Source organism: Mauremys mutica, chromosome 6, assembly GCF_020497125.1.
Source record: "Mauremys mutica isolate MM-2020 ecotype Southern chromosome 6, ASM2049712v1, whole genome shotgun sequence".
Lineage (NCBI taxonomy): Eukaryota > Metazoa > Chordata > Testudines > Geoemydidae > Mauremys > Mauremys mutica.
The window spans coordinates 15,621,071-15,729,992 of record NC_059077.1 but is presented as its reverse complement, the minus strand read 5'-3'; the positions used below and the strand labels follow the sequence as shown (position 1 = coordinate 15,729,992).

At 45.0% G+C, this 108,922-nt stretch overlaps 1 protein-coding gene across 5 annotated transcripts; it reads right to left on the bottom strand.

Annotated features, from left to right (window-relative positions):
• Positions 1–65,517: 65,517 nt before the first annotated feature.
• Positions 65,518–108,704, bottom strand: SKA1 (spindle and kinetochore associated complex subunit 1). 5 transcript variants are annotated; one of them, XM_045020116.1, is made up of 8 exons: positions 108,604–108,704; positions 105,804–105,907; positions 93,213–93,315; positions 90,378–90,502; positions 88,646–88,737; positions 85,591–85,728; positions 72,974–73,143; positions 65,518–68,146 (listed from the first exon to the last, which is right to left on the bottom strand). In XM_045020116.1, the coding sequence occupies exons 2-8, from the start codon at positions 105,834–105,836 to the stop codon at positions 67,998–68,000; spliced, it is 810 nt and encodes a 269-aa protein (XP_044876051.1). In that variant the 5' UTR covers positions 105,837–105,907; positions 108,604–108,704; the 3' UTR covers positions 65,518–67,997. The 5 variants fall into 5 exon arrangements, with proteins under 5 accessions (XP_044876051.1, XP_044876054.1, XP_044876052.1 ...); XM_045020119.1 differs by having other exon boundaries at positions 93,213–93,310; positions 108,604–108,626; XM_045020117.1 differs by lacking the exon at positions 105,804–105,907 and having other exon boundaries at positions 108,604–108,702.
• Between the last annotated feature and the right edge of the window lie 218 nt (positions 108,705–108,922).

Sequence of the window (108,922 nt, the reverse complement as noted above, 5' to 3'; positions counted from 1 at the left end):
TGGCAGCACAGAGCAGCGATAGCTGGAGCAGAGCTAGGACAGCTTGAGCAGATGCCACAAAGAAAGCCATAGGGACTGTGGTGTGGGCCTGCCTACCGACCAGTTAAAGCTAAACCCACCTCAGGTGGGTCAGAGCATGGAGTCCCCCAAGCAGCACTGAGTTGGTGAGGAGGAACTAGCTAGAATGCACCAGCAGACAGTTGCCAGAAGGCCTGAGGTTGGGATGATGTTTAAGGAACCCAGGGGGCAGGAGTCTGACCTCACAGAATTTGTTGCTTTATTAATATCTGGTTTTCTTGAGAGGAGGGATAGCTCAGTAGTTTGAGCATTGGCCTACTAAACCCAGCATTGTGAGCTGAATCCTTGAGGGGCCACTTAGGGATCTGGGGCAAAATCAGTACTTAGTCCTGCTAGTGAAGGCAGGGGGCTGGACTCAATGACCTTTCAGGGTCCCTTCTAGTTCTATGAGATAGGTATATCTCCATATATTTATTTACATTTATACTGTTGTCTTCCCCCACTCAGTTTCCCCCCCTTAGTCAAGTTTTCTCTGTTTTAAGCACTGGTCTCCATGCTTGCAAGTGGGGATGTTTTGCCCATTAGGGGCACCCAGGCTAGTAGGTACAGTTTCCCAGGTTTCTGGGTGGGGGCTTGAGCCGGTGTTAATGTAGACTGGGGTAGGCAACCTATGGCGGGTGCTGAAGGCAGCATGCAAACTGATTTTTCAGTGGCACTCTCACTGCCCGGGTCCTGGCCACCAGTCCGGGGGGCTCTGCATTTTAATTTAATTTTAAATGAAGCTTCTTAAACATTTTAAAAGCATTATTTACTTTACATACAACAATAGTTTAGTTATATATTATAGACTTATAGAAAGAGACCTTCTGAAAACTTTAAAATGTATTACTGGCACTTGAAACCTTAAATTAGAGTGAATAAATGAAGACTCGGCACACCACTTCTGAAAGGTTGCCGACCCCTGATGTAGACTTTAAGGAAACCCCTAGAAAATAGAACCCACCCCTTTCTGCTGCCAATAATACCTGGCAGAAGGGTACATTTATAATGCAGAATGATAATGCTCACACACCTCAAAACAGAGAAAAACAAAGCAGACTGCTCCCTGAAACAGAGAGGCACAACTCACCCACCTTACTTTAGGCAGGTTGGCTGCAGACTGGCTGCTGCTAGGCCCAGTTCACATACAGAGCCCCCAGCCTGCAAATAGGCACCGGAAAAACCTCTGAGCATTTTAAGTGGCAGCTTACAAGTTCAATATTGTTTGCAATACGCCACAGTTACAATGGCAGGTAAAGTACTCTGGAATCCTTCTGCATAAAGAAGGTACTATAATTACTCCTACACACACAATGGGCCAAACGCTACCTGACATAGTCAATGGAAAATGCGTGTGCATAGCACACTTGTGCCACATCACTGAAGTCATATGGGTGTAACTGAAGACAGAATATGGTCCACTACATATAATTTGTAGTAGGTGTAGCAGTAGCACTGACATTATGCAATTGGGATGAAATTTGTTCCTGCACCAAGGACCAGCTCTGTACACTTAAGTCCCACTGAAACGTGTATTGACCCTTGGCACAAGGGTGAAGTTTCATCCTCTGAATAAAATACTGTAGGCAAAACTGTTAGAGCCAACAAAACAAATTTAGGACCCAAATAAAGGCCAATAAATCCTGGCACTGGCAGAGAAGTGGGAACAAAACTGAAGGACACACAGAAGAAACAGTCTCTCTTTCTGTAATTGTTCCACATCTGTAGCCTTGGTTTCAGTGCTTATTTCTTTAAAAGGGTTCATTTGTGGGCATTGAGACACGGCTATGGCAAGCCCTTTTGTCTTTGACTTACCTATTCTCTGCTGCTTTCAGCTCCCTGGAAAAATGATGAGTACATGACAAGAGACATTTGTGGCAGGATGGGGAAAAAATGGTTTGTTAGAGCCTCCATTATTGGCATATGCTTCAGGAAATGTTAATGTAGGTGCTTTGATCAAGTAGCCTGGCTCCTTTCTCACCAGTCACCACAAATCCTATGTAAACAGTCAAGCACCTTTCAAGAGCTTCGATTTTCTCTGGTTTAAAAGAGGCACAATTCCTCCGACATTAATATGCAGCACAGATCAGCCATTATCAATTCAGGCTAGATAGTATTTAATTAAGTCACTTATGGTGCCATCACCTCTCCTCTTCCCATCTTGTTATTGAAATATGCTCCAGTGGTATTCTGCTTCCAGCCTGTGACACTCTGTAGGCTGCAGATCCCCAGTGAGGTCCTCTTCCCTGCAGTATTTGCTGTAGGTCCCACTGGGGTTCTCAGCTTGCCACATGAAGTATATAGAAGCAGTATGTGTATGTGTAATGATACCACTAATTGCTGCAGGTGCCAAAGTGTGGATATGCAGCAGTCTCAGCTGTCAGTTTGAGATTCATCAGCAGACTGTACTGTAAATACTGTATATTCATTAATTACATCTGCTTGTTTAATGATTAGTGAACTAATTACAGTTGTTTTGAGTTACTGCCATTTAACCATGCTGTTCAAAAGGAAGCCTCTTTATTCTGATAACATCAGGACTCAAGCCTGCAAACACTGTCATGTGTAGCACTTGCTACTGTGAGAACCCATGGGACCGCTCTCTAAGCCTTCTGTGTGGCAATAAATATCTGCAGAATACTGCCCTTACGCAGCACCTCCTGAGTGGTAACTGGTAATAATAGCTTGGTTCCTGTGAGCATCTCCTTCAGCTCCAGGGGAGCTGAGAGCAATCAGCATTGTGCAGGAATAGATTCACTGCTTCATTTCCCTACAGCAGTTTGTAAATAAGCAGCTCTTGACCGAATCAAGATAACCAACTCACCTATCAATTGATGGCTCAGGTGGGCCCTAAACTGTGATCTCAGAAGTTAATGAGGGCACGTCCACACTTGCAAAGTTACAGCGCCGCTCAGAGAGCGCAGAAGGAAAACCGCTGTTGTGTGTTCACACTGACAGCTGCCTGCACAATAGCGTGTTCACACTTGTGGCGCTATTCGGAGCAGTGCACTCTGGACAGCTATCCCACAGAGCACCTCTTTCTTTTTTGCTGCTAAGACTTGTGGAAAGGCGGAAGGGATCACGGGGCATCCTGGGTCCTGTCCCAATGCCCCGTGATGTATTGCTTCGCATTCCAGCACTTCCTGTGCTTTCATCCGCATTTGGCGCCATCTTTCAACAGTTTGTGTACTGCGTGCCCTGCCCTGCCTCTTTCTGGCTGCAGGAATGGATCCCGAGCTATTGACCAGAATGCTGCTCGTACTGACCAACACGTCACGAGTGGCAATGGAGTTATTCCTTAAACTACAAAGGCAAAAGGAGTGTGACGTTGATCTTGCCAAGCACAGTAGCTATGACATGAGAATGCTTGTTGCATTCACGGAGGTGCTGACCACAGTGGATCGCTGCTTTTGGGCTCGGGAAACAAGCACTGAGTGGTGGGATCACATCGTCATGCACATCTGGGATGATGAGCGGTGGCTGCAGAACTTTCGCATGAGGAAAGCCACATTCATGGGACTGTGTGATGAGCTCGTCCCAGCCCTGCAGTGCAAGCACATAAGAATGAGAGCTGTCCTGTCGCTAGAGAAGCACGTGGTGATGGCACTGTGGAAGCTGGCTACTCCAGACTGCTACCAATCGGTCACTAACCAGTTCGGGGTGAGAAAGTCGTCCACTGGAGTCATGTTGATGGAAGTGTGCAGGGCCATTAATCACATCCTGCTCCGACTCTGGGCAACGTGCGTGAGATTGTGGATGGCTTTGCACAAATGGGCTTCCCTAACTGCAGAGGGGTGGTAGATGGCACACACATTCCAATTCTGGCACCAGACCACCTAGCCACCGAGTACATTAATCGCAAGGGGTATTTCTCAATGGTTCTCCAGGCGCTTGTGGATCATGGTGGGCATTTCACAGACATTAACACAGGCTAGTCCGAAAAGGTGCACGACACACACATCTCTCGGAACACTGGACTATGCAAGAAGCTGTAAGCAGGGACTTTCTTCCCGGACCATAAGATCACCGTAGGGGAAGTCAAAATGTCCATTGTGATCCTGGGAGACCCTGCCTACCCCTTAATGCCGTGGCTCATGAAGCCATACATGGGGCAACTTGACAGCAGCAAGGAGCAGTTCAACAACAGGCTGAGCAAGTTCAGAATCACTGTGGAGTGTGCATTGGCCGTTTTAAAGCTCTCTGGCGATGCCTGTATGTTCATAGCTCCTATGCTCATAGCCGCATGCTGTTCGCTTGATAATATTTGTGAAGAGAAGGGTGAAAGCTTCACTCAGGGCTGGACTGAAGAGGCTTAACGCCTGGAGGCTGAGTTTGAAAAGCTGGAGACCAGAGCTATTAGAGTGGCACAGCGCAGGGCCGTAAGGATCAGGGATGCTTTGAGGCAGCAATTTGAAGCTGAAAGCCAGTAATATTTGTTGCTGTGCTTGGGAATGCAGTGCTTGTAATGCTAGGAGGTGATTGGTGCACATAATGCAAGAAGGGGCCTTAACATAATTGTATGTTGCTTTGCAGGGCTCTTTTTGCTTTCACTTAATAGAATAAAGACTGCTTTCAAACAAACACAATTCTTTTATTGAAGGACAACAATCAGAGGAGAGAGTCAAATGAAAAAATTCATCGTCAGGGAGGGGGATGGGGGAATGGAAGGTCTCAAGAGGAAGAGGGGTCCCGGGACGGCTACAGATTTGTGTATGTCCAGGGATCATACCCAACCTTCTCCTTTGAAGTATGATGCAGCACCTGCCGTACTCCAGCAGGGCCAAACTGCAGATGGATGGGTGTTGAGTGCAGTGGGTATTGGGAGTCCACACTGCTGGACTGTGAGGAGGGAGGAATGGAATGCTGCGGGTGAGAGTGGAACCAGGAGGTTGATAACAGTGTGTTGGCGGGGCGAGGGAGGCACATGGCAACGAGTTTTGCAACAGTGGCTGCAGGGGAGGGCGGGTGCAGAGCTGCTTGGTTTGAAGAGCTAGTATCACCTGGAGCGTGTCTGCCTGGCACTCCATAACTGTTAAGAGTCGCTCCATGGCTAGTTTCTGGTGTGCCGCATTCTCCTTTCATTCCCTCTTCTCGCTGTTCCGCCACTCCTTCAGTTCCTGTTTCTAGGCAGCAGAGTGCATCATAACCTCATGCATAAAGTCCTCCTTAGTTCTTGGCCGCTTCCTAATTCTTCGCAACCGTTCTGCTGCCGATAACAAAGAGGGAGGCTGTGCTCCCAAGGTCATCTCCGTGAAGTTTAAATGCAACACTTTACAGAAGAAGTATTGTTTGCAACACAGACAACACTGTTTCACTGCTTTAAAACTCAGCCAGTACTCACACACCTATCACTAACTGGCTGACCCCAAGCAAGCACACATAAGCCACAAGACCCCCCCGAAATGGTGAGTAGCTGCAGGGGCAGGTAAATCACTGTTCCTGGACCTTGCTGTACACTGGGCATGTGGCTCTTGGGCACTTGGGGAGAGCCAGCACTGTAAGGTGGGCCTGATAATCATTCCTGTCCCCACACTTTCCACAGGAGGTGATCATTATGGAAGATATCTTGCTGCTGAGGGTGAGCAGGGAATCAAGGGAGGGTCTTCTCCATGCCTGCAGCTCCCGTCCTGGCCCCTATGTAGCTAGCCTATGTGCAGCAATGGTGTCCACCCTCCCCGCTGCCGTGATGGCACAGCGGCGTGGGAAAGTTACCACTGCCTTGCCTCCTCTCCCCAAATACCAATGAGGTCCAGCAGCTCGGCATTGCTCCAAGCAGGGGATTGCCTGGTGCGTGGAGCAGGCATGGCCAACTGGAAAGATGCGCTGAGACCACTGCATGCATCACCGAGCAAACAGAAAGGGGACTTTCAAATTTGCAAAGGAATGTACGGGGTGGGGCTGACGGTTGGTCACCTGAGGGCAGGGCAGTAGAGTTCAAACCAATGGCCAGAGAGGTGAGAACAGGCATTGTGGGACACCTCACAGAGGCCAATCGCAGCGCTGTAACCACCACGGTGTCTACACTGGCACTGCAGTGCTGTAGCCCCGGCGCAGAAAGCTCTATGCCTCTCGCTGAGGTGGTCTTTTAGAGCAGTGCACCTGCGCAGTTTCTGCGCACTAAGTGGCTTGGTAGTGTGTAAACTTCCAGAGTTACAGCGCTCAAAGCTGCTTTACTGCACACAAACTTGCCAGTGTAAATGGGGCCCAAGTTAGTGCAAATCAGCCACCCAACCGCCTTTCCCACCCTCCATTGCCAAAGTGGCTTGTTTGTTTCTCTGCGACTTTGCCTTTCTCCATCTCTATCCAGAGAGATGCCCTTGAAGATCTTTCAGATTTAAAAAAAAACAAGCTCCAATTCTTAACAAACCAATAAAAATAATTCAGACTCATTTTTCATCAAATAGCTTGTTTTAAGAGTTAAAAAAATTCTGAATTCTGAATCTAAATCAAGGTTATTCTAAGGAGAAAATTCATTGTACTTATTTTTTTAATCAAAAGGTTTTATAGAAGGAACCGATACAAAAACAGGGACAAGTGTAAACATTTCTTGACTTGTGAAAGATATGCTAAATGCCCAAAGTCCTCTAACCACCCAGAAACAAAGCAGCTACAACGGCAAAGCAGACTTCCTCAAGCCAGTCTGCTAACATGTTTCAACCTTGGTCAAGATAGAAGTACAACCTATAGGGCCAAACGGATAAATTTATTTTCAGTGCCTGTTCAATCCTTGGCATTTCAGTGAAGAGTGCAACTGGTGATAATTGTAGTGGACTGAGACCACCAAGCCATTCCACATAGGTAAGACACTAAGCTCCACGGTTACAACTTTCAGTCTTGACCAGAGAGGGGCAGACTCGCTCTTGAAACATAGGACAGCCTATTTCCCAGTCTCATCTCGAACCTTCATTTGTGTTTTAATATCCACCCTGAAAAATATATTCCTGACGGGAAGATTATGCAGAACTAGCAATATGGGGTCACATTTATCCTTCATGTAACTCCACTGATGTCAACAGAATTATACTAAGGATTAACTTTTGTCCAGGGTAAGCAAAAGCTGTCCATACCAGCTACAGATAAGGCAGGGATATCTTCACCATGAGCCTAGTGTCCTCATGTTCAGTGAAATAGTAATCAAGGGATAACATCCAGGTTGGAAAAGAGTTTTGATTAAATATTTTGTATTAATTCCATTTTTTATTCCACTCTGCTCCTTTGGACAGAGTCTTACATACACCTGCAATTTTCTCCATTTGTTAACCTTGTCACCAATAGACTAGGTAATCTGCTGTAGGCTCAGCAGCCTGAGAGGGTCCTGGGCCAAAAATATTTTTACTTTCTATGGCCACAGTACTACGTAAGCCATTATTATTAATTATTTGTATTACCATAGCACCTAGGAGTTCCAGTCATGCACCGGGACCCCATTGTGCTAGGGGCTATACAAACACAGAACAAAAAGACAGTCCCTGCCCCAATGAGCTTGCAATCTAAGGGCTTGTCTACTCTACCTGCCGGATTGACAGGCAGTGATCGATCAGGGTCCATTTATCTTGTCTAGTATAGACGCTATAAACCGACCGCTGATCACTCCAGCGTCAACTCCGGTATTCCACCTCAACGAGAAACGCAAGGGGAATTGACGAGACAGCGTCTCTCGTCCACACACTGCAGTGAAGACTTTGCGGTAAGTACGTCGACTTCAGCTACGTTATTCATGTAGCTGAAGTTGCGTAACTTAGATTGACGGCCCCCTGTAATGTAGACCAGCCCTAACTATAAGAGACAACAGATAGATACAGATAGATGGGGCATTACAAGGAAACAATGAGACAGTATTGTCTGAATAGACAGAACAGACAGGGGGAAGGGCTATAACATACCAGCAGAGTGAACAATATGATGGCAGCAAATGGCATGTTAGTTTGTGGGGTTACTTAGGAAGGGATCAATTAAATGGAAAGAAAGGGGAGGGGAAGGAGGTGAGAGGGATGGGGATGAGACCAGTCCTCTGTGGGGGAGGGATAGCTCAGTGGTTTGATCATTGGCCTGTTAAATCCAGGGTTGTGAGTTCAATCCTTAAGGGGACCACTCAGGGATCTTGGGTGAAAATCAGTACTTGGTCCTGCTAGTGAAGGCAGGGGGCTGGAACTCAATGACCTTTTGGGGTCCCTTCCAGTTCTAGGAGATAGGTATATCTCCAATTATAATAATATAATAAGTGTGGAATGAACCTGAGGTGAAGAGACTCAGGAGGGAGGGGGACGGTTGGAGTAAGCAGCCCATCAGCACAGGGCAGGGAAAATCAGAACATTCTACAGATTTGACTGGGATTCCCAGAGGTCCCTGCCTGTACCCACTGTGATTCGGTGTGTACAAAATATTGTCTTAGGTTTTTTAATTCATCGTTTTTAATGCTCCCATTACACGATATTACCTCTGATTATTTTTACACCTGCCTGCAAAGCGATTATGTGCGGGGGCTTAAGCACCATTTTAATAACTTCCTGCTCTTAGATGAACAAGCTGGGGACAATATTTTTAGTCTCAGCCCAGTGAAACACAAGAGTAGTCCCTCATGCATTACTGTACCTCAAAAAGTAGTTTAAATTCCTTCATTTCCTCTGTGTAATTCACCATGGGTTTCAATTTATTGGACCATTTCCCTTTTTTCTCCTCACTGCTTTCCATGCAGAAGACTAGACCAATTCTGTTTAACCTCTAAAAAAGCCGTACAATTGGTGGAGAGGGATCAATAACTATTGAACAATGATGCTTCTTTCACTTAGACTGTTGGAAAAAGTCGCTCCCTTTAATTATTCTTTCACATTGTAAATATACTCCATTGTGCACTTTTCCATTACGACTCCTCAATGGATCATAGAATCCTATAAATCAGAGATGGAAAAGGCCTCTGCTACATAGTCTGTAACAAATCTAAAACCCCTGGATTTCTTGCAATAATTTGATTTAGCTTCCCCTTCAGCTGTCTGCATGATTTTTTAGGCCCCATTCAGTAAAGCACTTAAACATGGGGTTTTAACATGTACTGAAGTGCTTTGGGGACTCAGGACCTTTGTGAGAAAGAGAATCTCTGAGAATATCCAAGACTATCACCAAGGTGTGAAAGGTTAATCCCGCCCCTCTGGTCAACTTCAGCTTCCTGTTAGACTTTGAGATGGAAGTAGTGGCAGTTCCCTCCAGTTTAATCACAGACTCCTGACACATTGATTTGCCACAGACGTAGATTACAGACTCTGGAAATTAAGTAAATATATATTCATAAAAAAGCAGCACAATACATTTTGCTCAGAAAAAAATTACAGGAATCAGAATAAAAAATATTATGATCAATCTGCAACTTTTGGCCTTGGAGTTTTGCGGGGGTTGGTCAAGAACAACACATGCCAGATATGAATTTGAATCTTCTCCTGTCCAAGGAAAAGGACCCATATGCATGTTTTTATAGGAGTGACTAGTGATAGGGGGGCTTCAGTTTTCTGCGCATAAGAAGAGGCCCAATTTTCAGGAAGTGAAACCCCCTGAAAACACTAACCACCCTAAAAACTTAAAAGCAGCAAAGAATCCTGTGGCACCTTATAGACTAACAGACTAACAGACGTTTTGCAACATGAGCTTTCGTGGGTGAATACCCACTTCTTCGGATGCATCCGAAGAAGTGGGTATTCACCCACGAAAGCTCATGCTGCAAAACGTCTATAAGGTGCCACAGGATTCTTTGCTGCTTTTACAGAACCAGACTAACACGGCTCCCCCTCTGATACCTAAAAACTTAAGGAGTCTCAAGGTAGGCACAAACTCACTAGTCACTTGTGAAAACCTCACCTGCTAAAACTTAGGCCTTGATCTTGGGGTGAACAAAGCATGGACAGAACCCTGCCTGAGCAGGAGATAGAGAAGACGACTAGTTGGTTACGTAGAATGGCCAGCAGATAAGTGGAGAAGAGACTCTAATGGTAAAGCACACGTACAGGGCCAGAAGGGGTTCAAGCGACAAAGGAATATGTGCAGAGGGAGAGAAGAGAACCATGGGACAGAAAAAGGGAGAGAGATTAAAGGAGACAAGCAAAAGGATGCAGTGCAATTAACTTTTTACAGAAAGGATACAACACTTGTCCCATTGCAGACAGCTAACAATACCTACTTACCTTCCCAGCATGGCTTTTCCATGGACATAACCACTACAGCTGCCACAGGGGTATTATGTGATCAAAATGGGGGTGGAAAGGATTTGGTCCATGTGATCAAAAGTGGAAGGAGAAGTGGCCCGTACAACCATTCATTAAGCTGTAGCCCACAGAAGGCTGAGAACCCTTGATCTAGGGTTCCATTCTCCTGCCAGTGAAGGTTGGGTCCCTAACGTATGTTTCAGAGTGTGTCGTAAAGTCTGGGTTTGGCTGTTCCAAACTATGGAGCTTCCCTTTGGAGACTATTCTAGTGCCCAATGGATGGAACCATCAGGACAATTGCCCTGATAATACCTACAGTTTTCCTTGTTAGTTTCATCTGTCACTCCTAGATATACCCCTTTCACTACCCTTCACAATTCCGCCCCCTCCTTGACATTTAATGGAAGTTACATTCAAATGGACTAGCAGTCCCAGGAGAAAACGCTGCCTTCCGTGGATGCGTGTTTGAGACCAGGGTTAGGCTGCTGGCCAGTCTTAGGATTTTGAGAATTAAGCTTTGCCACCACGGTCTTGCTCCTGTTCCATAGACATAAGTGACAATACTTCCATTGCCTTCAATGGGGAGTGCCAGCCCCACAGGGTAACTAGACTGAGGCCAGAGGCTAGCTTCTTGATATTTTAGTAGCTCTCGATCAGCTTTGCAAGGGTGATGTTTGCACACACGAATGGCTCACAAAACCTGAGTAAAGGGGCATGGTGCAATCAAGCACATAGAACTGGAGAGCCTGTACTCTAACCACCCAGTAGGCTCATACCCTGCTGACATCCTACTATACAGAGAGTTGCACAGAGATCACTCTACTGTACTGGCCTTAACTATTCTACTTAAAACAAGTCTGACATTCGCTTTTAATTTGCCAAATAACTGGTTATCTAAATCAAGGCTTGGAAAGAAAGCAATAGCATTCAATATTTAAAGATCACCTTGAGTTCCTAATCTTTATTAAAGGAAAAGAAATACTTTTTTTAAACCAATAAAACTGATTGCTCTTAATCCAGGACTATTCCCCAAGTCCATGCTTCCTATTCGAACTAAATTTGCCACTGTTAAGGTTCATTTATATTTCTAGACACAGCATAGCACACATTGGTTTGGCGTGGGGAACAAAAACATGCTGTTTAATAAAGCATATACTTTTTTATTATTGAAAAGTGCACTACCTAGGAGACTCATTTATTAAAGACTTTCACCTAAGGGAAGTGAAATGTGAGACAAAGCAATATTAGATGCAATATTTTCTGCAACGAATGAAAGTTCAGCAAGACAACTGTAGAAAAACTTGAAATGTTTAGCATCTGTTACTGGGGTGCTCTAGACTAAGAGATGGATTTTGAATGGGATGCAGCTAAGCACGGGAACTTGCCAGGTTCTGTGCGATGGTATATAGCCAGGGGTGGCTCTAGCAATTTCGCCGCCCCAAGCACGGCGGCACGCCGCGGGGGGCGCTCTGGCGGTCGCCAGTCCCGCGGCTCCGGTGGACCTCCTGCAGATGTGCCTGTGGAGGGTCCGCTGGTCCCGCGGCTCCGGTGGAGCATCCGCAGGCATGCCTGCGGGAGGTCCACTGGAGCAGCGGGACCAGCGGACCCTCTGCAGGCATGCCTGCGGGAGGTCCACCGGAGCCGCCTGCCACCCTCCCGGCGACCGGCAGAGCGCCCCCCGTGGCATGCCGCCCCAAGCACACGCTTGGCGTGCTGGGGCCTGGAGCCCGGCCCTGTATATAGCACAGAATAGACAGTATCCATTTAATTCTTGTTTGATTAATTAAGGTTTATTGTAGATAATATAGGCCAAACTCCAGCCAAATGTAAGAGGGTGTAACTCCCAGGGCATTCTCTGGATCAAATTCAGCAGTGACATAAATAATGATATAACTCACCACTCAAGGCCTCAATCTAATTGCATTCACACTGGAATTAAACCTCTGATGTCACTGGAATTGCTTTCAGTTTGCACTGGCGTTACCAAGAAAAGACTCACACAGGTAGGAGGATTCCCAGCCCAGCCTATGTATTTGTGTTTTAGATTGCAAGCTAATCTGGCCAGAGATTGGTATTTCGTGTCTTTTACAGAGCTGAGCACGTTCTTGGCCCTAAATAATCAACAGCAACTCGCATCTACTAAAGAGAAGTCTTTCAAAGGATGTGATCTTATCAGGTAACATGGGGATATACCTATCTCTTAGAGCTGGAAGGGATCTTGAAAAGTTATTGAGTTGAGTCCCCTGCCTTCACAGCAGGACCAAGTGCTGTCCCTCAAGAACTGATCTTACAACCCTGGGTTTAACAGGCCACTGCTCAAACCACTGGGCTATCCCTCCCTGCTTTCTACTCCTCTCCTGCCCTGTTAGTTTACCAAGTGAATAGTTACTTTTCAAAGGTTTTGAGCATGAATGGAAGAAACTGCTCTGATGCTACATCATCATCATGATGTGCAAATTGTGTCTTTGTTCAGTTTAGGCACATGCTTGTCATGATTGTTTCACCCAGACTACACAATTGTTTAAACCACCACAGGATCACATTGCTGTAACCCTTGTTCTTCCCAACCTAGCCCCTTCCTACTACATTCATAGTATCACGTCTAAAATTTACAATGTAAACTGCTTGGAGCAGGGACCGTGTCTATTTCTTTTGTAGTTTGGGGTGCTGGGGGAAAAGAGCAAGCACAGCTGTGTTTGAGTTGAGTGAATTCAGTCCCCCGGTATGATGTGATTCACTCTCAGAATCTTTCTAGCTTTACTCACATGCTGGTATTAGTGTCATTAGAGCTGTACAAAGTTGCCAGAGTGCATTTAGCACATTTATCCATCCCCATTGTAGTATAACTTCTGTCCCCTATAGCACTACAATTCTGTAAGGGAGGACATCGGAAGAAGAATAGGTGAGCAAGACCAAATATAACTATATGGAAACAATTTCCTGTTCTTACCTACAGATCCAAAGCATACCATGTCTCGTCTGAATTTAAATGATGCCAGGTGAAAAGTGTTAAGATATTAAAATCTATCACCACCATCTATGCTATATCCCTCAATGCTCTTTAAAGAATGGAACATTAAATGGATAAAGAAGGGTCTGAGATATCTAGGAGCTATAGTAAATTTAGGACTAGATAATGTGATAGCGGACAACTAGGTGCAATTGTTTCAAAGAATAATTGAGGCTCTAAATAGAGGTGGCACCTGGAAATCAAGCTCACGGGGATGACTAAATGCAATGAAATTGGTGTCAGCAGCCAATTTATTTTTCTGTATGCTACCATTGCAAATAAAGCGGCACATACTCAGTCCCAACACAAAGCCTGAGCATGTGAGCTTTGCACAGAAGGCCTAATAATCCTTCTTCCCCAGCCCACATGGAGGGGGCTTGGAACAACCGTGCAGCCACTCCACCATGGCTATTGGTCAGTGACCCCCTATGCACGGAGCAAGTGGACGCACACCACAGGCTGAGATGCTGTCCTGTGCTTCCCAGAGGTGCAGCTTCATGTACCATTGCAATGTAGAGGGAGCAGCAAAGGTGGCAGGATAGAAGAGTTTGGAGGAAGCACCAGGAAGTCTGTGTGCACGTGGTTACAATGCCAGCTGCAGTTGCAGCATCTCTGTAAATAGTTCTCTTAACAAAGAGGCAGTTTAGTTATAGAAGCAGAGCATCCTTTCATGTTACTCATGAACGAAGTACATGAAATGCAGAACTTGCAGACCAGGGCATGAAGGGGCTATGGTGGCTTTAAGCCACCTTTGTGCTCTGCTGGTCCTGGGCCACTCTAAGAGCTAGAGAGGACCCCAGTGTAACTTAGACAGTGGGTCCAATCTAAGTTACGGGAGCCTCTCTGGGTTGCCATACAGGCCACAGAGCTGCCTGGAATCTCCATCAAGCTACAGTCCTGCCTGACACTCCCCTTCCACCCTAAGCCCTGCCCTTAGCTCATGTCAAGGTTTACAGGGTCCTCAGAAGGCAGCCTTATGGCTACCATCCATAGTGCCCACCTGGAGGAATCCTCCCTTGGATGGCTTTGAGTGTCAGGATCCCAACCCGGGCAGTCTGGACCAAGGGTCAGAGCAGGGGCAAACCTGAGGCTGGGAGTAGCAGAGGAGTGCGTAGTCAGGTTCCAGGCTAAGGGCAATACCAAGGGCCAGAGTCTGAGTCAGGTTTCAGAAGGCGAAGTCCAAATCAAGTCAGGGCTAGAGTAGGGTGACCAGATGTCTCGATTTTATAGGGACAGTCCCGATTTTTGGATCTTTTCCTTATATAGGCTCCTATTACCCCCCCATCCTCTGTCCTGATTTTTCATATTTGCTGTCTGGTCACCCTAGGCAAGAGGCAGCCATTGCAGCTATAGGAAGTCTGCACTGTTAACTGGACACTTCCTGGAGCGCCCCATAGGTTTATATAGGGCTGGGAACAGAGGTGAAAGTAAGCCGGTACGGGCCAGTACAGAGGACCGGTAAGAAAAGGTGCAGTAGCGTACTGGCAAGAAAATGGAGCATTCTCTCCCTCTCTGACTCCTCCTCCTCCTCCTGGCTCCAGCAACATTGAGGGTCCGGGGGCTCGGTTCCACAAATGTTTGGGGCTGGACCTCCCCCCTGCCCCCTCCACGCACCTCCCCTGAGTGTGGGCTGGCCCCCCTTTGCTGCCCCCGTGCACCTCCCTTCCGTGTCTCTCCCCTGAAGCTCCACGCTGCCTGCCTGCATTAACTGCCATTGCAGGGTCCTAGGCCCGCCCCCCGCCCCGCCACTACTGCCAGGGCAGGCTGCCCTTCCCCCTCAGACCTTTTCATTTTCCGGTGGGACCCTCCACCAGTACAGCCGCACCTTCTGCCCAAAGTCACCGCTCTTGCCCCACGCTGGGCAAGGGGCAGCCCCATTCCCCACCCCCAGTGAGGCTACAGTGAGGGGCAGCAGCAGGGGAGGCGGCACACATGTGCTGGCAGCCCCTCCCCCCGGCATGGCACCCACCATGGGGGAGGCGAGGGGTATTCCTGGACCTGAGAGGGGCCCTAGGAGCATGTGCAGTGACAGTGGGGGGGGGTGAGTGTGCTGCCGGGGGGAAGAAGGGGGTCCCTATCCCAGAGGTCGCTGCTGCTGCTGGCAGAGAGAGGGCTGGGGAGGGGGAGTCTCATAGACTCATAGACTTTAAGGTCAGAAGGGACCATTATGATCATCTAGTCTGACCTCCTGCACAATGCAGGCCACAGAATCTCACCCATCCACTTCTATAACAAACCCATAGCCTATGTCTGAGTTATTGAAGTCCCCAAATTGCAGTTTGAAGACCTCAAGCTGCAGAGAATCCTCCAGCAAGTGGCCCGTGCCCCATGCTGCAGAGGAAGGCGAAAAACCTCCAGGGCCTCTGCCAATCTGCCCTGGAGGAAAATTCCTTCCCGACCCCAAATATGGCGATCAGTTAAACCCTGAGCACTCTCTGGCATCAGTCCCAGGGCAGCTTGCCTGCACCCCAAACTCATCCCCAGCCCTGCCCCACCCCAGAGCCCATACCCCCAGCCAGAGCCCTCATCCCCCCACACCCCAAACCTCTGTTCTAGCCCTGAGCCCCTCCCACACCCCAAACCCCTCATCTCCAGCCCTAGCCAGAGCATCATCCCCATGCACCCTAACCCTCTGCTTCAGCCCTGAGTCCCCAGCCACACCCCAAACCCCTCATCCCCAGCCTCACCCCTCCACCCCCTCCCTCCGCACCCCCTCCCATCCCCAAACCCCTCCCAGAGCCTGCACCCTGCACCCCGCCTTCACCCCAGTCCCCTGCCCCAGCCCAGGGCCTGCACCCCAGACCTCCTCCCAGAGCCTTGGGCAAGTGGGGGGTGGAGTTGGGGGGCAGAGTTTGGGCAGGGGCAGGTTCTGGGCACCACCAAAATTTCTACAAACCTGCCACCCCTGCCAGCAAGAGCTGGTGTGCCATACCATGGTGGACCGGCTTCCTGAGGCAGAAATTTAAAGGGCTGGAGCCCAGGGCCCTTTAAATTGACGCCAGAGCCCCGCTGCCAGAGCCCTGGGGTAGTGGCAGCAGGGTTCTGGTGGCTATTGAAAGGGTTCGGGGCTCCCGCTGCCTCTACCACCCCGGGCCCTTTAAATAGCCACCGGAGACCTGCCGCCGCTACCCCAGGGCTCCAGCAGCAGGGCTCCGGAGACTATTTAAAGGGCCCTGGAGGGTAGCGGCAGCCGGAGTCCTGGGCCCTGCTGCTGGAGCCCCGGCGCTCCGTCGGCAATTTAAAGGGCCCGGGTTCCACTGCAGTAGCAGCAGCTAGAGCCCCAGGCCCTTTAAATTGCCCCCTTTAAATTGCCCCTGAACCCCAGGGCTCCCACCTCTACAGCTGGGAGCTCAGGGGGTGACTTAAAGGGCTTAGGGCTCCCTGATTAAAAGGGCCTGGGGATTTAAAGGCCCCACCTCTTCCGGAGGTGGCCACGCCACTCTTCTGGACTCCAGAGTACCGGCAAGTCCTTTAAGTTACTTTCACCCCTGGCTGGGAATCAATCAGGAGTCATGAGGCTGCTGCCTGTCATGAGGTTTCCGTGGTCTGTGTCCACAGTGAGTCATAGGCAGTGGTGCACAAGCTAGTTATAGCTGCTGCTGGGTCGCAGCATGGAGCTATCAGCTGCCTAGCAGCTCTACAGGCCTGGCTTCTGGACCTGCAGGGCCTTACACTTAGTGCCTTTTAACTGGAATAAAGGGACTGAAGTGGAGGTGAGGATCTCACCTATAGGTTGCAAGCCAATTGGCCATGCACCTCCTCTGCCAAAGAGAAAGCAGAGCCCCTCCCTGCACAACCTGTCCTCAACCTGTCTCCTATTCCCAGCCCAGGCAGGGGAATCAAGATGCTAGCACACTCCTTTTCAGACTTTTCACCTCAGTGCTGAAGAGGGCGGGATTTACCTCAAATCCATACAATTAACAAAGCTTCTCAAAATCCACATGAGCAGACAACAATGCAAGAATGAAGCCAGGTGAACGACTCAGTCCACAATATTGAAAAAGACCAACATTACAAAGTACCAGCAAGTTCTGAACCTTGTGTGGATCCTGCCCTTCAGTGGGGACATGCAGCTGTGTAACCCATGGAACAACTTGGAATTTAATAAATTTTCACCTACGACCCTTCTTTTTCACTCATGAAAACAAAAGAGTGAGAGAAGGGAATTCAGTCCAGCGAGCCCACTATTTCTATATAAGAATGATCAGAAGGTATAAATTCCATAACAAAGAAAGGAGAATGGCAGCATGAGCTGGACCGTGCTAGAGCTGTGACCCCAAAGGAACACACAGGGACAAGGATGTATGTATCCAAGACCTGAAGGACAATTTCAACCAAAACCCAGTCATGCCAGGGGAAAATAGTGCGACATTTCAGTTTTGCTTCCCATCCACCAAACAACAATTAAAGGCAGCAGCAAATATGCCTGAAATGGTAATATCCCTTTGCCATGATAGCTACAAACTTGGCAGTGGTTCGGAAGCTGGTGTGCTGAGATTGCTGTCTATAATGCTGACCATTATTGGCTCATTACTTCCTTTGCTCCCCCCATCTGTCTGTGGCTACCTGTTGTCTCTTGTCTTGTACGTAGATTTTAAGCTCTTTGAGGCAGGGACTGTCTTTCTGATCTGTGTTTGTACAGCACCAAGCACAATGGGGACCTGGTCCATGAACTGCCCTAGACACTCCTGCAATACAAATAATAAATAATTACATGCCTAGCCTCAGCCCCCGTCTCCAGTGTGCACATTTAGGTGGGGTTGTTTATTTTTCTCTTTTCTTCTTGCCTCCCATTTCAATGTAATGCTGATGCTGAAGTCATTCACTAACAATCATGAGCAGCCACCCAAGTGGGTGCAGAGAGCGGAAACGCTGTGACGTTTATAGGATTCAGCAGCATTTAGAGATTTTTTTCCTCAGTTCAAAGTAAAAAGTCATTTGAAAGGAGAGGGTTCTAGCAAGGCTTTGATTTCCAAAGCTGTCAGCACCTTTGCATCAACTTCCTCATGAGACTTCTTTCCCTTATTAACCTGACCTAAAACTGCCAGAGCAAAAAGCTTTCTGTCTACCACAGTTCAGGAGACTCCATTTTCACAGACATCAAAAAACCTTGCGCTTCTTTGCAAGTCCATGAGAATCAGGTTGCCACAATTTGTCCAAAGGGAGTTTGCCACCCTGGAGCAATCACTGTTGTATGATTAGATTACAATCATTTTCCCGATGCTGATATTAATTTTTTTTAAATATTCTGTAACTGGCCTTTAAGATCATGAATCTTACACATAATTACTGTGGATTTGTGTGTGTGCTCAGTGGTTTGAGCACTGGCCTGCTAAACCTAGGATTGTGAGCTCAATCCTTGAGGAGGCCATTTAGGGATCTGGGGCAAAAATCTGTCTGAGGATTGGTCCTGCTTTAAGCAGGGGGTTGGACTAGATGACCTCCTGAGGTCCCTTCCAACCTTGATATTCTATGAAAGAGAAAACCACCGCCACAGAACAGCTGTTCTCTGCTTCATGCTACTTCTGTAGACAAGTTGGAGAAATACAAAAAGGAGTGTTTCATTATGCAGGAATTTTTGCTGTGGTGCATCTGTTTTCTCAACTGCCATTACAGAATTGAGTTATTTGGCAATTGCCAGCCACAGGCAGGCTTTGGGTAGCCTTTCATGCTTCCAGCTTCGAACAAGTGGAAACATACGAGAAGGACATGGCTCATAAATTCCTCTGCCAGACTCACATCTATCATTATGCCTACATAAATTGTCACATGAGAAGAGCTGGTAAGGAGAAAGCATGTTGGGACTCAGCTCTGTGTCCACAGACTTCCTGTGTGACCTTGGGCAAATCATTCAGGGCCTTGTTCAAACTCACATTGGTTTCAATTGGCTTTTTGCAATACAAATAAATACCTTCATGATCCAGAAAGTAGAGAGTCCAAGCAAAGGAAAAGCCATGCTGCAAATACTACATTTTCCATAGGAGTTTGAGATGTGAAAGTGTTATATATGCACTTTGTAAAGTTGTCACAGAGTCCCCGGGCGATGCTTTGGAACTGCTCCCCACAAAGCCAGTCAGGACTTTGGGGAGCCTCCTCTCCCTTGGAGCAGACTATCTTCAGGGCAAGAAGCTCACACGGCTTCACCTTCCTGGGTCTGACCTTGGAGCATTCAGCATATGCCCCTCCGTGCGCTTCCCACAGTGAGTCCACCCAGGTGGGGTCCTGGGGAAGCCAGAGGGTCCTGCATGCACCCCCACTTCACAGTCAGACGTGACTCTTCACCAGCCAGAAAACAGAGGTTTATTAGATGACAGGTACATGGTCTAAAACAGAGCTTGTAGGTACAGAGAATGGGACCCCTCAGCCGGGTCCATTTTGGGGCCCAGTGAGCCAGACAACTCCATCTGCCCTCACTTCCCGTCCCCAGCCAGCTCCAAACTGCAATCCCCTCCAGCCCCTCTTTCTCTGCTGAGTTCTTTTCCTGGGACAGGAGATCACCTGACCTCTTTGTTCTCCCACACCTTTAACATCCCCTTGCAGGGGAAAGGGCCTGGGCCATTAGTTGCCAGGAGACAGAGTGTCGGCCAGAAACTGAGGCACCCACACAGTATTCCGAAGAAACATTAAAAACAGTCCCACTTTGTCACAAAAGTATATTAATCCAGTAATAGAAGGTTAGCTCTCTGATAGTGTATGCACATGGCTCAAGTTCAAATTAACGTGAGGAATTGTGCTTCCATTGGTTAAAGTATCCTACAAACAGACACAAGATTGTTACGACTAATATTGGTACCTTCAAATACCTGTGGATCGTTGCCATATCCTCGCTTTAGTTGTTTAGGAAATTATACAGAGTTAGCTCTAGTGACTTTTCCTCATGGATCAATCCCTCAAATCTTTTTATCATTTTTCTCTCTGATTTGTCATCCATTTTCTGGCATTGAAGTGCCCAGAAATGATCGCAGTGTTGTAGGTGTGGTCTCACTAGAGCCCTGTTAAGAGGATCTTATCACAGACTTGCTCCATGCCTCAGTGTAGCTCCCCAAACAGCATTATTTTAATGCTGTCATATTTCTCTGCAAAATTATATCCAATTTGCTGCCCATTTTCACCCCTAGGCTTTTCTCTGCACTGCAGGTTTCTGCTTCCCACAGATGTATTAGGTTCCACTTGTCCAGGTCAGAACTCATTTGGTTTCCTGAAGACATTTCTACCCTCTCTAGTTCTTTTGAGATTATTTCACTGCCCTCATCATCAACCACAACACTTCCCAATTTACCATCGGTTGTGACTATAGTAGATGTGCTGCTTATCCTTGCTTCCTGTCCATTAAAAGATGTTAAATAGAACCAAGGCTAACCACCAATTTCTGATATTGCTGCCTAATTTAGCGGGTAAATATGCTCAATGGTCTGTGATGGGGTGGGATCTGAGTTACTACAGAGAATTCTTTCCTGGGTGCTGGCTGGTGAGTCTTGCCCACATGCTCAGGGTTTAACTGATTGCCATATTTGGGGTCGGGAAAGAATTTTCCTCCAGGGCAGATTGGCAGAGGCCCTGGAGGTTTTTCACCTTCCTCTACAGCGTGGGGCACGGGTCATTTGCTGGAGGATTCTGTGCACCTTGAGGTCCTTAAACCACAATTTGAGGACTTCAGTAACTCAGACAGAGTTCATAGTGGCAGGCAAAGCCATGACTCCACCAAGCCACGTTGCTATAGAGTCCATCTTTGCTCTTTCTCTGTCCCTTTGTCACAGTGTAAGGGGACTTCTGGCCCCTTACTTACACTTAGTGGGGGTTTTTGGTTTGCCCTCTCCCAATACCAAAAGAAAGGGGAAGGGCCGATGAGAAATCAAGACCCTGATACTGACAGTCCCCAGGGCTGATGGGAAGAGGCCAACACTCCAGGTCAACCCAACTGACGGGGCAGGCAGGCCAATGAGGGAGTCAGGAGCTTGGGGGTCCAATCCTCTGCGTGAGCTGGAGCTGCCTGAGCAGAGCAGGGCCATGCTAAGGAGAGAGGAGCAGCCTGCGCTGAGTTGGCAGCAAAGCCACAGCCAGATCAGAGAGAAGCAGCCCAGAGAGCAAAGCTGCGCTGAGGCAGAGTGGAGCTGGAGCTGGGGCTGGTGCCGAGTGCGGTGAGCAGCTTGGGAGAATGAGTGGGGACCCTGGGCAGAGGGCCCAGTGCAGGAAGACACCACCAGACAAGAGGTGTTGTAGGCCAGACTTGGAGGCAGATCATGACCCCAATGGGGTGTGTGGGGGGGGAATTGTCGACGCTGGGAAGCTAGACTCTTCCACCTAAAGTCTGAAGGCATGTGGCCACCGCTAGAGCAAGTGTCTGACCTGCAGCATCCCTTCCACACAGCCAGGGCCTGGGCCGGAGACCTGGCACATCTGAGGTAGGGTTACCAGCTTTCTGACTGCAGAAAACCAAACACCCTTGCCCTGCCCTCGTCCCATCCCTTCCCTGGTGCCCTGCCCCCGCTCACTACATCCCTCCATCGCTCGCTCTCCCCCACTCTCACTCACTTGCTTCTTTTCACCAGGCTGGGGCAAGGGGTTGGGGTATGGGAGGGGGTGAGGGCTCCGGCTGGGGGTGCGGGTTCTGGTGTGGGGCTGGGAATGAGGGGTTTGGAGTGTGGGAGGGGGCTCAGGTGCAACAAGGGGTGCAGGCTCTAGGAGGGAGTCCAGGTGCGGGAGGGAACTCAGGGCTGAGGCAGGGAGTTGGGGTATGGGAGGAAGTGTGGGGTGTGGGCTCCGGGAGAGAATTTGGGTGCAGGAGGGAGCTCAGGGCTGGGGCTGAGGCACGAGAGAGGGTGTGAGGTGCAGGCTCCAGGTGGTGCTGCCCTCAGGTGGCTCCCAGAAGCCGCTGGCATTCCCCTCTAGCTCCTAGGTGGAGGTGCAGCCTGGTGGCTCTGCACGCTGCCCCATCCGCAAGCACCACCCCCACAGCTCCCATTGGCTGCGGTTCCCGGCCAATGGGAGCTGGGGAGCCAGCACTTGGGGCAGGGGCAGTGCATGGAGCTCCCTGGCTGTCCCTGAGCCTAGGATCTGGAGGGGGGACATGCTGCTGCTTCCAGGAGCCGTGCGGAGCCAGGGAGCCTTCCAGAAGCCTTAGCCCCCAGCTGTGCTGACTGGAGCCCCCAGAGTCCCTTTTCGACCGGGCGTTCCAGTTGAAAACCGGATGCCTGGCAACCCTAATGTGAGCAACAGACTGTGAACTTTCCTTACATTCCAGAGACAGCTGTTTGTGGTTTTCCCATGCCCATAGAGTGGGGTTCCTTGTCTCCTTTAAGCTTTCACTAGGCAAAGAATGAGTTACAGCTGGAAAGAAATGTTAGAGACAACAAGAATGGGTTCTTCAAATTTTTCAGACAACACAGAAAGATCAAGGACAGTGTGGGTCCGCTGCTCAATGGACAAGGTGAGCCGGTAACAGAAGACGATCGGAAAGCAGAGCTGCTCAGTGCCTACTTTGCTTCAGTCTTCTCACAAAAAATAACGTGACCGGATGACTAGAAAAGTTACCATAGACAAAGGGGAAAGAATGCAGATCGGGGATAAATAAAGAACATGTCAGAAATCTTCTGACCAATGTGAATGAATTCAGATCAGTGGGGCCGGATGCTATTCACCCGAGAGTATTGAGGGAATTAGCTGCAGAAATCTCAGAGCCACTGGTAATAATATTTACAAACTCATGGATGACAGAAAAGGTCACTGGAGACGGGCTAACAAACTGCCCATCTTTAAAAAGGGGTCCTACTTATCTCTACCTTAACCAATCATTTTACACTAACGTGCTACAAAACGGTATTTTCCACCAATCCTGGCCCATTATGAAACAATTCTTTACCCAATCAGATCCCACCACCTTAGTTGATTTAAATCTTGCAAAATTAGTTATGCAACAGACAGAAACAATTAAAGAATCAGACAGAGACCACATAGATAAACAATAGGGAATAGGGGCCATAAAGGCAAAACAATAGAGAAGTACAGATTTCTCAACCACAAATGTTGCTAAGTGGGTTTCTTGCAAGATGGAATGCTGTCAAACAATGCTTTCTTTAAACATCTTGAGATCTGTTTCTTTAGCTAGTGATGGTGGGTACTATTAGGACAGGAGTGCCTTCTTAACAGCCCAAGATTACGTTGTTTTCGTGCAATTGAGATGGAACCTGAGGATGTGACAAGGGCCGGCTCCAGGCACCAGCTGAGCAAGCTCGTGCTTGGGGCGGCAGATTCTACGGGGCAGCATTCCGCCCAAACCTAGGGTGGCACAGCCACTTTTTTCCCCCCCCCGCTGCTCTGGCCACCCTGTAGGGGGCGGCGGCGCAGAGGAGGGGAGCACCCTGCAGCAAACTTGGCAGGGCAGCCAGCATCCTTCCCTTCCTGCCGACCGGAGCGGCGCAGAGCCCCCCTTCTCTCTCTCCCCACCTCTCCCTCCCCTTCCCCCCCATTAGACCGGGCGCGCACTCTGCAGCACAGGGAGTCCCCTGGCTCCGGCCGCCCTGTAGGGCTTTTTGTCTTGTTTTTCCCCTGCTTTGCCGGCCACGCCGTTGTTTCTCCCCCCGCTTTGCCGCTCCAGCCGCGCCGTGTTCCCCCCCCGCTTTGCTGCTCCAGCGGCGCCGTGTTCCTCCCCCGCTTTGCCGCTCCAGCGGCGCCATGTTCCCCCCCCGCTTTGCCACTCCAGCCGCGCCGTGTTCCCCCCCCGCTTTGCCGCTCCAGCCGCGCCGTGTTCCCCCCACTCCGCTTTGCCGCTCCAGCCGCACCATGTTTCCCCCCCACACACCCCGCTTTGCCACTCCAGCCGCGCCGTGTTCCCCCCCCGCTTTGCTGCTCCAGCGGCGCCGTGTTCCCCCCCCGCTTTGCTGCTCCAGCGGCGCCGTGTTCCCCCCCTGCTTTGCCGCTCCAGCCATGCCGTGTTCCCCCCCCCCGCTTTGCTGCTCCAGCCATGCCGTGTTCCCCCCCGCTTTGCCGCTCCAGCCATGCCATGTTCCCCCCCCCGCTTTGCTGCTCCAGCCGCGCCGTGTTCCCCCCCCACACACCCCGCTTTGCCACTCCAGCCGCACGGGTTGTTTTGCCCCCCATCCCCCCCCCTTTTTTTTTTTGCTTGGGGCGGCAAAAAAGCCAGAGCCGGCCCTGGATGTGACTCTCTGCAATTTAGCTCATGGCTGCTGTCTCTCCCTCTGGCTGCTGTTTTTACTGCAGAAGAAGGCCTCAGACCTTACAATGAAGCCATTGATGCAAAGTTCCCTGGAACCCACACCACATGACAAACAAGTTTTAATACAAACTCGACAACATTCCTGTCTTCAGCATTGGGCAGCTAGAGGAAATGAAGTGAAATTACTTTCTCAGCCACCACTGGTAGTAGAGTCAGTTGCCTTTCACTAGATGGTGGTTCTGCTTTAGGAGAAGACTTTCCATCCAGCAAAGGAAGTGAGGGAAACTTGGATTTGGCATGGTATTCCCTAATGGCTCAGAGAACAGAAAGCAAATATAAAGAACTCAACTTGTATTATTATTTTAAATCTCATGATTTTGTGATTTTTGATCATTTGAGATTGACAATACTGACTTAGTTAGGAAATTCTGCTCCATGTGTAACTGAAAGCAATGGTGTTTCTCTAGAGTAGTACTGTTACATTGGTGTGGCCAAGAACAGAGTTAGCCTTAAGTAATTACAACAGATAACATCACCCAGAGGTGCTTCCCGCAGCACAGAGCTTGCTAACACCACGGTAAGGTATGTAGTTCAGTCCTGAGCCAGAGGAAACAAGCCCCCTGGTGAGTCATCAACACCACTTCCTGCAGCACCTAGAAGTTCTTTGCAGGTTGTCCATGTAATTATTGATTTAACACGTTTGTTTTGTATGATCTGGCAGAACAAGGGTCTGAGCGTATTTGGTTATTTTTCACGTCATAGAAATCACTGCTTTGCTCCGTTTGCGGCTAATACTGGGTAGCTGGCTCTGCATTCAGCCTTCCTAAATGCCAGTAGGCATCCGGCTCCTCTGCTCAGCTGGCTGCTCTTTCACTGGCCCTGGGTCTGCCATGTGCTTTGACTTGTACCTTCCCTTTCTTAACAGTATGTCATTCAGCTCACCTGTAATGCAGTGCACTCTGCGCTCTGTTATGCACATGGGAGTACGTTCTGGGTCACTGGCAACACAAAACAATTTGCGGCTGACAAAGCAATAATGAAACAAGGAGCCTGGGTTTGCTCTGACAAGCCAGATAGACTGCCCGTTACTATACGGCACTGTACAAATGCCATGTAACTTGTGTCGTGGACTGTCGCTAGAGATTTGTGAATGAGCCTTTTGCCCCGAAATCCAAACCTGGAACAGAACTTAAGTTAGGGCAGGACAGCTTAGGACCCTCCTCCACAAAGATTCAAATGTACATTGAGCTGCCTCAGTCTCAGAATCCTGTCTCCGCTAGCGGACTGCAAATGACAGAAATCAGAGAAAAAGAAATCCAGCCATTAATATTTACACTTCTTGGGAATAAGAAAGAGGAAGGAGCCCTTGAGAGAAGAGGGGTTGCATGTTCTGTACATTGCAGATGATTTCTGTTAGTCCAGCTCTGGGATGGAAAGATAAAAAATTCTGTTTGGGAAGGCGGGTCCTGCATAGCTCAGACTCTAGCAATCCGTTCATTTCATGCATTTTTCATGATGTTCTTGTCTTTCACCAGCTGTCTACCACCTTTTCTCATCCTACACTAGTGCCTCAAGTAAGCAGTGAATTCCTTGCAGGCAATCGGCTTCTGCTGCGTACCAGAAATCTCAGTTTCAAGCACAGGACACAAGATAACCGATGAAATAAAAAGCCATGCAAGTATCTGGAAAACGTGTGGCAATTACAGTCTTTCACTCTTCGCATGAGATCAATACCACACTCACACATGCCTCAGTCATGAGCAGAGCCTTTTATTTAAGGAATAAAAGGAACGCCAGTCCATTTTCATTTAGCAAAGAGCCCTAAAGACAGGCAAGGCGAGGCTTGAATTTATTCCCAGCTTCCCCTCATCGTGGTGTCAATAATAGATGAAGATGCTCAATTCTGCCGGCACACATCTGCACATTGCCCTGTAGTGTCTCCCACCAAGGGAGGGATTGAATACACCCACGCTGCCTCCTGTGACTGTGAAAACACTAGCTCACCTAACCAGGGCTTTAACAAATGGATTTGAAGGGAATGAAGGGGTTTTATGGCAGGACGCAAAGGTGAAATACAGCCTCCTTGTTAGAAAAACCATGAGCTCAGTACCGCACTTCTCCTGACCCCAGAGTGACTGTGAAACAGAGGATGCCGCAATACACTCTTCTTTCTCACAAAAGATGAGTGCACATGGTACCTCTTTCCTAATTCCTTGCAGGATTTAGGTGACAGGTACCGTCCTGATGGATGTGTCTCACCCACCCTGCTCTCCCCAGTGATACTGGCACTAAAGAGAGAGCCAACCGTTTTTACTCGCATTCTATTAAGCAATAGGGCATTGGGAATATGTACAATGGAATTTAGGGGCCAGGCAGATGTGACACATATAAGCACAAGTAAAGATCCTTTGGCCTCCATATCAACCAGGATCCTACTGCTATAACCACATAGTCAGACTATCACTGAGTCTGACCTGCACTGGCAGGCAAGCATACACTGCATGGAACACAGGCCTCTCCATCCAGCTCCCTGGCTGCTGTTACCTTCACAATCCCCCTCTGCCAACATGCCTTCACCACCCCCAGGACCACCGAGCATTGCCCCCTACCTGAAGTTGACTTCCTCACAAAACAGAGAGAATAGCTGTTGTACCACCTCCCTGCAGCAGCTTTGGCACAGGCCTGGTACCCCCAGGGTATGGCTATTCTTGCAGCTGTACAGCGCTGGGAGTTAAAGCTGTCTTCGTACAGCTGTGTAGGGAAAACGCTGCAGTGTGGCCACACTGACAGCTACCAGCGCACTGTCGTGGCCACATTTGCAGCATTTGCAGCGGTGTTGGGAGTGGTGCATTAGGGGCAGCTATCTCAGTGTTCAAGTGGCTGCAACGTGCTTTTCAAAAGAGGGGGGTGGGGTGGAGTGTGACAGGGAGCGTGGGGGAGACAGAGAGAGAGGATTTTTGGAGCTGACACTGTGTCAGCTCCCTGCTTTGCAAGTTCCGACCCCCTCCCCGACCCCTGTCTGATTCACTAAATGCAAATAGCCTTCTTTGTTTTTTTCCCTCACAGATCAGATAAGCAGCTGCTCCGAAATGGACCGCCCGCCCCCGCCCGCCGTGCTGCTTCTCTCCTCAGGCAAACACTAGCTGTGGACATTCCAAAGGGAGCCCCCTGCCTGCCTCTGCTCATCCACAGCAACCAGTAGCTGTGTTTGTTTTTAGATAAGCAGCTCCGAGTTCACAACAAAACAAAGAGTGTTATCTTTAGTTAAAAGCATGATGGGAAAATTCCGGAGGTCAGTTACAGCGTAGTAAGATTAATCACTGTTTACACTGGCACCCCAGCACTGCAACAGCAGCGCTGTTCTCTTTATTCCTCTCGTCCAGGTGGAGTACAAGCGGCGCTGTAGCCAGGGAGATACAGCGCTGTATGTGCCTTGCCAGTGTGGACGGGGAGTGAGTTACAGCGCTGTAAAGCCACCACCAGCGCTGCAACTCTCCAGTGTAGCCAAGGCCCCAGTGCAGTAGTCTCTAAGGTGCCACAAGTACTCCTGTTCTTTTTGCGGATACAGACTAACACGGCTGCTACTCTGAAATCAATCCAGTATTGTTTCCAAAGGAAGTGTGGGCGGTGTAGCCAGAATAGCCCTACCTTCTACAATACAGCAGGGATGGGAGCAGGATAGAGCAACTTCCTGGAGCTACCTCAGGCTCATAGACTTAAGGAACTGGCTAAAGAGATTTGAGCCATTAGCGATGATCATTGAGGACTCATGGAGGATGGGAGAGACCCCAGAGGACTGGTAAATGGCAGTGCTTAATTTGTGCCAGGGCTGAGCCCCGGCACTTCTAGGCTTGTCAGTTCATAGCTTGGCACCACTGGGCTTGCTGTGTCAGTTACGAATGCAAAAAAAATTGCTTAAGCCCCGGCATGTAATTGCTTGAACCCCAGCACCTCTTTCATTACAAATTAAGCACTGGTAAAGGACAAAGACGGTACCGATCTATAAAAAGGGGAGGAAAGGGCAGCCCAGGGAATTATAGATCAGTCAGCTTAACTTCGGTACCCAGAAAGATAATGGACCAAATAATCAACCAATACATCTGTAAGTACCTAAAAGATAATAAGCTGATAAGGAAGAGTCAACATGGATTTGTCAGGAACAAATCATGTCAAACCAACCTCTTATCTTACTTTGACAAGGTAACAAGCCTTGTGGATGAGGGAAGTGGTAGATGTGGTATATCTTGACATTAGTAAAGCTGTTGATGCTGTCTCACATGACCTGCTCATAAGCAAACTAAGGAAACACAACCTAGACAATAAGTTGGCTGCACTACTGGTTGGAAAACCATAATTAGAGAGTAGTTATCAGTGGTTCACAGTCAAGCTAGAAGAGCATATCAAGTGGGTTCCGACAGGGATCTGTCCTGAGTTTGGTTCTATTCAGTATCTTCATAAATGACTTGGATAGTAGCACTTATAAAGTCTGAAGCTGGGAGAGGTTGCAAGTGCTTTGGTGACAGGATTAGAATTCAAAATGATCTTGATAAACTGAAGAAATGGCCTGAAATAAATAGGATGAAATCCTACAAGGACCAATGCAAAGTACTCCACTTGGGAATAAATAATCAATTGCACAAGTACAAAATGGGAAATGACTGCCTAGGAAGGAGTACTACAGAAAAGGATCTGGGGGTTACAGTGGATCACAAACTAAATATGAGAGTCAGCAATGTAATACGGTTGCAAAAATGCAAATATCATTCTGAGATGTATTAGCAGGAAGTGGTGTAAGCAAGACAAGAAAAAATTCTTCCGTTCTACTACGGCCTCAGCTGGAGTACCGTGTCCAGTTCTGGGGACACAGGAACTACAGGGTGCTGGGCCCAGTCCCACAGGGACGGGGAGACACAGGAGCCGCAGCTGCAGGGTGATGTCCTCAAGGGTTCCTGTGTTGTTATTTGAGAAACAAGGTGGGTGAGGTAATATCTTTTATTGGACCAATTTCTGTTAGTAATAGAGACAAACCTTCAAACTACACGGAGCTCTCCTTCAGCTCTGGGAAAGAGACTCCGAGTGTCCCAGCTAAATACAAGATCGAACAGATCGTTTAGCATACGTAGTTAGCACATATTCACATATTTTCTAAACAGACATGACAGACCGAGGGTGGGAGGGGAAACAGAAAGGAAAAACTTGCCAAAGTCGCACAGCAGGTCTGGCAGAGCAAGGAATAGAACCCAGGTCTCCTGACTGCCAACAATAAAAACCTGGTGTAAGGGACTAGAGAATCAGAGCTCTAATGTCTTTTCCCAAATATATGGGCCAGCCCAGAAATGGAAATATTGCCACAGCTGTGCAGCCCCAAGCAGCAACACTGCTAGTGAAACGGCTTCTTCTGAAATCCCCTTTGAACGGGAAGAAAAGGATCACCCACAAGTCCTCACCCAAGTTCTCCCAGTTAAGCAGCTCTTACCATTTCATCTGAGACATCACACACAGAGCTACTTGTTTTTCCTGTGCACCTACATTCATATATTTTTTAAATCTAAAAATATGTTATCTTCAATAACACTTTTCAACTGCAGCCACAAGGTGTGTAACATCAGAAGAAGAGGTTAAAATCCTAGAGAACCAAATCACTGTGGCTTGAAAGAGTGCTCTATAGTTGGTGGTTTGGGAAAAGGCTCAGAGAAGTTACCTAATGTCTACAGAAGAGCCCAGAAGTTAAAATGAAAATTAATTCCTTCCTGTCATGTTATATACAGTGGAGTCAATCCAGTCAGAGCCCAGAACAGAATTTTTAGGCCTTGGTCCTGCAAACACTTATTCACATGCTTAACTTTAAACATGCTTAAAATTAAGCATGTGTTTCCTCTTGCAGGATTGGGACCCTAGCCAATCACCCTGCATTGCTCCTTTTCTATTGCTAATTCTATTGATAAAAGTCTATTGATAGTGGGTTTTTTATATCCATGGCTTTCTAGGTAGGAAATTCTCATATGCAGATAGCCTTTCACAACATCAGGTGCATGGAGAGTTTTGCTGAGTTCCTCCTGCAAGACTCTGAGGACTCTCAATTCCTAATAAAGTCAACAGGAGTTGTGGGTTCTCAGCACCTCACAGGATTGGGTATTTTATGAGGAAGATGAATGAACAGTGCCTGGCTTTGCTCACATACAAGCATCTGCTACTTCTGGTTGGAGCTGGGTAGCTCAGGTGAACCTGGCTGCCCCTTTGGGCATGGGCTATATATTTAATCAGGTGCAATAAAATCCACTATGCTTCAAGATTAAACTGTGTTGGAGAATCCTCAGCATATGGCACTTGCTCTTCTCTAAATGGCAGCACTCACTCAGAGCCTCGCTACAGTAATTTACTGTATTTTTACAGCAGCAGTCAGCACAGATCATTAAATGCAGCGTCCACTGCAGAGGCTACAGTAGGGAGCAATTGCTAGGGTCTCCTCTATCACTATTCCGTGAACCCATCTTTGCTTTGTGAGTTTAGTGACCAATCACCTTATATTTATTCAACAGCTGTGTCAGGGCACGTGGGGGATGTGTCACAGAGATGGCAATTTCCTGTAGTATCTTTGGGACATCTTATTGAAATAAGTTTCAAGCGCTTTGGAGTCCATTGTATTAAAAACGCAAAGCTTATGTATTATTGTAGAATTGTGTATAACTGTCATGGGGGGGAGATGTGACCAGCGTAAACCCTGGCAAGCGTTATAAGCTTCAAAGGACTACTTGAAAGAATGTGCCAGACAAGAATATATTTATAAGACTCAAAAATTAGGTGAGTTTCCTAGGAAATCTCTATGGGGAGGTGCATCCAAATGTACCCTCTCCAGTTATGCAAGAACTCAGCCTTTTGAAGCTTCACCCTGAGGAGGGGGCTTTTGTCTGCTGCTTACCTGTTACACAAGGATAGAATCAAAGACCCAAACTGTATAAAGAAAAGAATAAACAACTGATCTACGTGCTTTTTCTGAGATAACGGTTATGAACTTGTAACCACAGAACAACCTCTTGGTGGGGTTTGAAGGACTGACTTCTGTCAGAGGACTTGTCAGAGTCCTGGTTGATCTCAGGTAAGCTTAGTGGCATGCATGTGGGTTCTTTTATTGATTTGAATTAGGGCTGTCAAGCAATTAAAAAATTAATTGTGATGAATTGCTCTGTTAAACAATAATAGAATAGTTTATTTAAATATTTTTGGATGTTTTCTACATTTTCAAATATATTGATTTCGATTACAACACAAAGTGTACAGTGCTCACTTTATATTTATTTTTGATTACAAATATCTGCACTGCAAAAAACAAAAGAAATAGTATTTTTCAGTTCACCTAATACAAGTACTATAGTACAATCTCTATCATGAAAGTTGAACTTACAAATGTAGAATTACGTACAAAAAAAACTGCATCCAAAAATAAAACAACATAAAGCTTTAGAGCCTACAAGTCCACTCAGTCCTACTTCAGCCAATCGCACAGACAAACAAGTTCGGTTACAATTTGAAGGAGATAATGCTGCACACTTCTGGTTTACGTCACCTGGAAGTGAGAAAAGGCGTTTTCAAGGCACTGTTGTAGCCGGCGTCGCAAGCTATTTATGTGCCAGATGTGCTAAAGATTCATATGTCCCTTCATGCTTCTACCACCATTCCAGAGGACATGCTTCCATGATGATGACGGGGTTCTGCTCGATAACAATCTGAAGCAGTGCAGACTGACGCAGGTTCGTTTTCATCATCTGAGTCAGATGCCGCCAGCAGAAGGTTGATTTTCTTTTTTGGTGGTTCGGGTTCTGTAGTTTCCGAATTGGAGTGTTGCTCTTTTAAGACATCTGAAAGCATTCTTACTACCTCGTCCCTCTCAGATTTTGGTCAGCACTTCAGATTCTTAAACCTTGGGTTGAGAGCTGTAGCTATCTTTAGAAATCTCACATTGGTACCTTGTTTGCATTTTGTCAAATCTGCAGTGAAAGTGTTCTTAAAACGAACATGCGCTCGGTCATCATCCGAGACATATATAACATGAAATATATGGCAAAATGTGAGTAAAACAGAACAGGAGACATACAATTCTCCCCCCAAGGAGTTCAGTCACAACTTTAATTAATGCATTATTTTTTAATGGGCATCATCAGCATGGAAGCATGTCCTCTGGAATGGTGGCCAAAGCATGAAGGGGCATACGAATGTTTAGCATATCTGGCCTGTAAATACCTTGCAATGCCAGCTACAAAAGTGCCATGTGAATGCCTGTTCTCACTTTCAGGTGACATTGTAAATAAGAAGGAGGCAGCAGTATCTCCTGTAAATGTAAACAAACTTATTTGTCTCAGCGATTGACTGAACACGAAGTAGGACTGGGTGGACTTGTAGGCACTAAAGTTTTACCTTGTTTTGTATTTGAGTGCAGTTATGTAACCAAAAAGAAATCTACATTTGTAAGTTACACTTTCATGATAAAGAGATTGCACTACAGTACTTGTATGAGGTGAACTGAAAAATATTATCATTTTTACAATGCAAATATTTGTAATAAAAATAATAATATAAAGTGAGCACTGTACACTTTGTATTCTGTGTTGTAATAGATATCAATATATTTGAAAATGTAGAAAAACATCCAAAAATATTTAATAAATTTCAATTGGTAGTCTATTGTTTAACAATGCAATTAATCACGATTAATTTTTTTAATAGCATAAGTTAACTGCGATTAATCAACAGTTAAATTGAAGACATTTTCTCTATAATGCTTTCACCTTAAGAATAAGTGTGCTTGCTGAGAAAGTGCAATGAACTAACATAACAGGTGAGCAATTACACTGTTTATGGCATCTGAGGAGAAAGCAAAGTGCAAATGCTGGATTGTTTAGGCAGTCTGACTTGCTGGGAAATTCACAATGCCAGCAAGGAATTGTGCAGCCTGGAAAAACCCTAGTCAGGCAGGAGAGAGATGCAAATATCCCTGTAGTGAGGCGGCCTGGCTCCCGACGGCCCCTGAGAGGGAGGAACCAGAACAGCCACTCCAGTGGGCGGAGCTACCACCACCTGTTCCCGCCCCCCGGAAGTCAAGGGGCGGGGCAGGAAGTATAAAAGCCCGGCCTCAGCCCTCAGTTGGAGCCCAGCGGCCGGAGAGGACGGACACTCCTGAGCAGGCTCCTGCCGGACCAAGCCTGCCCCGAGCCAGGTACCCTGATACGGACGAACCGAGCCTGCCCCGAGCCAGGTACCCTGACACGGACGGACCGAGCCTGCCCCGAGCCAGGTACCCGGATGCGGACCGACCGAGCCTCCCTCGAGCCAGGTACCCCGAGGTGGACTGGCCGAGCCTACCCCGAGCCCGGTACCCCGAGGAGCGGCCCGAGCGGCCCCCTGACCCGAGTCCGGCGGAGCAGCCCGACCTAGACCGCCTTCACCACGCCGAGGAACCCATGGTGTGGGACCCCAGCGGCGAGCAGGTACCCGAGGAGGGGGAAATGGAGTGTAGCCCGGGGGTAGCCGACCCCTGTCCGGCTGAGGGCACTGACGTGCCCATGTCAGTGTGTTGCGGCCAGGATCCCCACTGACTGCAGCGGATCCACGCCGCTGTTAGGGCCCCGGGCTGGGACACAGTGGAGTGGGTGGGCCTGTGTCCCCCCTGCCACCCCACTCACGGGTGGCAGACTCCCCCTCCAACCAGCGCTCAGGCCGAGAAGCCTGCATTTACCTGGGCTTTCTGAGACTCTTGCTGCAGCTCAGTTCCTGCTACAAGGACCTGAGTCTTGAACTATTGTTTATTGCCCCGCCCTGACTAAGGGCCTGGGCTTCCTGACTTATTGCTGTGGTTCAGCTCCTGAGGCAAGGACCTGAGCCCCTGAGACTATTATTATTGCTCAGCTCCTGAGACAAGGACCTGAGCCCTGGGACTATTGTTTGTTGCCCCACCCTGACCTAGGGCTGGGGCTTACTGACTATTGTTGCTCAGCTCCTGGGACAAGGACCGGAGCCCTGAACTAATATTGCTGCTCAGCTCCTGCTGTAAGGAGCTGAGCCTAGAACTGCTGTGTTTGGTGCCCCGCCCGGATTGAGGGCCTGGGCTTAGCTTGTTAACTTTGTTACTGCTCGGCCTGCAGGGGGAATCTGAGCTCCCTGGACTCTTGTGTGCTGCCCCGCCCTGAGCTAGGGCTTGGGGCTTACTGACTTTGTAACTGCTCAGCGCCGGCTGCCAGGGCCGGAGCGTAGAACTGGTTCGCTGCCCGCCCTGAATGCGGGCCGTGGCTTATTAACTTTATGGCTGCTCAGCCTGCGGAAAGGATCTGAGCCTAGACCTAGTGTCTGCTGTCCCGCCCTGACTAAGGGCTGGGACTCATTGCATTAACCGTGTGCCTTCTGTTCCGCCCCTGCTTGAGGGGCAGAACCCCACGACCTTCAGAACCCGGAGACTGATTGGGGCCGTGTAGTGAGGCGGCCTGGCTCCCGATGGCCCCTGAGGGGGCACGGCCCCAACCTCGGACGACTACAATCCCCCATTAGAGGTGACAGCTGAGGAGCCAGGAGTCTAGAGTGGGTGCCCTTGCTGGACTATGGAGAGGGAATAAAGTGCAGTTCCCCTGAACTGTTGCAGCACGAACATTGCCAAAGCAACCAGCAAGAACACTGCCTTTGAGCTAGTGAAAATAGATCTCTCTCTCTCCCGGAGAGAGTCCCACAAGTGCAGAGGAGATGCTAGGCCTCCCTGGGCTGAAATGAGAGGGAGCAGCTAGCAGGACATTTTCCATTAATATCCTTTGACTCTGCCTTGGCCTAGGATTTAAACATAGTGCAAAGCCCTCCCTCTCCCTCCACCTCAAGTTTCTGGAGAAACTTGGGTGGGTTGAAGGCAATGGCTAAAGTAGATTGAAATAGGAGACAGAGTTTTCACTGCAGCAGCCAATAGGAGAGGGAGCTGTGTGGGGGGGGGGGGGAGCATTTCCTAAGCCATGGAGCACACAGGGCATTTCCTTTGCCCCTTGATTAAAGGGAGGGCTATTTGATAACAATGCTTTTCATCTGCTAGCTTTTTTTTTTTCCCACTGCAGATTGCCCTTTACACTGTACCGTAGTTCACATGACTGGGCATGTTTACACGTACAGTGCCACTGCAACACATCTGGTGAAGACGCTCTGTGCTGATGGGAGAGAGCTTTCCCATTGGCATAATAAAACCACCGCCGTGAATGGCAGAAGCTATGTCGGCAGGAGAAGCTCTCCCACTGACATAGTGATGTGCACACTAGGGCTTATGTTGGTGCAATTTATGTTGCTCACACGCCTATGGGCACTTCCATCTGAATAAAAACTAAAACAGTGACCCAAGTTCAGAGGGATATTTGGGAGTCTGGATGCCTTTCCAAAACTCTCTGATCCTCCTGAGTCTGCAAAACAGGGATGACGTTTCTGGCATTTCCTGTTTTGAGCCCAGCTGGAGAACAGAAGTGAAACAGCCAATTTAAAATTGTCACAATCTGTCTTCTCCAGACTTGAGGATTCTGTCTGCATCTGACAAACACACTTACCCAAGCCACTTAGAGCCTCAGCAACATGTTTGATTCAAGTATGTTTCTTGAAAGAGGGCAAAGGTCTGAGAGGGTATGACATTCTGTACCTCAAAGTAGCACCCTGGAACCCCCATATTCACCACTGACATATCATGATATGCTTTGTACAAAGTACACCTTGTGAGGTATCCTGTTGGATTGTATGTACTATCATTGTATGTGAAGTTATGAAGTATTGCTGTAATGCATCACTGAAATATGTTCTGAGGTTGGGAGACACCCACCGCTGACTTTTCAGTAGGGAGAAAGGAGCAACTATAACTGGCCAGACAGGCATTAATGGCGCATCAAGAAGAATCCACTCTCTGAGAGGGACCCTAGGGCAGCCTAACCCCAATGTCACAGCAAGGATCTTTCTACCAGTTGGAAGAAAGTATAAAATAGAGACAGTGACATCATCACTTGACGTCTTCCCCCACCATCTCAACACGTGAATATTGCCTGGAAATTGGTCCCAGGCTGGAAGGACGTTCAGTCTGTGGATTGAGGAACCGTGAGCTGCCTGCAACACCTGTTAGGGTGAGAGACCGCTTGATTTAAATCTTGCTTAGTCTGTTAAAGTTAGAATTTAGACTGCGTTTCTATTTTTATGTCTTAGGTAGCCAATGTTGATCTCTATGCCAGCTACTGATAATCACTGAAAATCCATCTTTCTGCAGTTAATATTTCTGTTTTATATTTTACCTCAAACAGTGTGGGTTTGGTTGAAGTGCTTGCGGAATCTCACCTCAGATTACAAAGGCTGGTGCATGTCCACTTTCCCTTGAAGAAGCGGTGACATAATTAATGAGCTTGCACTGTTCAGGGGAGTCTTGAGCAGTGTCTCTTATCTCAACTGGCTCACCCATCTCCAGTGAAGGCCTTGTCTACACTAGTGAGCTTACAGTGCACAGCTGTAGTTGCTCTATGCCAACAGGAGAGAGCTCTCCCGTCGACATAATAAAACCACCTCAATGAGTGGCGGTGGCTATGTCAGCGGAGAATCTCTCCCGCCAACATAGTGCTGTGTACACTATCACTTATGCCTGCAAAACTTATGTCACTGAGGGAGTGTTTTTTACCTCCCACCCCAAGTGACAAAAGTTTTGCTAACATAAGTGCCAGTGTAGACATGGCCTAACCCTCTAGTGTTCTGAGCTTATCCACATCTTATCTGAGCTACTCAAGGCTCTTGAGTTTGCAAAACTAAGCTGGAAGCAGGCTGATTTGTGCACATGGCCCTGAGTTCTGACTGCCAGGACCTCAATATTTGCAAGGTTGCAGTACTATGCTCTGTTTTATAAGCAGCCTGCAGAGCTGGCAAGGAGTAATTAAACTATTTCTTTATTGCCCTAGGTTCTGAGGAAAATCTTTAAGAGGAGAACTAGAGATAAATCAGTAACAGTTGAAGAGGAGGAGAGGATGACATAAAATACCCATAACATAAAACGAATCATTTCATGCACAGCCATAGTGCTGCAGAATCCAGACTTCATCAACTCGTGACTCATGTACACGCTAGTCAACTTAATTTGGGCAGGTGTAAAGACAAAATAAAATCTTACTACAGTAATTGGTTTTCAAAGAAAGATGCCCCTTAGTCTGCATAGATTTGCTAATGGCAAAATATTAATTCCACACCCTGCTCTGCATTTTGAGGTGTGAGCCACTTAAGTCTAACAACAGTGGCACCTTGGAGGGAAGATGAATATGCTGACCAAATTACAGTCCTGGCAGCTGCTGCTGGAAATCTGTTCATCTAAATCAGTGGTCTCCAACGCAGTGCCTGTGGGTGCCATGGTGCCCACCAGGGCATCTATGTGCACCCGCATAATGGCCGGCGGACAAGCATCCGCCAAAATGCTGCTGAAAAGCGGCATCATCAAGAGGCATCATCGCTGAAATGCAGCTGATTTTTGGTGGCATTTCAGCAGCAACGCCTCTTGACGTTGCTGCTTCTCGGTGGCATTTCAGCAGACGCTTGTCCACCGGTCACGGTCCTCGGTGGCTCGTCGTCTGGCGCCCGCCACCCGGAAAAGATTGGGGACCACTGATCTAAATCATCTTCCTCCACTGTAGATCAATTCTTGAACAGACGGCTTGGTAGAGCAAAATCAACATCCATCTCTATTAGGGCAGGGCTAAAAAACAACGACACTACTTATCATTAAGATTAAGATTTTGTCACAGTTTTTTTTAGTAAAAGTCATAGACAGGTCGAAGTCAATAACCAAAAGTTCATGGAAGCCCGTGACATGTCTGATTTTTACTAAAAATAATGGGGAGGGAGTGCTGATGAAGCCCCAGGGCTGTAGCGGAAAATGTCACAGAGGTCTTTGAAAGTCACGGAATCGATGACATAATCTTATCCTTACTTATCATAAAAAGAGACAGTTTTAGTTTCTGTTCCCCCCGGCATCTAATAAAACATAGCAGCATGCACCGCAAGAGTTTTTTGTACTAAAATTCTGCGCTTGAGCTTAAAAAATGGTGTTGCCTAAGAGGTAGCCAGGTAGAGCAGATTTAGGAAATGCAGCCCTTCTGCCAGCTGTTGTTGGCAGCAAGAAAGGCTAGGTTCAATATCCAGGGATTCCTCTTAAAATTACAAGACAAAACCAGCTAGAGACTCCACCCAGAAACCTGGGAAAACAAAATACCTCCCCTGGGCATTAGGCAATACTTCCCCACTTGTAAACACAAAGAAAACTTTTATTAAGGGGAGAGGGAACATAGCACTAATTTGTGGAAATGCAGTAATGACTCAAATGTGTGCAATCAATAAGTAAAACACTGACCGCGTACCAGGGGCACCGGAATGGGGGGACTAGGGGCCATGACCCCAACACTTTTTACCAACTGTAAGGGTGAGCGGCGCAGGGAAAGGGGCAGAGAGGAGCGAGCAGGGTCTTGGGGGAAGAGGCAGCACGGGAACAGGGCCTCCAGGGAAGAGGCAGTGTGGGGGTGGGGCTCTGGGGGAATGGGCAGTGCGAGGGCGGAGGCTCAGGGAGAAGGCGTGGTGGCAGGGTGGGGGTGAGGAGGGAAGGGGCAGTGTGGGGAGGAGTCTCGGGGGGTGGGGCCACAGTTTGGGCACCCGTGGCCCCCCCACTTTTAGGGAGCTTCCCTCACTCCTGCCCCATACCATCTTGAGGAGTAGTCCCTTGCCTCAGTTTCCCCGTGTTGTGATGTGAAAGTCTAATACACAAATATCCCTTCAACATGCCACTTCCCCCTTCCCTTCACTGCACCCAGTTCACGGTGCTCCCTGGCTGCTCGGAAGAGACGCCTGGTTCCTAGTCTCTCGTTTCACCTGTGACGCTTTCCTGCCTCTCACTCAGGGATGACAACAAGGGAAAGCAGGTCCCCCCGCAATATTTCCTGCTGCTGCTCCAGCTGTTCCAGCCAATTGGAGAAGTAGAATAGCAGCACTGGCACTATAGTGCGTGAGCTGTGACTGCAGACATGCCAACTCTCATGAATTATTCACAAGAGATAGGATTTCTAACTAAAATGAAGCCTGACTCATGATAGAGCTCTCAGCCACTGGAGAGTTCTAGCTCCAGATCATGAGCCAGGATTAATTCTACTTAGAAATCACTGCGGCGTGCAGGGCTCCTGCTGCCAGACCGCCCCCCAGGGCTCCCATTGGCAGCCCACCCTGGGACTGACAGCAGGAGCCTCTCCTCATGGTGGCCAGGACTTCCACTGTCAGCCCCAGCCCCAGCCCCGGGGCTCCTGCTGTCTGCCACGGGCGGCCAGGCCTTCCCTGCCAGCCTATGAAGTGCGAGGGGGACCCCACTGCAGCCCCCCTAGCCTGGGGAGGGTGAAGAACCCTAAGAGGAGCAGAGGTCAGGCTGGGAGGGTTGAACTATGGCCTGTGGGGTTCAGGGGGGCTGAACTGAGTAGGGTGAGGGCTGATGGGGTGAGGGGGCTATATTGATGGTGGGTTCTGAGCAGGTGGGGTGAGTGCTGGGAGGGTGGTGCGGGTCAATGGGGTAGGGTAGCTGAACTGATGGGATGGTGGTGATGACGGGGGCTGGGGAACTGAACTGAGGTGGGGCTGAGTTGAGGGGGGTTGAGTGGGGACAGAACTGATGGGGGCTGCAGGAAAGGATTAACTGCAGGGCAGGAGATGGGAGAGGGTGAGGAGAGGCCAAAAATCACCTTATCTAGTTTGCACGGGAGAGTGGGCAATGCTGTGGCATGCGCACACCCTGCAGATGGGCAGGGGGAATTAAAAAATCAAGAGACTGACCTACAAAACACAATATAATCTTTTATTAAAATCTCATGATTTGGGGAGCCAATCTCATGATTTTTGCTCTCTTGAAGCTGGCACTTCTGTGACTGTGGGAGTGATCAGTGAAATACAAGCAGGTAGTTCCTTACCTCAGAGAGCAGGGAGGTTGCTGCTGAAACACGCACCCTACAGGACACACACCAGCAGAAGTGAGTTGCAGACCGATGACCATCCTGTGTCCCTGCTTGCGTGGGGAATATCCCCAAAGGCTATGTGGCTGCACTTCACAGACAGACACACCCACGCTATCTTCCTCTCCCCATCCCAGCAAGCAGGAGCCAGAGAAGGTAGCTGGGAGGGAGGCTGCTTCTGGCCAGGCCAGACCCCCTAGCTGCCTGGCCAGGGCCAATACCCAGCAAGTCCATAAGCAGGGGACATGGGCAGCGGGTATAATAGGCCAGGAAAGACTCTGGCTTCCCTGGGTGCAGCTGCTGCTGTGGGATGCTGAGCTGGATCTGCTCTGGCCATGGGCCTGCAGGCACGGCCGGGGCAGCTCGGGCCAGGGCTCAGGTCGGTCAGCTGGCTGGGGCTGGCCCAGGGCTTCTCTGGTAGCAGTGCCGGGGTGGGGGTTCAGGGCTCCAGTTGCAGGGGGTGGGGCCTCATGCAGAAGGGGAGGGGCTAGCCTCTCCAAAGCCTCCCCACCTGTCGCCCATGGCAGGGGGGTGCAATGCATGGATCCTTTTATTTTCCAGATGATCTGCCCGCTTCAGGCTTGGGCTATGGGCTGGCACCACCTCCCCCCGTAACTCCTTCCTGCTGCATGGACTTGGTCAGGAAGAGGAAGCTGGCCTAGGAGGTCTGGCCTAGACTAGTCCAATGCAGTAGCCTGCAAAAGGGGATTGGCCTGGGCCCCTATCTGTCAGCCCCTCCCTCCCCCCCCCCCATTGCTGAATACAAATAGCAAAACTTTTTGTAAAAAAAAGGCAAATGATCAATAACAATTTCAGATCTTTTCAGCAAAAAGTGCATCAAAGAAAAACAAGTACTCAGAAAGTTGCCAAAACTTACCCTCAACTTCAGAAATAGGCTTACTATTGGAAAAATCAGTAAGAGTGCTCTACAGCATTACCGCCAAACTCTGGACCTTAGATAATGACAAAGAAGATTATATCATAGAAGTGGCACATTCAGCATCAGATTCTTCATCAGATGAAGAAGAAATGGAAGGATATGACTGGGTGATATGGTATCATGAATGGAAACTGGAAGAGAACCCACCTAATAATAAAGTAAGCCCAGGGAGTAAGAGTCCACCAGGCCAAACTGTATCGCATGGCCCAAAACAACCACAGGTACGATCTTATCCTTAAACAAAATACAAGAGTGAGTGGAAAAGTTTGAAAAGAGAGTGGTTTGATTTATATCCATGGGTCAAATATTGCAAAATGAAAGCTATGGCAAAGAATTCATGATTCTGGCCACATGAAAATAGTCAAAATCACAAGAACTGTCAAGTGTTATAGGCTTTAGTCAATGATATTCTGTCAAAAGGCAATGGTCTTTCAGTTCAGTCGCAAATTACTGATGCATATTTTGCTTTAGTGCAGGAGAACCTCATAAATATCGAAGTGCTGGCCCATGTCCTGCAACTCACTGTAGTCCGGGGGGTTGCTCAAAGAGGAAAAGGAAAGAGTGAAAGCAGCAACAAGGGGAACTTCTGGGAGCTCCGGACTCTAATAGCAAAATACAACGATGAGGTACGAAATACAGTTGAAAGCGTACCACACAATACAAAAAACACCCATTTGTCAATACAAAATGAAATCATTCACATGATGTCAGAAATGATACTTGAATGCATAAGCCAAGATGTGAAAGAGAGAAATATTTTCTCTATAATGGTCGATTAAACTAAAGACATTAGCAAAGTAGAACAAGTGTCAGTTATGTGCAGACATTATTAGCATGAAATTAGTATATGAAAAATTTCTTGGTTTCCATCCTGCCGAGTCACTTAACACAAAGTCTCCCTTTAAATACATGAAGAACACAGTGTCACGGTGTGGTATTGATACACAGAACTGTATTGCCCAGACAATGATGGTGCCAGCACTATGAGTGGAAATGTTAATGGTGTTCAAGCTCTCTTACGGGAAGAAGCATCTCAAGCATTGTACATTTGCTGTTTCAACCACAGGCTCAATTTAGTTATTATTAATGTATCCAAAGGAAAAAAAACATGCACTGAATTTTTTCACTATCCTAGAGAAACTGTACAGTTTTCTCTCTGGATCAGCTGTACATGCTAAAACTACAACCCAGAAATAAAGTCTTGGAATTGAAGAAGCTCTGTGACTCTTGCTGGGCATGCCACGTTTCTGCTTGTAATGCTGTGAAAAAGACAATTTCATCCATTCTTGTAACACTTTTTGTACTATCTCAAGATTTGCCAAGCGGTGACAGGGCAGTGGGTGCATGAGGTCTTAGTTCAGTATTAGACTTTGATTTTATTGTCCTCCTTTGCATGTTCACAAAAATTCAACTTCTTAAAGTTGTATCTGATTACTTGCAAGTAGTTGAGTATGACTTGTCTCAGTCAGGCTTATCTGTAGACACTAATCAGCAAATTTCTGAACATGAGAGATTCAGAAGAGGTGTTTGATGAAATACGAAGTGAAGCCATTACCATAGCTTCAGAAAATGATTTGAGATTGCATGAAGTTTGGGGAGTTCACAGTTGTGTACAAAATTTGCCTAAAAAACTTCAGGAAACATGACTGAAGAAGTGTCAAGTGAAGAACATCCCCTTTTAGACAAAGGAAACTTCAGGAAACATGCCTTTTTGCTAATGCTTAATCAGATAACTAGAGAACTTCAAAGATTTTCTGAAAATAAATCTATTTTTCTTAGTCTCACCTGCCCCAACCCAAAGTATGAGAACTTTCTTGACTTTCAGATACAACTTTAAGAAGTTGAATTAAAACCACTCTCAGAACACTATGGATGCAATATAGACAGTATGGAGACCGAGATAAAACTCTTGCCAAAAGTAATCGAACACTATAAAGAACAGAAGAAACCCAAGACTGACAGTTTGCTGCAGCTGCTAATTTTTTTTGGATAAATACATACTTGCCTTCTATAAACTGCATACATTATGTGTGATTGATGTGAGTGTTCCTCTGTCAAGTGCTGCATGTAAAAGAACATTCATATGCCTTCCACAGGTGAAAGAGCACCCGAGGAACTGCATGACAAGTGACTGGTTAAGGGACTTGGCTGTCATGGCTATTGACACAAAAGTTGTTTAAGTCTCTTGATCTGAAGAGAGTTGTCAACAGATAATTTGCAGCTGCTCACAACAACAGGCATAGCCAGCTTCAATAAGGTCTTCATCACCCCTTCGTTTCCATGAACTAATTATTCTAGCATTGCCCCATCTCTCACTGTGCCACCACCTCCAGATGTGGTGCCACCTCTTGCTGCTGCTACCCACAATGCCTCTGATCGTGCTGTTGCCTCTTTGGCATCTCTCATCTCACCACTCCAGTCACATAGAGCCAAGACTGCCTGGCCCAGCATAGCTCAAGTCATACCTCCAGGACTGCTGGGTAGGAGGTACCGTGTTGCTGTGTCATTCACAGCTCAGCCTGTCTGGTCCGGTCATGAAGTTTCATGACCATCTAGCCCTGGTCTTTGGGATTACAACTCTAATTCACTGCTGCCACCTGCTCAGCTTTGTCTCTCACCACAACACCATCTTCACCCCAGGTCTAAGAAGGCTCTTCCCTAGACCAGCTATTAGTGACTTCTACTGCAGAGATCACTGGGGAGAGAGAAAAGTGTCTCAGCTGAGTCTATTCTGCCCTGTCTTCAAGCTTTAGGGGAAGGAGCATTATGGTCGCTATGTATATTATAAACCTCATCCAAGAAAGAACACTGTTGTGCCGGGTATTGTACACCCACATATTGAGACAATCTCTGTCCCAAAGAGCTGACAATGTAAATAGGGAAGACAGACAAGGGTGGGAAGCAAAACAGAGGCAAAGCGACTTGCCCTAGTTCAGAGAGCAGGTCAGTGGCTCAGCCAAGTCCCAGTCTCTTGCTCTTCCCCATTAGGCCAGGCGCCCCCACTGCAAGACGGCATTGTGATATGGATATTGGTCCATTAGACTGAGACAAAAGCACTGTCACTCGTGACTTACACCAGTGCTCTGCTGGTGGCAGTTTGTTGCATTAAGTCAACGTGCTACCAACAAGCCTAACCTCTGAATTTCTAAACAAACTTCAGTGTGTTGCTGAAGAAATGCCAAAGTCCCAGAGCTTCCCTGCTGACCGCGGTTTTCAGAATCAGGCTGTTGCAATTAAAAATGCTTCCTGCACATTGAAGGAGAGACTTTTAAGTACCCGCGCTCTGGCCTTTTGGGCCTTCCATGGCTGTGTCTGAGTTCGGAAAACATGAATAAATTATGACTCACCAGCTAAGAAATTCTTTTGTCAGAAGCCCCTTTGCGCTACGCAGTCACAATCTGCATTGTCACTGGAGTGGTAGCGTCAAACCAGCAATCCTAATTCCCCTTTAGGGCTACGAGTGCTTTGTTGGTACATGTAACAGCTTCTCTCTTTCAAAACCAGACTGCTTTTATTTCAGGTTAACGCAAAGGTTAGTCGGATGATATTAATGCTTAAAAATAGATCGAGTGGGAAAAGGGAGACTTCCTAATTAGTTCAGCTTTTGTTGGTGACATTTCCTTTTCCCCTCACACCTAAATGAATTCAGTGCTTGTCAATGTATGGAATAAAAAGCCCTGGCCTCAGCCAGACTTAAAGATCCTGATCCTGCAGCCCTTAATCTCATGTGCATTCTCGCTGATGTAAAGCCTGTGGGCCAGATCTGCAAATGGTGTGAACTGGGGGTCGCTCCTTTGAAATTAGTATGGCACTAGGGTAAGAACTGTGCTGTGCCTCTGAGAACTCGCAGCCAAAGGGGGAGAGAGGGTGGCCTTAGATGCCTTTACACCACCTTTGTGCCCTCCCAATCCTGGGCTGCTCTGTGGGGTGGAGAAGCCCCTGGCATGATTGAGATAGACCTGAGAGGCCTGTATATATCACAATAGCCTGCCTGGGCTGCAGCATGGTCCCAGATCTCCAGTGCTGCCTGCTACAGCCCTGCCCATGATACACCCACCCTTGCACATCCCCTACAACAGGGCTTGCAAGGGGCTCCTTGGAAGCCAGCCTTATGGGTATCGTCAAACAATGCCTGTACCAGTTCCTCCCTCAACCAGAACTGTGATTTGCAGCTGCTCTGACCCCTTTACCTGGTGCAAAGGGGCTGGAGCAAGTGGGAAGTGGGGAGTAGGGAATTTCATCACTAGCTCCTGTAATAATGACAGTTATTGTCAATAATGACTTGCATCCGAAGAAGTGGGTATTCACCCACGAAAGCTCATGCTGCAAAAACATCTGTTAGTCTATAAGGTGCCACAGGATTCTTTGCTGCTTCTACAGAACCAGACTAACACGGCTACCCCTCTGATAAATGACAGTTCAGTGACCATAACATCACTTGATTGGGATGGGTGGTCAATACCTCTATTGTTCAAAATAAGTGATCCGTCCACAATATCTACTGAGGTATTTACCACCATAGCATCCCATCTGAACACCTCCCAAGTGTTAAAAAAGAAGGAACAAAAGTTCAAAACAATCTGCTTGTCTTCCTTCCCCTGTTGGTAGGATTAAAATGAACAGTTGATAGATTTTTTAAAAATGTTTTTGAATTTCACCTGTAACACAATAAATTTTTTTGGCTCCCAAGGACAGCGTTATATCGAGGTAGAGGTGTGTGTAAAGCAGTGGTTCACAACCTTTCCAGATTCCTGTACCTCTTTCAGAGTCTGATTTGTCTTGCATACCCCCAAGTTTCACCTCACTTAAAAACTACTTCTTGACAAAATCAAACCTAAAAATACAAAAATGTCACAGCACACTATTGCTGAAAAATTGCTGCCTCTCTCATTTTGTCCGTATGAAAATTTAGTTGATACTGACTTCGCTAGTGCTTTTTACGTAGCCTGTTGTAAAACTAGGCCAATATCTAGATGAGTTGATGTACCCCCGGAAGACCTCTGCGTACCACCAAGGGTACATGTACCCCTGGTTGAGAACTACTGATGTAAAGAAACTCCCAAAGATAAAGCCACTGGCAAGAAAAGGACGAAGCACACAGACCTGATCAGCGATGCTACCCTCCCTCACTTGGTCACCTCTCGCTCCTCTCCCTCCCGCCCCATTGCTTTTGAGTGGTATTTACAAAATACCCCCCAAAAATTGCCTTCACAAACCATCACAGAAATAAAGGGGCAGTTGTCCACTCCAACCATTTTAACTCTTCTTTTTGACCCAAACCAACCTAAATCTTCTCTTGAGAGGAAATCAGTACCTCTATGCATCAGAAATCAGTACCTCTATGCATCAGAAAGCCAGAGATCGCCACTTTGGAAACAAACAAAACCCTCACAACTAGAGACGGATGACAGGGGGAGGGCAACGTGTAGAAATAGATGCAGCTTCTGCTGCCTTTATTGTACTTGTCCTAGGAACAAACAAAGCCCTTTCACTTCCCTGGCTGTCCAGCCTGCAAGTACTACATTCATTTTACTTTGAAGTATTCTGAAAAGTGGTTCTCTGGACATGTCATATTTGCATTCTCTCAACGACTCCAGATCAGATTTGCTCAGTTTATAAGCAAAAAGATGATTTTATTGTTTTCTAACTCACAGGGCTCCAAACTCCACCTAGGATCTGAAAAATCTAGAGGAGTTCTTTCTGCCTTTTACCCCATCCCTGGTAGCAAAGATCCTGCAATCCAGATTTTAGCTGGCATGTTTTGTTGATGATGCACAAGGCAGAGTTGAATCCAGTGTTCTCTTCAGTCCTTCCAGTCCAGGGTAGGGGCCTTGGCAGAGACAGATGCACCCTGGAGGTGAATGCCTGGCTGCGAGGATGGTGTCACCAGCAAAGTTTTGGCTTCCTTGACCACAGGGATGCTGTTCCAGGAAGAAGGGCTGCTAAACAGAAATGGGGTCCACCTATCTTGGGGGGAGGGATATCTCCAGTGGTTTGAGCACTGGCCTGCTAAACCCAGGATTGTGAGTTCAATCCTTGAGGGGGCCATTTAGGGATCAGGGCAAAAATCTGTCTGGGGATTGGTCCTGCTTTGAGCAGGGGGTTGGACTAGATGACCTCCTGAGGTCCCTTCCAACCCTGATATTCTATAATTCTATCAAGGAAGGGGAAGAGCATATTTGGCTACAGACTGGCTAACCTAGTGAGGAGGGCTTTAAACTAGGTTCAATCACGGCAGAAGACCAAAGCCCACAAGTAAGTCAAAAACATGGAAACCTGGGAAAAGCATCAGAATCTGGGGGGAGCATGGGCTGTTATAGCAGGGATAAAGGAGAGAGAAGACAGAAGGTGGGGAATTAAATCAGTACCTTAGATGGGGAATAAACAGGAAGAATTCAAAATACTAGTAAATAAACACAACTATGACATAGTTGGCATCACAGAAACTTGGCAGGATAATACACATGACTGGAATATTGGTATAGAAGGATACAGCTTGCTCAGGAAGGACAGGCCAGGATAAAAAGGGAGGAGGTGTTGCCTTATATATTAAAAATGTATACACTTGGACTGAGGTTGAGATAGAAATAAAAGAGAGACTTGTTGAAAGTCTCTGGGTAAGGATAAAAGAGGTAAAAAACAAAGGTGATGTCATGATAGGGGTGTACTACAGATCACCAAACCAGGAAGAAGAGGTGGATGAGACTTTTTTTTAAACAACTAACAAAATCATCCAAAGCACAGGACTGGGTGGTAATGGGGGACTTCAACTACCCAGACATCTGTTGGGAAAATAACACAGCAGGGCACAGATTATCCAACAAGTTCTTCAAATGTAGTGGAGACAATTTTTTATTTCAGAAGATGGAGAAAGTTACTAGAGGAGAGGCTGTTCTAGTTTTGATTTTGACAAATAGGGAAAAACTGGTTGAGAATTTGAAAGTAGAAGGCAACTTGAGTGAAAGTGATCATGAAATGGTAGAGTTCATGATTCTAAGGAATGGTAGAAGAGAGAACAGCACAATAAAAGACAATGGATTTCAAGAAGGCAGACTAACAAACTCAGGGAGTTGGTAGGTAAAATTCCATGGGAACCAAGTCTAAGGGAAAAAACAATGGAAGACAGTTGGCGGTTTTTCAAAGAGACATTATTAAGCGTATGAAAGCAAACTATCCCACTGTGTAAGAAAGATAGGAAGTATGGCAAGAGACCACCCTGAGTTAACCAGGAGATCTTCAATGATCTAAAACTCAAAGAAGAGTCCTACAAAAAGTGGAAACTCGGTTAAATTACAAAGGATTAATATAAAAAAATAACACAAGTATGTAGGGACAAAATTAGAAAAGCCAAGGCACAAAATGAGATCAAACTAGTTAGGGACATAAAAGGAAACAAGAAAACATTCTACACATATATTAGAAACAAGAGGAAGACCAAGAACAGAGTAGGCCTGTTACTCAATGATGGAGGAAAGACAATAACAGAAAATGTGGACATGGCAGAGGTGCTTAATGACGTCTTTGTTTCAGTTTTCACCAAGAAGGTTGATGGTGATTGGACATCTAACATAGCATATGCCAGTGAAAATGAGGTGGGATCAGAGTCTAAAATAGGGAAAGAACAAGTCAAAAATTACTTAGATAAGTTAGATGTCTTTAAATCATCAGGGCCTGATGAAATGCATCCGAAAATACTCAGGGAGCTGACAGAGGAGATATCTGAGACACTTGCAACTATGTTTTAAAAAAGAGAGACATTCCAGAATACTGGAAAGGGGCAAATATATTGCCAATCTATAAAAATGGAAATAAGGACAACCTGGGGAATTACAGACCAGTCAACTTAACTTCTGTACCCAGGAAAATAATTGAGCAAATAATTAAGCAATCAATTTGCAAACACCTAGAAGATAATAAGGTGATAAATAACAGTCAGCATGGATTTGTCATGAACAAATCATGTTAAACCAACCGGATAGCTTTCTTTGACGGGGTAACAAGCCTTGTGGATGGGGGGAAGCAGTAGATGTGGTATATCTTGACTTTAGTAAGGCTTTTGATACTGTCTTGCATGACCTTCTCATATACAAACTAGGGAAATACAACCTAGATCAGGGGTGGGCAAACGATGGCCCCACGGGCTGGATCCTGCCCCTCAGGGCTTTGGATCTGGCCTGCGGGACTGCCCCCCGTGGCACCGCAGACCCTGGGCCCTTGCCTCCAGGCACCTCCCCCCACAGCTCCCATTGGCCGGGAACAGGGAACTGAGGCGAATGGGAGCCTCGGAGGAGGTACCTGGAGGCACAGCAAGGGCAGTGCATGCAGAACCCTCTGTCCCCCCATTACCCAGGGGCCACAGCGCTTCCTGGAGCAGTGCGGGGCCGGGGCCGGTGTGCAGGGAGCCTGCCCTGGACCTGGTGCGCACTGCTGCCACCCCAGAGCCTGAACTCCTCCTGCACCCTGACCTAAGCCCCCTGCCTGCACCACGCACCCCTCCTGCACCCCAACCCTCTGCCCTGAGCCCCCTGCCACAAACCTCCTGCACCCCAACCCCTTGCCCTGAGCTCCTTGCTGCACCCCTGTTCACCCCAACCCCCTGCCCTGAGCCCCCTGCTGCACCCTGCACCCCAAACCCCTGCCCTGAGCCCCCTCCCGCAGTCCACACCCCTCCTGCACCCCTGCCCTGAGCCCCCTCCTGCACTCCGCACCCCTCCTGCACCCCAACCCCCTTCCCTGAGCCCCCTCATACACCCCGCACCCCTCCTCTGCCCAAATCCCTTGCCCTGAACCCCTTCCTGCACACCGCACCCCCTCCCACACCCCACGCTCCCTCTTGCACCCCAACCCCTTGCCCCAGCCCTGCATACAATTTCCCCACCCAGATGTGGCCCTTAACCCAGAAAATCTGCCCACCCCTGACCTAGATGGAGCTACTATAAGGTGGATGCATAACTGGTTGGAAAATCTTTCCCAGAGAGAGTAATCATCAGTGAGTCACAGTCAAGCTTGAAAGGCATAACGAGTGGGGTCCCGCAGGGGTCAGTTATGGGTCCGGTTCTGTTCAATATCTTCATCAATGATTTAGATAATGGCATAGAGAGTACACTTACAAAGTTTTCAAATTATACTAAACTGGGAGGGGTTGCAAGTGCTTTGGAGGATAGGATTAAAATTCAAAATGATCTGGACAAACTGGAGAAATGGTCTGAAGTAAATAGGATGAAATCCAATAAGGACAAATGCAAAGTACTCCATTTAGGAGTACACGTACAAAATGGGAAATGACTGCCTAGGAAGGAGTACTGCGGAAAGGGAGCTGGGGGTCATAGTGGATCACAAGTTAAATATGATCAACAGTGTAATGCTGTTGCAAAATAAGCAAACATCATTCTGGGATGTATTAGCAGGAGTGTTGTAAGCAAGACACGAGAAGAAATTCTTCCGCTCAACTCCACACTGATTAGGCCTCAACTGGAGTATTGTGACCAGTTGTGGGCACCACATTTCAGGAAAGATGTGGACAAATTGGAGAAAGTCCAGAGAAGAGCAACAATGATTAAAGGTCTAGAAAACATGACCTGTGAGGCAAGATTAAAAAAATTGGGTTTGTTTAGTCTGGAGAAGAGAAGACTGAGAGGGGACATGTAACAGCTTACAGGTACATAAAGGGTTGTTACAAGGAGGAGGGAGAAGAATTGTTGTTCTTAACCTCTGAGGATAGGACAAGAAGCAATGGGCTTAAATTGCAGCAAGGGAGGTTTAGGTTGGACATTAGGAAAAACTTCCTAACTGTCAGCGTGGTTAAGCACTGGAATAAATTGCCTAGGGAGGTTGTGGAATCTCCATCATTGGGGATTTTTAAGAGCAGGTTTGACAAACACCTGTCAGGGATGGTCTAGATAATACTTAGTCCTGCTTTGAGTGCAGGGGACTGGACTAGATGACCTCTCGAGGTCCCTTCCAGTTCTATGATCTATGATTCTGTAGCTGTATTTACTCTCCAGTGCTAACAGTCATCCGCTTTTATAGCTCCCCAAGTAAAAATAGCTTCCTTTTGCAGAGCACTTTCATGCAAACAGTATTCCAGAATGTGCTTTATAAAGCTAATAAATCATGTGGTTACATGGCTCAAATAAGAAATAATAGAGCAGTGGGGAGAAATTAAGAGGGGCAGGCAAGGAAGATAAAATGTTTGTTGCTGTTCAAGATTAGATGAGCTGCAGAGGAGAAAGCTTTTGCAGGAAAAGTAGGAGAGTTGAGGAGTTGGAAAGTGTCATTTTTAGACCTGTTTCTGGCTAAAGCTAGACGTTACCATTTTTTTTTTAAGGTAAGTTCCCAAGTGCAATAGTTCTATTCTATACAGGTTTTTATCTCAACCTTATCACCATGGTATCTGAGTGCCTTCCTGCAGAGCATTAAGGGAAGAGACTGATACCTGTCACATGGTTCATCCTCTCCCCAATGGTGTGTTTTGGTCGGGGATTTTTTTTTTAAATGTATATGCTCCTTGGTGTTAGAAAAGGCAGGTCATTTGCATTTGGCTCCTTGCATTTGGAAAGGAAAGTGGTGAGGTTTGTTAACTATACAGAGAAAGCCAACGTTATGAAGGATGCACTATTCCTGTTATGAGGCAATATGAAAGTAAATTCAATCCATGATGTCACTTGGGCTGCTGCTTTTCATCACTGTCGGGGGGGCAGAGTTGGGTGGATTCGGAATGTGAGTACCTGCCCGTGAGTGGCTTAGTGAGGAAAAGGAGAGCTGTGATGGGAAATGCAGGGCCAAAATATCAAAGCAGCCTGGAAACCTGGGCAGAAACATTCATTCAGAGGCAATGGCTGCTGCTTTCTCTTAGCTCAGGAGCCTGTTTAAATTTTAATTAGAGTGTATATATATATACACGTTTATACACACAAAGCTCCTAGCTGACGTGTTGCCATGGTCTTTCTTCAGCAATAAGAAAGACTCACTCTGAAGGTAATTGTTTTATCAGCAGTTCCGCTGCCACCAGCAGGTCTGCTTAAATGTCAGCCCCAAAGCACCAGCATTTAACAACCATATTATTCACACTCCACATAACTGAACAAAAGCACCAGTTAATAGTCCAAAGTCATCATAGGGGAAAAGGGGCATATTTTTTCATTCATAGGATTTTAATGACTCAGTGACATTGCTATTCTTCTAATTTATTATCCATTTATCAAGTTGGGAGAGGAAATCCTGGAAAGTGTCTAGCGATTCCTGAATTTTACCCGAGTAGGGAAAAGCAAACATGGAGGAACGTTGAATTGTCGAATTGTAGGGAACATATATACACTTTTACAAACATCTGTGCCACGTGCACTGGATACTTTGCACTTCCTCCACCCGCTCTGGAGGCTTAGCGTACATGCTGCGATCTAATCTGCCTGAAGCCATGTGTTCTCATTGGGTGCATGAGGATCTGCATCGTTGCAATAATGATGCTGTCATGCAACACACACAAATTTTGTACTGCAATATTTTCCAATAGGAACTTTAAAATCCAATTGGTGCTGCCTGTAGGGTTTACGTGGATGAGGTGGTGTGGCACAGAGGCAAAAGGTTGAGGCAGTGCAGCCTACTGGGTAGAACACTGAACTGGGATCAGGAGTTCTAGGTTCTATTTCCAGCTTGGCCACTGGGTGACCCTGGGCGAGTCATTTCACTGTTATGTGCCTTAGTTTCCCAGTGTGTTAAATGGAGCTAATGATGTTGACCTCCTTTGTAAAGCACTTTGAACCCTACTGGTAAAAAGTGCTATAAGAGTGAGGTATAGTTAATTGTTATTTTATTTGATGGCCGCATCAGTCCTGAACACTCCCCAAGTGTTGAGATGCCCACATCACTCACCAGTGCCATCCCAGAGCACCAATAAAACCATGCCAGGCTGCCCCACATTATAGTTGGTACATGCCACATATTGTACAGAGATTCTATTTTAGAATTATTTAAGAGAATTTGAAAATATTTTTACTGGGACTATTTTTGCATCCCTCTATCTGAAAAACCAGTTGTTATATTTCATTAACTTAAGTCCAGCTGTACAAAGTTTCTTAAGGGTTAATGCATTCTACAAAGCAGACACATAACAACTGTCCCGGCATGTAATAACACAACTTTAAAGTCGAGTCACAGTGTCCAAATATTATGCTATTCAATAATGGGAGTGGTGGGGAGTTTACTCCTTAAACCCATTACCCCACGATTATTCAAAGGGAAAAAGAGAGCGGGGCAAGTGGAAGAAAACCATGCTAGCGCGAGAGACTAACCATATGACAATAAATATATTTCCAGCTTGTAATAGACTCAGCATATTATTTAATTAAAAAAACCCTATTAAGATCACTGCAGTTTCCCAGGGTGGGAAATATTTAAATTGGTTAAGCAGCTTACACTTTGCAGCAGCTACTATAATCCAACAAACAAGTTCTGTCCCAGGCACCGAGATCAACTGAGAGTAATGATAGGATTAATATTTCTTTATGATACTCCTCCCATGAAGCCAGTTTACGGGGTCACCAAGCAATCTAGATCACATTCACGGCATGTAATTATCCTAGCAGGCTGAACAATTTCATAGTCTGTAGCCTATTTACTCAGAAATGTTTAAATAACTAGCCTGGGCAATACATTTATGGGGGAGGGGGTGGAAGAGAGAGAGAAAATGAAGTATTGCATATTGTAAATCTAGAAACTTGAGTTAGCAAAATTATAAAAACAATTTGATTTTATTTATGTCTGGCGTTATGTAACGCTAGAATGAAAATATGCATTGTGATTTCATATATGTGGTTAAATTTAATATCTATCCTTATTCGTTCTATTTCCCAAAGATGCATGAGACACAAGGGAATAAGTTTATAAAACCTATGAAGACAAGGTAACTACTCAAGTTTGAATTAAAATCCCCATTGCTTTCCTCTTCTCTTGGTTTCATAACCTGCATTTCTTACCTCGTTATAAGGAAAGGAAAAGCCATCTATTTCATAGCACAGATATCAGTGGCTCAGGTTGTCTTGGGTTGATGCTACCTGGAGAGATGCGTGCTTACCTATGATTGGAACAGATAGTCCAGTGGACTGATCTTGGAGTCGGTAAACCTGTCTTTTCACAACTCTGCCAGTGATTTGCTGTGCAACGGAAAAGCCATTTAGCCTCACAATATCTTACTCCCTTCCTCTGTACAAGGGAGACAATGCATATCAACTTTGTCTTGCACTTTGAGGTCTATGGATGAAGGCTCCATATAAGTGCAAATTATTATTGATCATTGCCAAAAGGTGGTACTTAGAAGAGATCCACATCTTCAGTTTGCTTTGAGATTCATAGATTCCAAGTCCAGAAGGGGCCGTTGTAATAACCTCGTCTGACCTCCTATATAGCACAAGCCACAGAACTTCCCCAAAATAATTCCAAGAGTAGATCTTTTAGAAAAACATCCAGTCTTGATTTAAATCATGCCAGTGATGGAGGATCCATCATGGTGGCCTTTGGTAAGTTGTTCCAACAGTTAATTACTCTCACTGTTAAAAATGTACACCTTATTTCCAGTCTGATTTTATCTAGCTTCATCTTCCAGGCATTGGATCATGTTATAGCTTTCTCTGCTAGGTTGAAGAGTCCATTATTAAATATTTGTTCCCTATTTAGATACTCAGAGACTGCGATCAAGTCACTTCTTAGCTTTGGGATGACTAGCACATAACTTTGGGATGAATTTCAAAGGGATTTTGAATGACATGCATGGACAATAAGTCTACTCTCCGTTTTTGCTATTATCCTGTGATATAAAATTCTGATGGAGGAGAACTCCCAATAAATATCCAGGATGCAGGTGCCGATACAGTGTGTTGTAGTTAGCTTGCACTGCATTTACCTAGTCTTTCTCCAGGCTAGCCCCCAGCCTACCTCAACACTGACCTGGAGGGACCTCCAGTAGAGAGTAGAAGATATTTTTGAAGCTATCCTGCCATTCAGTCCTGGTAGCTGAGGCTGCCAGCAAGTATTCCAATTAAAAGTGGTGATCTTAAAATCCTGTTAATTAGAAACTGAATTGAGCTCACAATCTCAGCCACAGGCTGCCCACCAGCACACAAGCTGAGGCTACCAGACAACATACATAGACCACCAGCCAGCCAGCACTATCACGACCGCAGTGGGCTGGATTGGATAGACATCTGGGGAAAATGACTGAAATGAAAAGGACATAGTTGAGGACTTCTATTCCAACTCTCAGTCCTGTCTCTATTCAAATAGTTAGGAGGGAAAAAATAATACTGTATAGCCATAGCCTTTGATACTGGATGCTGACTCAGTGGAGGAGCCGGAGGAGCAGTTTGGGAATGGAAAATCATATTTCTTTCATTCTTGTATTATGATACTTTTTTAGATGGTTATAGAATCAGGGCATCAAACCTTTGATCTATATTCTGCCAGGTTTCTGGAACTACAAAGTCAATCACATTCTTTCCTTCAGGAAGCAGATTAGTTACCAACTAATGGCTCTTAATTCACTATTTGTCTTACAGCTGTATAAACTTCTGAATAATGGTATTTATCACAGCCAAGACATTCACCAACAGGATCCTACAGAGAAGGAGAGGCAGATGGTAAAGGCTAAAGGGATATCTTCTTTGCTGTCATTTTGGGAGTGCTCTTGAGGTGAAGTGGATGACGACATTGGAAAGTTAATACAACAGCACTAGAAACTGGACATCCACATGCCAGATACAGTCAGATTGAGCTGAGGTAAGGAAGCACTACCTACTGATTAGAGACTAGGTCGAGGAAAGCAGGAGCTCCTTAGGTTCTAACTCAGGTGTTCTCAAATTAGGAGTCGGGACCCCTCAGCGGGTTGGCGAGGTTATTACATGGGGGGTCGCGAGCTGTTAGCCTCCATCCCAAACCCTGCTTTGCCTCCAGCATTTATAATGGTGTTAAATATATTTAAAAGTGTTTTTAATTTATAAGGGGGTCACACTCAGAGGCTTGCTGTGTGAAAGGGGTCACCAGTACAAAAGTTTGAGAACCACTGTTCTAACTGTAACAAAAAAAATTCGCAGTCTGAGCACTGAGGAGGTTTAGGTAGTACACTTCGCTCAGCCGTAATTGAAAAGAAAAGCAGATCAGGAATACAAATCAGATGCTCTGTCTATTCTGGGAGTAAGGGAGACAGATAGCCACTGATCTATGTGGCAGGAATTTGGATGCAACTTCCGATATAAAATCAATCAAATCTAGCATAGGGAGCCTAATTGTCCTGCTCCCACGACAACATAAGAGTAACTCCATGCTTTTGTAGTCAAAGGCAGCCAATTGTATCCTGAGCGTATGGAGAACAGGGCTCCTGGTTGGCATTTACCAAAAGTTGTTTCAGCTTGATGGCTGCTCAGTAGCCTGGATGAAATGAGTTGGTGTTCTAAATCCATTGTCTAGTGAACACACTACAAAACCACCCCACCAGGCATCCTTACTGGGAGTCTCAGCATAGCTGCAAAGTGCTGTAGGATGCCGTGACACTTCCTGGGCATACCCAGGGTTGGGAGGCACCTTACTACCACTGGCCTTATCTGTGCCTGCCGGGGGCCAGCTCCCTGATTGCACCAGGCACAAGCAACACAAGCGCTCCCCTACACATGCTCCGTTGTCCCTCTGCAGATAAGCAATGGGCACTCCCTAACTCCCAAGACACCTGAATGTCCCTTGGCATGTCCAGTCCCCGATCCATTGGACATTCCTTTGAGAATAGCAGATCTGCAAACGGTACATCTCAGCTTACCCGTTTCCCATCAGGTGGCCGCTCCACTCAGCTGACAGCACTGTGACTTGTTTATAGTGAAAACCATAACAAAGAACAGAGATTCAAATAGTAGCAAGTAGGTAGAAGTATTGGAAACGGTTACATCTGAAACAAAATCATAATATGTCTTCTAGAGCAGGGGTCGGCAACCTTCGGCACGTGACCCATCAGGGTAATCTGCTGGGTGGCCGCAAGACATTTTGTTTATGTTGACCGTCCACAAGCACGGCCCCCCACAGCTCCCAGTGGCCACCGTTCGCCGTTCCCAGCCAATAGGAGCTGCAGGAAGTGGCGGCCAGCACATCCCTGCGGGGACGTGCATGCACTCTCCCCACCCCGCACTGTGTTTCCTCCTGTAAATTTTGTGATCTCTTGTCAGCTTCACAATCTTCCCTATCTGGTAGCTCTGTATCAAAAGAGACTTATAGTAAGACATGCAGTACACAATAATCAACCAGGGAGGCAAACATCTCCTACCCCAGTCTGAACAAAATCTGTTTATCACCTTCTGGTGACCTGTCTTAACTTAAATACCTTAAGAACATAGCTTTAGTATAAATTCATCCTTAAATATCATCCGTACACGCATCTTGCACTGATTAGGACAGCCAGTGCATTACTGACTGTTGGTAGAGACCTCACGTCACCCTTTGGTGCACTCTTACATAGACATCAGACCCAAGGGATCCCTCTAAATCCCTATGCACTCCTTATGCCCTCTTCCTATGGGCACCAAGGGGTCTCAGGGTCACAGACACAGAAATAAAACTCTCCTTTCATGCCTCGCAGTAATCTCTCCAGGTCTCAAGGTACCTTGGCTGAATTGCAGACAGCCTGTCTGGATTTGAACACTCCCTCTTAAGCATTTGGAGCCCAAACATTGCAGCATTGTGCTGGTGCAGAAGAGCCAGAAAATGAAACTAATTTATTTTCATTGTCCAGAAATGAGTGTTTACTCTCTGCTTTCCTTTCAGCATTGGTACTGAAAAGTAAATCAGATTTTTTAAATTTTGTTTTACTGATCTAAGATTATTAGTAACATGGGTAAGGAAATTGGTTTTAAAAAAATGCTTAAACATGACAGTGTCCCTTTAAAGTGCCACCTAACATGAAATACATAGGTCTGTTTCACTAGTACCAGCATCTTAGTGTCATTTCACTCCTTTGAAACTAAAGGCTTTGTAGGATAAAAAAGTCAGTGCATTTCCAAAGGTTAATCTGATTTGTTGAGCCTCAGCTGAACTACCGGTATTAATGATTAGCACTGTGGTTTCTATTATGGAAATGCACAGCTAGCAACCGCTATGCCAACAAATCTTTTAAACTGAAACAGCTCATGTTTACAAAGCATCCCATCTGACACCTACTTGTTCTGTTTAGACCACAGGGAAATTTAATTATTTAGGTCTCTCAGTTGCTGCACAGATATCAAATATAAAATATTAGTCTGTAATTGTAATGCAGCTGTTCAACACAGTGAGAGCCACTTCACCAGCAATGATGAGTCAGCCTGAGACAGCCACTGTAAACAGTGGTAATCATGATGTTGCCTTCACTTTTGGGTTGTTAGAGGATTTTGTTCATTACAAAACAAAATTCAACTCCTACACTGATCAACTCACAAGCAGTTCTACTGAACACATAATAGGTTTCTTCAGGTATTAGCAGGATAGTCTCAGTGACCTAAACCCATTCCAGCTTTAAGAGACAAAATAGGCCAGTCTCCCAACCCTTACTCAAAAGTCATAGAATATCAGGGTTAGAAGGGACCTCAGGAGGTCATCTAGTCTAACCTGCTGCTCAAAGCAGGACCAATCCCCAGGCAGATTTTTGCCCCAGATCCCAAAATGGCCCCCTTAAGGATTGAACTCACAACCCTGGGTTTAGCAGGCCAATACTCAAACCACTAAGCTATCCCTTCCCCCCAGTCATTGTTTTAGGTTTTCCCTCTTCTCCACAACCCAGAGGACAATTATCTCAACTATCTCAGAATTACATACTGAGTGAGTCATAGGAGTGACTAAACCCGGGGCTGCTAACGCCCTCAATGGAAAGGGCCAAATTCTATTTTAATTATGTTCCGTGGGCTGCAGTACAAATTTAAGACTCCGTATCCCCCTCGATCCATAGTACAACTCCCACTGATGCCAAGGGGGAATTTGCATAAAGATCCAGGGTAGAATCTGGCTTTTATGTAGTTACTGAACTTTTAGTCATCACTTATTCCCGTACATGTTCAGTATCCTTGTGAATCACTGATGCTGTCAGCAGACTGAGGAAGAAATCGCGACATCCGTTTAAATCTGGAAGGTTTTCAATGAAGCCATTAAGGCTATTTGTTATGCAGCACTAACGGGCTCAGCACTGCACAAGCAAAATAAAGCACAGGCAGCTTAGCTCCAAAGGACCTTAGAGTGGAAAAAGTCGGCATGGGCAAGATAGGACACACTGGAAAACAGAAGAGGAAAAATAGGACGGCTTTTTTCTGGTTATTACGATTAATAAAAGTTCCAGTCTCTGCTATTCAGTCCTCAGTGTCAGTGACCAGGACATGGGCGAGCTAGCCCAGTGGTTGGAGCAGGAGTGTGTAGCCAGGAATTGGAGCTGAGGGTCAGGACTGGGTTACCTGGAATGGGTAAGGCTGGAGCCCAGGCAGGAGCAGGGCTAGGAACAAGTAGACACAAGAGCTATCACAACTGTGGGTGGACGCTTTGAGGAACCACTGAACTGCTGCAGAGCTTAAGAACTGGTCTGCTGCCCAGTGTTCCCTCTAATTTTTTACGTCCATGTGTGGAATGATTTTTTTTATGTGCACCAATATGGAAGTGATGTGTGACACGTCACCTTCATATTGGTGCACATAACAAAATTCATGCGGTGGGGGTGGTGCCGAGGGATTCAGGGTGCGGGATGGGGTTCAGGGTTGGGGTGTGTGGGGGGATGAGGGCTCTGCCTGGGGGTGCAGGTTCTGGGGTGGGGTCAGGGATGAGAGATTCAGGGTGCGGGGGGGGGTGTCAGGTCTGGGGCAATGGGTTGGGGTTCGGACTCTGGGGTGGGGCCAGTGATGAGAGGTTTGGGCTGTAGGCTGCCCGGGGGTTGCGGTGGGGACAAAGGACTCCCCCCAGCCCTCTCTTGCTGCAGCAGCTCGGGGTCAGGGGAGAGGCATCTCTCCCTGGCTGCAGCAGCTTTGGTGGTGAGCTAAGGGAGGGGCTCTTCTCCCCCAGCTACAGCAGGTCCATGCTGGGGCACCTCTCTCGCAGTCATGGCAGGTCCGTGCTGGGGGAGAGGCATCTCTCTCTGCCACAGCCCTGAGCAGGGCTTAAAAGGCAGCGCGTGGCCGCACAGCTTAAAGGGAACTTAGCTGCTGACTCTTCCAGCCAATCAATCAGGCAGTGTAGCCAATCAAGCAGACTACTACAGGCCAGCTATGCTCATTAGGTAGCCTAGAGACTGGCTCTGGTGCAGGCCCTGCTTCCAGACTGTCTTTGCTGCAGGCCGATTCCCGACACTTAGTCTCTCAAGAACATCGGCAAGATTGTCAGATAGTGTCAATTTTAGAAGCACATTTTGTGATGTGGATACTTGTCCTCTGGGTGCTGAGCTGAGATTATCAAACTCATTTCACATAGTCCCACCAAACAGTAGCAAATTTTTGTCACCATTGACCTGAGCTGGATTTGAACTGGTGAGCTAGAGTTAAAAGGCTCTACATACCATTACCAGTCCAAAAGCCATGCTATCCCCTACTGACGGAGCAACGTATTTCTAAACAGTAAGAGCCTGATGAATAATCCAATCTTACAGCATTGCTATCCCCTGTGACGTTACATAGGTGATGGGAATTTAGGAAAAAAAGTCATGTAAACCGAGCAAAAAGATCAATAGTTGGGGAAACCTGGGGATTCTTGAAAGTTAGGGTGAGTGCTGCCAAATGTTAGTGGCCCTCAAAGCAGGATCTATCTTTTTATGGCTGAACAGTTTTATAATTTGGTTTAAAAAAATAAATAAAAGCATGCACACCTCTTCTGGGAGAGGGGATAAAGGGAAAAAACTGTAGCTTCACCCCTTTATCCAGCTAACTGAAGGCTTGATCCTGCAAACACTTACACTTACTACCCGGTAAGTAGTCCCATGTGAGGTGTTATCTCAGGGCCAATCAGGCAGTCAGCTGCATTGCATGAAGCCCTCTGCATCATTAAACACTACTTCAAGGGTTCACTTGCTTGTTAAAAGTGAGAGCAAAAATCTTTAACCCTAACCCAGAAAAGGTGGGGATTTCCACTTCTCAGGGTCTCTCATGTACAGTCTATCATAGGTTTCTGTATTTATTTACTGGTATTAATGAGATGGGGTTTATGATAGCCAGTGTTAATGTAAATTAAATACTCGCTTTATTCCCTCCCACTGTCCGCATAAAAAGAAACAGGTGCTGTCTATTGTGCAAGTTGCTACATCCCCACAAGCTCCCAAAGTAACAGGAGGCTGCATATTGAATGAAATACATGAAAACTTCCAACATTCACCTTCAATCAAAGCCTTCTGTTTAACCAAAGGCATTTTACCAGCAACAGAATGGCAAACTGAATAGGATTTTTCTTCTCTTGTTTGACTGGTTCACTTTGTCTCTAAAGTTCTAAGACGTTTCCTTGTGTTATTAATAAAACACTAAAGCCTACCGGAAACATGAGTGTGAGTGTCTGTGCTCTTTTAAACCAAGAAGCTGGGTAGATCATTAGAGAGCCATTTATGCACCGCATTTAGGAGAAGTCACTCTTCAGCTTTTGCAAGATTCTGATCTGAATTTGTCTTGATGCCCATTTATGAAATCCTACCGTAAAGAAATCATCGGAGGCAGACAGAGAATCATAAATCTCACACAGGCAGTGGGATTAGGTCAGGGGTCTCATACTCAAATGATCACAAGGGCCACATGAGGATTAGTACATTGGCCTGAGGGCCGCATTACTGACACCTCCCCCAAGCCACCCTCAGCCCTGCCCGTACTCCACCCCTTCCATGAGGCCCCACCCCTGCTCCGCCTCTTCCCACCCTTTCCCTGCCCCCATTCCAACCCCTTCCCCGAAATCCCCACCCCCTCCCTGCCTCCAGGGGTGCAGGAGGGGTGTGGGGTGTGGCGGGGGCTCAGGGCAGGGGGTTGGGGTGCAGGAGGAGGGCGGGGTAGGACAGGGGGCTCAAGGCAGGCTCCCTGCCTGCCTGCCCTGCCTTGCCCCCACCCACTCTGGGAAGCGTTCAGAACCTGGGGGAGGAGGGGCACAGGGGTCTGCGTGTTGCTGTTGCTTCAGGCACCGCCCCCAGCAGCTCCCATTGGCCGGGAATGGGGAACCGCGGCCAATGGGAGCTGCTGGAGGCACTACCTGAAGCAAGAGCAACACACAGACCCCTGTGCCCCCTTCCCCACGTTCTGGCCGCTTCCTGGAGCGGTGCAGGGGCAGGCCAGGCAGGCAGGGAGCCTGCCCTTCCCCTGGTGTGCATCGGGCTGGAGCTGCTCTAGGTAAACGCGGGGGCGTGAGGAGCTCGCGGGCTGCAGAAAATAACTCCGCAGGCTGCGTGTTTGAGACCCCTGGATTAGGTCTTTTGCTTTCTGAAAGAATCCTTTCTTAACAGCAGGAATAATTTATTTACAGGCTTTTCAAAAGTATTGATTGCAGTAGAGGAGGGATAGCTCAGTGATTTGAGCATTGGCCTGCTAAACCCAGCGTTATGAGTTCAATCCTTGAGGGGGCCACTTAGGGACCTGGGCAAAATCAAAATTGGTCCAGCTAGTGAAGGCAGGGGGCTGGACTCGATGACCTTTCGGGGTCCCTTCCAATTCTATGAGAGAGGTATATCTCCATATATTATTAATTAGGTACCTTATTCTGTATGGCTCAGCCACAAGAAAGCAACATTCCTCTAACAGATAAAGTATAGGGTGTTTTAACCTTTGTTCTCTCCTCACAGTGCTCCATGTCCTATGAAAGGGTAAAGTGCTATTAAGTAAGTCAGGATGGGTTGGATGTCATTCAAAAAGGACAGAGGTAAGGTTGTGGGGTTGGGCTAGTGTGTATTGTAACTCTGTTTCCCTGTACAGGGGTTTAAGTTTGTGTTACCTCAACTGTATTATTTCCTGTTTTTCTGATGTCTAAGTGTCAGTGAACTTGACATTCTGAAAAATCACAAGTTAGCACTAGGCAACCTTAAGTCTGCATTAATGAAGTTTTTGGGCAATTAATTATACTATGCCATCTCACCCATCTGCTAGGATTGCTATACAAAGGTTCTCACTGTAACATTTAATGTTGCTGCCAAATGGATGGAAATAAGAGGAAAGATTTGGTGAGTGCTAACCAATCAAGAAAGGGGTAAATACACGTAAACTGAGACAAGCTGGGTGTTTGTACTTCAAGAGTGACTCCAGATAACGTATCCCTGTAACACAGTAAGAAGAGTGATTTGAGTGTAGAAACAATAAATCGTGAGAAGGTGAAGAGACAAGATTGGTGTAATGCATTGGTGTCCCTGATCCAGCCTGCAATTCAGTGTAAACTGCCTACAGAAGAACATTACTATGGTTTTGCCATTGAGTAAAGTGACTATGAAATAGTGGTTATATTTCCTCTAGAGAGTAACAGAAAAGTAATCTAAAGCAGTAGCACTGAAGCACTAAACTTCAAGAAAAGGGATTTTAAAATGAGGAAATTTTGTTAGAATCAGCCTCAGGGAAAATAATTTAGGAAATTAAAAGCTCAGAGTAACAGAATGAAGGCTGCTCACTAATATCCTGTTAATTACAGAAGGCGTGCATTCCCCAGAACAAGAGTGTTAAAAGGATTAGAGATAGGAAAAAAGCTAGCATGGCAAGGTAACCAAGCTTACTCAGTTCAAAACAAATAATAATTCAGCCAAAGTGATAATGATTGAACAGAACACACTTTGTATGCAGTGTTGTTGTAGCCATGCTGGTCAGGATATTAGTGACCAGATGGGAGATCTGTGCAAGCTCGAAAACTTGTCTCTTTCACTAGCAGGAGCTGGTCAAATCAAACATATTATCTCACCCTAACTTGTCTCTCAAAACAAACTTTGGCAGGAATATTAAGAAGTTAAGAAATGTGAATAGGCAAAGATAATGCAACTTTATTTCGTATATTGTCTCCATTAGATCTGCCCCCCAAAAGACTTTCTTTGTGAGACCAACAGAAGACTAGCTATAGGTCACAGACCTGGTCTAGACAAGAAAAATGACCTATTGTCAGCAGCAAGTGCAGCTGAATCAATGGTGAACCTGGTCAAGCTGCAAGCAGACAAAAAATTGTGCTCAGCCCTATTTTAGAAACAAAGGTTAATCTTTGTATATGCTCCCAGCTAAACCAGTTGTCTTGGTTACAGGACTAGCTGCACCTCTGTCCCCTTTCTGGTGTCTAACTGCACCCTGCAGGTTTTTTGCCTTGTGCCTTCATCTCTCTGAGGGTGGAATTCCATAATTTAGCTGTTCCTAGATGAAGCCCTGGGCGACAGCATCCTGTGGATCAACCATGCTTACCAAGCAGGTCTGACTGAGTTTGAGCACCAATGGTTCTTCCTTTTGAAAGCCCGTGACCAGTGGAGAATAGAACGATCAGACAACCTTTTAAAACCAAATTACTGTTTACTTTAACAGTAGGAACAAAGCATTTAGAGAAAAAGGATTTTAAAACAATCTACATACATCTCTATCTTGCTTTTCTCTGATGGTAAGCGGGACCCTAAATTCCTTGAACAACCCTCCCCTGGAGAAAAAGTATTCCTTTTTAAGCCAGCCCCTGTTCTTTTGATCTCCTGTGTTCCTGGGGATTTTTCCTGCCCTGGTGTTGTCTCTTAACAACTTAAGTATTTGTTGGGAAGCGGCTTATCTTGAGCCATTCTTTTTCTTTCTTCCTTGTTTTCCTCTCCAGCCCCCTGTAAACTAAACCACCCTATTCATACAGTAAAATCCCACTAACCAGGTCAACATACTGTATTCATAAATTATTACAGAGCAGCTCCAAATCCATCACACTAGTGTTCATCTGCAAACACACACATTCTCAGCAATATGTAGCCTGGTGGGAAGAAGACAAAGAGAAGTCAATCCAAGACAAGCAGAGGGAGAAGGCAGAAAATAAGTCTGCCAGATAGGCTGAAGTGAGTTTATGGAGGGGGATTTTGAAAATAGAAGGCATGAATGAATGGGGAGCCAGTGGACTTGTATGATGGAGGTGATTTATTTTTATGATAGATTCAGGATATTAAGCTTTTAATCTATCCTCTGAAACACTCCTGAGAATACAAAGGGTGCGCTTCCACTCACCCATTCCTCCGCTACCCCTCAGAGGTACATGCCGGACGTAGGGTAGGAGAGGCTGAAGAGAGCACACAATGACAGCTGGAGTTAGCAATCCTAGACTGAGAGTGCTACCGAAAGCTAAGAGCAATGAAGGGCTCTTCCTCCCTCTTGTGCACTGCTCTTGAGACATAGCTGGCCTGTCAGCTCACTCCATTATGAGTCCTTCCCCAACCTTTAACTTTCAATTCCTAAGTCTGTAGTAAGACTGTGGGTCCCCCCGCTTCTCCCTTCCCTCTGAACAGTACTCAGAGCTATGAACCCTCTGTGCCCCCACTATGTGGTCCTCCATCTTTGTGAGGGTAACTCTGGTATAGATGTGTTTTAGACTGTAAGCTCCTTAAGGCAGGGCCCAGGATAGAGACTCTGTGTTCTGCATAGTGCTGTGCACATTGCTTCTGCTCAACAACTAAAGAGCAGGTTGATTTCTAAGGGCTGGGAACTACATGTTAAACATTAATTCAAATTTTAAAAAATCCTTTTGATTATAGGCTGACTTCTACGGTACTACCCCATCTGTTTGTAGGATTACTCTATCGGGTACGCTGGCATGGACTAAAGTGACTTCTTCACGCCATTCTAAGCTGCACCAGCTGCCAACAGATCTAGGGCACAAAATAGGCTGCCCATGTGCCCTTCTTTAGCCACACCACCTACACCACCAGTCAAAAGTCAGGGTGAAGTAGAAGCCACTATGGTGAATCTTTGATAACCTAGAGAACTACCCCCTATACTGGGGAGATTGTCTAGGGGGCAGGTTGTTGGGTTTAGGACTACTTTGTGCTCATAGAGCAGTGTAAAGCAGATGAGAGCATCGCCTGTGCTGGGGCCCAGTGGACATAGTACTATACAGAAGAAAGAAACAGTCCCTGTTTTATTCTAAACAGGTCGAGCCTACACTAACATTTCCACCATTGCTAGCACCCAAGAAGCTGCACTTGTGCTAGCCAAATAATGTCACAACCACTACAAATTCTCAAGTGCAGAGACTAAAGTTTACCAAAAATTCAGAAGACACTAGAAATTCAGAGAGAAAAATCATTAAAGCTTTTGAAAACCAGTAAGAATTAAGCCAATGATCCATGAAGCCAGATCTCCCTGGTTCACTTCATGTACACTAAACTTTTAAGAAGACAACAGATGGACCCATTTGACAGCTACTCAAACTGAAATTCAGATTGTGCACTCTTTTCCACTTATGGCATTTGTGTTGAACAACACACAAAATTCATTCAAATATTACACAGAATGGAGACTACAGCTTGGATCTCATCACGTCAGTATCAGAGTCTCAGACAGTAAAGACTAAAACAAATCCAGACCTACTGAGCACTTACCCAGCCTTCTTTACTGACCTTTCAATAGTTCAAGGTTTAGTCAGGGTCTTCCGCTCATTAAACTCTCTCATTATTACTGGCAACATACAAAAAACGCTATTTTAGACTACTTGGTTACTATAACAACAGGTACAGGCCCAAAGAAAGAAAATAACCTTTGTCAAAACTTTTGTCAAACAAAAACATCTTTAACTGCCTGCAACATTGGAATTTATTGCAAAAACAAATAATTTATTCTAAGATTTGTTATATAGAAGCTAGTGGGTAAGCAATGTTCTAGAATAAGAGCCGTCAGTGTTAAATATTTTCAAAATAGAAGCCAAAATTTTCAGTTACATTATCATGGTTCTAGTATTTGTTTTGATTAAATGGGTTGGACTGAAGAAGAAATCTGACTGATGAAATGTGAAAAACCAATAGATTATGGAACCATCATCATCAAGTTTGGAAGCATTTATCCACTTCAGAGCTGCATGCCTGGCTCATTTTGGAAACCCCAAAAAAATTTTAGGGTTAAAAGAAAAAGATTGTACAAAAAGTGGAAGAGTGGAAATCAGTTTGATGCATTAACAAAATGAAATGCATACCCCCAAACAATTACCCATTGTTAGGGACAATCTCCATTATATAAACAAAAAAGCAGTATTACACTGCTGAGATTGCAGCTTTTCAGGCCACCACTTGTAGGGTGGCTAAGACATCTACCTGACAACCGCATGAAACCACTGGGGTGTTAATTACATTCATTTCTACCTTGGATTGGTTATTTATAATGGGAGTAAAGGCCAGTACAAGACACCAGAATCAAATGACAGTAGCCTAACCCAACAATTCAAATCAAAACAACTTTAAAAAGTTCAAGACCTTCAGATGTTTCTAATCCTGGAGAATGAACGCATAAGAAAGGAGGCTTATAATAATTCAAAGTGGATGCCTGATCAACGAGCTAGATATTTGTTCATCATTACTGTCATTTAGAAAATAAATTCGCTGAATAGGGAATTTCTGTGTATAGTGTCTTCCGACTTTCTGAAGGCATACCTTATGCCTAACAAAATATTTATGCTCTTAATCCTGGGCAAAATCAAGTCCAAAACCATATTAGCAGATAACGTAACGGACGAGTCGTGCACCACGGACTTCCCGCACTCTCTGGCAATGCCGGAGGATGTTCAGAATGCTGTGAAAGCGCTTATCCACCTTCAGTTGTGTGAACTCTTTTATATCAGCCTCCACGATAAAAAATTCACCTGGAGAACAAACATACCACACTGAGATGGAAACAAATATTTTATAGGATTTATTTAACATTTCAAAATGTAACACCCCAATCTTTTTCCACCATCACTTCACCTTGGTGATGAAATATACATTCAGGCAGCTCCCAAGTGGTGCACTGGCATCACACTTTGTCACAATAGTTCTGTTCCTGACCATTTTCTAAAATTAAATGCTGGAGGTAAACAACCTTTTCCATAAAGCCATTGCATTCTAGCCATTGACTTTCTCCAACTGCAGACCCAGATCTGTTTTGTGGTTCAAGCTCACTTCTGTTTTAAATCAGCTTTTTTACAGATTGAGGACAGAATTTAAATAATGTTACTTTAGCATAAAAGCTATTTATAGTCACAAATTCAAATTCAGTTTATACATCAAATTCTAAATTAAACTGCAGTATCCAGCAAGACAGTTTATTTCTTTAGCACAACATGAAGATGAAGAATATCCGTTTCTATAGCTGTTTGCATTGGAAGCTTTTTATGGGGAAATTGAAATGTGAAACTATCCAGCCAGACCAGAAATCCTTTATCCTAAATAATACTTCTAGATGCTGGATAAAGAAGTCCACCAGACAGTGCAAATACAAATAGGATTATGTGGCCCCAATCCAGAAGAGTTTACAGTCTAAGGCCCCAATTCTCCAACTACATCCACATGAGTGCTGAATGTATTTGCCAGATTGGGCTAAATTTATGTCATGCTGCAACAAAGGAGTAAACAGGTCAAGGCTTAAAGCAAAGAGATTACATGGTTCCTCAGCAAAGTCTACTGCACAGCATGTTGAGACGAAGGCCGACTGTTTGATTAGGTATTTTTTAAAAACAAAACCACCAAACAATACATTTGTCTGAGTCACTACTGATAGGCACTGCAGCAAACATTTGATCCTTGTCCATTTCTGGATTCCCAGATACTGTATCTGCAGTGACCAGTAGGGCCTGTTTTCATTTAAGATTATCCAGTGAATAATGTTGTGTCTCCTCAGAAGCAGACCTCACTACTGCCATCTATACCTTTGTCACCTCCAGGTAGATTACTGAGGACTCTCGAGATTCTGCTGGTAAAGACTGGAGGGGCTGCTAGGACGACATGTGACATTTCCCAGAAGTACCCAGGGTTGTGACGCACCTCACTACCACCTGCCCTTAGCGGGAGAAAGCCCTTTTCTGTGACTGCCAGGGGGTCAGCTCCTCAACTTCACTGGCTACAGACAACACAAGCACTCCCCTCTAGGCCTGCTGTTACTCTACAGGTTAGTGATTGGCACATTCCAACCACCAAGCCTTCCAAGCATCTCCCTGGAGCATCCAGCCCCTGGTCTCTCGACACAGATTTGCTGTTTCCAAAGACCCTAGTTTACCAGTTACAGATCACCACTTCACTTAACGCACAGAATTTAGATAAGCTTATAGTGAAATCAGGTATAAGTAGAGGACAGAACAAGAAGCAATGAGCTTAAATTGCAGCAAGGGAGATTTAGGTGAGACATTAGGAAAAAACTTCCTAACTGTAAGGATATATGAGCACTGGAACAAATTATCTAGGGAGGCTGTAGAATCTCCATCATTGGAGATTTTGACAAACACCCGTCAGGGATGGTCTAGATAATACTTAGTCCTGTCTCAGTGCAGGAGACTGGACTAGATGACCTATCAAGATCCCTTCCAGTCCTACATTTTTATGATTCTAATAGCAAGTAGAAGTATTAGAAACAACCAATTTGTTTATATATAAAATAAAATCATAACACGGATTCTAGAGCCCAGACTTTATTAACTAAATCTTTGATACTCAGACCTACATTAGTACAGGAGTGAAATCAACGATCAACATTACCCAAAAGAGCCACAGTAGTGTGAATTTTTATATATATGTATATATTCACAGTAGTGTGAATTTTTATATATATTCTCACAGCAAATAAATTAATAACTTAGTGCAAGTTGGTAACTTAAACGGTTAATAACATAGTAAAAGCATCCTGACTGGTTAATAACTTAGACTGGTTAATAATTAAAATCACACTTTATTTAATATCATGTGCTGCAAAGAGCCGCAGGAATCATAGAATATCAAGGTTGGAAGGGACCTCAGGAGGTTATCTAGTCCAACCCCCTGCTCAAAGCAGGACTAATCCCCAGACAGATTTTTGCTCCAGATCCCTAAATGGCCCCCTCAAGAATTGAACTCACAACCCTGGGTTTAGATCTGACTTACACAGATTCTGTGTGCTGCAATGTGCAGTAATAGAGCCCTAAGCTCTGGCTGAGTTACTTAAGTCCTCAAATCATGGTTTAAAAAGACTTCAAGTTACAAAGAATTCACTATTTACACTAGTTTAAACTTTCAAGTGACCCAGGCCCTAGGTCACTGCCAATCTGACCTGGGAGGAAATTCCTTCCCAACCCCCAATATGGCAATCAGTTAGACCCCGATCATATGGGCAAGACCCAGCAGGCAGATACATGGGAAAGAATTCTCTGTGGTAACTCAGAGAACTCCCCATCTACTATCCTATCTCTGTCCATTGGGGATTTTTGTTACCGGCAGTCGCTGATGGGCCTCATCCCATTGTAGGCAGTCCCATCATACCATCCCCTCCATAAACTTATCAAGATCAGTCTTGAAGCCAGTTAGGTTTTTGTCCCCATTGCTCCCCTGGCCTAGAAGGCTGTTCCACAACTTCACTCCTCTGATAGTTAGAAACCTTCGCCTAATTTTGAGCCTAAACTTGTTGATGGCCTGTTTATATCCATTTGTTATTGTATCCACATTGGCGCTTAACTTAAATAACTGCCCTTCCTCCCTGGTATTTATCCCTCTGATGTATTTATAGAAACCAATTGTATCTCCCCTCAGCCTTCTTTTGATTAGGCTAAACAAGCCAAGCTCTTGGAGTCGCCTCTCATAAGGAGGGTGTAATATATGCTGATTACAAATTGAGAGTCCTTAAAGGTCTGGGACCCAGTTATTTGAGAAATCCCCTTTCTACCCATGTCCCATTGTGGCAGGTAAGATTTGCTGGTCTTCTGCTGTGGATAGTGCCTGAGAGTGCCAGCAGGGCATTGTCAGCTGAGTTCCTCTAAGTCCACCTATGGTGACTGTGCACAGAATAACAACCATCTTGGCATATCTGCAATTTATTAATTTAGACACTCACCATCTGAGACTGCTTTATAGCATGTCCAAGAGTCTCAAAAGTGACTAGAGATTTTGAATGCTTCAATTTTGGAGCACCCAAACTGAAAATTCTTTGAAAGGCCTAATTATCAGAATCAATGAGCATCTACCTTCTGAAAATAAGGCCCTTTTAAGGTGTTTCAAGTTGGACAACCAAAAAATGAAGGCACTCAAAAATCATTAGTCACTTAAGAAAACCTTTCCCCTTTTCTTGTACATTTCTGCTATAACATCCAGATGCTCTGATAAAAAACGGTTACTAATCTTTCTTTGAGATGTGTTGCTCGTGTCCATTCCATGTTAGGTGTGTGCGCACCGTGTGCACAGCTGCTGGATATTTTTCTCTTAGTGGTATATGTAGGACCAGCTCTAGCACCCTCTGGAGCCATAGACGTATGCGGGTCCTGCCAGCTCTGCACCCTCTCGGTTCCTTCTTGCCGATAACTTTGATAGAGGAATAGGAGGGTGGGTCATGGAATAAGCAGGAGCAACACATCTCAAAGAACAACAGTTACAAAAAATTAGTAACCGTTTTTTCTTCTTCGAGTGCTTGCTGATGTCCATTCCATGCTAGGTGACTCACAAGCAGTACCATCGAAGGCAGGCTTAGAATTTATGGACGTGCTGACTGCAACACCACTCCTCTGAAACTGGCATCGTCATGGGCTTGCTGGGTGATGGCGTAGTGGGATGCAAAGGTATGAACCTATGATCATGTTGTGACTCTGCAGATGTCCTGGATTGGTATTTGCGCGAGGAATGCTGATGAAGAAGCCTGAGCTCTCGTGGAATGAGCAGTCACAATGGCTGGAAACAGAACCTTCGCCTGCTCGTAGCAAGCCCGGATACATGCAGTTATCCAGGACAAGATTTTTTGGGATGACACTAGCAGCCCTCTCATCCTTTCCGCCACTGCCACAAAGAGTTGCATAGACCTGTTGAAGGGTGTAGTCCTTTCGATATAGAAGTCCAGGGCCCACCTAACATCTAACGTATGGAGCTGATGTACCTCAGTGGTCTTGTGAGGTTTTGGAAAGAATACAGGCAGAAAAATGTCCTGATTTTTGGGGAATTGCAACACCACCTTTGGTAGGAAGGCTGGATGAGGGCGCAGCTGGACCTAGTCCTTCAAGAACACCATATAAGGGGGTTCTGATGACAGGACTTTGATCTCAGACCCTCTTCTGGCTGAGGTGATCGCCAAGCAACCATTACAGGCAGTAAGAAGGAACTGAGAGAGTGTGGAGCCAGCAGACCCCTCGTACCGCTGAGGCAGTACTAGAGATACCACTAAGGGAAAAATCTCTGGCAACTGTGCATATGGCATGCACATACCTAGCATGCAATGGATATTGATAATGGCGGGGAGCATAGCTCAGTAGTTTGAGCATTGGCCTGCTAAAGCCAGGATTGTGAGTTCAATCCTTGAGGGGGCCACTTAGGGATCTGGGGCAAAAATTGGTCCGGCTAGTGAAGGCAGGGGGCTGGACTCGATGACCTTTCAAGGTCCCTTCCAGCTCTAGGAGATTGGTATATCTCCTTTATTACCTTTATGAGCAAGCACTCGAAGAAGAATGAAAGTTTTATAAATACATGCATAAATTAAAAAAGAATACCTTTAGTATCCTTGGTTTCTTCTTCCAGGAATCTGTGGTAGAGATTTCTGACAGCAGAGCTCATAGTTTTCATTGGCTGATGTAAGATCTTATATTTGCTAACCACGGCTTTATTCAAATCCTGAACAACTCCATTAATTTGATCATATGTTAAACGACCCCGCATGTACCTGAAAAAAAATAATTAAAAACTGGTAACAAGAAGAAAATCACAGACTTGGAGCACCAAAAGTCTATTTCTCTTTCTTTCTCTCCAATGAGCCCCAATTCCTAAAAGTCACACCCAATTAAGAATTTCCTCACACATTTATAAATACAAAAGCAGACAGTAGTTCATTTTGATCAATTTCTTTGATCCCTTTAATAGCTATGTTGAAAAAACACATAGCATAACCTGAAAGAGAAAGTCCAAAAATTGTTACATTAAGGAGTGAAAAATAACCAGTGCCTAAAGACTGCCAGAAACATTTTAATAATAAAATGAAAAGGTTGTGATTATTGCACATCTAGCTCATGCAACTACAGAAGCAAAATCAAGCACAGCTTCTTATGTACAAGGCAAGCAATAATTAAACTAGAATATTTCATTTACTTTAAAAGAAAATGGTTTGCAATTTGGAGACCAAAGGGTCTCTTCCTCTAATCTTCTAGGGTTAGTTACTTTACTTGTAAGTCATGGCTGTTTTTAATCGTGCTGGCTACCTACCTTTAGAGTTGGATATAGAGTTTTCCCTTCCCAGATTTTAAAATATTTTGTTAAACTGCTATCAACCATGATCAGATTTGCTGACAACAGGCTAGAGATATAGGTAACACAGGAAGACGGAAACAAAATAATATTGAGATATTAGAACAATTAATTGCTTGCAACCAGGGTTGCATTCAGTATTCATAAAGTCATACATCCAGGGAGAGGAAATAAACAGCTCTGATACAAATTGGGAAACATTTATATAAAAAACAGCAAATCCAAGACAGATCTGGGCTGACTGACAGCCAACTTAATAAAAGGTAAACTTGAAAACCATTGCAATAAAAGCCAATGCTAAATTCAGGGGAAAAAAAATATATAGAATTTATGTGGGTGATTTTTCAGCTGTTATTGCATATTTTGAAATGATGTGTGTTCTGAAACTGCCCTGCCATAACTTTTTCAGAAGGCTATTTTGGAAAACTGTCGTTCATTCTCCTTCAGGTCTGAATTACAGTTATAAATAAATCAATTGTGAAAATAAAGCACAAGCCCAGAAAAATGCTGACCATCAATGTAACTTACCGCTCAAACATTAAATACTGTCATATTTACCTGCTGTTTTGCAAGTTCAGAAAAATAAAGCTATTATTTAACAGCAACACTCATCTCTGCCCATTTTGTAATTAAAAATTAATTCTCCAAAACTTTGCAAATTGATTCAGCCCTGTTCAACTAGACCTAAACTGTGCACTAAAGGGCCAATCCTGTTACTATTAACTTCAACGAAAAGAGGATTGAGCCCTTAACTTTTCTGCTATTGGGTATGTGGTTTCACTGTGCCATCCATCAGATGAATTGGAAATCATTTCAAAACTCATATCTCAAAGATAACTCCTTCTCAAGCAACCTACAAACAATATTTTAACCCATTAACCTTAAAAACAAAAAAGTGCAATTCCATTTCCAGTCAATCAACACAGCCCAAACACTAAGTATTGTGTCCTGCTTGTTTTACATTTTAAAAGCTGGTAACACATTATTCCACATTCACTATCCTTTGTAGTGGACAGCATGATATATGCTATATTTCACCAAATAAGTATGATCCACCATAAACCATTCACAAGTTGTAAAATGCCGAGTAATCAATCTCACAAATTGAAATGTCATAACACAACTATGCAATACCTGCATTCTCACCCCAAGCCCTCCCAAATACTATTTCAACTACTGTGTATATGTTCCCTGCCAATAGATTCATGGACACTGAATACAAAAGTATCCCAACCCGAAGTTATAATTTTCACTAATGGCTGATGTAAATCTATGTTTATAATTTAAAATGCTTGATGTCAACATACTACTAAGATGCTAACAGATGATTCAAAGCTAGTACCAAAAGGAAGGTTCTAAAATAGTTACTGAAATAGCAAAGTTTTGCATATCCATGCACAGGACCAAGTGAAACTTGTTCTAAGCATCTTGATTGCCTTATGGTCTAGACAGACATTAAAGAAAAGAAGTGAGATTCTGAACTATGCATCTTAGAGGCACAACACAGAACTTACAACCCACAGCTAGAGGTTAAGGTGGCTTTAAACCAATCTTACACCCTACTGGTTTGGGGCTATCCAGAGCAGCTGTGGAGCATCCCCCAGCATCATTTAGCACAGTGGTTCTCAAACTTTTGCATTGGTGACCCCTTTCACACAGCAAGCTTCTGAGTGCGACCCCCCACCCCCACATAAATTAAGAACACATTTTTTATATTTAACTCTATTATAAATGATGGAGGAAAAGCGGGGCTTGGGGGTGGAGGCTGATGGCTCGCAACCTCCCACGTAATAACCTCACGACCCCTTGAGGGGTCATGACCCCCCGTTAGAGAACCCCTGATTTAGAGTGTCTAAGTTATGGCAGTCCCCCCAGGATCTCTACAGTACTATCTGCTGTGATCCTAACCCCAACACACCCTTCCAACCCTCAATTGCACCCTCAGAGCGTGTCCTTGCAAAAGGAGTCTCTGGAGAACAGCGTGTGGCTGTCTGCTTCAATTTCTGAACCAAGGAATTCTCCCCAGGCCAGGTCTGCAGCTTTTACAGTTTCTTTATGCTGCTCTGGCCCCTTTACCCTGTGTAAAAGGGGCTGAAGTGGGAGTGAGATTCTCATCCAGTTTTCCAGGCAGATGAAGAGTTCTGAATTAGCATGTTCTTTTCATCTGCATTATGTGAGCTTTCAAGCAGAACTACCAGTAGGTAATATCCAAGGCCCTGAAAACAAGAAGCCCAGAGGAAAAAAAAATTAGGGAAATATAGAATGAGTCCCCACCCCTTCTGTTTTAGGCAGTTGAAACATTGACAAGCTTACTATTTTAAACACTTTAATAGCCAAGATTTTGGCTGCAGAACACTCTAGACTAATCAGAAGGTAGTAAGGCATGCACAGCTAAATAAAAAATGAGATGGGAAGCAACAGACATGCTGTTTTAGCAGTGGCCACCATTAACTCCATTTCATTAATTATTATGTCCTTATGAGTCATATTTCCTACCACAATGTCCCCCCCCCCCCCCCCGAGAACCCTGAAACCTGACCTGATTTAACTTTTAATTCTATTCAGTCCCAGTTTTAGGAGGATGTAGAAAAATATGTATTTGTGAGGAGTGTCTGAGTTACAATCTAGTTTTGAAGCGCTTTTATTACTATTAGTACATCAGCACAGGGAGGGCTTTGGCAGATTAAATATGAAACAAATGCTGGAAAAGAAGCTGTACTCCATCAATTTAATCTGACTACAGAAATAAAATCTTTAGAAGATTAAAAAAGTGGAACATTCTTAAACAGAGCAAAGGCAAATCAATCAGCATTTTGAAACTAATGGCACAAAAGTGTGAAACAGTATTACCATATATCACACCTTAAAAGTAAGTGACAGCCAACATTAAAGTCAACAGAAAACAAGTCAGAATTATTCTGTTAATGGGATTGATCTATATTAGGTGCCAGGTTTCCAGAATCAGGACAGATATTCTAATTCCAAATTACCTTGTCCCTAAATTACTTGTAGCAGTTATATATCAATCAATTGCATTGTGTTTATAGAAAAACAAAAACCAGAAGCAACTCACAAGCCTATGGTGATGAGATAATATGGGAATAAATAAGGAAATACGTAAGCAAAGATAAATTGTGCTCTATAAAAACTACACACAGGTTGTATAATTAAAACTACTTATTTTACATTCATACAATTATTTTTCATTGAAAAAAACATACCACAACACTTTGAACTATATATACATACACACCACTGAAATGCAACCACATTTGGTGTGGAGGTGTGCAAACAACAGATAGCACAGAGCAGTTGTGGAAGGATTATGTACTCTATATTTAGATGGACTTTTTCTGTTATGTGATTGTAAACAATACCTTGCTTATATTCATTGACTGTATCTTTATTACTATGCATCCTATTTGCTTTTTTCTTTACTTGCGAGGGAGAGTTTCTCAAGTTACAAGAGTAACTCTGTGGCATTTTTCTCTGCCTGATCCTCCCAACTGTAGGTAGGAACAAGCTATCCCCTAATCCTCTCATGTTCTCATCTGACCCTTGCTAAAATCCAGACACAGCAGGAACCTAAATGAATCAAGGTAACTATTATATTTTTAAAATCAGATTAATTGAAATTCTTCCATTGACTTTAATAAAGTTAAACCTCAGACCTACTAGAATCCAACAAAAGTGGTTATGTATACAGTAGTACATTATGCCTAATTAGTTCCCTTTTAACATCAGGCAAGCATCACGCTTAACAGTCTCATTTAAAAACAAAAAAAGCCATTTATTTATTACAACTGCATTTTTCCTTTAATCCACAATTTATCATGAACAGCAAAAAAACCCCACAACACTATTTTCCTCAATGAAAAGCAATTAATCTACCATTTATATCAGAGGAACAAATTCTTCCAACAGCCAGTCACCAAAAACAAAGTTTGAGAGCGGAAAATATTTTTTCTTTGGTTACCAAGCTCTGAAAATGGGGACTTACAATGTATACCAAGAACCTAAAAATGTCACAAACCCTAAGAAGCTTGGGAAAGAAGCCAAGGAACCATTTAAATCTGTCTTGAATTTAAAGTATATTGAGACATTTTACTTGAATTGAAAAAGTGTCCTGACCTAGCTTTGAAGTCTATTCCAGAAGTTTTAACGTTACACGTACACTTCTCCTGGAAAGATATTCTAAATGATCCAGATACCTTTATATCTGTGCCCAAATGCATCCCATATCTTCGATATCTGCTGTTCTAAAAATATCAAGGTGGTGCAGATTATACTATGACAATTAGTTCCCTAAAAATATCTCCTGCATAACAACACATAACAGGGCTGGAAAAGCAGCTAGATCTTGTCAGCTGATAATTCCCACAGCCTGTGGGAGTTCTCAGCTGTCACAGAACCAGCAATCCTTTACTGGCATAATCTCTGGGGACCATTCCAGTTGGTGTATATTAGAGCCGATACTAAGCTACTCTATCATACAATGGAACTGGGGCAGATTGGCTCAGAGACTCAGGGGCCTCTAATTAACCCTCTGATTGCTAGCCTCTAGGAATACTTAGTTTGCAGCAACTCTAGGTGTAAACCTACCTGGCACTACCCAAACACTAGGGCTATGTCCACACTGGCCCTCAGTTTGGACGATGAGGATACAAATAGCAATTCGAACAGTGCTGCACTATAACTCCCCTATGTGGATGCTGTGGGAGCAAACTAAAAGGTTTCTAGTTCACATTAATGTAGACCAGTTTGACAAGAACTATGTTAACATGAACTAGGAACTTTCAGTTTGCACCTGCAGTGTCCACACAGCGGAGCTACAGCACAGCACTTTAGTTCTCACTATTTATTCACACCCCCATAGCCTGAACTGCAAGACAGCATAGGCGAGCCTGAAGTGTCTGTATGGGCCCTGCTAAGGTGCATCGAAAGTTCGCTAGTGCGGTTTGATCTAACTTTCTTTGAAATGGAAGTAGATCAGTGCACATTAGGGAACTTTTAGCATGCAGCAGCAGGGCCCACAGACACATAGAACACGGCACACTAATGCAAGGTAGATTTTCACCCCCAGCTTGCTCCAAACTAAGTGTTTGTGTAAATATGCCACATTCCCTCACTTCTAAGCTGAGGGTATCTCAGTGCAAGAAAGCATTCAGGCTTTAATTTATTTATTAGAATATATTTCTAAACGTATAATGTTAGGATATACAGTGTCCCAAAACTAATTCACAGAATTTCACTGAAACAATTTCAGAGTTCAGTTTAAATGGCATTCTGGCTAAGGTGTCTGTCACGTTTTTTAAAAATGATGGTTTTCTTCTGAGAGGCCTAAATTAAAAATAGTCAAACAGCTTAGAGGAAAGCAATATACAGACATATATTCGTTTTACATTAACTGCAATATAAAGGTTGAAATTTTAACTGCAGAGGAATCATAAACCTGAAGTCTGCCCCCTGTATATACAACTGGATCTTTCATTCCATGATCCCACAACATGCAGAATTTTGCAGGTTTATTTAAGGCTGTACAGGAAATGTGTAATTTCAACACAACAGTATAAACATTCTATTTAGTTATGCTGTCTTGTTGAAGAAGTGGTACAGTAAAAAGTCAGCTTCTTTCCATTACAGGTGAAACTTGTACCAAGGCCCGTCTACAACAGGCAATCCTCTGAGTGGTTGCTTCAAACAGGTTTCACAGTATTTTATTATTTACTTCCCATGCTGTGTGATCTTGTAATGAATGCATGTGCACACAGAGAAGAAGAGCAAAGGCTGGTTAAGCCTCCCTTACATTTGAATATCCTGAATCATGTGTGTGTATGTACACACACACACACACACACACACACACCATATATATACTTAAATTGGCAAAAAATGTATGCTAAGTGCCGAGCCTACATCCACATTGAGCACCCGAATAAGTGGTCTAATTTCAAATATACTGAGCACTGACCTCAGCATGTAACCCTTGAAACATCCTATGTTCCTCTAAGACAAAGAGAAGACTAGGGTTTCAGGGCAGTGTAGAGTGATAGCAAGTATGCTGATGTCAGCAAGATTCAATAAATATTTTGTTCTCCCACAAAATTTATTTTATAAGTATGGCAGCAGTCATACTAAACTCCATGGCAGCTGGACAACTCTACAAAGCTGGCCTCTTGGAGTCCTGGTGCTCGTAAACCTCTGGCACAGTTAAAGATTCCTTATTCAAGGGCTTGGTGTTTTATATATGTCATGTGGTCATTCCTGGCCACTACACAACAGTCAGAAACATGTCCTCTCACTGATAAATGAATGGTCTGGTTTAGATATTGACACTGGGTTATACAGCATTAAAGTCATGCCTCCTCTTCGTCCAGTCCCTGCCCTCCTGCCCTGAAAGTATTCCTTATTGAGAGGTCACTGTGTATTTTTATTTGGAAACGAAACACATACCTACATTTAAGTGTCACATCCTAACACACATGCCACCAATAAACACATATCCACAGATGCACCCCGCTGAGCTGAGGCCAAGCATAATACATTTCAGACCAAGAGCTTAATAGTCTGAGAAAGTTACAATGATCAAATACACATTTGAAATGAAAATATTATCTTAGAGGTAACCATAACACCATCATTACCATAACACCATCGTTACCATAACACCATCATATTCTTTCCAGATTACTAATTTTCTATAGAGATGATGGAAACTTTATCCCACGTGAAAGATGTGATATGACTTTGAACCCTGAATCACTTTGATATCTACTACTATTTAACAGAGAAGTTATTCATTAAAATTCTATAAAGCTGCAGTATCAGATTAGCATCTATAAATTTCTTACCACCACCACATGGGCAGACTTAACTGCTTAAATTCATCTGAGATATTTAATTTGGTCTATTACCCTTTAAAGTACCGTTTGAACACAACTGGGCTGGATACAGGAAAGCCTGATATACACATGGATATTGCAAAGTGTTAAGACAAACTACAAACTTCCAATTCAAAGGTGACCATGTGTTTTGAAAGTCACATGGGAAGGGGCGTGCTCATTGTATATAGGTCTCATCTGAGATTCCAGTCCAGATCATTAGGTACCAAGTGAAATAGTGAGTTTGGTGGTTTCCCCAGCTTCACATTACAAAACCATCAAACAGAGAAGAATGTTTTTGTATTAATAGGAACTGTTCACATTGATCCAAATCACCCCTCATGAATTGTACACATATGTTGTGCTATATAAATAGGCTTGGAAGGTTTAGATTTGTATTGGTAAATGCCAGTAAACATTAATTTCACCATACACACACAAACTGACCTAAAAATTTTACCCAATATAACGCGGTCCTTGGGAGACAAAAAAAATCTCACCGTGTTATAAGTGAGACCACGTTATATCAAACTTGCTTTTCTCCCCCGTTCCCTGACCACCCCCTCCAGAGACCCCGTCCCTAATCACCCCTAGGACTCCACCCCCTATGCAACCTCCCCGTCCCCTGACTGCTCTGACCCCTATCCACCCCCCACCCGCCTCCTGACAGGCACTCACCGGCAGCGGCGGGAAGCAGAGCAGCCCGGCTGCAGTCCGCTCCACTCCGCCAGCTCCCAGCCGCAGTGACTGCGGGGAGGTTGGGGAAAAGATGCCCCCCGTACTCACCTGCAACGGGAAGCAGAGTGATGGGCCCCAGCCCATTTCGCTTTCCTTGCCCCGGCACCAGCCATGTTGCTTGGGGGCAGCTGGGGAAAGGTCCTGCACTCAGCTCCGGCGGGAAGCAGAGCGCCACGGCTGGGAGCTGGCGGAGTGGAGCGGGCTGGGGCTGGGCTACTCCACTTCCCGCCGCCAGTGAGTGTAGGGAGGTTGGGGAAAGGACGCCCCCCGTACTCACCTGTGGCGGGAAGCGGAGCACTGCAGCTGGGAGCTGGCGGAGTGGAGCGGGCTGGGGCCAGGCTGCTCCGCTTCCGCCACTGCTGGTGAGTGCGGGGGGATCCCTTCCCCCAAGCGACACGGCTGGGGACGGGGCGAGGGAAGCGGAAGGGGCTGATCCCAGCCCCCAATTAATTCCCTGGGCCACTCTGGGACTGCAGTGCCCCTAAAAGTGCCCTCCCACAGCTCCTTCCCCCCCAGATCCTGAACGGGGGGGAGAGCCCCTGACCACCCCTGAGACCCTCTGCCCCTTATCAAACCCCTCAGCCCCGGCCTTACTACATTTTGATTTAAAGACATTTACTTTATATATTTTGACATGATGTTGAAAATCTGTTTTAATTGTTATAAGCTTTAAGTTTTTGAATTTGTGTCTAGTCATTAAATAATTATCTGCTCCCCCTCCATAATTTCTCGCAACTTTGAAAATCGAAATCAACAAAAAAAATTTAAAAAATTCTTAAAACCCATAATTTTGCACAACTGAAAATGTTAATTGATAAAATAGATAAAAAATTTAAAAACAAACTGATATTTTCCATCAAATTTATTATAAAAATTGAATTCTACCAAGCCTATCAATAAAAATATTTCTATTAATATTATCAAAGATTTGTATTGGACTATAAATACATACAGTATTTTAGAAACATACCTAAACTCTCTCTGCCCGACCGACGGTGAACAGAACTGCATTTATTCAGCTCTTTCCCTCTTCAAAAGACTTTATAATCATCTTCACCTAATTAATCTTCACTCTGCCCCAATTAGGTGCAGATTTATTAACCCCATTTTATAACCTCAAAGGTTAGTGGTGAGCTGCCAAGGAAAATTATTGGGTCTGTGCTTTAAAAAAAAAAAAAGTCTAGAAAAAAAGACCTTTCTTAATAATTTAGCACCCCCTCTTCTTCCATTTAGGGTTGAGACAACTCACAACCCATAAATCTGAGGCTCCCCAAAAATCTTGCAGCAAAGGACAGGAACACAAGACTTAAAATACCTGAAATTTAAACAAATGAATAAACTTTCTGGCTTTCTTTATGCATCAATGTAGTGGGAGGGAAAAAGGCACAAACACAGTATTTTCCCTCTCTGCAGACTCATTACCCTTAGATCTTTTGCCCTAGGCCACCAAAAGTGAAAGAGAGAGACAGACAGACTTGTAATTTAAGAGGTTCTGATTCCCAGTCCTATGCTCAGCCCACGTGTCTAGTAACCAGGTATTCCATTATGGCTATTAGCTAGGATGGGCAAGAATGGTGTCCCTAGCCTCTGTTCGTCAGAGGATGGAGATGGATGGCAGGAGAGAGATCACTTGATCATTGCCTGTTAGGTTCACTCCCTCTGGGGCACCTGCCATTGGCCACTGTCGGTAGACAAATACTGGGCTAGATGGACCTTTGGTCTGACCCGGTACGGCCGTTCTTATGTTCATTACCAAGACCAAAAACCAGAAACATGAGAATGATGCATCTTAAGCAGAAGCTACATGGGTAATCAAGAGTAATATTTGAAGATTAGGAAAAACAGCAGCCAGTTCTCAGCAATAACACTGCATGAATAGCCTTTCTTGCACTTAACAGAAGAACAATGGTTCCAAATTCAGGACACTAGGTCTTTTGGATGCAGATGAGTGGAAAAAGTCTTTCACAGACTGTTCAGGATTGGGCTACATTCCAGAGTTCAGATGTGAAAATAACCCTGCAGCTCCCCAGCAGTATCCCTCCACGAAGTAAAGCACCATTGTGTTGTATTATTTTGAAAAATGTTTTAGCAAAATCATGTGGCCTCAGGGAAGCTTTGCAGTCATTGGAACCAAGCCTCAGGATCAAAACCAATTTTAATTTGCCAAAGAAAGAATTAATAGTGACAGTCAGGTAAAAAAAAAAATCATACTACTGCAGAAAAGCTTCTGTATGCGTATTAAAACACATTATCATAACTGAATTTTCATCAAATTAATTTCTCTATCTGGAGGGTTTTTTTATTTCTTTCCTCTGGGACAACAAAACCCAAATAGTCAGTTTCCCTTTTATTTTATAATAAATTACCAGTAGAAAAGGGTGGAAAATCAGAAAAACTGTTTCACAAAAAATTTCAGAGTTGTTTCTGTTTTGCGTGATTTGAAATAGACCCTTTTCTGCCAAACTGTCATGGAGCTTTTAAATTGAAATTTTTCATTTTCTTAATCATTATTTACCAAAAACATTTGGTGCTACTTATATCAGCGCCATAGAACCATTTTAGCAGATGGTTGTTAAAAAGTAACTGTACAGAACCCTACCTCACACAGAGGAATCCAGAAGCTGCAGTGATGCTTATATTAATGCATATATAATCAATGGTGCCAAGTCCTCAGCATTGGACTTGGTCAGCTCAGATGGATCTGGAGACCTCAATGCCACTTTGACTGATCTGACCCTCAGCACTTGTCTTGGTTGAATTGGCAGATCCAGGAACTTTCATCTGCTTATGTTGCTCACAAAACCAAGTTGGTTCTCCAGAGATAACAGTGCTGGATCCTTGCTACCAAATTCAGTTGACCCAGGTGGATCCAGGGACCTCTGTACAGCACAAGGTGGACACAATCACTTTTGGCAAGCAGTTCTACAGAGTCCTTGGTGCTAGGACCTCAATATTGGACTCCCATCAACCCAAATGGATCTGGTCGCTAGGACCACTTTGGCCAGTGGTTCTCTGGAGTCAAGAAGTGCCTTTCTGGCACGAACTTACTCAACCAGGGCAGATGCTGAGACTTCATTGCCACCTATGCCAAGCAGAGTCTGAATTTACAGTGCTAGACTCACTTGACTAGGTCTAAAGAGCTTCCCTGGAGAGCAGGGGTGTGAAATGACCTTTCTGCTTTCACAGCATCAGATTATTCCCATGCTGTATGGGTATCTCTCTTGTCTCTGAGACAATCTAATGATAAAACAAAAATAGCCTCCAATGGACTTCAGGAAAAACAACCATGTAAGAGTTAAGGATACCTAGTGTGATCTACACTCTCTCTACCGTTGATGCCTAGAAGGAACTGAAAGGCATTTGGGGCTACTCCCCATTTTATACCTTTGGAATGATCTGTAAAGGTATAAAAGGTATAAAGGAGGAGTGAGTGGCCCCAATTGATGCTGCTCGCCAGAAGATTTTGAAAGCTCATAGTGCAAGCTCCTTGAAACCACAAATAGGAGTATGCAGAAGACACTTAAATGTGAACTGAGTTTTCCTACTGAAACCATGTTTTTTAAGAAACAAGAGGCTTGTCTAGTCAAATAGTTAGTGTACAGCAAGCTGGGTTGTAAATCTACAGTGCATTATCATGCCACATACTAGCTGTCCAAGTGGACCCTGCTTCTGTGCACTAACAGTTCCCTAGTGCTCATTGACCTAATCCTGTTTCAAATCCTGTTCCAAATCCTGGATCGAAGAACACTAAGAAACTTTTAGTGCACGGTAGGTAGCAGGTTCACATGGACAGCTAATACATAGCATGCTAATGCACTGTAGATTTACATCCCAGCCTGCAGTGCACTAACTGCTTGACTAAACAAGCCCAAAGAATTTCTATAATGAATTTCAACACAATTTTGATACAATTTTAGATTAAAAGTGTGATGGAATGTTTCACAAAAACAGAATTTTTTATGAAATAGTGTTGACATTACTGTAAGTCTAATTTTTGGAAAAAAGCCTTTTTTAAGCAAAAAACTATGTGAAAAGTTTTGACCAATTCTACTTACTAATCAATATCATTTATGATTCTCAAATACTGCAGCATTGTGCTGATTGGGGTAAACACCATTTCCGCTGGAATCTTAAACATTTCATAAAACATTCCGGTCAGCCATTGATTTTGTAAAAGCTAATTTTTCCAAAACCTAAATTTGCCTCCCATTTGTACCTGACATCATCGAGGAAAACTCTTGCTTACTTACGCAGGAACACCTTCAAATTCCTGTGCCGTTATTAAAGGGGCTTCTTTAATAAATTTTGGCTCTTTTGTGGGTTTCTTTACACATTCAGGTTCTGCAGCTTTACTTTGTCCTTCAGACTTCACAATTAGTCCCACAGTGCTGTAAAATGAATGAAAATTAAGTATAAAAATAGCTGATAATCCGTAGTTATGAACATACCAACAAATTATAAGATCTCTACTCACAAATCTACAATTCCTTTTCTCCCACTGATTGACAGGACAAAATTACTGCATTTGCTATATGTACTTTAATTGACTATTCATTATACCTCTTCATTTTTCAGTTAGAGAGACTGTTACCAGGCTTAGTTTCAAGTTCAATATACCACTGTATTCCACAGAACGGAGAGGCTTTACTTTTCACCATTTGCTTGTGGCTCAAAAACATGAGCCAGGTTATTATGCACTTATTGGTCTCATCATCAGACCCCTTTGAAACACAAGTTCAAAACTTGGTAAGACTGACTCACCTGTTTATCCTGTGATGCAAATAAACTGAACCTCATGGAGTCTGCGGCGTAGTTCTCCTAGATGGGATCGGAAAAGCCAATCTTTTCTACTCTGAGTGAAATTTACCAAACCCATGGTACTTTTTTAAAAATCTGCCCACCAAGCTCCTCAGATCAATATCCTTAGGGGAAATCTGTTTCCCTTCTCCCCAGTGTTGTACTGTATGCCAGTCACTTGGCTGCCTCTGCTCTACACATTCTGGGCAGCAATATGAAGAGAAGGATGTATTTCACTGATTTATGTATTGTTTGCTAAGTGCTATGGTATTCTGTGGGATGAAAGTTGCCAAGTAAATGTACAAAAATCATTAAAATAAAGTTGAAGTGTTACATAATGAAAGACTGACTTGCAATTTTGGTCCCAGGGGCTAACAGTATGAGACAGTGGGTAAGCTACCGCACTCTATAATTATGTCCTGATGGTAGCATAGGAGTGTAATATCAGTGCAGCTGATGATCTTGGTTTGATGTCTCATTTAAAAGAAGGCATCTCCACCAGTACAGTGCCCCACCACAAAGATAACCTGTTGAGTATTAGTTCAGATTGACTGAGGGGGATTAGTGTCACCTGCTGAATTAACAATTAAATGCTCAAAAACTTTGTTTATACAGAGTTAAGTTTGCCTAGTTCTGCCTTTTGCCCTTCCAGAACGTAGACAATGGCTAAACTTAAACCTCTGGAAACCAGGAAACACAAAGTTAAGGCAACACAATCTTAATTCTGCCTCATGGAGCTGGCGATAGCCACTGGGAATGGTTCAATAAAGATGGTGCAACGGTTAGACTACCAAGTGAACTGATGGATTCACCACCTCTTGAGCTCTTCAAATCAAGACTGGATGCTTTTCTGGAAGATACGTTTTAATCAAAGACAGGCTCAATACAGGAGTAATTGGATGAAATTCTATGGACTGTGTTATACCAAAGGTCAGACAAATGATCTAATGGTGCCTTCTGGCCTTAAAATCTATAACTTAATAAGTAGACGTGATTGACTAAAAGAACATGCCATTGTTTGCACTGTGTTCATCAGATTTGAACTGCAACATTTGTCTGCATGGACTCCAGCTTCACTGGGTGTAACTTTGAGTGGTGGAATGATTGGCTGGAGCAGCTTTGCAGAGCTGTGACCATGATATAATGAGATATGCATGTGCAACTTGTGGAATCAAGTATGCCCCATTTCAGTGCTGGATTTTGTAGGTTGTGTCAGAAGAAGTGTACAAGAATATGTTCTTGTCATAAAGATTGTCAGCAGTATGGTGACATACATGATAGTGGTCTTTGAAGCTTAGTGAGAGGTAAGTGAAGGCAATGTCTCAGATGGAATCTGAGGGGCAAGGCTGAAGGGGTAGAAACATTTAACAGGTCTGGGGGAGTTTGTGCGGAGCAGGTTCAGGGGTTGTATGTAGGTAGCTCCTGTTCACTACATCTGATCTAAACCTGAGTTTTGCCTGAGCAAAGAGAAGATGTTAGACTTTGCCCTACAGTGCTCATATGTAGAGCCTTGCGTGGATACAAAATTTGTATCCGCATCTGATCCGCTATCTGCGAACATGATCCGTGGATATCCACAGATTTGCAGGGCGCAACTCATATGCTCTGTCCCCAAAATGTTCTGTATCATCTGTTAGGGTAGAGTGCTGGTATTTGTGTTACTGGTGTGTTGGGGCATCTCTTAAAAAGGATCGAGTTAAGGTTGCATTGCGGGGATGGTTTCCAGAGGTTTAAATTTAGCCACTCTCCCTGTTCTGAAAGGGCATGAGGCAGAACTGGGCAACCTTAACACTGTGGTAACAAAGTTTGGGGGTATTTCATTTCCTTGTTTTTTTTGTTTTGTTTTTTAAATAATAATTTAATCAGTATCCCCATGTACCACAGCCCAGCTCTTCCCCACCACTGCCTCTGGCTCCTTGGTAATGATTACCCTTGCAACAGAATGTGAACACCTCCACTGTTCCTGTATAATCCTGTCTCCCGTGTCTATGCCTGCCCCTCACAGCCCAGTTCTCCCTTCTCAGACTTCCTCTCCATGGAGAGACAGATGTCACCATAGGACCCACAGGCTGAGGAACTGGAGAGAGGATGCAGGAACAGTGATAAAACCTAAATTAAGTCAGTGCAGACATTTTTAGAAGAGAGGGTCTCTGACCCCTTCCTTACGACTCCACTTTTCCTTGCACTGCGACAACAATCCCCTACATTCCTCACTCCCAACTGCTCAGACTTCCCCATCACTGTCTGGACTCTGTTCCACCTCTTGCAACATTCCCTTCATCATGCCCTTTGCTTTGACCACCCCCACAACTCTGCTGCTCTGCACAAATACTGTATGTGGTAAGAAGCATTAGCACTCTAGATCTACTTAACAGGAATGCTACTAATATATAGAACTTGACTGAGTCCCAAAGATTTGCAGTTAATATCTAGTACTAGGAGCAGAGATATACAGATTTTTACACTGCCAGTGTCACCAGGAAATCTGCCTATGTCAGTAATACGTACCACTTTGGGATTGCTTTGGGCAGATGGGGAGGAATATTTTCACAGAGGTGCTGTGCTTCATTATAGTCCCTCTCAAAAGACTCCTGCATCTCCTGAAATGAAGGATATTGGACTCTTTCAATAGTCTGAAGTTACTGAAAATGGTGCAATGGAAATGGTTCTGTTTACTACCCAGATGATGTGAGAATGACCCTTAACGAATATGCCTTAATGTGATTAATGAACTTGGCTGTTTGTTCACCATAGACCCTCACTCCTAACTCCCCAGAAGCAATCAGTGAAGCCTAGAAATTCAACTGCTTTTCATTCTAAATAACTTGAGCCAGAGAAGCTAAGAGTGATCCAGCGACAGAGGGGGAAAAACCTAAAAAGAAGGTGGCCACTGTAGTGAATAAAACTCTGCTTGCCACTAGCCAGAGGGAGAAGACAGGAAGAATAAAGCTGGCTGCAATTAAGAGTCAAGGAAGGCGCTCCAAGGACTTCTCATTAGCACGCAAAAGAAGCCAAACTTCTGAGGTGAGGGCACCAGTGAGGTCACACCGCAAGACTGACAGCTCTGAACATTTAGAATCAATTCTGCTTGTTTGTCATAATTTCATTGTTGTTCCTGACTTTTTATTACGAAGGACAGTTTTATGCAAACAGGAGATTTGTTTCTGAAGCTTTGTCTCTTCCTGCTCTTTATCCCTCAACCTGAAGTTATAATTTTGTGTGACATCATTATTTCCACAGCAACTAATTGCTTCTAGAGAATCATATTCCTACCAGCGTTGCCAGTAACTCTCTTGTAAATAAGATTTCAGTTTCAATAATTTGATTGACATGACAGGATACCCAAGGGTTGCCAGACTTACTAAACCAATCTGAGGGCATGGGGGAGAATGACAGGAAGGTACAGAAGTTTTACACAATGGATCTATTTTACATTACTATCTAGTGCTGATTTGGTGTCAGGCTACCATTGTCTCTTCACAGCCTAAAGTTTTTTTTTTTCCCCTTACATGATTTCACCATTTCCTTGTAATTCTCCTGTAATTAAGTGGGACTATCACTGAAATTTAAGAAAAACTGAATGTGACAGTATTTTCATAATAGAACTATACTCATTAGAGGAAATATGTAATAAGAGCAATACATTAAAGCCACGGGAGTAATCACATACAAGTGAATACAAATGTATGATTGTAGGACCAGTGTATACAAATCATTTCATTGTCAGAGCCCAGATAACAGTGCTAGAAAAGAGTTGTAAAATGAAAGAATATTCTGGGCAATGACATACAAATGAGCACACAACTTGCCCCGCTGGCTTCAGAAATCCTGGCTTCACTAACGGTTTGAGCAGATAAGATGGACAATTAGGGAGACACATTTCAGCTCAGGTGCGGATTTCTTCTGCAGGAGAATAAGACTACATGGGGCTAGCTGTGCCAGGAAGAAAGAAGAGTCCATTTCATAGGCAATATTTCCAATCTGATGAGGAGAAAAAGGCCTGATACAAAGCCCATTGGCTCAGTCCCAAAATGCAAAAACAACCATGATCAATATTTTGTTGTTGCAATGAATGCATTATACTTCTCTGCTCAACTCACTTACTATAACATTCTCATAGCTCAGAGACATACCACCTAATGACCTAGAAAGGAACCATTCTGGATAGGTCTGAGAGATTCCTTTAAACCTTCCCATTTTTATATTAGGATGCTACAAGCAGAACAAAATAAAAGATTACCTTGAGCGAATTCTTTAGTTTTTCTTGATGCTCAACTTCTATTTCCATTTTATTCAGGAGATCATTGAGGAGAAACATCTCATGCCCTATTTTACAGAGTACAGATTTCAAGGATGGCTCCTGACCTGTCAGACAGACAGAGAGAGAGTGTGTGCAAGCTCAAAATTAAAAACAAAAACAAAAACACAACCCACAAGTGCCTGGTTCACACATCTCCCATCTCTACCACTAAACATTTTCTGAATTCCTTCCCTACTCCCTGAAACTCCACATCATAGTTCCCAACCTTCTGGCAAAGAATGGAAGGCACTGTTCTCTTTGAACAGGGGTCATTATTCTGTAGGCTAAAGTGCTCAGTATCATCCCAGCAAGGGGGATGAGAGCTGGAAATAGAATGAGTTAGATCTCAGCAAAACAGTAAAAAGCACTGCAAATCAACCACAGTCTCTCTCTCTCTCTCTCACACACACACACCTTTGTTAAAAGAACACTACTGAAGTTGCAAAGTCAAGCACTCAAAGGTTATGAAATAGCAGAATTAAGGTTGCCTGAGCAACCTGAATTTGGCCCCCCTTGTGCATATCCATTATAGTTCAGTTTATAATCAGATGATCACATACAGTAAAATCTCAGTTACAAACACCTCATGAATGGAGGTTGTTTGTAATTCTGAAATGTTCAAGCTAAAAATCAGACCACTCCCTCCTCCACACTGCCTGTGTGCCTGAAGGGCAGTCCTTGAGAACAGAAGAAAGACAGGCTCCCTGTTCTCACTTTTAGTGTCCAGCTCCATCCCAGCCACTACAGGGAACATTTGGCTTGGCCCCTGCAGCCCTGGGCTGGAGCATGCTCAGTTACATTGTGGGGCTGGCACATGCAATTTGGTCTCATGTAGGAGCTGTGAGGGAATGAAGCATGCTCACTTGCTCTGTGGGAATGGCACATGTGTGGTCTGATCAGTACTTGGAGCTGTAAGAGTCCTGAACATGCTTAGTGAACATAGCTTCTTCAGAGATTTAACTGCTACAATTGAATAAGTCACCACGGAGCACAGGCAAACTGTGATTTATCAAAGGCTTAGAATTTGGCCAAATTTGGGCATATTTTCATGGGGATGGCAAAAGACACATCCTTGCCACAAAGGCTGTCCCCCTGCTTCAGAGCAGGGGGGGCACTAGAGCTGTTGAAAGAAAAGTTGGTCTAAAGAGCGTTTGAACATGGGGAGAACAAAGTATTTTCCCCTAGCCTTGTTCTCAGATATAGTTGAAATATTTTTGTCTGCAAATTGTCCTAAAAATTTCAGCTTGAGGCAGACGCCCCATGTGCAAAATTTCAGCCCAAACAGTTAAAGCTTCACAAAGTTGTCAGCAACTGAAAACAGGGTTTTATTATGAGAAGTGATGGGCAACCTTAATAATAGGCAGTACTACCAGCCCAGTCTATAATGTAACTATTTACATAAAGAAAAAAGCCAACCAGTGAGATACAAATTTATCAATTAATGAATGGCTGATATTCCTAAATATAGCTACTTATTTTGGTAGATTTTGCTTGGATAAAAAGAAAAGGGCTAGAAGCATTTTCATCTCCTATTGAAGAACATCTTCAAGGCCTTTCTGTTCCAGGTTGGAGGTAGAAAGAATTCTGCTAAGCTTTGACTCATGACCAATTCTGCGGTACTAAAGAATTAAAGTATTGCACTTTCTCACACTAAAGAAAATAAAGTTCTATGAGAGACTTCCCTTGTCCCTACTCTCCAGCTCTCCCTCACCTTTCTCAACCTCCAACTCCCACAGGTTCCTTCCCCTCACATGGTAGGCAAGCTAAGGTTTCCCACTCCTAAAAGATAACGGATCCTGGATCCTTCCTATTTCTACAGATGATGCCCAGACTATCTTCTACTCTTTATCTCTGAATTCAGTGAATGTACTGTCTATAACCATTGTCTTGAATTCCTCTACTCCAACTCCATGCACGACCCTCTTGCCTCTGATGTCTCCACTCCACTGAAACTGCTTTCACTATAGTTTCTAATGATCACTTCATGGCCACATTTCACCTCACCTCTAACATCTAGGATGGTGGAAAAACTAGTTTGACAGACAGAGGTCAGATTTCTATCCAGATACCTGTACTGTTTAAGGATGCTGGGTTGTGTTTGGTTTTTTTTTTTTTTTTTGCTTTCTGTAAGCATATGCAGCATTAACATTTTAAAAAACCCACAGCACTAGAACTGCCCCTTTTGTAAGCAGTTTGACAGAGAAGCCAAAGACTTATCATGCGCAGACAATAACCTACTCTTTTATGCCTACAGTTGATTTTAGGTGGGGTAGTATGGGAAAGCTTACTGTGCCACTGGCCATGCTGTATCTGTTCTGTGGATAAACCATCAGTCTAAAATGCTGCCAGACTAGAACCATTCATTGCCCCTGGTTCTGTTTGGTATCCCCTCTAGTTCCCTCTTATTGGTCCTTTGATCCCACACTCTTGTCCCTGCCTTTTTCTGGTTGTCCTCCATGTCTACTAAGTTCCTCTCCTCTACTCAGAGAGCCCCAGCTCCTTCAGGTAGGTAAAGTAGACTGGCATGTTTCACAAACACTGAATTCTTGGTTGGTTTCCTCAGATTTACATAATACATTTCCAAAAGAGGACACAGCTATAGCAAGATCAGCATCAACAAAAGTCATCCCACAGTTGTACATAAGTAATAGTAAAATAGCATTTTGAGATGAGCATTTAGATCTTCAATACTTGATGGAAAATCCTTTACTAAATATAATCCACATACCCAGATACACTCCCGTGAATATAAAAACACCTACTGAGCTCTCTTACCCATGTTTCTTAACTGAAGAGTCTTTTTGATAGTCGAAATCTTTGTGTTGATGTGAGAGCATAAATCTTCCAAATCTGAAGAGGCCATATTCCCACTACTGCTCTACAAACAGAAAAAACATTGGTACATTTAAGATATCTACATTATAAGTACAAGCTTTTTTGCTGGACTTTGTGCTGTGTGTGGCCCCAAGTGCCGGATAACCCCTGCATGCATAATGACAATGGACAGCAATTGACTCTCAAAGGACAAAAAGGATATACTTGACCAGTGGACAGAACATTTCAGTTCGCTTCCTAATCACCCTTCTAGTATTTCTGAGGAAGCAATTAATGCTCTTCCAGAACATCCCGCTAAAAGAACTTGCACTAGCACCTACCTTATATGAGACCATAACAGCAATCAAGCAGATGTCACAAGGAAAAACACCTGGAATGGATGGCATTTCAGCAGAGATCTATAAGCAGGGTAGCTACCATACTACAAGGCACCTCACATTGCTCTTCTGCATTATCTGGGAGCAAAAGCCAGTACCAGAGGATTTCAAGGATGCCAGCATTGTCAACCTCTATAGCAGTAGTTTTCAACCTATTTACCATTGTAGGCTACATATGCAGCATGGACCTCATCCACACAATATATATACTACCTGTATGGCCCTGAGGATGTCACATGGGCCACAGCTATGTATTGATTGGGCCACAAGCGGCCCATGGGCTGAGAACCACTGCTCTATAAAGATAAGATGATAGGACAACCTGTGATAATCACCACAGCATTTCCCAACTCTCTGTTGCTGGGAAAATTCTTGCACAGGTCATTTTGAATAGACTTAACACTTATGTTGTGGAAACCATCCTCCCAGAGTCTCAATTTGAATTTCAGTCTGGAAAGAGCACTATAGACATGATCTTCACAGCCCACTGGCTTCAGGAAAAATGCTGGGAGCAGAATTGTGGTCTTTATATGGTGTTCATTGACTAAGCTAAAGCTTTTGACTAAGTTTTGAGAGACTGAAAATTTCTGTTCATCTTTCAATATCTTGCAAAGTTTATTTCTGTCATTCAATCCTTCCATGATGGGATGATGGCTGGAGAGGTGGAAAATGGTGAGATATCAAACCCCTTCCCACTCTCCAGTGACACCAAACAAGGTTGCATACTGGTTCCACACTCCTTTCCGGCCCTTTTTTCCCCCACTATGCCTATGGATGTATTTTATGACATTGACAGAGTATTTATCCAGTTCAACACCGATGGGAAGCTGTTCAATCTGCAATGCTTCTGTGCTCACATGACAATGGCATATGTACTAATTAAGGAGCTTTAATTTGCTGATGACCATGTGTTGGTTGCTCACTAGACTGATGACGTTCAAGTTATAACTGATCACTTTGCTTGTGCAATCAATCATTTTAGTTTCACAATCAGCCTAAAGAAAATTGAATTACTGTACCAACCTGTGCCGGGGGATGCTCATACATTATTAAGATCAACAAAGCTCCTCTCAAGTTCATGGAGAAGTTTTGCTACCAAGGGAATATGCTGTCATAGAATGTCACAATTGATTATGAGATTACCTATCATGATTACCTGATGAAATGGGTATTCACCCACGAAAGCTTATGCTCCAATACATCTGTTAGTCTTTAAGGTGCCACAGGACTCTTGTTGCCTATCACATTGTAACCGTGCCTTTGAGGGTCACATCTAAGAATACCAAATTCAGGACAAACTGCTGAAAAACAGGGCAGATACCCCCCTCCCCGCCAAAACTGGTGGTTATTCTCCCATAAGATATACCAAACCACCACATTGACTAACAAGAGGTCAGAAAAGCAGTTTCCTTAGATATTCCAGTCCTTGTATCACTACCAAAAACACTAGACTTAAAGATGAGTGGTTCTTTAAAACCAATTTCATCAAATAAAAGGTTCTTCTGATCCCAAAGGGCCAGCCACACACCCAGGTCAATATATAAAACTCAGATCTTACGCAATAATCATGCTGTTGCCAATCCTTTAGTATCTAAAATCTAAAGGTTTACTTATAGAAAGCAAGAAAGGTGAGAGTTAAAATTGGTTAAAGGAATCAAATACATACAATAATTACAACGTTCTTGGTTCAGGCTTGTAGCAGTGATGGAATAAACTGCTAGCTTAAGTCAAGTCTCTGGTTGCTTCCAAATCATTGCAATGTCCTCAGTCTCTTGGTTAGACTGGTCCCATTAGGGTAAGTTCATAGTCCATAGGTTTGAGCAGGAAAGAGGAAAAATTGAGATGTTTCCAGGGCCTTTTATAGCTTCTGCTATGTGGAGGGAAATCCATTGTTTCAAACAAAGCCCTCAGCACAGCTAGTGGAAAATTACAGGTAGCAAGATGGTGTTTAGAGTCACATGGGCAAGTCACATGTCCATGCATGATTTTGCTTAGTCACAGCAGGAAAGTCCATTAAGTGCAGATAGGCGTCTCCCGTGGTCCATTGTGAGTTAAGTGTTCCTTGATGAGCCACTTAATTTGAATAGTCCCTTCAAGATGTGCAGGCTAAATACCTTGTGGGTGTTACTTCAGGATCAAACATATTTGAAATACAGGTATAGAGCCAGTGCTCATAACTTCAAATACAAAAATGATACAAATAGCACAATCAGATTCAGCAAATCATAACCTTTTCATAGACACCTTACTTGACAGAATTTGTACAAGATTTGTTGCAATTATGTAACAGTAATAGCAACAATGATCTACATGGTCATATTTAATCAGTCAGACCAACACTTCTATTTGGTTGTGAGATGTGGACAACATATCACAGGTTCATATATGCAGTCTTTGGTCTGTTTGCAGAGTCAAATGGTGGGACAAGATTTCCAATACCAAAATCCTTAATTGTTGTTGATATCTAGCATTCAAAGCAAGCTCATAAAAGTTCAGCTGCATTGGTCCAGGTATCTTGTTCACACGGTCAATTCGAGCATACCCAAGGCCATATTTATGGTCAGCTAAAGCAAGGCACCCATTTTCATGGTGGCCAGTACAAACAATATAGAGACACACTGAAGTCAAACTTGAAAGCATGTCAGATTGACCCCAGCAACTGGGAAGCAACAGCCCATGACAGGGCAAGGTGGCAGAAGATGTGTCATGTTGCCACTAATTGCTTTGAAGCAAGGCACATTAACACTATGTGAAAAAACGTGTACAGCACAAACAAGTATGCTATAGACTGCAACAGTCATGGACAGTCTTGTCTGTCCCACATATAGCCATGTTTCCAGTTCTCACATTGGCCTGACCTCACATATACATGTTCACCAATGGCATTTGCTGAATCCTCCATATGTTAACATCAACATGAACTCTATCATCATAAGTACTAGTTATGCAAATAGAATTTAAAATGTACACTGCTTAGACAAAAAGTGAAGGGGAATTTCAGCTTGCTTTTCCTGAAGCAGCAGACATAGTAATTGCTATTTAGTTGAGCAAACTGAAAGCAGGGCAGGGAGCATACTGAGGTAGGTGGTAAACTAGAGAAATCTGTGTGCTTGAACTCTACAGATAAAATATTAGTATTAGTCCTTAGATTTATGGGACTGTATTGGCTCCCTCTGGTGGTTAACTAGAACTGAAAACTACGGGTTTTGTTGTGGTTGTTTTTATAACCCACACACTAGTGCATAGAGAACAGGAGTAATTGCGGCACCTTAAAGACTAACAAATTTATTTGAGCATAAGCTTTCGTGGGCTACAGCCCACTTCTTCGGATGCATACAATGGAACATAGGTTGGCCAAATACGCATGATACTTGGCAGAGCTGTATAGCTACACATGTTATGCTCACACATTTAACAAGTCTTTCACGCTGCCACAGTATTGGTAAAATATCACACTCGTATAAGAGACAGCTTATTTAGGAAAATGCAGATGGGAAAATCTTAGACCCTAGATTCCCAGTAAAAAAAATCTTAAAGCGGAGTTAAACTTGTAAATATGTATAAGGGAAAAAAACTTTAATAAAATCCCTTAGGATTTAAGAAACACAAATGCTTGAGAGCCAGGGTTCATTGTGTGAAGTGGGTTCCTAAAGCATAATGGATAGTATGCACACATTGGAACTCCGCAGTTTTTAAAATGTACATATCAACCACCTTTAATAACTACACAATTCCCCTACTTACCCTACAAGTAGCCAAAGGAACTACTCCTCACCAAGGACGACAACACACATACACAAATTTGGAGTTTCTAAGCTAAACTATTTTGTATATTACAAATCAAAAAATAATTTCTCAAAACGTTTTCATGTTTTTAAACCCACATCTCTCAAACACATTGCCCAATTTATGTCAAAGTTTCCCAGGCGAGAGGGGGGAAATCTATCCTGCCTGTAGTGAGGCGGCCTGGCTCCCAGCCGCACCTGAGAGGGCCGAGCCAGAACAGCCGCTGAAGTGGGCGGAGTCACCACCGCCTGTCCCCGCCCCCCGGAAGTCAAGGGGCGGGATAGGAAGTATAAAGGCCCAGCCCCAACGCTCAGTTGACCGCCGGCCGCGGGAGAGGACAGACACGGGTGCCCGAGCTCCTGCTGGACCGAGCCTGCCCCGAGCCCGGTACCCTGAGAAGGACTGGCCGAGCCTGCCCCGCTCTCGCTACCCAGAGGAGGAGTCGAGCCCACCCGTGCACCCGTATCCTGAGGAGCCGATGCTGGTGGACCCCCCGGCCGAAGCCACGATGACACAGGTACCAGTGGAGGGGGAGATTGGAAGTTGCCTGGGGATAGCCAATCCCAATCTGGCTGCAGCAGACCCTGAGCCTATGTCAGTGTGTTGTGGCCAGGATCCCCACTGACTGCAGCGGATCCACGCCGCTGCTAGGGCCGCGGGCTGGGACGCAGTGGAGTGGGTGGGCCTGTGTCCCCCCCCCGCGACTCCCCCTCACGGGTGGCAGTCTCCCCCTCACCCCAACGCTCAGGCATAGAAGCCTGGACTTACCTGTCGCTGCTCAGCCCTGCCTGAGGGTCTGAGCCCTGTGCCTGTGTTACGGCCCTGCCCTAAGCTAGGGCTTGGGCTTTACAAACTGGAACTCCTGCTCAGCCCTGCCTGAGGGTCTGAGCCCTGTGCCTGTGTTATGGCCCCGCCCTAAGCTAGGGCGTGGGCTTTACAGGCTTGAACTGTTGGTTTGCTCAGCCCCTGCCTGAGGGTCTGAGCCCCTGAACTGCTGTTGGTTGCCCGCCCTGACCTAGGGCGTGGACTTTAATACTGAACTGCTTACTCAGCCTCCTGTAGTGAGGCGGCCTGGTTCCCAGGCGCCCCGAAGGCAAAGAGCGACCCCTCACCCGACAAGGGGACCCGTACACGGACCCTTACACTGCCATAACATCAAACGTGAAATTACAGGTAGATTGGTTATGACTAAGCCAAAGAAACAAAGGAAATTGCTGAAAGTGGCACAAAATCTATAGTGTAGACATGGCCTTTGGATTTACTGACTCACAGTTTTATGGTCAGTTTATTCAAACACAGTGATCTATTCTGACACACCACCATCCTATTTAAAAGGGAGGAAGCAGCTGTCAGAGCATTTACAATGAGGGGCCCTGAACTTTGGAATTCACATCTCCCCTTGATCCAATGCACCCCAATTCTGTCAATCTTCAGGGCACACCACTATGCTCACTGTCTCCCTCAGGCTTTTAGGTAGGGAGTTGTGTACTTAAGACTGGGAAATCTCAAAAACTGGCATTGTGGTTGGGGTGCTTTTTGTTTTCTCTCCTGGAGTTGGAGAACATCCTGGGCTATATTTTAGTTTGTCTTAGTATTTGCACTTTTAATTTATGGCAAAGGCACCTAGAGTCATGGCTAGGCAATTTTTTAGTAAATATATACTATAGATCTAAATAAATAAAAGTACATAGACTGCTGAAAGGATTAAAACTCTGCAAATATATTCAGAACAGAATTAGGAGAGAGACCAACTGATTTATTACAGATATACAGACACTATGCAAGATATACACTAGAATAGTTACTCCCATGCAACTAAATCTCCCCCCATGAGTATCTGGAGTGTACTGCTAATTACACCTAATTATTCCTATTGGACTTGCTTCCTGTTTTCTTACAAAACCTTTTACTGTATATTAATTCCTGCCGACACTGAATATTCAATCATTCCTAGAATATATATTCTTAATGAATGCTGATTTATTCTGCCTCAAATCCCATATGCTCTTCTTAGCCTTTCAAATGCCACAGGTCAAAAGGGCCAACTTTTCACACACTAAAGCGAGAAGTGGTGTTTGTGAATTAAGATTAGGGTCAAATCACATCGTATTTATTCAGGCTAAACTTCCGCTGAAGGCACGCTGGGGCCCTAAATAAACATTACATTTGGGAATGATCCAAGGTTGGTTTTCCACACCTAGGCTTACTAGGACAATGATCCTAATAGGATTCAGAATGCACCTGGCTGCTCTGTCAATGGCCCACACTTGCTCCCAGTTCTAGCAGTGCTGAGCCATTGACATCACACTGTGCCAACAGGCATATTTAAAAAAAAAAAAGCTGTAATTTTAATGTCTAATGTAGTCAAGACAGTTAGGGCTATATTCTATGTTCTCAACCTACGTGGGTATTCACCCACGAAAGCTCATGCTCTAAAACGTCTGTTAGTCTATAAGGTGCCACAGGATTCTTTGCTGCTTTTACAGATCCAGACTAACACGGCTACCCCTCTGATACAACCTACCCCGGAGCTCCCAGTTTTAGATAGTCAAGTAACTCTGAAGTGGACCTTCGTACTTAAATAGCTAAATACTTTCCTAAGTTAGTATATTTCCTTTGCCAATATACCACTAGTAGGAAAGTAGCATGACTATTTTGGGGTACAGATTTAAGTTTTTGATCAATCTGATGTAAAACTGAACCAAAGCTCATTATAATCTGCCCGTTTGACTCAAACTCTAGTTGGGATACAAAGAAAGTTTTTTCTTAACATCCAGGGTACATTAAACTTTTTCTTCAGTGACATCTTAAAGAACTTGAATTACAAGAATAATTTTAACACAGATCATTCAGAACAAGAGAAAAACAATGAGTGCTGTAATACAATCTAAAATATAGTTGTATACAAAGAAAATCTGGTTAAGTATTCTCTGTTAACAGCTGCCTGGTGCAACAGGAGATGTATAAAACCAGTACACCACTCTCTAAAGCTTGTTGATAATAATCTTAGCATTCCACACAGCACCCAGATGCTATTTCCATTACCACTTTGTAATGGGAACCACAATGTCTTTCACAGCCACTGGAGGGAGAGAGCCAAAGGAAAATAAGAATGAAAGCACAGACCTGAATATAAACAGTTATCATTAACTCAACACCACTTACAATTTATGTAATACTTTACATGTTCAAAGCACTTTACCAACATTAATTCATCATCACAAACCTCCTGTGAACTAGGCAGTATCCTCATTTTTCAGAGAAGCAAGGATGCCCAAAATAACCAAGGTCCAGATGTTGAATCTGCACCAGTGGAATATTGCACTCACTCTGTGCTGCACTGACTTCACTGGGGCTTGTCCTCACATGGAACTAGGTGCAGAATCATGGCCCAGCTCCGTAACAATGCTTGCATTACAACTCAGGAATTGCCAACTCCCAACTCTATGGCTATTTCTCAGCAGGAACGTACACATCTAAAAACAAACGCCGCAACACAAAACAGAACTTGTACAACATGGTGATCAGTTTCCTACAAGAAACTCCATTTTCTGACTTGTGAACATAATTCTCAACCTTAACATTTGCTTAAATTTTTGTATTTTAATTTACATTTTCCATGCCCTACAAAACTATTAAAAGGACACTGTCCATATGGAAGTGTAAACTTCAAAACATGAATTTTAAGTGGTTTGAAGTGCCACATCAGACCTTGAGTCTCTGCCAGTTTTTGTAGTTTTAAAACCACATTTTCTTTCCTTTGTGGCTGTGTGAGTGGCCCACACAAACAACAGGGGGAAATTGTAGATATTTACAGAGTAAAGCTGATTTTGCACAAAGTGCTTTTGAACCTATGAAGTAAAAAAGTGAAAAAAAGTATTTTTCCATCTAACTTCTTTCACAGGATCATAGAAATGTAGGGCTGGAAGAGACTTCAAGTGGTCATCTAGTCCAGTCCCCTGTGCAGAGGAGGCAGGATTAGGCAGACCTAGACCATCTCTGACAAATGTTTGTCTTTCAGTTTAGACCTGGCCTACGATTGCTATAAACTACAAACTTTGGTTCACACAAGTCATGTTGACATACAGCCACCAAAGTTTGTTTATTGCTCATGTATACTTGATTGCTTGCATCGGCACTGCACATACCCTCCAGGAGTACTTGAGTCAATGCAAAGTATGGTGCACAATGGGTAAGTATCCCAGTGTGCCATGTGCTGTCATCCAGTGTGATGCCTTTTGGAAAATGTTCGCAATATGTTGTGGGATAGAAATGATTCACTTAAAGATATATGGAGAAGCTAAGAGTCAAGTTCCAAGCATGCACCTTTCTCCATCCCATAATCCCATCCATATCCCATGCCTTTTTCAAAAATTCCACAAACCCATGTGGCATTTTTCAGCATCTGCCATCTCTGACAGAAGCATGGAGCCTGCAGAGCTTTGCATTATTCTCATGACCATTGAAAATACAGAATGCACAATTCTCCTGTACATGCAGACCTGCAGGAAACACCATAACAATGGGGGACACGATGTTGTCTTTGAGGACAGTTTGTTGAAAATAATTCAAGGTTATTGGTGGTGTTCATAGAGCAGCAGCAGACACCAAAGCACTGTTTCTGATCCTGAGAAACAAACACTGACTGGTAGGATTGCATAGTAACGCAGGTTTGGGACAACGAGCAGTGGCTGTAGAACAGGGGTCGGCAACCTTTCAGAAGTGGTGTACTGAGTCTTCATTTATTCACTCTAATTTAAGGTTTTGCGTGCCAGTAATACATTTTAATGTTTTTAGAAGGCCTCTTTCTATAAGTCTATAATATATAACTAAGCTATTGTTGTATGCAAAGTAAATAAGGTTTTAAAAATGTTTAAAAAGCTTCATTTAAAATTAAATTAAAATGCAGAGCCCCCCAGACCAGTGACCAGGACCCGGGCAGTGTGAGTGCCACTGAAAATCAGCTCACATGCCTCCTTCGGCACGTATGCCATAGGTTACCTACCCCTGCTGTAGAACTTTCAGCTGCACTGACAGTGGAGAAGCAACTGACAGACTCTGGAAGCTTGCAACAAAGGTTTGCTCACCATCAGTATGAAGTCATTTTAGAGCTGAAAATCCAGCAGGGGGCCATTAATCATTTCCTGCTATGGCAGGAGTGTGATCCTTGGCAGCATGCAGGACATAGTGGATGGATTTGCAGCAATGAGGCTCCTGCCTGCAGTGGGGCACATCCCTATTTTGGCACCAGACCACCTGGCCCCAGGGTACATCAACAAAGGACTACTTTTCTATGGTCATACAAACATTGGTGGATCACCTGGGATACTTCACTGATATCAGTCTGGCCTAGTCACAGTTATCTTTAAGATTAAAAAAAAATTGTTCAGAAAACTGCAAGCACAATGTTCTTTCCCCACTGGTAGATTATCACTGGTGATATGGATATTCACCCAGTAATTCTGGGGGACCCAGCCTAATCATTGCTCTCCTGGCTCATAGAACCATACGCCAACCACCTTAACATACCAAGGAAAGATTCAGCTACCTACTCAGCAGGTGCAGAATGACTGTTGAATGTGCTTTGGGTAAATTGAAAAGATTTGGATATCAGTGAGAAAAACATCCCAATGGTTGTAGCTGCCTGTTGTGTAATGCATAACGTGTGTGAGGCAAAGAGGGAAAAGCTGCCCCCAGGGTAGCGGTGGAGCAGCTGTCTGCTGACTGAATAGCCAGACACAAGGGCCATTAAAAGAGCTCAGTATGGAATTACATGATTGACAGAAGCTTTGAAAGAGCAATTGAATGGTCAGGCACAGTAGTGTTCTGTGCTGGACTGTTCTCTGGGACTAGAGCTTTGGGTGCTGCTAGGAATTGTTTAGCATTTGCGGAATTTATAAAATGCAACTGTGTGTGTTCCTGAACCTATTATGAGTTATGTGGTGCTTTCTATGCATTTACAAAGCACTATGTGCTGTCAGCCCTGCTATGCCTTCTGCAATATCCATTGTGAACTAAACAGTTTTATTCTCCAAAAATAGATATGTATTGAGTGGCAAAAATAGTGCAAAAGAAATGTGCAAAAAACAAGAGACTATGCAATACAAACTTTTAACAAATTAATAGAATGAGACTATGAAATAGGAGAGTCAGCAAACATTTCTGTCCATTTCAGCGCAAAAAATGTAATCCATTGTGACTAGGCATACACTTTCCATAGTTCTCATAGGTGAGTGTATGGGAAGCTGTGATTTTCCTTGCTGTCCCACAGTATGAACTGATGGGGTAGTGATGCGCCACATGGGATGGGGGGCTGCATAGGTAGGGAGCAGCAACCATGGAGTTCTCCACAGACTGCAAAGAATGGGGAGTCTGGGATATTTGGACCTAGGTCAACTAGGGTCTGCAACATTTGTGTTTGCTGCCTGAGAAAATCCAGTATGTCCTGGTGCATCTTCTCCTTTTTCTGTGCCTTCCTCCTGTTCTTTACTTCTCCATGTCAGCCATTTTGGCACTCTAGGCCCTTTGTTCATGATCTGATGCAGCACTTGCTTGCAAGCTCTCACTGAACACGTCCTCCCTACTACTCTTCTTTCTCCTCCTCATCAGGGTCAGGCATTCTGCAGGTGTGGAGGGAGCACCCCTCAAGGCTGCAATAGCAGCAGCTGCTGATAAAAACCAGACAAATGTATCTTTGGATTTACAGTCACAATGGAAAGGGAAGTTTGCGGATTTTATTCCCACAAAATCTTTTAATAAGACATACTGACACTTCAGCTTTGGAGCACCTCTGCACAGCAGTGCTCTCCAGCCCCAGCCATAGTGAGTATGGCTGGCCAGGGGCAAGGAATTTCAGTTGCATGAAACAACATAAGTTCGGTTCCTTTTCCATTGGCACTAGTATAGGGCAATGACACCGAATACTGGTACCATTTTCTGCAGGCTGTGGTGTTTTTAGCTGATATGTCACTCCTGAGGGTAACAAAGGTTCACATAACATAGCTGCAACTGGGGTCCCAAACCCACCAAGAGCCATATGCTGCTAGCGTGTTTACTGCAATGGTGCCAGGTGAATTCATTGCGGAGTGGCATGGGAGAGCATCCTACCACAAAGGAAGAAATAAGACAGCCTTCGCTTAGAGAATGAACTGCAGAGCAACACCATGAAAGTTTCATCGAAATAACCCAGGAGGATTCAAGAGACATCTCTATGTTCATAAACAAACTGCTCTGAACCCCTGTCCCCCACTTAACCCAACAGGGGAATGAAAACCAGATGCCAACTCTATCTCTGTTTGTTATACCACGACCTCCTCTTGTAGGAGTAGGACAGTGACAAGTCCATACCTGTGTCTGGTTAAATTTGAGATGGGATGGGAACCATCTTTAAATTTAAACACTAAGGAAAAATTCATGCATACATTTACCCATGGTCCCTTCCCCTACATCAGGGTTATCCATATTTGGCTAGGGAAACTGGGTAGACTGTGGTAAAGTCTCAAACAGGTCCTGACTTGTGGCATGGCTTGAACTCCCTGCCATGTCTTGCCCCCTCATCCTCTTCCTCCTTGCTGTTCACAGCAGCGAGTCTCTTGTTTCATCCATGGTGGTCTGCAGTGTGCTGGTTGGGTCTCCACCAAGTATGACATGCAAGTCACTGTAAAAGCGGCAAATCTGTGGCTCAGCCCCATCGCAATTTTGCACTCACTGCCTTTGTGGTATGCCTGGCATAGTTCCTTCACTTTCACGCTGCAGTGCTGCTGATACCTGTCATACCCTTTTCCTGCATTTCCTGTGCAACCTGTTAGTAGATAGCCACATTTCTACTGCTGATTCATAGCTGTGCTTGCACAGCTTCTTCTCCCCACAGGTCCATGAGATCCAATACTTCTTGCCTGCTCCAGGCAGGAGTGTCTTTTGTACATGAGCTGGCACAGTTGCACACAACAAAGGAGCACTGCTAGGTGTGCTTGCCAAGCTGGGCAATCAGGAAAAGGCATTTCAAAAAATGTGTGGTGGGGTGCCTTTCGGTGTCTGGGACCACTGGGCAGCAGAGTTCACAATTGTGACCAGAGAGGTCACTGTTGCAAGGAATGGGGCATCGTAGGACAGGCGATGGAGGACTGTTCAGGTTGACACAGGTCATACAGAGTCTACACACTTGTACTACGACGTCAACCTCAGTAGGTTGACTTCAGCTCCATGCCACTTGGGGAAGTGGTTTTACTGCATCGCCGTAACAGGTCACTTATGTTAGGTAGAGACAAATTTAAGTATACAGACATGTACAAATAGGCAAAGGCAATTTATATTGGCTTAACTTTGCAGCATATACCAGGCCTTAGGCTTTGATCCAGCAAGCACTTACGTGAGGAAGTTCAGTGGGACTATTCAGATGCATAGTGTTTGGAGGATCAGGGATTTAGATGTTACTTTTTACAGCAGTGGAGGAGGGGGGAGTCACATTTGCGTCTGAAATATAAATTGATGGGGTTGCTTTAAGCATAAAGGAGCTTGCAAGCTTTATCAGCTTTACTACAGGAGTTTAGATGCTCTTTGAACCTCACCTATTGGGGTTGTATAGTTTACAAGCTCCCTGGGTTTTGCTAATAGAACTTGGAGGCCTAACAATTTCTTCTTGCATCAATTAGCAGCTCTTCAGGAACACACAAATTTCAATACAGAATCTGTTTCTACATTAAAATCCCTCTACTAATATTTCCTACATTGAAAACCTCCATTACAAATATCAGCACAGACTTTGATCCTACAGACAGACATGCAGGCAGACTCCTCAATGGTGCTTCTTCACATATGTAAAGTTAAATATGTGCATGTTTGAGATCATAGCCTCAGATATTAACTTATGCCCAATCCTGTAATTAGATCCACAGAGAACTCCACTAATGACAAGAGACTTCCCCACACACGTGGATCTGACTGCAGAATGAGGGCTAAGAACCCAAACCTGAACTGCCATCAGCAAGCACAGAAGTAAATGGCACTACAGGACCACAGATGTCATGAGCAAAATTTTAAAGGGACAGGGAAAGTCATCACTGCCACAGCTTCCAGCCTGAGGGAGACAGGGGGACGACACTGTTCCCACACCAGTTTTCAGCCCTCACCTGGAAGAAAGGAGGCAGCATGCAGGAGGAGGAAACAGTTTGAGGCTGCTTAGTGCTTCCCACTCCTCACCCAACTGATTGGACTTGGGGTGAGGGGAGCTACAGAGGACCAGAGGTTGGGGGCATACACAGGCTCAGTGGTGGAGCCTTGTGGAAGGGATATAAGGGGTGTTTGGGGAGAAAGAGGGGTGTTTGGGGAGAAAGAGGGAGGATATTTTGGAGCTGGACAAAACTCAGTAGCTAGGGGGCTAGTAGGCTAGGGGATTACTGATACTATAACAGTCAGTGCTGCTCCCCCCCCCCCCCCCCCAAAATACAACTTTACTAACTAACAAGGCTTCACACTAGCAGTTCATCTCTGATTAACTCAAAAACTGCTGGAAGGCTTTTGCTCAAACTTTCACAGCTCCAAACAAACAAACAAAATCCCACTGGTTGATGCCTAGAATGGATAACTTCATCCTCAAAAGAGACTGCTTTCCAGAAAGCTAAGGACATACGGAAATAGAGGAATATAACAATAGCCCTGGTGAAGTATTTCTTCACACAATTCACCATCAACCTGTGGAACTCCTTGCGAGAGGATGTTGTGAAGGCCAAGACAATAACAGGGTTCAAAAAAACAAGGAGTCCGGTGGCACCTTAAAGAGTAGCAGAATTATTTAGGCATAAGCAAAAACCTCACTTCTTCAGATGCATAGAGAGTCTTCATGCATCTGAAGAAGTGAGGTTTGTTTACCCACAAAAGCTTATGCCCAAATAAATCTGCTACTCTTTAAGGTGCCACCGGACTCCTTGTTGTTTTTGTGGATACAGACTAACACGGCTACCCACTGATACTTGACAGGGTTCAAAAAGAACTAGATAAATTCATGGAGGATAGGTCCATCAATGGCTATTAGTCAAGATGGGCAGAGATGGTGTCCCAAGCCTGTTTGCTGGAAGCTGGGAATGAGCGATGGAGAAAGGATCATTTGATGATTACCTGTTCTGTTCATTCCCTCTGAAGCACCTAGCATTGGCCACTGCTGGAAGTCACGATACTGGCCTAGATGGATCATTGGCTTGACCCAGTATGGCTGCTCTTATGTGTAACTTCAGCTACAACACATACTGCCAAACTGCTACTATAATATACATCATATGGGTATATGGTATTCTACGTACATAAGACATGGCTCCTGACAAGCATATTACTATCTTATATCTGTCTGATGTGCAAATTACAGCTCAGTGAGTGAGCGGAAGGCAGAAGGGATTAAAACAGAGGGGCCAGAAGTGCAGCTTGAATGGCAGGAAAAGCAACAAGGGAGACAGGGGGAGGGCAGTGTAAAACTGTGAGCACCCCCTTCTCCCTCTTTACATTACACCTTCTCCAACCCCTTGGCATGTGATGTACACCAACGTAGAAACCTGTGTGCGACATAACTAGGGTGACCAGACGTCCTGATTTTATAGGGACAGTCCCAATTTTGGGGTCTTTTTCTTATACAGGCTCCTATTACCCCCCACCCCCTGTCCTGATTTTTCACACTCGCTGTCTGATCACCCTAGACATAACCCTTCTGACTTGGGTCCTATATCGCAGCTGCCGCTAGCCAGGCCCACCCCCTCCTCCTCCTCCTCCTCAACCTGTCTGGAACTGGCTTACAAGACAGGCTGGCACAGAGCCCATGGGAAGGACCTTCCCTGGGTCTGCAGGAAGGTCCACAATGTCCAGCAGGACAGTAGGGCAAGGAGAAGGGTGGGATGTACAAAGCTACCACAGTGGGTGCCTGGCAGAGGGGAGGGATCCGTTGTATTGGGCCCCTTCCCTAGGTAGGTGGGAGAGCAGAGATGGGCTCCTCCACCCATAGCCATGCTCCTAGGGACCCCCGCTTCCTCACCAGGCCCCTCTCACCCCCCCCCTCACCAAGGCACCCCCCCCAAAGCCATACTGGGGACCACCCTTGTTCCCGCCTGCTCACCAGGCCCCTCTCACCCCGCCCCTCTGTCTCCAAGGGCCCCTCCCGCCCCAAGTCCCCCTCCCCTCAGACTCACCGCGGGAGGCTGGGGCCCGTAGGAACCAGGAGTCGCCGGGGGTAGAGGGAGGAGTGCGCGCGCTGTAGCCGTTCAAACCACCCGCGCTCGGCCGCGGCAGCTCACGCGAGAAGTCAAGAGCCCCGCCGCGGCCCTGTCGGGAGCGGCTTCTCGGGCATGCGCGGGAAATCGGAGCATGCGCACTACCCGCAGCGGTGGAGCCCGCACCGTCCGCAGCCCCGGCGGAGCTGTTTGTGTCGTTACATACCCAAAATAAATTGATACTTTAAAAACTTAATTCCATTGTGCCTGAGCTCCCCATCTGTAAAAGGTAGATAAT

Bases quoted from the DNA above. Each gene is read 5' to 3' on its own strand.
- SKA1 (XM_045020116.1), bottom strand. From the start codon at position 105,836: ATGCATCTGAATAGTCCCACTGAACTTCCTCAC. The intron at 93,316-105,803 runs GTAAGTGCTTGC...TTCTGTTTGTAG, and splicing joins GTCCCACTGAACTTCCTCAC to AGCAGTAGTGGGAATATGGC. The intron at 88,738-90,377 runs GTAATCTTTTAT...CCTTCATTTCAG, and splicing joins AACTAAAGAATTCGCTCAAG to GAGATGCAGGAGTCTTTTGA.